Source organism: Neovison vison, chromosome 6 (assembly GCF_020171115.1).
Source record: "Neovison vison isolate M4711 chromosome 6, ASM_NN_V1, whole genome shotgun sequence".
Lineage (NCBI taxonomy): Eukaryota > Metazoa > Chordata > Mammalia > Carnivora > Mustelidae > Neogale > Neogale vison.
The window spans coordinates 205,436,663-205,538,740 of NC_058096.1; the positions used below are offsets into that span (position 1 = coordinate 205,436,663).

A 102,078-nucleotide genomic window follows, 5' to 3' on the forward strand; every position below is an offset into this window, starting at 1 on the left:
AAAAAGTCAACGTTTTAGAGCCTGAGACTGGGCCTGAGGGAGGTGGACACTGCTGCCTTCTCCCTGCCTGCTCGCTGTTCCTGGTCCCATCCCCTGGCCTTTTATGGGAAGGATTACTGCCTTGGTCCCCCTTGTATCCAGCCACCAGGCCCATCCCCACACAGACCTGGCCCTGGGTAGTCAGAGGTGATGGATAGTGGCCTTCCTTAGCCCTTGCTCAGAAGGGTTCTTACAGCCCAGGCCTGATCTCTGGGATGAGGCAGGTGTCCCGGGGAATGGGCCCGAATCCAGGAAGTCACAGGCCCAAAACAGGTCGACAGCCTCTTGTCCCATCCACAGCTGCCAGAGGTGGGCCAGGATCCCCCTCTGAAGGGCTGTGTAGACCTTATTGGAAAGCATGAGAAATGTGGACCCCTGAGAAATGCATGGTGCAAACCAGAGCAAACTGGAATAAGGCCAGGCCTCGCGGGGTCGGGTAGTCACTGCCTGCTGCACGGCCAGCTCAGTCAGAGAGAAGTTTGGGTGCGGGGGGAATACCTGGGTTTCAGGGACAAGGGTGGGCAGGGAGTTTAGGTCCTGGGGACAGATGGAAAAAAGGTCACAACAGAACCTTCTATGAGTTTTGCTATTGAGAAGCTTCCCAAGAAACTCAGCTTGAAGCTACTGTCTATGGGAACACCTGCTCTGGTCCAAGATGGCGTTGTCAGCTGTTCTCGCCGCAAGTGCTAGAGGTCTAGTTCTTCTTGAGCACCTGTTGACCACCACCCCCCTACCTCTTGGCTCACAGACCTTGGAGCCGCCCAGCTACAAAGGAGAGGCATGGAGCATGTGCATTCAGCAGCCGGGGACCCTAGGACGTATCCAGACCCTGCCCTTGGCCTCTGTGTCTCTGGCCAGAGACACAGCCCAGCTCTGTGCCTGAGCCATGTCCCACTGAAAGGGGTGGCCAGACGCCCCTGGCTCAGGGATGGGACAAGAGGGGGAGCAACTCACGGATGGAAATCCTACAGCAAACCTTTGGACTGTTCACCCACGAACTCCTGTGTGGACCCACCAGCGTGTCTACTCCAGAGGCTTCTTTTCACCTGCCATCCTGGTTCGAAAAGCCCGTGGGATGTGTGAGGCCCCACACTGCTTGCCCCACGGCCTGGCCAACAATTCCAGCAGGTCCTCACTAGCTTGTGCAGAAGTCAGCTAGAAGCACTCCAGGAGGAGAGGTTCTGAGGCAAAAAGAACTCCCAAGCAAGAGGGTCGAGCATTTAAAATGGATGAAATCGTGCAAAAAGGCTGCGAGCTGTGCATGCTCCACTGCCCGACAGGCGACGGTGACTCACCTGGCAGCAGCGAGTCTTGCCACAGGTCAAACATGCCACAGACTGAGAATTTCACACACACGGTGGGAGCAGGGGGCGGGGTGGGGGTTGATATGAGCATATCTATCCGGTTTCTCAATTGCATGTTTGCAATTGACTCCTTATACATAACATGGAATTTATTAAATATTAACAGTTGTCTTTGAGGGTTTATATTTCATTGCATAGAACGTTAGAGATGAGACTGGTGGGGGTGCCCAAGAGGAAGGGAGGTCCCCAGGGTAAGGGCCTTGGGGAGGAATGCCACCCAGTCCGCCAGGTGGGTGGATGGTGCCATGCTCCCCAGCACAGGGCTCTGGGCACGGCCCTCGGCTGGCAGGCCTGGCCCCTCTGCTCTGAGCACGCCCACTGGTGATGGCTTAAGAAGGACTGGATTGCACAGTAAACAGAGGCGGGCTGAGGGGCCTCCCTAGACCTCGCCCTGGGGTTGTGCTCTTGGTAGCCTGCTGCCCCCTATTGCTTCTGAGTCAACATTCTCCCTGTGCTGAGCAGGGGCAGAGCAGAGAGGAAACCAAACCATCAGTCATAGGTGGTGGAGGGGAGAGGCAAGGAGGTGCGCAAAGAAAAAGAGAGAAAGGGGAGAAGGAGGAAAAAAAGAAAAATGCTTATGAGGTATACATGTAAATTAAACTGAAATGATTAAGGCTGTTCTTGAAATCAAAAGAAATCCCCAGGTATACAAACAAGGAGCTGGCTGGTCGAGACAATGGTGGTGCTGCTGGGATGTCACGATGGCTGGGGTGGGGTCGGTGGACGGGGTGGGGGGGGCGGGGGGGATGGCTTTGAGATGGTGGCAGGCGTGCTATCATGCTGCCACCCATGGGCTGGGAGAAGCCTCAGCCAGTGCCCACGCTGCTTTTCGGTGCTATGGCCTCTTATTTCAGCGATGAGACAGTGTTAGGTCCTAATGTTTGTAAAGTTCTCCCAACCCCACACTAGCCACATGGAGGTCTGCTCCAATGTCACCCAGAGGGCAGGGTGAGGGAAGCAGGGCCCTGTGGCCACAGAGGGATCCGGGCCAGCTGGAATGTGAAGGAAACGGAGCCCGGGGCCCCCAGCCCTCGGTCAAAGCCCCTCTCCAAGGCTGTGGAAAAACTTCTGGCATCGTGGAGGGAGGGCAGCGTCCGTCAAAAACAGGCAGCCTGCACCCAAACTCTGTGTATAACGCATAGGAAGCCTGGCTGGCCGGGCCGCCGTGGTAGGGTGTCCGGAGAGGGCTCCTCCCTCCCAGTGAAGGCTAGGCCTCGAAGGTGGTGCCCTGAGGAGAGCAGGGTCTCTGGAAAGACAATCACAGGTCCCCCGGGCCAGTGGTCCCAACATGTCCAGCAAATGCTTCACCCAGGCAGCTGCTGTTAGAAAACATCTCGTCCTCAACTGAGGCCTGCCTGCCACGTCCCACCTGCTGTGAGTCTTTGGGCGAAGGGTTTGCCAGATTGCGGATGCTTGGAGGAGAGAAGGAGGGAGGGGGAGGGAAAGAAGGAGAGAGAGAAGGATGTCGTCAAGAAGTGTGGAAGGCTGCTTCCCATCCCTACCTTCATCTGGGTTGGTGGCCTGCCAGGCACGGCTGGCCTGACTCTTTCTCCCGCACGGGGTCCCCACCCACCGAGCCTTGGGGAGATGGGTGCCTGAGCAATTTTGAGGTCACATAGGGAAGGACAGGAAGCAAGAAGAATCCGGTTGGCCAGGAAGGGACATTTCTTGAATATAACACAAGTTGCTTCAGAGGAAGGAAGATGGGGTTTTGTTGAAAAGGGCCAGCCTCCCCCAGCCCGCTTCTGAAACGGCCATAGAAGACACCAGGAGACGGGCACTCACACAAGCCCTGACTGCTTAGCCCAGTGGTTGGCCAGATGCCAGAACCCGAGGGAGACCCCTTTAATGACAAAGTTAGTGGCCTAAGGGCCCACCCAGCTTGCGTAACAGGCCGCAGAACAAAACTGCCCAGGGTTCCTCTCGCTCCTCTGTGATGGCACCCTAGTCCTAAGCCCAGGGTGGGTTCTGCCACGGACTCGGCCCATGGGCTGCCCCTCCTTCCCTTCAGCATAATTTGTGATTTCACATCTCTTCCGGGGCAACTCTGAGGAAACATCCGTCTAGGCGGGAGAGCGGCAGGGAGCCCGCCGTCGTGGGCTGAAGGCAGGAGGAACGCTGTGGGAGTCGCACGGTGGCCCTTCACTTTTGCCTACAACACCCACCTGAGCTGGCTCCCACCCCCTTGGACTTCACCCCTGACCCCCATTTCCCTCTGCTGTGGCTCTGGCCGTGCTGGCCTTTTGTCGGGTCCTGAGGCCTAACTTTCCCATCCCAACATCATCCTGCCTCAAGCCTTACCTCGCGCCACCCACTTTCTTCAGAGAAGCCGATGTGACCCATAACCTGCCTCCCTGGCTTCCCAACACTTCTCACCTTCAGAAATCACCTTTTTCATCTTTTTATGCTTTTAGCTTATTTATTCTCTGTCCCGCTCACATGGACTGTCAGCTTTGGAGGGCAGGGACTTGGTTTTGTTCCCTGCTGTATCCCTAGCACCTGGAACAGGGCCTGGTACCTGCCTACCTACGGCCTGACAAATATTTGTGGAACAAATGGATACATGGATGGAAGACTGGGCCTTTCAGCACCCCCACTGTTCCCCCAGAGACAGGTAGCCCTTTGGAAACTACACCCAGCTCCTTCCTTCAAGCAGCGCTGGCCTGGGCTCCCTGGTGACTTGCTGGCTGACCTTCTGGCCCTGCCACACACATGCGGGCTCCCCCTGAGAAGCATCCAAAACCCCGCGCTCTGAAGCTGAGAAGTGGCAAAGGAAGGGAAGGGGAGAGGGCCCTAGGGTTATGGAGAGGTAGGAGGTGGTCCCTGACTGGGCACAGAGCAGGGCCGCCAGCCAGGCTGCCCTCCCTGCCATCCTAGAGGGCGCACCGCCTCTCTCTCTGACACAGAGACAGGATTGAGGCCAGGGAGGGCTCCAGGAGGAGGCTTCTCACTCCATGCCGGTCACTGCAGCCCAGACAGAGCCAGGGCTCCCATGTAGAGGCCCCTGCATTCTCTCCCTGGGCTGACCTGGTTGGGGGCCGAGACCGCCCTCCAGGGACTTGCTCTCCTCTCTGTTCTGTTCCCGTCTGCCTCACTTGTCATTCTGCTCTCCCATCTTGCAGGTCAGGGGTTCAGCCTATGAAGCCAACAGTGTTTGAAGTTCATGCCCATGGCTGCGGAGCTCTGCAGGGTTGGGGACTCTAGCCCCACCTGACTGTCTGGAGCAAAGTCCCCAGCATCGGCCTCAGGGAAGGGGCTTTGGAATCAGTGCCCAGCGCACAGCCCCCAGGTTGAGAGGCAGGGTTGGCTCATGGTTGGGTCCTTCCCCAAGGTTACTCCCTGAGTCATCCTAGCCAGCTCAGGGGTCTCTGCCTCTCAGATAGCTGCCAGACCCATCCCAGGTGAAGGAAGCCCAGCAACCTCCTCCCAGTTCACACTTGCAGGAGCTACATGGGTCCAGTCAGCCACGCCTTGGACCTTCACCCCTTCCTCTGGTCCACGTACCCTGGACCTGACACTCACTGTTATACGCAGAGTCCAGAGCTGTGCCCAGGCCTATGACTCCAGAGATTTTTCCACAGCAATGATATCATCTCCCTTCACCTCTTCAAGAGCCTGTGGAGTATTTCCAGAGGAGGGTTGGGGAAGAGCTGCGTCCCAGGGGGCCCTACCTACAAACTGAAGCCAACTCAAGGCTGTGAGAGCCCTGGGGTGGCAGTGGTAGGGGGTGTTGGAAAAGGACAAGGGGATGTTGGCCCCGGCTTCCTTTGCTGGGCCCTCTACTGAGTTGGCCCCTGTGTTAGGGCCTCTGTGCACTGGGTCCCTTCTTCTCCTCCTCCTCCCTCATCCAGGAGAGGATACTGCACCTCTGGCCACATCACCCACTGCTGGAGATCAGACTCCTCCTAGAGGCTCCCTCAGGACCCCCACATGAAGGGAGGCTCGGTCTAGGCAACAGATACTTACCCTGCAGGGCATGGTCACCAGAATGAGGAGAACTTTTTGCCAAAAGCAGAGACAGCTGTGACATAGAAAAAGGAGAGAGGCGTCAGGAAATCGGACTAGAGTCCCTCCCAGTTGGGGCCACTTGGCACCGTGAAGCCCAGTCCAGCCCAAGGGGCAGGGACATCCCACACCCCCCACCACCAGAGAGCCACTGGGCAGCAGCAGGTAGACCTTGAGGCTGGCCTATGGCTGACTCGCTGAGCCTGGAATCATTGCCCAGACCCAACCCTGGCCACAGGAGGGCCCTGGAGCTGCTGTCCATGACGGAGCCGGCTACGGGCAGTGCCTACCTTCTGTCAGCTTGCCGGCCTGCTCTGCTGCCCCACCAGGGAGGATTTTGGAGAGCACACTCTCACCCTCGGCGCCTGGCTGGCCAGCAGGAGCCCCTGGGGTCCCTCCAGGCCTGGCTCCGGCCTTCATGCCTGGGGGAAAGAAACCACCATCAGGAGGCAGGGTTGGCCCTTCAGACTCTGAGTGAGAGAACAGCCCTGAGGGAATCTGAACATGGCAACCATGAGGTGGGAGAGTGAGGAGAAGAGAGTGAAGAGAGAGAGGCAAGAATAAGAACTTAAAGGCATGGGAGGAAGCAGAAAAAGGGAAGTTGAGGCAAGTGAGGAAGAAGAAGAGGAGGATGGGAAGACAGAAGGGAGGCGAGAGAGGAAGGAAAGAGATGGTAAGAAGCCGTGGTCCTGGCCCTGCACTTATTAGTCCCTTCCAGATTCCCTTCCCAGAGCTGCCTGGGCCTGCACGGCTCAGTGCTGGTCACGCCACTAGCTCATCCTTTTGTTTTGTTTCTTAAGATGTATTTATTTCTCTTAGAGAGAGAGAGAAGGAGAGAGAGGGAGAACACACACAGGGGGAGGGGCCAGAAGGAAAGACTCTTCAAGCAGATTCCCCACTGAGTGTGAGCCCGACCCGGGGCTCGGTCCCATCACCCTCAAGCCACAAGATCATGACTTGAGATGAAACGGAGAGTCGGACGCCCAGCTCACTGAGCCACCCAGGTGCCCAGCCACTAGCTCACTCTAACCCCGGGCTCACTTTCCGTCGGGAAGGTCTATGGAACCCTGGTCACCTTCTCAGGGAGCAGAGCGGGTGTGTGGTGCAGGGGAGCTCAGGGCGCCGGTGGGTGTAAGGAGACAGGGCAGGCCAGGAATTCTGGGCCGTGGCCGAGGGCACCACAACATAGGCTCACCTGCAGGTCCAGGTCCTGGTGGTGGTTGGGCCTGAGGAGGCCTCCCCTGTTGGGGTGCCTTGGCTGTCCCTTTAGCGCCATTCACCTGCTCTGCCCGTGGCTGCAACACAGAACCCACTGCTGAGATACTGTCCGATGACCCTGCCCACGCCCAGCTGGGAATCGAGGGCCCGTCCGAGCAGCAGCCGCAGCTTCCGGCCTGGGTCGGATCCGCATGCGGGAGCCCTACTTACCGGTCCTGCTGGCTGGGGGCCCGTGGCTGTGGTGGGGCCTGGCTGAGCCTTCCCCGCTGGCTGGCTAGTGGCAGGGGCCGGGCCCCGGGCAGCTGGCTGGCCCTGCTGCTGCAGCCGAGCCTGCGCCGGGGCTTGCTGGGGGGGCTGCACCCCAAGACCTTGCTGTTGCTGTGGCTGCTGCTGCGTCTGTGGCTGGCGCGAGACGGTGGCCGAGGGGGTCTGCCTCGATGGGGGCGGCTGTGACGGCTGCGGCCCGGGAGCTGCCTGCCGACCTTGTGGCTGTGGCTGGGGTTCTGGCTTTGGCTGCGGTGCGGTGGGCCCCGAGTGGGCCTGTCGGGAGCCCTTCTTGCTGTCAGAGGCATGATGGTATGCTGACGGAGCACGGGATGGCTGTGAGTATTCAGCGGAGCTGGGGTACCCAGGCTGACCCTTCTTCTGCATGGCCGGGCCGGGGCCGGGCTGAGGGTGAGGCCGGGCCTCGTGGCGACCCAGGTCCCGAGTGTGTGGTTTGGCAGCACGCCGGCCCGGCTCCTCGCCAGCGTGGCGGCCTGAGTGCCGCCCGTGGTCACCGTGGTGCCGGTGTTCCTTGGCTGAGGCGTGGCGGCTCGGGCCACCCTCATCATGTGGCCACAGGCCCTCCTCTGGGGGCTCATCGTAGTCGTGGTAGCTGTGCCTGGCAGGGCCTCGCTTCTGGGAGGAGGAGACTGCATGGCCCCCGTGGTGCCTGAACCGGTCAGAGCGGGCATCCCGGGGCTTATCAAACCAGTCTGTCTCCTCCTGGCCCAGGTGATACGCTTCAGAGACCAAAAACAGAACACCATCAACCCCCGGGCTGGCCGCAGGGGGAGGCCCAGCTGAAGCCATGCAAGGAAACCAGAGTGGGCGCCACAGCCACAAGCATTACCACTAGGCCCCCAGCCCGCCCCCCCACAACCAGGGCCAGGGCGCAGGAGGAGCCGCCTGCAGCAGGGCCCCCACTGGAGGAGGCGCCAAGTCAGGCCCCTCTGGGACATCTCAGGGCCCAGGGCCCCATGGGTGGGCAGGCCCCCCAGGGTGCTGAGCGGCTGCGGAAATCACCCCTGGCTGCCATTACCTTCGCTGTCGGAAACTACGCAGTGCGAGTCGTCCAGGATGTAGCCCTCCTCACGCTTATACGTGTGGGCCCGAGGCCCGTCCTTGACGTGCTCCTGGACGTCAGGCATGGAGTGGCTGGAGCAGAACTGTGGGCAGCTGTCCCCAGGAGGAAGCGTGCCGCCGGCAGGGCGGGGCCGCCCCAGGGGGCTGACGGGGCTCTCCTCTTCAGAGGTCTGGCTCCGCATGGGAGGCCGGGCCCGGCCGTGGGCCATGCTCAGGGACGAGGGCTTGGGGCCCGCTTTTTGGAGTCGTTCCACTGCTTCTCGTTCCCGCTCATATCCCTTGCCCCGGCCACCGAAGTCATGGCTGGACAACTTCTCCCCACTGTATGCAGAGGCCCCCCGGGACCGGCTGCTCCCTCCATACATGCGGTCGTCCTCCTCCACTGGGTCCCGGCTGGACACCCCGTAGTACCTCTGCTGCTCATACACGTTCTTCTTGAGCCCGTAGGTGATTTCGTCCTGGAACTTCCTGCCCCGAGAGGCCAGGCTGCTGCTGACAGCGGGGGAGGGGTAGGAGGCCAGATCTGACTCCACATCCTTGGCCTCTTCGATAGGGGAAAACTTGGAGATCTTTTGCTCCATGCCCTGCTTCCGGTGCTTGCTGCGCTTTGAGGAGATGGCCGCTGGTGCCAGGCTCTTGGACGGATGCTTGGGCCCCATGGGGCCTGGACCATACTTCTCCGCTCGAGTCCCATGTCTGTAGTCGCTGTCACCGTAATAGTGGGTGCTGGTTGGTCGGCCATTGGTTTCCATACTCCGGTGGTGGCTGCTCTTCCCACGGGGGTCATAAGAGTCCTCCTCGGATTCTTCCTCTCCTCTGGTGTAGCAGCAGGGCAGGACAGGCCCCTCCAGGAGGCCCGGTTCTGCGGGCTCTTTCCCAGGACGCCCGCCGCTGCTCGGCCCCAGGGGCTCCAGTCGCTGGCTCTCAGGGGCAGTGGAGGTGCTGTCCTTGGTCAGCTCACTGATGTCGTCAATCATCACGTAGTTTCGAGGGACATTCTGCTCCAGGCTGGTGTAATGGGAGTCAGCGGGGTAGGTGGAGGCTGAGCTCAGGCTCACGCTGCTACGGTCACCGGCCCGGGGCAGCTCAGCAGCTTTGCCTTGCTCATAGCTGCTGCTGACTGCTGGGCTGCTGTAGCTGGTTTCAGACGGGGCTGAAGACATGGCCACGACAGGGCTGGCGATCACCTCATAGTTAGTGGGCACCTTCTGTTCCAAGTCAGCTAGTGATGTCTGGCGTGGCTTCTGGTGGGGGGCACGGCTGTCGGCGGGGACTGAGAAAAGAGCACTCTGTGTGGTTGGCATGGGTGTTTGGGCTGTGTAATGGCCTGTGGGACGGAAAGGCTGTTGGCCCGGCAGGCCAGGCTCAGCTGGGTAGCTGGTGCCGGGAGGAAAAGAAGGTGCTGGGTATGTGCTGCCAGCGTAGGTGGGTGCTTGGTGGGCCGGGAATCCATTCTGAGTTGGCCCACCACTGCCTGCAGGATACTGCGGGGCCGGTGGGAACCGGGGCTGTTGGAAGGCAGTGGGGCCAGAGGGGGTGGCAGGAGCAGCGGCAGTGACAGGGAAGTCTGCATACTGGCCGGCGGGAGTGGCACAGCCCTGGAGCCGCAGCTGGTTGAGCTCGCTGTCCGACAAGTAGTCACGATGCTCGCCGAGCCCACGCAAGGGTGGGTAGTCACGGCCACCCCGGTCTTTGGCCAGAGACTCTTTCCGCTGCGTGATGCCCAGCTCCAGGTACTTGAGCTTGGCGTCGATCTCCTTCTCCTCCTCATCCAGCTCTGCTTGCTTCTTGCGCAGCTTGGTGGACTCATGCTCCACCAGCCGCAGGTCCCGGTCCAGCTCCCGGAGCAGGCTGGCCTTGGTGGCAGGGACAGCGGTGGGCCCCGCCAGCCCGTGCTGCAGCAGGCTGGCTGCATACAGCTGTGGGGGGGCCTGGCCAGCCAAGGGCAGGTGAGCCTCCTCTGGAGGGGGGCTGGGCAGTGTCCGCTTCACCTTGCGGACCAGGCCGTTGGGTGGCAGCGCCGACACCTGAGACAGAGGGAAGGGCGGGCAGCACTGAGACCCAAGGTGTGGGTGACTTGGTGGGGCAAAAGGTGGAAGAGCCCTGGCTTGGGTGGGGGCAGAGGCTTGTCCCCATACAGTGGGTGCTCTGATTCACCAGGCAGCCTTGAGGCCGGCCCTGTTCCCGCACTGGTGGAGATCACCGCTGTCCAGCGATCCTTTCACAGCCCTTCTCCCTCCCAGCACTTTGGGCAGCAGCAGGGGAAGGGGGGACCAGGTGCCCCTCTGTGCTGGTCTCTAGGACTGGCCTGCCTCCGAGAACCTCTAGCACTCAGGGGCTCTGAGAATCCCTGCCCTCGTGTCCTGTGGGCTGGCCACTCTGTCTCCCACGGAGTGTCCTGGGGTGAGGAGGGTACAGTCTGACTCTGGGGTTAGGTATAGCAGCTGGTGGGGACCAAGGGCAAGTGGAGGGCCATGGACAAAAATGGAGTGGCTCCTGGGTGCCCAGCAGGCTCCCTAGAGGATCATGGGAAGGGGCACATGCTGACTGTATGTCAGTTACTGTAGGCTCTGGGTCTTTTCCTGCCTCCTGCCATACTTCTCTTCTAAATGACCCATCCAACTAGCTGCCCTGTGCCACCACCTGCCAAACCCTCTGCACTATGCTCTCTGCCTGGTCCCCAGTTCCTTCCACATCCCCATGAGCCCCCCACTCTCTGGGGCTACCAGCTCCCCTTTAGGGCCTCTCCGGCTCTAACTCTGGCTGCGTGGCTTCCTGGTCCAGGCTCCCTAATGCTGCTGTCCCCCCACCCTCCAGCTCTCCTTGCCTGCCCTGAAGTTCCACATTGTCTGAAGGTCCACGTCGCTCGATTACACTGGGGCCTTTGTCTCTAGCTCTGAGCCTTCCCAGAGTGCCCCAGGCCTTTGTGTTTTCATGAACCACCCAAGTCCCCAAAATACACCAGGGCCTGACATTGGGCTTCTTGCTTTTCACTGCCAAGAAACTACATAAAAATCTCCGACCCACTCTCACATGTCATCATAAAGGAAATGATAGTGTGTCCCAGAACTTAGAACAATGGGTAGGCCTCTAACAATAAATTTCATGGGGAGCCTGGGTAGCTCAGTTAGTTAAGTGTCTGCCTTTGGCTCAAGTCATGATCCCAAGGTCCTGGGATCAAGCTCCATGTTGGGCTCCCTGCTCACCGGGGAGCCTGCTTCTCCCTCTCCCTCTGCCTGCTGTTTCCTCTGCTTGTGCTCTCTCTCTCTGCCAAATAAATAAATAAAATCCTGAAAAATGAATAAAGAAATAAATTTCACTTTGGACATGGAACCCACTGTGGGGCTTGAACTCACAACCCTGAGATCAAGACCTGAGCTGAGATCAACAGTTGGGACGATTAACTGACTCAGCCTCCCAGGCGCCCCTATAAATTTTACTTTTTGAACTCTTCACTCTATTATTCACGTTTTGTTATTTTGGTTGCACAACATGAATGCCCATCATGGTGAGGCACCACAAGGGTGAGGCACCCTGACTCCTGATTCCATCACCATGCTCTCTGGCCTTCAGACCCCAGGGCTCTCTACTACCTAAGCTCATCCCTTCCAGGATACCACCTCGAGGCCCCACCCTCTCCTCTGCATCACACCCAGGAAACAGGTAGACATTCCTCACTGATGCCTCCAGTTCCACCCTTTTCCCCCAGGGCCATCGTGCGGTCTTTCAGCCCATCTGCCCACATTCTGCCCGGGAAGCTTTCTGAAATACCCATCTTGGGGCACCTGAGTGGTTCATTCCGTCGGTTAAGCATCTGCCTTTGACTCGGGTCTTGATCTCGGGATCCTGGGATGGAGCCCCACAGAGGGCTCCCTGCTCAGTGAGGCATCTGCTTCGCCCTCTCCCTCTGCACCTACCCCCCTCACTCTTTTCTCAAATAAATAGATAAAATCTTATTTAAAAAAAAAATACCCATCTTGCCCTCTCTCACCTGCCTGAAAGCTGCAGAGGCTCCAAGGCCTACAAAAAAAACCCATGTTCCTCAGCCTGGCACCCCAAATCCTTGGCATTAGGCCCTTGCACCTCCCATCTCCCCCTGCATGGCAGTCGGCAACAGGGCACTTCGCCCAGTCACAGGGCACTCTTTGGCAACTAAAGCCATAGGCAGCGGTAGGTTCATGCTGCAGGGATCCCTGCCTAGAGGAGTAGACAGGAGTGTAAGCAGATTTACTGAGGGCCATACAGGGGCAGGGGACAAGAGAAGACCAAGAGCACGCTGCAGCCTGTTGGGATAGACATTGAAGGCCAGGCCCGGGGCTTGGGCTTCCTGTGGGGCCGTGGCAGCCAGGACAGGGCTGGGTAGTAGGGAGCAGCCCGGCTGGGTCAGTGTTGCTGATTTTCTAAGGCCACATCCACAGTGGAGGTTAGGAATGGGAGGGGCCCGGTCTGGGAAGGGAGGTGCTAGGGGCTGGACCGGTACGGCGGTGAGGAGGCAGGGCTGAGGGAAGGCTGAGGTTTCCAGTGGTGTCTGGATGGGTGGCTATGGGGGCAGGGCATGAGTGTGTATTCGCCCACCTAGCTGTCTTTGCCAGGCTACCCACTCCACGAGGTGTGCACTGAGGAAGGTCCAGTCCTCATCCTCAACTCCTTCCTCTGGGCCTCTGGAGCTGGAGGGGACTCCACCGCCCTCCCCCCACCCAGGAGATACCCTTCCTTGTGGGGCCCTCAGGCTAGACAGAGACCCCTGTCCCACCCTGGACCAGCCCCTGTGCCCATACCTGGCTACCCAGTCCCCCCTGGTGCTGGTAGAGGGAGAACCTCTCTTTGGCAGACTCCTCGGCGGTGGGGCTGAGGGGCTTAGGGTCGGACAAGGACCGCTGCAGGGTCTTCATGGGGCGAGGCAGCGTCTGCTGGCGGAGAGCACTGTCAGCCGTGAAGTGCTTCTGGGGACTCACGTGAGCCTTGTTCAGCCTCTCACTGGAAGCAAAGGAGGTGTCCAGGAGCCGGTGGGGGGACAGGGGTGAGACCGGTGAGTAGAGGACCTGGGGGGACTTGGGAGGCTGGCGGCTCACGAGCTGTGACAAGGACTCCGGGGGCAGCTGGGCCTGGTAGCCAATCTCCAGGGGATCCGGCTTCTTTTTTTCAAATCTGCCCAGGGGCCCTGGGGCGACGATCTGGATGCCGGGCAGGTAGGGGCTGATGGCAGTCGGCCCTACAAGCTGGGGCCCAGCCACACCCTGGGCCTGCCCCTCGGGCTCTGTCTGGCAGGCCAGGCTCTCCCCGCGCCCAGTCTTCTCCGGCGCCGAGATGTACCGTACGATCTCCACCTTGGGGTCGGTCGCGGCCGTGATGTGGATGGCCGGAGAGACCCTGGGCAGCTGGTCGGGCTCCGTCTGCACGGAACAGTCACTGATGGTCTGGATGCCCACGCTGCTCATAGCCCTGGCGGTGGCAGCCGCAGGGGATGGCGAGGCAGCAGCATCATGCTTGCTGTCGGAGCCCGAGTCCGAGTGGCGGGAAAGTCGGGACCGGCGGCGGCGCACGGGCTGCTCCCACTCAGCGCTGTCCTCATCATCCGTCTGCACGCTGCAGTCGGCGCTCCGCCGCGCCCGGCGCCGCCGGGTCAAGAGGTAGCGGCCCTCCCCCTCCTCGTCGTCCGTCTGCACACTGCTGTCCGCAATCCTCCTGACCGTGCAGGGCTCAGGGCCTGACTCCTGCTCGCAGGCATCCCGCAGGCGAGGCATAGAGTGCCGCTTCTTGATGCCACCGCGGCCCGCCTCCCACGGCTCCTCAGTCTGCAGCGACATGTCCGAGGCGGAGCTGGGGAGGCCCCGATGCAGCCCGGGCCCCTCTGGCCCTGCCACGGCGATGAAGGCTGTGTGGCTCAGAGGCGGCCAGTACTGGCCATTCTGAGCCAGCTCCGGGGCCGCGGGGGGAGGCCCCCGACCCGGTGCCTCGCAGGCGACGGGGAAGGGGGCCTTCTGCCGCTGCTTCTGCTCCTCTAGCTGCTGCTGCAGCTGCTGCTGCAGCTGCTGGATCTGCTCCAGCTGCAGGCGCTGCTGTGCCAGCTGCTCCCGCTGCAGCGCAAACTGAGCCTGCCGCTCCTCCTGTTGCTGCTGCAGCACGTGGTGCTTGATGGTCTGCAGCTCCTGCAGCTCCCGCTGCACCAGCAGCTGCTCTTCCTCGCGGTGCCGCTGCAGCTCCACGCGCTCCCGCTCCAGCTCCTCCTGCAGCCGCAGCTGCCGCAGCTTCTCCAACTCCACGCGCTCGCGCTCCAGCTGGAGCAGCTGCTCCTGCTGCTTCCGCTGCCGCTCCTCCTGCGCGGCGTCCTCCTTCTCCAGCCCGGGCCGGCTGGGGGCCCCAATGCCGCCCCCCAGAGCGGCATCTCCGGTTGGCTTCTGGGTGGCCAGCGGAGCCGGAGCTGGGGCTGGGGCTGCGAGGGCCTCCTTGGCAGCGGCCGGGGTGGCCTTGGAAAGGGGCTCTTCCCGAGCCACCCCTGCAGGCAGCTCTGGCCTGGCTGTGGCCCCAGCCCCTGGGGCCTTGGCAGCCGCGGGTTTCCCCAGGTAGACAGGCCCCTCAGCAGGTGGAACACTGGAAGCAGCAGGGAATCTGCTTGGTGCGGGATATCGGTACACCCCGGTGGGCCCAAGAGGTATCCGGGGGGCGATCACAGGCATGCGTGTCAGGCTGGTGAGCGGCACGGCGGTGACTCCGCCAGACACGTAAGGCCTGTACATGCCACGGCGCACCATGGGCCGCAGGACTGAGGCGGGCTGGGTGGTTATGGGCAGTGTTGCAGCAATCGGAGTGTTGATAGTTGAGTAGATCATGCCGTCGGCGGCACGCACGGTGGCTGTGGACGGCAGCAGCTGTCTGACTGCCGTTCCCTGGCCTACCGCAGGCCGATACTGGGCCAGGCTCCCAGGACTTGGGTGGCCCTCCGGGAAGGTGGGGTTCCCAAGGAGGCCGGGTCTGAGGGGAGCCAGACCCTGTGGGGCGCTGAGCCCAGGCCCGGGCTGGGGCTGATACTGCATGAGGTCAGGGCCACTGCCACCACCACCGCCATGACGCCCTCCATACTGGTCCATGGAGTTGAGGGCCGCACACATGCGGCTGATCTCGCGGGCAGTGGTGGCACTGTACTGAGCCAGGCTAGCCTCCTGGAAGCCAGCGGCATCTGCCCGCGGGCCATACCTGTGGTCTGAGTAGATGTTCGACACCGAACTGTAGCGGCGCATAGGAAGTGGGTGAGTCAGAACATCTGTGGGATGGCGCAGGTCTGTGTACGAGCCGTACTGCAAGCCCTGCCCCAGATAGCGTCCATCCACAAAGCCCAGGCTGTAGGAATGCTTCAGCGAGCTGAGGTCCACAGCGGAGTCTCGTCCGGGGCCTGGGAAGAGCTGCCCCATTCTGTGTGCATGGTAGTTGAGGCCCGCCTCAGCCAGATTGGTGTCAGACATGGAGGAGTAGAGCCTGCCGTGGAGGCCCTGTGGGTAGGGCCTCTGCTCCTCATGGGGCCCGGGCCCCGCTACCCCCTGTGCCCGGTAGGTGGGGGGCTCGGGAGGCTCTGGGTCCCGGGGACTGTAGAAGGGGCCGCCGCTCTGGCCAGGTGGAGTGATGTCAGCCACACTCTTCTCAGGGGCACTGGGGGTGGGGTGGAAGGTGCCTGTGCAGCTACTGCCAAAGGGGAACTTGTAGACCATGTCACAGCACGCCATCTGGCTCTCAGGCCTCATCCCAGTCAGGTCCAGGGCACCTGCAGGCTCCTCGGGGAGCAGTGTGGTCACAGTGCCTGCCGCGCCCTCTCCCATCTGCACCACTACTGTGTGCGGCTTCCTGGCACCGGGCAGAGCGTGTGACCGCAGCTCTGCAGGGGCAGCCCGGTGGGGGTCAGTGCCAGGCTCTGGCATGGGACCTGACTTGAGGCCAACACTCTGGGCAGTGCCCATCTGAGTGATTAAAACGTCCCTTCTGGCCAGAGGTGCTACCTGGTTGGGCAGGTTATACCTGGCAAACTTGGCCTCCCTAGGTCTTCCACGGGGCCCGCCTCGGTATGGGGCCGTCTGGACGGCCTGTTCTACCTGCTTGACCTGGGCCAGACATACGGGGCTGCCCGCACCCTGGCCAAAGTCAAGTCGGCTCTGAAAGGGGTCTCCATAGACCACAGGCTGCTTTTGCTGAGCCATGAGCACAGATGAGGCCATGGTGATGCTCACGGTGGTGGAGGTGCTGAGGAAGGCATGGGTCTGCTCCTGGGCATTGAGGTTGATGACCAAAGGCTGCACGGCAGTTGATTGCCGTCCTGGGATTGGATCCAAGGCAAGCCCATACTTCCTTGCTTCCACGGCAAGAGAGGTCAGGTCCATGCCCTGGTCAGTAAGGATGATGGGCGTGGGCTTGACAGCTGTGCGGAGGTCTACCACAGCACTGCCCGGAGGCCGGGGGCCTGGCTCCACCCTAGACGTCCCGGGGACAGAGGAGATCCGGCACAAGGAGATGTTCTCAGCAGGGAGGGCACCCCAGCCATATACTGCCAAGGGCCCCTCCGTACCAGCACTGGGTGCCCGTGGGAAGCCGGGTGGCCCAGGTGGCTCTGGGGGCTGCTGGGACGCACTTGGAGGTGTCGTCTGGCTGTAGCTGTGGACGGTGGGCTGGGTGTCGGTGGGTGAACAGACTGGGGAGGTGGAGGCACTGGCATGCACCATCCTGGTCTGGCTGGAGGCATCTGATGCCAGAGTGATGACCATAAAGGGGGCCTCCTGAGAGGACTGCTGCCAGACCAGGCGAGGGGTGCTGGGTCGGTGTGGCGTTTGTGTGCCCTGAGCCACCATGGGTGCCGGACTTGGGGCCCCAGGGGTCCGAGGCATGTCTGAGGCGGGGGTTGGGCTTGGCGTCTGTGTAGAGAACTCGGCTGTGGCCCTTGGCCCCAGCTTGCCAGGGGAGAATGTGGGACTCTCTGAGGGAGAAGATGGAGAGAGAGGTGGGCTGGAGCCGGTGAAGTAGGAATACCCCCGGGAGGCCTTGTGGGGGCCGCCCTCCCCATCACTCACGCTCAGGGACTTGTCTCTGACAGCCCGTCCACTGACGGTGGGGCCGCTGAGGGCCTGGGGTAGCTCCTCAGTTTGGGACCCGTAGTTGGCAGTGGCTGGGCTCTGTCCATAGCTGTGGCCTACGGAAGATGGTGAAGGACTGCGCTCAGAGCCTGCTGGGGAGGTGGGAGTCATATAACCTCGTGGCAGGCCGGCTGGACAAGGAGCCATGGCCGAGGTGGCTGGGGCGCCAGGGCCCTGGGAGAAGGACACGCCTACCTCCTTAGAGGCAGAGCTGGGGGACACAGGGGAGCTGTGAAGCTTAAGGGGGTCCTGAGGCTCCTTTGCAAAATGCTGAGTCACGCGGACATCAGGAATGACTCGGCCACCACCACTGTCTGAGGAGGTGGAGCCGGAGAAGGACACAGGGGCCGCGAGCTGGGTGGGGCTGGTGCCAGGCGTGAGCGGCCCACCATTTTGCTTCATCGGGTCCATGTATGCGCTGTCCGCATTCAGAAACTGCTTCTCCTTCTTCTTGTCCTCTGCAAAGGCCAGGTCCCGGGAGGAGGCCTGCCGCATGCGGGCAATGCTCTGCGATGTCTGCAGGATCTCCTCGTACACGGCTGCCCCCAGGCTGGCCGCGGGGCCCTCCGAGGCAGGCTGTGCCGTGCGGCCATAGTCTTGGTCAGGGGTGTCCTGGTACTCAAAGGTGCCCTGGCTCCGCGGGCCGCCAGGCTGGGAGGGGCCTCCCGCCACCTGCCCCTGTTGCCGCTGGAGCAGCTCCGCCTTGCGCATCATCTCTTCGTAGGCTTCTTCTGCGCTCTTGAGGGGCCGGCCGGAGCTGGGAGGGGCCGAGCTTCCTGCGGGCGCCTCCGTTGGCGAGTAGAGGGACATGAAGGTGGGCAGGTTGTACTCGCTGCCCGACTTGTAGAGCCGGGTGGGGCCGCCGTCCAGGGCTTCGGCCTCTGAGTCGAGGGAGGGGGAGGGGGAGTACTCGGAGCAGGAGGAGCGATGGAGCTCCTCCATCTCCGCCGCCTGCCTCAGCTCCTCCGTCGGGGAGGCGTCCTCGATGGGGGACAGGTTGCTCGGGGGAGTCTTGGAGCGCTCCCGCCGCCGCTGGGCCCGCAGCTCCTCCTTGTCCCGCCGGGTCTTTCGGGCCGTGCTGCGGATGCGCTGCTGCTCCACCTCCCGCATCTTCTCCTGCTCCCGCAGGAGCTCCTCCTCCTCCCGCAGCTCCTCCTCCTCCGAGGAGTCCTCGATGGTGGGCAGCAGGGGCCCGTGGGAGCGATGCCGGGCCTTGCGCTGCTGCTTGGCTTCCTCTAGCCGCTGCCGGCGGCTGGGGCTGCTGTCGCTGTCCTCCTCCAGCGAGGACAGGGAGGTGGGAGAGGTGCCCGAAGTGTAGCTGGGCGTGGAGGCCGGCAGCGTGGAGGAGTGCTCCCCGCGGGAGCGGTCCTCCGGCGAGCCCGTCAGGCTTTCCATCTCCAGCTCGGGCTCCCGCTCCAAGCCGGGGTCGGGGCCCTGGCCCAGGTCCAGCTCGTGGGCGTAGCTGCCCGTGCTGTTGAGCTCGATGGTCTTGAAGCGGCGGAGCCCGCCCTGCAGGGCCGCAGTGCCATCCCCGGCCTCCGCTGGGCCTTCCTCAGAGAGCAGCTCCTCGTAGCCCGTCGTGGCGTTGTGCGGCAGCCGCCTCTTCGGCGGAGCCCCCTGGTCTTGGCTGGGCTCGGGCCGCGGCCTAGGGCCGCCCTTCTGGGCGCTGTGTTTGGCCAGGCCACGCCCAGAGGGGGGGGCGTCTTCCTCCTCCAGGTTGTCTTCCTCCGCGCTCATCTCCAGGATCTGCCGTCGCATGAACTCCTCGTCAGTCAGCTCTGCTGCCCGGGCTGGGGGCTGGGGTGGGAGAGGGGACAAGCCACCCTCACTGCTGTCCTCCACGTAGTCGTGTCTCAGCTGGCTGCCAAAGTCGTCGGAGGACTCGGCTGTGTCCGGCTGCTCCCTCTGGGGCCCCCACTCCAGGGAGTCTTCCTCCTCCTCCAGGATTTCCTCCAGCTCTTCATCCGAGTCATAGGCCTCCGGCATGATGGACAAGGAGTGGGGCCTCCGCTTCTGCTCGCCACCACTGCTCCTGGGCGGCTTGCTCGGCTCGGCCCGGGGTGCTGGGCCCTGGGCCTCCAGTGAGGGCCGCATGCTGCTGCCCACCTTGTGGAGCTCGGAGGGGCTGGGCGGGCGAGGCCCTGTCACCCCTGCGCTGTCCAGCTGCTCCACCTCCTGCTGTACGACGCCTGTGATCTCGCTCTGGGAGCTGGAGATGCCATCCGAGGAGTAGCCTGTGTCGCTGAGGCTCTGTGGGCTCCGAGACAGGTCCTGAGAGTACGGCTTGCCCGCCAGCTCCTGCAGCAGGGTGAGAAGCAGACTCTTTGACTCACTGCAGCAGATAGTTCGCTGGGGAAGCCCGGCCCTCTCTGTCCACCCGAGGAAGGGGCCCTCCAGCTCCCTGGGCACCATGGCCCACCATCCTCCATGTGTCTGGCCTTGGGAACCCCAAGCAGTCGTAGGTTCTCAAAGAGCAACTTTATGAGGTTGAATGGTAGCAAAACTCACCAGAGCATTCAACTATGTGTCAGACACAGGACTAGCCTAGAACTCACAGGCTCCAGGCCCAACAGGGTCTCATCCAGGCCTCCCTTACCTCCTCCATGGCCCCAAGGGGCCTGCACCAGGCCTACATCCCAGAGAACCAAGCCCTTCCCTAGACTAGACCACCTGAGAGCCAGGGTCCCCAGGAAGTGAGTGGGACTGACCTCTGACTCCCCAGCCTTGGGGGCTTCTGGAACGGCCTTGACGACGGGGGTGGCAGGTTCAGTCCTCCGGGGCACCGTCTTTCCTTTGGGAGTCCCAGGGGGCACGGTAGTCTCCGGAGGGGGTTTCGGCCCAGGCTCGGCTTTAGCTGGGATTCCTGTCTTCTTTTCCTGGGCACTGCTCAGGGTCTTGCCGGGTTCAGAAGCCCTGGCGGGCTTGGCCTGGGGGCTGGCCTTGGTGGACAGGGGACTGGCCTTGGCAGGCGGGGGGCCTGATGGCTGGCCTGGTCCTTGTGGCCCTTTCTGCTTCGGAGGGGCTGCTCCCGTCGCCCGGAGAGGGGCCCCTGCAGGGGGCTGTTGGGAGGCGGGCAGCGGCAGGGGGGTCGGCTCCCCCAGGCTGCCCTCCAGCAACCGCTTAGTTTGGCAGTTCAGACAGAGCCACTCGGTTTTCTGTAAGGACATGGAAAGGGAAGGGGTTGATGAAAATCACAAAGACCCTTAAGTACTCAAAGAATGTTTCCATGACTATTTCTGTAACCGAAAGCTAGAGAACATCTTCTAAAGCATGACCCCGAAGGCACAAGGAGAAAAAGACCCCACATGACAGACCTCACCATCCTTCAGAGTTCAAATGATAAACCAAGAAGAGGGGTCCCTTCCTCACCCCCTAGAGAGCTTTCTCACCTGGCCAGAAAAGGAGACCAGCCGGGGAGGGAAGGCTATAGGCGGCATGTGAGTCTGGGGAAGAGGGGGAGCTGGTGCAGAGTCCAACAGTCCAGAGACCCTGAAACCAGGAGTGGCCCCAGATCCCATCCTCCCCCATACCCTTCCCAAGTAAGGGCTGCAGACTCCTGGGGCCAGGGGAGATTGTCTGGAAGAAGCCCTGCTGGGGAATGGGCTGAGTAAGTCCCTCTGTCCACACGCCCCCAGCCCAAGTCTCCCTGTCCAAGGTCAGCAAAGACCCTCAAGTGGAAGCCTCCTCCTGCCCGCAGGGCTCAGGGTTAGTCTTCCGGTGGGGACTGTGTATGCCCACACTCAGGCCAGGGGCCCTGCTTCCTCCAGGGCTGGGTGGGAACCAAACCCTCAGCCATCCGTCCACCACCCTCAGGGTCATCCCCTCTGTCAGGCTCAGGGCTGGGGGCTGGAAAAGCAGCCATGACAAAGACAGACACAGGTTGCTGGCAGGAAGCATTTCTGGAGTTCACAGCCCCAAACCAGTCATCCAAGCGTGACACAGATATGAGTGGTAAAGTTCCTAGAATGCCAGAAATGCAGTCTGATTCCCCCAGCTCCAGCTGTCTGCACAGGGGTGAGGTCTGAGCATCCCAGGCCCTAAGGGGGTGATTTCTGTAGCCGGTCAGAGGCTGATAGGGGCATGTCTCCCAGAAACTTCCTCCAGAGTCAGGACTCCTTCTTGCCAAGACCGGAGGCCCTGTCATGGCCCAGAGAGGGGTGAGGTAGGAGAGAGAGTAACCACATGCCTGTGCCTGCTCTCGCCCTAGAGGAGGGAGCAGAGACGTGGAGGCTCTGACCTTCCTGCTGGTGCTCATCCCACGTGGCCAGACAATTAGGCTCCCACCAGCAGCATGGCCACTAGGCTGGGCCATTAAGGAGAACCACAAGACACAGAACCACGGGACCACAGAGCCAGGAGACAGGGCAGGGAGGTGGCCCTTGACCCTCACCAGCCCAAAGAGGGCAAGCAGCCTCAGTACCCTGACCTCACACACTGCCCCGAGCCCATGTCAGATCCTAGCCCAGCTGGCAGATCCTTGGAAGCATGGTGCCCCCCCGAGTGCCTGCCCTCAGCCTGGCATCCTCAGGCCACTGTGGCAGAGGCCACGTCAATCATTCTTCCCTAGTTTCCTGCCCACAGGGCTACATATCGTATCTCTGGCCTGGGCCCCAGCAGAGGCCAGGCCACGCAGGTGGGAGGCCCCTGGTGTGTGTTGAGGGATAGGCCTGTTCCACAGCCTTGTTGCTCTGGGCCTTGAGATCGTTCCCTGGATTGGAGCTGCAACTCTGCCCTGAGGCCCCATCCCCTGCATGGGTCCTGAGCAGAAAGACCCAGCGATGGAAGGTGACGCTTCACAAGTCCTACGTGTACTCACCCTGTTCTCTGCAGGGCCGGCCTTCACCCCACTACTGACCCCTGGGTACCTTATCTGATCCTCTCTGTACCCTGACACAAACCCCTAGGAAGCAATGGGTGTTGGAATCACTTGGTTTGGTCACCCCTAGGGGTGTCTGGGGAGAATCCTACACAGGCTGAGCCCAGGCCCTGAGAGAGACGGGGCACAGAAGAGCACAGAGCCTGAGCCTGAAATTCTGCCCATGTGCCTCTGACGTCCGCTGGGGACACAGTGGAAATCCCCTTGGATCAGAAGACTGTGAGAGGACAGAGAGACCCTGGCGAGGTAAGAGGGGTATAGGCAGAGGCCAAGCGAATTCTGGAAATGAGAAAAGCCCCAGGATCAGCAAGGTGGGGTTAGGATCTGGGCCAGACGGGGGGTGGGGGGGTGGTGGGGGTGGGGGGGTGGGAATGGGTGCGGCCTATGGCAACACTGTCCTGATTCCACTCTGGGCTCCTGCACAAGGCCATTCCAGGCTAGGCCTCTCGAGATTGGGTCATCTGCCCTGGCTCACCCTGGTGGCTTTGCAACCTCTGCCCCCTACTGGCCTGCAGACCCCGCCCCAGATGCAACAGTCCCCAGTGAGGCAAGGGCACCTTGGAAGGATGGTCTGAACGGAGGAGACAGACCTCACGCCAGGGGCTCAGAGCACAGCCTGCTCACCTAAGCCCAGAGGCACAGCCCTCAGCAGAGCGCGGCCTTTGTGGTCACACGCTCCCCAGGGTTTTGTTCTTTCCCATGCTATTCACGGAGGCCGCCAGCCTGCAGGAGGGGCTGCCCAGTTGGCCCTGTTGCTCCTGGCTCTGCTGTAGCAGTCAGCCGGGAAGGGAGGGAAGGCACGCAGGGGGAGGCATGGGAGGTAAGGGCTAAAAATAAACACCCGACCTGACTGCTGGAGGCCCTGTGGCAGCTCTCTGGGTGCAGAGCGCTGGGGACTGGAGGGGCCTGAGGAGCCCTGGCCCCAGACCTGAGTCTTCTGGGGAATGGGGATGGGGTAAGAGGTAGGCCATGGGGAGGCTCTGTGCCTTGGAATAGAGGCCCTGATTTCTTTTCTCACTGCGCTCTCATCTCTGCCCCCTACAGCATACCCGCCCAGCTCCGCCCTACCCATTCATTCCATTTGTTCATTCACTCTCCCCTTTAGGGTCTATCCCCTCCTCATTCATTCATTCACTTGCACACCTTCTATACTCTTCTGTCCCAGGGCCACCCAGCTCCAGCCTTCAGGGAGCTGCTGCCTGCTTCTCCTTTGCCTGTCCCCCTTGGCAAGTGGGCAGGGGATGACCCGGGTCCTGGGAATGAACAGTGGGAGGCTTGATGGCCACTAACCCCTTGTCTCCCTCTGCCCAGTTCCTTTCTGGGGGCAGTAAGGTAGCCCCCAGGGTAATCACCACTTCATGGTGGGAAGTGGGGTCAGGGTGAGGAAGGGGAAGCAAGTTGTCTGAGAGTTCATGGCATACCCCACAGGCCGACGAGCCTGCTGTCTTCCAGGACAAAAGGCTACTGTGACTCAAGGGCCAGTGTTGCCTGGTGAGGTGGCAATGGACGTTGGGCACCCTCCTTGCACCTGCTGCCATGGTCTGAATGACCCCACAGGACACAATCTGGGTATGTGGAGCTGGCCTGTGTCAGTCTGATTACAGTGACACCCCCCCCCAAACGGCTGCGGGGCCCAGCGTATCCCCATCTCCAGTCTCACTGCCAGACAACAGGCAGCAGGCAAGAAACCCAGAGAAGGGGTGCCCAGACGTAAAGAGCCCAAGACTCAGCCTCCGGACTACGGGCATGACCATCCCCAGTGCTACTGTTCTCCTGATGCTGCTACCCCGCCCCTCCCTGTGTCCGGACACGCTTAAGCTTCTCCTCTCTGGGCCTCTCCTCCAAGAAGAGGAACCCTCCCTGACATCCCTAGGGGGCGCCTTCCTGGCGGGGCTGCGCTCTCCTCGTGTCCACTCCTATGGGGCCTCCCTCATGAGACCAGGGTCTTGCACTGGCCACAGGGTTGATTCACACCCAGAGGGTTGGGGGCGGACGGGGACTCCTTCCCTGCACATAGACTGTCTATCAGGACACTCTGGTTCCAGTTTCCTGACTGTGTGCTCAGCCATGCCTAAGTATATGAAGTATGGTGTCTCCACTGGTTCTCCCAGAAACCTCCATGCCATGGGGAGGAGATAGGCCTCCTGAGATCACGGTCCCCGGAGGCAGCTACTGGCCTCTCGCCTGACACCCTCGCCTCAGCCCTGCCTCACGTGAGCCCAGGCCAGCCCTGCTTATCACAGGCGCCAGGCCCTTTGCCCAGGGAGGCCCGACTTCTCAAGGGCATGGCTGGTATTTTGGCAATTATAGTAAGATCAGAAACCGGTGGTGTTACTATAACATTTCCAATTCCACTAATTTCTTCACAAACTCTATTTTTAACTGAAAGCCAATTAAAAATTAAGCCAGAGGGTACTATTATCCTTCAGAAAGATAAATAGGTAAAAAATTTGGAATCAACAACTCTTAATTATGAAATGACTCACTAAATAGCACTATGGTTATTTTTTTTTTCCCCAAAGGAAATTTCAGAGGGAAAAGGGATCTAGTTCGACTGCTTCCTTCGTTGTGTGGTCTGGACTTCCTGTCTAGAAAGAAGGTAAAAGGTTTTACAGCTCCGAGATGTTGAGGAAAATTCCCAACATGACAGCCCGGAGAGTCGGCTCTGGTCTCGTGTGGAGCCAGAGCCAGTCTAATAGGCCAGTGGGGAGCTGGCCGTGGGGCTTCATGGCCTGGTCCATCCCTCCCTCAAGCTCTGGGCCTACATGCAGACACCGGTCCCTCTGCCTCACACTCAGCCCAGAGACAGCACAGTCATCCCAAGCCTGGCAGGCCAGCCCCGGTGAGCCAGGTGTGGGAGACATAGCCAGGGCAGACCCACCCCTACCTGCTGGCCTGCCACCTCACTCCCAAGGCTCGATGTGTCCAGGACACCTGCTGAGAAATCAGGAGCCTCTAACCAAAAACACACAATGTAGGTCATAGGGAGGCACACAACTTCTCTGAATGTCAAGTGGCCATTTGCTGAGGGGAGATCAAAGACGGCCCGTGGCCTGGTTATAGTGAAGAAAAGCAACAATGTTGGTGGGAACCATGGGAGGCAGGCATCGTGGCTGCCCACCCATCCCTTCCCCAGGAGTCCCCTGGAGAGCAGCATTAACAAGCAGGGCCATGGGGCGCCTGCACAGCTCAGGTGGTGGTATGTCTGACTCTTGGTCTCAGCTCAGGTCACAATCTCAAGGTCATGAGTTCAAGCCCTGCATTGGGCTCCACGCTGGGCAAGGAGCCTACTAAACAAAAAACAAAACAAAACAAAAAAAAGAAAAAGAAAAGAAAACCAAGCAGAGCCATGAGGAGAAAGGAGTCAGAGAAGCTGGTCTACCCTGACTGTTGTTTGGAGCAAAAGGCAAGGAAGCAGTGGCCTTGGGGTGGGGAGAAGCTAGGACCAGAACCCCCAGCACCTCCCCTGTCAGGCTCATGGAACCAGCAGATGCTTCGGGGGCAAGGGTGGTTCTGGCCAAGGAGGGGGCAGTGGCACAGGACACGCACGACAATTTTCCTCAACATCTCGGAGCTGTAAAACCTTTTACTTTCTTTCTAGACAGGGAATCCAGAGCACACAAAGAAGAAAGCAGTAGAACTAGATCCCTTTTCCCTCTGAAATTTCCCCTGGAAAAATAACCTGGGGCAGGGGGCGACATGGGCTATCAAGAAGGAGAAGCTCCAGAGTCCAGGAAGGGGACCCCCAAGCAGCTGGTGAGCGGCTCGGATCAGAAGCCAGGCGCTCACCCGGAGTCAGCCTGTGACTGAGACATGCTCAGGCACAACCAGCCCTCCCCCTGGCCTGGCCCAGGGGCTGCTGAAAGGAGCTGTAGGAATGTCACACTCCTGGGCAGAGGCAGTTTTCTCCTTTCCTCTGTGCACGTCCTGCTGCATGAGGACATGTGGGCCAGGAAGTCCCTCTGGGATAAGGGGACTCGCAGTCCCTCAGCATCAGGGTGACCCAGGGTGCCCAGCATCAGGTGGCAGTGCTATGTGCCTGGCAATCTCCAGATGGGAGCTCCTCTGGCTCCCCTGGGTGACCCCTGGGTGCCGCCTCCCCCCCCAGCTAGCCAGGCCAGCTGTCCTCCAGTGAGCTATTGGATCTAGGGCTTAAAGCGTGGTAGTATGGGGCCCGGAGGGCCACATGGTCATCATCTGAGGAGGTCACTTGTCTTCATTAGAGTTGCTTCTTTCTGCGTGTTAGGGAAATATGGCCTATGACAGCCAAAGCAGTCTTCCCTATCACCGTGGGTTGCTCCAGTGGAGGCCTGACCCAAAGCAAGTCAGAACAAGCTGCCAAGGCTCTCCTGCCCCACCATGGACCACGCATGCCTCAGCCTAGGAGCCCAAGGGCACAGGCGGCGGCCTACGTGCAGGAAGAAAGGCTTTGGCTTGACCATCTCCTGAGGGGACACAGGTGGGGACGCAGCCACCAGTCAAGATGAGCCAATTGCTCATCTTGTCCCCATCGGGCAGAGTGAGTGAGGGGAGGAGAAGCAGCAGCCTCCAGGTCCAGGCTTGTCCAGCTCTGCCCAGGAACCTCTACACCTTCTGAGCCATCTAGGCTGGGCTCAAAGCTTTGAGAGAACACTGGGCCTCCTGTTCTTGTCCATCCAGCTCTACACAGTGCCCAGAGCCCTTCCTGGGACCAAGGACTGAAGGAAGACAGGCCCCAGCCTCAGAGCTCCCTCAAACTTCCCTATGGATAAGAAGAACGTCTCTGAGCATCCCCACAAGCAGCACCATGGAGAACCAGGCCCAGCCAAAGGAAAGTATGTGGCCCAAATATGCTGGCTTTGACAAGCGGACATCAACATCTGGGACCTCAGAAGAGGCGATGGAGGGCGGATCCCTCCTGGCTAGGCTGGAGCCAAGGCAATGGGGCACAGCCCTCTGCCTAACAGCCCTTCAATGCCCTGGGTGGGTCACAGACTGAGGGCAGGACGGGACCTCAGGCTCTTCCTACCTGAGCAGGGGAAATTAGCATCTTTCATCAGGCCAAGCCCATGAGAGCTGGGAATGGAGCAGCCACTTCACGGCCTCCCAAGCCTGTTGACCCCTGGGATGGGCCCCAGGACACTGGTCAGCTGGCCAGAAGCAGCAGGTACCCTTCCCCCGTTCCCTGAGCCAGTCAGTTTTCTGAGTGGAACAACAAGCCGGGGACAGGGACAGAAAAGGGAGCATGGGCCCCCTGTGGCCATGTCGGGACAGCCTTGCAGTGGCTGAAGACCCAGTTCTCAAAAGCCCTCTCTGGCTCCCAGGCCTCCCGTGCCCCCATCACTCCAGGTCCTGGCCCCTCACCAAGGCCCAAGGGCACACACTCGGTCCTGCTGTCTTACCTCTACCAGGTGGGGCGTTGGGTTGAAGCCACACAGGTTGCACACCTGGAGCTTGCAGGTGGTACAGGTATTGTAGTTGGCTGGGCCCTTGCTGCCCACGTTGAGCTCAGCTTGGCACAGTGGGCAGGTGGCCCTTTCCTTCGGCGTGGTCTTTGGCTTGGCAGTAGCCTTGGTGGCCGCCTGGTGTTCCGCTTTGCCATGCTTTGGACTGGTTGTTCCCCCGGTTCTTGCCAGGGCTGCAGGCCCCGGCCCAGGACCTGTTCTAGCTCCAGGCTCAGTTTTGGCTCCAGGTGCTGGCCCAGGTCCAGGCCCTGAGCCTGGGGGTCTCGGGCCAGCCTCCTTGCTGGCATCACTGAAGACGATCTTGGGTGGCCCTTTGCTGGGGGCAGCCTGGCCCTGGGGTTCAGCCTCAGGCTGCACAGACATGAGGGTACTTGCCTGGGTCAGCAGGGACGCGCCGAGGCCAAAGAGCTTCCCAGTGAGGCCCTCCTGGGTCTGCTCAGCAGCACCAGGCCCCGAGGGTACTGTGGTGGCACTTTTGGCCAGGGCCTCTCCTGCCGGTGGCCTGGGCTCTGCTGTTGAAGGCTTGACAGGAAGAGGGGGCTGAGGAGACACCCTCCCCACCTCCGGAGGGGCAGCTGCTTGGGCAGGCCCCGGCACTGAGGTGGCCCTGGCTGTCTCAGGCTGGCGGGGGCCAGGCTGTGGTCCCCCTGGGCCCTGCAATCTCTCTTGCTCTGGCTTCCCCAGGGGCTGTTTGGCTGGGGACTGGGCAGGAGATAGGGCTGGGGAGTGCAGCTGCTGCTGGCTCTTGGAGCGAGGCGCCGTGGTCATGTCCATCCCCAGAGCCCGCTGCATCTGGCAGTTCAGACAGAGCCACTCCTTCACCTGAGGAGGAAGCATCAGGGTCAACAGGGTGGACAGGACTGGTGGTACCCACAGCTCAGATCCCACAGCAGCCAGGACCAGCTCCAAGTGCAGGCAGGAGTGACAAGGCCCGCTCAGATGTTTCTGGGCCAAAGGGACCGAGGGCACGGCCCCCACCCCTGGGAGCTGCCAAGTGCCTGGAACAGAACACGGGCAGTCCCACACTCCCCACCCCCCAAACACCAATCTGCTGTCTGCCGGATCCCCCTGTGCAGGGGTCTCCCCCACTGCCTGCAGGCTGTACGTCTGATCTGTGTACATCATTCCATCCCCAAGGCCTCCCCCACCAATGATACCCCCCAACGCCTCCAATTGGTCTCTCTCCTTCCCCTGTTGCCCTCTTTAGGCCATGTCCACACAGCAGTCAGCCTAATCTTTTAAAATATAAATCAGGATGGAAACGATGGCCTTAGTACAGTGCCTGGAAGGCAATCAATGTTCAATTAAAAACTTGCAGGATGAATAGAGAAATGAAGAGTAACAGGAGGGAGAGGGAGGCACAGAAAATAAATGACACCATGGCCCCTGTCCGAGAGGAGCTTGGAGCATTGCAGAAGGCACAAGACGGATGCGGACAATCTGGAAAGCGAAGTAAGGTGATGTCAGTGATGATGTAAATAGAATGAAAAAGACATTTTTTTTTTCTTAAGCAAGACACATTTTTTAAGAAAATGGGATAATCTGTGCCCTAGAACAAACAAGCATGTGTTGCTATTCCTGTGAGGGACACGGGCTTTCCTCTCTGCATCCACACCTCGCCGAGTAAAGTGAGTGCGAGATTTGGCTTGGGCCAATCACCGCCTCCAGCAGGACTTCGGGCCTGGCTGTGTGACCCTGAAAACAGGACTGATCCGTGTTACTTGGTAAATGAACACCAGGGGAGAGGGAGTCTTTTTGCCTTCGGGATTACTCAGAGAACATGGGTGTAGGTCAGTCAATAGCCTTCTTTCCCAGCATCTGGGGAGATGCTAAGGATGACATCAATAGACTCAGAAGTAGAAACGAGGGGCGCCTGGGTGGCTCAGTGGGTTGGGGCCTCTGCCTTTGGCTCAGGTCATGGTCCCGGGGTCCTGGGACTGAGCCCCAGATTGGGTTCTCTGCTCAGGGGGAGCCTGCTTCCCCCTCTCTCTCTGCCTGCCTCTCTGCCTACTTGTGATCTCTGTCAAATAAATAAGTAAAATCTTAAAAAAAAAAAAAGAAGTGGAGATGAGGTTAGGAGAAGGGGGCAGATCTGATGACTTTGTTTCATTCCCTGGCTTCAGCTATGCCTTAAGTCTAGCCCTGGACTTCCAGTTACATGAACCAATGATATTTTTTTTCTGCCAAAAGAAATCTACGTATGGATCAGAGCATATCACTTAGGGGCTCAAATCCCTTAGTGGAGTCCCACCATGCCTGTCACGGGAAATCCCACGGCCCACACCCCAGCCCATCCCTCTCTCCGGCCTCCTTCCCTACCACCCCTGCTTAGCAGTCTCACCCCAGAGACCCTGGGCCTCCTGCTCGGCCCAGGAGTCCTCTAAGCTCAGAGTTTTCTCTGTCCCCAGGCTGGCTAGCTGCACAGACCTCAGGTCTCCCCCTCAGGGCCCTCTCTGGCAACGCAATGGGACAGACCACCTAGGCATGCTGTAGCTAATCACCCAGTTTATTCTCGTTCTTTCCCGAAGTATCTACTGCTATGTTTCTCTAGGTGGTCTCCTGTCGCTCCACCCAGCTCGTGAGCGCGCGTTGAGGTGCTCTCAGGACAGTGTGTGTGGCACAGAGCAGGGCTCATTCCAGAGAGGCTTGTAGTGGGATCAATGCCAACACCCTATTAATAGGGGGCACAGTTCCCACGAAGCCCAAGCTGTGAGATTGGAGATTCAGGGCCCCAGTGAGGAGGCTCCTCATTTTCAATCAGACCTGAAGCCCGAGGCCAAGGTTGCTCCATCTTCACTTGTAGCCAGAGCCTTCAAAAGGGGGGGGGGATACGTGGCAGGGGGGCGGGGGGCAGTCACCAGGGAAAGGTCCCATCTGGTTCCTGAGGCAAAAAGCCGCTTCTGTCCAGCCTCAGGGGTGCCTGCCCTCCTGCTCTCCGCCTTGAGGTCACAGGGCCACGCAGCTGCTGCTTTGGCTGATTTGGCAGTGGGGGAGCCCGGCCCTGGCTATCTTGCCCCGCCAGTGCAAGAGCGGCCACGGAGGTGGGGAGAACACCACAGTCTGGCGAGCATTCTCTCATGCCCAGCACCACACATGGCCTGTTTACGGGCAGCCTTGCCTTTGGTCTTCACAGTAGAGAAAATCAAGGTCTGATACAATTTAACCACATGCTCTTGTGGTTAACCCACGAGGAAGCGGTGTTATGGGTGAAATGAGCCCGGCCAGCCTGGCCCAGCTCCTGAGCCGCAGCCTGGTGCCTTCTGCCTTCCTGCTTCTTCCAAAGACCAGCAGCCTCATGCAGGTCAAGTCATGGGGTAGAAGTCCCCGCTGCAAAACACTGGCCGAGCCCTCCAAGACCAACCCCAGTTCCAAAAACACTAAGAAGAGTGATGCCTTAGAAACTGGGATACGAAGCCATCTGCCCCAGTTGGGAACTGTCAACTCACCTAGATGTTTTTGGAGACCCAAGGCAGCTCTGTGCACATTTGGACAGAGAAAGCCTCAGAGGAAATAATTTGCATCCATGGGACTCAGTCCATAGACCCCTTTAGAAAGGTCCCACTTGGCTAGGGAGGCCTCACTCCCATCAAAGTGGGAGCTCCCAGGGGCAAGCTATTTCCACTCACCCTCAGAGGGAGCCTTGGAGGGGATTACCCTCCTGAGGGGAGGCCCAGGCACTGCCCCAGGGCAGCAGCCAGACTCAGTTCCTGTAGTGGGTGCCCAGGTACACCCTAGACTCTGTAGCTCTCGTGCATCTGCACAGCACGCTCTGGGACTTTCTGAGAAGAGGGATCTGGAAGGTAAAGCTCCTTATCCTGGGACTTCAGAGTGACCCTCCTTCAGGTCCTGGACAGGGTTGAATAAGGGCATGGACTGAAGCTCCTGCACTCACCACTAGAACCTTCCCTTACCCAGCCTCCGTCACCCAGGCTGTCACAGGCACTCACCTAAAATAGAACCTCTCCAAGAAACAGCTAAAACGCCCCTCGGTGACTCATAGCCCAGATGGGCACAGCTATTTCTATCCAGCCTCTTCTAGACGGTGAGGAGCCTTGACCACACCCTTGCTGGGCCCCACCCAGGCTCAGGCCTGCAGACAGGCCCTGCACGGCCCCCCCCGTGGGAAAGGCCTCCCAAGGAGGACACCGGGAGAGGAGCTCTCTGAACCCAGCAAAACTTCCGTTGGCCTCCCTCACAGATTGTCAGGAGCTGGATCTGAGGAGCTCAGCCTCAGCCTCTTCCTCCCCACACCTGCCAGCCCACTTGCCCACCTCGGCTGGGCATACACGGCCGGGCCCGTGGCACACTTCTCAGCACTGGGACCAGCAGCAGTGAGAGCCTTCTTCACCTATACCAGCGTCAGTGGCTACTTGGCACCCTCCCATCCAGCTGCCCACCAGAATCACGGGAACGGCCTTCTACTAGCGTGACAGGAAATCTCTCTTAGAGTCTTGCTGTCTAGTCCCTCCATGGGCCTGACCTGGCAAGGCCAGGAGATGAGCAGGCTACCAGTCACAGAACTCGTGTCCCAAGAGCCAGAGGTAAGCCAAGGGGACTTCCCAGGGCTACCCTGAGGTGAATGGCTCTGCCAGACACTAGCTTCTGTCAGGTTAACCCTTCTTGCCAGCAAGGAAGCTCATCCTGCCATCTCAGAGGTATGGACACCTGCGCACCCCAACCCGGTCAGGGCCTGACCAGCAGTAGGGACTGGAAGCTTGGTGTGGTGTGCAGGATATGAGCCGCTTTGGAACTGGGAGAAGCAGACGCTACAGGAAAGTGACTTCCCACAGAGAGCTGCTGCCTGCCCAGCCAGGAGCCTGCTAGGAATTCAAAAAGGCAGGGCCTCCTGGGCTCTGGCTCTGAAGGGACTTTCATCCCAAAAAGAGCCTTTCTTAGATGTTCCCTTACTCAAACTGTTCAGTGGATGGAAGGGCGGCTAAGTGGCACGGCCCACCCAGGATCTAGAGGCCTGGGGACCAGGCTGAGGGCTCTGAACCACAGGTTGAAGGAACAGCCAGCCATGATCTGTCTGCTTCGGCCGCTCCCCACAGCTCCTCCCCAGGGCTCTGGGGCAGAGAGGGGAGTGGGGGCCCTCTGGGGGAGAGGCTTCTACATCTCTCCCACAGGGACACTGGTGGCACTGAGACTTGCCACCCTGTGTCCCAGGCCCAAAGGCAGGGGCCTAGGCTCACTTGCCATATATTGCCCAGAAGGAAGCTGCCCAGGAAATGTGCTTCTGCTCCCGAGGTAGAGCCTGCCTCACGGTCGCCTCCGAGGCTGCCGGGAGGTTCTGAGGGCCCCCAGTAGCAATAGATTTTCTTTCCACTCTCCCCTCCTGCCTCCCCACCAGCAAGGAAGAAGGAGGGCTGCAGACATCCCTTAGCCTGCCTTCCTGCAGAGAGCGGCGCCTTGCCTCTGAGGCCCAGCCCTCCCCGGGAAAGAGGGCATTGGGTGGTCAGATCGATCTGTGCGGACATGCCTGATGCCGCAGCATGCATGCTTTTTCCCATTTCGGTACAAGTTCAAACAGTACAGAAACAGCTTAAAAACAAGCCTCCCCTGCTGGTTCCTGGGAGGGTACCACCGGCCAGCATGGCTCTCCACTCTCTTCTGGGCTGTGAGTCACTTGCCAGGCCTCAACGGAGGGCACCTGTCCCACTGCGGCCCCTGGACCAACGGTGCTCCAGAGAAGGGAGTCAGGGCTGGCTTACCCCCTTACTCTCCCCCCAGCACTGGACATACTCCCTGCCCCATCCCGCAGCTGGCTGCCCACAGGCTTAGGGGCAGGCAGGAGCCAAGGGTCGCAAAGGGTGGGGCATATGAACGCCGAGTTGGATGAATGAATCAGCCAGACATGGCCCATCGGGGAGGCCCCAAGAAACTGCCCAGCACGTGAGGCCAGGATTTGTGGAGAGGAGGCTGAATCTAAAAGTTCCTGGAGGCCGGGAGTCCTCACTGGCCTGGAGCTCCGTGAAACAGAAAGAATCCATCCCCTTGCTGATCTCTACAAACACCTGGCTTCCCACCTCTGGGGTCCAACTCTTCCCAGCCTCCCCTAGAGAACCTCTCCTCCCTCCTAGGCCTTCCACTGTGCCCTGTGAAACATCCTTTCCTGACCAACCCGGCTCCCCAAACTCCCTACACACACACACACACACACACACACACACACACACACACACACATTTCTTGGTCCTCCATCCCCCTGTCCAGGAGAAACCGTACTCTCTGGACTTCAGAATGTGGTAACCACTCACCCTCCCTTTAAAATCCCTGGGACCCCTGGGGCTTAGCCCTTAGCTTCCCCATCCTTCTCCCCTCCTAGCTGCTGTTGCCTTCCAGGCTCCACCATCACGGCCACTAGTTCTCCAAAAGCCCCGTGGCCCTTGTCTCCCAGGCTCCCACTGAACCGACTGCCACCGTCACAGTGGATGGCAGTCACCGCACTGACTCAGCCCATCCCCCGGCCTCGCCCTCACACCCATTATCACCCCAAACCGTCTCCTCTAAAATCACCCTGTACCTATTCTCCTCCAGCCTTCTAGGTCACTTCCTGGGCCTCCCCACTGTAGCGGTCCTTGGGCCTCATGGGGATACCACCGAGCCTCTGCCTTCACATCTTTTCCTGCCCAGCTCAATCTATGGTCAGCATGCAGTCACTCTGACCTATGTCAGCTTCGGAACTAGATGCAAACACATACCCCTTTCTCTGGGCCTCTACCCACACAGATAAGTGGGTACCAGGCAAACGGGCTCCACTGCCAATTAACGTCTGCCCCAACTTCTCCTGGGCCCCCCTAGCTGCCTGGCTAACTAACTCATTCACCCCCAACCACAATGGCTGGTTCAATTTCTCCTGCCCCCATCCCTCCCTGCAGCCCTCCCCTGCCTTCTGGCTTAAACCACTGGCCTGCTGCCCATGTCTTCAAGAGCAGCCACACAACAGGTCTGCCTCCTCCACACTCAGGATCTGGACCTGCCTCCTTGGGGGCCCCACTCCTTCAAGCACACTGCCTCCCCCACACCCCAAGGCATCTCTTGCCTCTCTCACAACTCAGTGCCATTGTCTTCTGCCTCCCAGAACCCTCTCCTATCTATAGCCTGGGCTCTCGCCTCTCCTCAGTCAGGCTTCTCAAGACTTGTCCACATAGACAGCCCTCAAAAAATGTTATGCTGAGGGCAAGAAGGCTTATCCAGAAGAGCACGTTTCTACGAAGCCCTAGAAGAAGCACAACCCCTCTATGGTGGAGAAAAGTCAGAACAGCTGTTGTCTCTGGAGGAGGGGTGAGAAGACCAGAAGGGGGCCTGAAGGAACTTTCTAGGGTGACAAGGATGTCCACCTTGAGAGAGGGGTTTGGTGGACACAGCGGCTTACTTTTGCCAAAGCTCACAGAATGCTACACTTGAGCTCTCTCTACCTGTCATCATAGGTACATTTTACCTAAAAATAAAACCACATGCTTCAAACAAATACTAAACTCCAGCTGATGGTAAGCCTACTGAAATGTTTAGTGTTAAGTCTACCGATGCCAAGAGGCTTGTGAGTCTCAGCGCCGAATCCCAGGTCTGTAGACTAGCCGACCGAACCCCACCTAAAGGTTCACAGGGGCCTCCAACTTGATACAGCCCAAATGGAAACATTCTCCTTCTCTAGCGCCTAGTCCCATGTCCAACACATGTCCCAAACCTGTCTGTGTAGCCTCCAACATCCACCAGGAATCGGTCAAGGCCATCCACTACCATCCCATAGCCCCAGCCCTGGGAAGCCAGCCCCGCCCCATGAGCTGATCTCCACACAGGGGACCCAGACTGGCAGCAGGGCTGAAGGGAGGGGGGTGTTGAGAGTTCTGTGGTCAAATAAACATAAACATAAAATTGGCCATTTGGCCATTTTAAATGGTGTACAATTCAGTGGCATTCATTCCATTCATAATGTTGTACAACCATCACCGTTATCAATTTTCAAAGAAGTGGGGTTTGGGGTGTTTTTTTAAAGACTTATTTATTTATTTGAGAGCAAGAGCGTGAGAGAGACAGCAGTGGGGGGAGCAGAAGGAGAGAAGCAGACTCCCCGCTGAGCAGGGAGCCCAATGGAGGGCTTGTTCCCAGGACCCTGAGGTCACAACCTGAGCCGAAACCCAGAGTCAGACGCTCAACTGACTGAGCCACCCAGGTGCCCCTCAAAGAGGTGTTTTTAAATGCACATCTGACCTTCCCACTGCCACTTCCCGATGCCCTTGAAATCCCATCTACAGACCCCAGCAGGATCCGCATGTCCTCTGATCCTGCTCACAGACCCCCAGCTAGCCCAGCCCTGGCTTGCTCCAGGCCCTCACACAGACCATGCACTTCCCCTCAGGCCTCCCTGGACCCCCTTTCCCCGGTCCAGCTTCAGTCTAATGTCCCCTCCTTGTAAAAGCCCCCCCACCCAAGAGTCTCTTTGCAGCATCCCAGCAAGCCCTGCCCCCTCCCTGACCTCCCCCAGGTCCTCCTCAGAGCTGACCCTCAGGTTTTGACCGTATGTTTGCTCCTGTGGTTATCAGAAGGGCTGCCTCTCCCTCTGGCCTCCGGGCGCCACCAGGCTGAGCAACACAGCTGCTTCGGTCCTGCCTGATTCTCCAGTGTCAAGGACAGTTCCCGGCTTCCCATAAGCCCTCCACAGCCTTTGCAGGGGAAGGAAAGGATGAGAAAAAGGGAGAGGGCCCTCTGCTGACGGTGGATCCAGGCCGGCCTGCCCCAGGTTACCAGCAGCTGGTGACTTCACCTAGCTCTCCTGCCTCCCTGCCCAGTCCTGCCTCCGGGCTTTCTCCAACACCTCCCTTTCCTGCCTCTCCCCTCTCCTCCTTCTCCCTGTTCCCACTTTATTTATTTTTTTTCTCCACCAATTTTACTAAATTCTCTTCCCATTCTGTTTCTTTTGCCCCCACGTATAAAATCTCAGGTTTCTGCTCTGAGTTACTTTCACATTCATCCTCAGATAACTGTACCGATGGCCCCCTTTGTCTCTGGAAGCTGGAGTTGTGTGCCTGATGGCTCTAGCTATGAAACAGCTCCCGCAGAGCTGTCTCTTCCGCGTGCCCCCAGTGGTGCTGGCACCTGTCCTGCAGTGATCCAGGCAGGCAAGTCAAGTGTCCTGTGTCCTGGGAGCAGGGACTGGCAGCAGGGCTGGCCGTCCAGGACAGACTGAAGCTTGGCAGGCATTTCCCTATTGACCTGAAGACTTGTTTCTTCGAGGTAAACTGCCCAAGGACCAGATGTACTGTGGGAGAAAGGCTTCCCAAAGAGCCTGCCACCTGGAGACCCACTTCCTTTGAGTGTGGAGGTTGAGAAGGGAAGGCTGGGCACGTGTGCAGACACCACCACCTCCTGGGCCCAGGAGGGAGGGGGACACCTTTGCCTCTCCTCAGCCCACTGCTGATCTATGTCCTCCTAAAACCTGCTCCTCGTCCCCTACTGGCCCACGAGGCAGTGTGGCCAGGAAGGAGCAGAGGGAAGGGGGCAAGGCTGGTGGCTGCAGCGGAGGGATCCGTGCGGCACTCCCGGCACCTCCCCCGGGCCATCTGGTGCCCCGGCCCTTGCCGGAAAGAAGTGGGCTGCAGGCAACAGCGGAAAGGCTTATGGCCATTGCTTCATCTCCCTCCCTCTCCACACCGCCCACCATGGGTAAGCGCTTCACCCCAAGGCTTGCCCATGGAGTGGGGATGAAGGGGGTTGCACAATGGATTATATATCCTTGGCTTGGTCTTGGCAAAGTCCAGACTTAGGAACGGACGAAGAGAGACCACGATCATTTTTCTCTAGTTTTTTTGGAGGGGCAGCTGAGTGATTCTGACTAGAGCAAGGGAGGCGGGAGGCAGATGAGCTCAGATGGGTTGCCTAACATGGAACCCTGCTACTCCCCACTGGGGCAGCTAGTGGGCCTCCCGGGAGCGGGCTGCTGGCCGGAGGTGCTGCTCTGGGACAATTCTGCCAATCAGATCTGGAAGCACAGGCAGGCCACCAGCCCTGAGTCTGCATGGCCCTTGCTCCTGTGACGCTGTTCCTAGGGGAAGGCCAGACTCCTGTCTGAAGGAATTCCAGGCCGGGATGTGCTGCTGGGCCGCTGAGAGGGGCAGGGAGGCCCCTGAGAGGACTGGGAGGTCTGGGCTGCTTCTGGCCCCTACTCATCTTCCCCAGCAGCTCACTCCTACCCCCACTGCCCCCACAAATCTCACCCTCAGACTGCACCCAGAAGGATCACCGCTGTGCCTTAACTCCTCTCTCTATCGGGAGAGAGCCTGACTTGTGCAGCAAGGGCCTCCCTCCTGGAGGAGAAAGGGATGGCAGGTCTGAAGGTCAAGTCACTGAAGAGTGGAGAGCTGGGCTAACAGGCCTGTCAGGCATGAGGTATCAGCAAAGCCACCAGACCTTTCTTCTGGCTTCCCTGACCCCCTGCTTCTCTTTTAGAGAAACCGGACTTTTGGGAAGTTAAGGTACTTTGCTAAGGATCCACATCCAGGGAGAGAAGGGAACAATCTTCCTGCCTTTTCCCCACCACTAGGCATGGAATGGGGTCACAAGCTAATGCTCTGGCCTCCTAGTCAGTGTGTCCTCACGGGGAGGACCTCTTAAGGGTGATGACAGGTGTTCAGCCCCCACAAGGGAACCCCCAGTCTTTTGTCATGATTTCGAACGGGTTAAACTATTCATCTTCCCTGAGTTCCAGGACACCAGAACTCCGAAAAGAAATGGCCTCACCATGGAAAGTGGCTGAGATGGCCCTGCCTGCTCTGAACTACCCGCAACCTGAGCAAAAGCGGACCGTGGGTGGGGAAGACAGTGCGAGAGCCCCTGAAGGAACGCCAGAGGGCCCACTACTAATTCTGGGTCCCCAGCTCTATTGCTCCAAACGACCCTGAAGCAGCCAAGGCTTCCCAAGACTTCATCTCCCGGGCTATAAACAGAGCATGCTCTGAGCTCCTTCCCTGACTTGCATGAATCTCCATGTGCTCCAGGCCTCAGAAGCCCAGCAAAGGACACGGGCGGGCATCCACCTCTGAAGGGATCATCGCCGGAGGAGCTGGCCATCCAGGGCCCGGGCGGAAGAACGGCAGGCGCCACGTCTGTGTGAGCCTAGCACCCTCCCGGTGGCCTGGGAACGGACAGAAGCCCAGGCCTGCTGGCCAGGAGAGGAGGGGTTCCACATCTCAGCCGCAGCTCTGGCCGAATAGGGTGGATGGTTCTACCTGTGGGTCTCCTCTCCACACCTCATCTGCTGTTTCTGGAAGACCCAGTGAAAGGCCCAAGACTCCTGACAGATGCCATGAGGCGGAAAGACAAATTCACTGAGCTCCAGTGGCCATCGCCTTCCTCCTTTCTGCTCCCCCACCCTCACCCAGCCCTTCAACACGGTGGCCCTGTCACACTCCTGATCTGGGCCACAAACTGAGGGATGAGCCAGGGATTCTCTCTCTACCTGGGAAGGAAGGTCCGTTTTCCATGATCCCATTTCCAAAGATCTGAGGGCAGCTTTGTTAGCAGTCCCAGAGAGGCCATGAAGCCCTCCAAGTCACGAGCGTGGCCCTTGTCCCTCTCTAGTACTCCTGCCAGTAGGAAGCTGAGAATTCTGCCGGCCTGCCCTGAGGAGGCTCTGGTGAGCTTCTGGGCAGCACGCGGGGCCCCACCTGCCTCAGTCCTGCCTGAACATCACTACACTAGCGGTTTCAGACACACAGGCCCATCCCCAGACAAGGTCCCCAGCATGCTCACCCCACACCATGGCCAGTGTCCACAGTGCGTCTGTGCAGGGACAGGCACCACGTCCCTTTGCACGTCTCTTCCTGTGACGTGAGTACTGGAGCTGGGCTTCCTGGAAAAGGTGGCTCAGCTTGAGCCCCTGTTACCAAGACACAGCGCCCTTCAGAACTAGCCCCTCGGGGCGCCTGGATGGCTCAGTGGGTTAAAGCCTCTGCCTTCGGTTCAGGTCATGATCTCAAGGTCCTGGGATCGATCCCCACATCAGGCTCTCTGCTCAGTGGGGAGTCTGCTTCCTCCTCCTCTCTCTCTCTCTCTCTCTACCTGCCTTTCTGCTTACTTGTGATCTCTGTCTGTCAAATAAACAAATAATCTTTAAAAAAAAAAAAAAAAAAAAGAACCAGCCCCTCGCCCTGCCCAGAGCCTCAGGCCAGGCAGGAGCCCAGCCCACACACACTAGCGGAATCCCAGAAACAGCCTTCTTGGCCCACATGATGTCAAGTTAGCCCCACATGATGTAAGTTACATATTCTGACCAGGATGGATCAACGGGTGTGCGAGCAAAACCTACAAACTGGTTTTCTCGTTACGTGACCAAGGAGGTGGCTCTGCTGGAGACCAACCGCTCTGCCGGCCTCTCAGGAAAGCAGGCCGAGGGTTCTTTCACCTTGACAGGAACCCCACTGAAAGCCAGCTCTGGAGCAGAAAAGGTTCTGCTGGGAGACGCCTTCAGAAAAGGGCATCCACCAGCTTCTGAGAACCTGGAGAATGTACTAGGTCAGCGTTTCCCAAACTGACGCCATGGAACAGCAGTCCTGAATGTTCTGCGAAAGCAAGTCTGGGAAAGGCTGCTGGCTGCAGCTCTGTCTTGGAGCCGCATGGTGCCATTCAGGAAGCTGAAGCCCTGAGAAGCCTCACGGTAAAGAACCAATGCATTTGTCTGGCTCGGCATTTGCTCGAGGTACCTGGCGGGGAGGCCTGCTCCTCACCAAACCCCGTGAATCTGCCGTAAAGTCTGAGGCCCCTTCCTTCCTGGCCCTGAGCCTTGGCCTCCTCCCGGCACAATGAGGCAGATGGACACAATGAGGCAGTCGCCAAGGTCCTCCCACTCGGCTGTTTTTCTCAGCACATCCAAGGCTGGCTCCCTTCCCACCTCACCCAAGGTCCTGGGCTTGGGGGAGCCTGTTGCATGGCAAGGGCTGGGCTGCCCACCAGGAAACCGGTGCACCACGTGTGGCTCTCCCTTGATCTCCGCCCACCTCATCCAGAGGGCTTCAGGCCCTAGGGCTTGAGTGAGCCTCTCAGGGATGCTGGAACACAGGGGGTCGCGGCCACACTGGAGTGGAGCTGGGCGGGGGGGCGGGGCTGGCACACAACAGCATCTCGTCCCTGCCTGCCAAACCTCACTGCTCCCAGCCAGCTGTTTCCGGCTTCTCGCTGGCAGAAACACACAGGTGAGCTTCTCTGATCTGGATCACGTTGTTCTAAGTACTGCAGGGCCAACACTTACCTAACGATCAGCGCAGGGACTGGCCTGTTTCTAATCACAGATGCAATAATCACGAGTGTGCCCGCCTCCTCAAGGAAGCCCCCACACTCCAGGAGCGACTCCAAACCTACTGAGTCATCTCCCCACAACGGCAGCTCCTTCCTCAGAATCTCACACTTACCTCTCGCAAACCACACATCCCACACCCACGGCACCTCATGTCACAAATAGACCCCGACCTGCGAACAATTATTCTCACTCATCCCCTCACCCACGAGGTCCAAACAGCTTCTGCTGCTGATTGTCCCGGAGGCAACCAGGCCTGTGACTGCAGCAGCTGGGCTCCACTCTGCCCTAGGGCAGAGCCCTGGGGGAGGAACTAGAGACTTCTTTGGGTTACTCCAGAGGAGAGGGGGGAAGCCGGCAAACCCGCTGAGTTCATTTCAAAGGCCTGGCCCTGGCTTTACCAGCTCACCAGCCTCTGGGTCATCAAAAAGAGCCTCCAGGGGCTTGGCTGAGCATCCCATGGCAACCCAAAGCAGCCTCAACAAAGCCAGGATGGGGCTGAGGACCCAGGGTCCTCTGGAGGCAAAAAGGAGGCCAATCTCATGGAAATGGCCCTGCAGTGGTGTCTTAGTGAGAGTAGGACACTGTCACCTGTTGTGAATACTTGATTCCTAGCCTGGGTCTCTACCCCAGGGTTGTTTCTCAGGATGGCTAGCTGCTCTGCCACCTCAGGCCCCAGCTAACTGGAATGGAAGCCCAGAGAACCTTCGCAGAGCCCAACTGGAAAGCCATTTCCCGCCTCCCTTAAAACCTTGCTTCCCTCACCAGCACCCCCTTCCAGGGCCTACTGTCAGGGAGAAAGGCTGGCCTGAAGCCATGCAAATCTGCCTCCTCTCCAGTGTGCAGCTGCCTGTGGCCCTTTCCAAATGAGTATCCATTGAGAAAAGTTACCCAGAAGTCTGTCTTTGGCCCTCTCTAAGTCCATTTTTCTGGGTCAAGCTTGCACTGGGTAAGAAAGCATCTTCTCTGCTCGGACCTTGCCCGAGGTTTCAGGAGGGGCAGGAATCCCTCCAGAGATCTGCAGCCAGGCCTGTTCTCTGCTACCACATCTTGGAGCCAGGAAGTCACAAATTCCGGTGGCCAAGGGAAATGACCAGGAAAAGAGAGTTGGGTGAAGAGTGGAAGAGAGGGGTACCGGATGGCTCAGTCACTTAAGTGTCCGACTTGATCTCAACTCAGGTCTTGATCTAGGGATTGGGATTATTTTTAAGATTTTATTTATTTATTTATGTGACAGAGACAGCGAGAGAGGGAACACAAGCAAGGGAAGTGGGAAAGGGAGAAGCAGGCTTCCCGCCGAGCAGGGAGCCCAATGCGGGACTCGATTCCAGCACGCTGGGATCATGACCTGAGCTGAAGGCAGATGCTTAATGATGCAGCCACCAGGCACCCCTTGGGGGTGTGATTTTAAGCCCCATTTTGTTCCATGCTGGGCATGGAGCCTATTTTAAATAAATAAACAAACAAATAAATAAATAAATAAAAGAGGGGAAGGGAACGGAGGGAGGCATGGGAAGATAGGTGGGGGGACCCGGCGCAGAAGGTGGTTACCTGGGTGAGGTGAGGGTTGGGGTTGAACCCACACTGGTTGCAGACCTTGCTGTGACACTGGGTGCAGGTGTTGAAGTTTGGCTGGCTGGGGGTCGACGTGAGGTCCGAGGTCTTACATATGGGACACAGCGTGCTGCTGGGAAGGGGGGCGATCTGGGGGACGGAGTAGGGTGATGTGGGGGTGCTACCTCTGTCCGGTGACACAGAGGGGGACCGCCCTGATCTCTGCGTCCTGCTGTCTACCTGCAGCGTCCTGCGGGGGCCATCAGCCTCCTGGCCTGCTGGGCCCTGTGCCCTTGTCTCCCGGGGGCTCTCGCGGCCGGGAGCAGTAGCAGAAGCCTGCTTCGGGGTTGGGGAAGCTGCTCTCTGGCTACCCGGGGGCTCCTTGGGGTCCAGTCTCCTGGGAACGCTGAAATGACATTGAAAATGACTGCGTTAGAGACACATCTCGGAGAAGCAGCCTGCAGAGGGCTCTATCAAGTTAGGCGGCCCTGCCAAGCCCCACTCCACCCTCCCCTTCCTGCCCAGTGGCATCATGACGGTCACCGTTTGCTGCGTGCTGTTTGTGCCCCACGCTGAGCCTTGACAAGCGGCTCCCACTTGAACCCTCAGCATCAGGCCATGTGGTAGGACCACGAGCTCCCCTCTTCCATCCTGATAAAGGGCAGATTCTGACTCAGTAAATCTAGGACGAGAGGCGCACTTTTAACAATCTCTAAGGTGATATCTAGACTATGGTCTGCAGACCCCATGTTCCGTACCAAGGCTCTAAACCTGTACATTAGACACACCTGGCGTGATTTTTAGATTCCTGACTCTCAGACTATATGCCCCAGACAAATGACCTTAGAACCTGTGGGGGGCAGGGCCCTGGTTCAGAGCTATTGCCCTGGCAGGTCTGTTCAGGCTTATTCTCGCCAAAGGCTGACCCCAGACAGCTGGAGATGGGTGGAGGAGGCATCCCAGGGCCTGGTTAATGCCCCCTCCACAGGGACAAAGGAACCTTCTTTCTGGTGGTTCCCCACCAGGCCTGATGCTAGAGCAAGTCCATGGAGATGGGGGAGGTGTTACTTTTCTGTTCATGCAAGGCTTGGTGGGGGTGGAGTCTTAGGATCCAGCCCTTGAGGAGCTACTGCAGGAGGCCCCACGTGCCCGACCCCCCATCTCCATCCCCACCTGGCGCAGCTGCGGGGAAGCCAGCAGGGCTGAGCAGCTCAGTGATATAGAAAGTCAAATGGCTAGGCTGAACTCAGTCTCTTCATTTTCCTTTTCCCAATTTTCCTTTTCTAATTTGAAAGAAGCTGAGCACAAAAATCCCAAGACAATGCTTTGGATCGCCTCCCCGAAATTCTATCCTTGCTTCAGTCTGTGTTCACAGGGAGGATTCCGGCGCCCAGCAGACAGGCTGGACCAGCCAAGAGCCATTGCGGAAGCCAGGCCACAGAGGCCTGCAAGGGGCCTGCCCTGGTGTCCCCTGACCTCCTAGGGTCTGACTGACAGGAGGGGCCTCAATGTCTGCTGCCCCTGAATGAAAGCCATCTGCTTGCCAACTGGTAGAACCTCCTAGAACAAGCCATTTCGGGGGGGGGGGGACCCAAAATGCCCCTGGGAAGGCCCGCTCCAAGACAGTCCGTGGTTCTTTCTCCTTTCTGAGGAACTGTGTGTGTGTGTGTGTGTGTGTGTGTGTGTGTGTGGCAGAGCGGTGGGGGGGAGGGGAGAGGCACACCCTTGGTCTAATAAAGACTCTTCCAGAAAAAAGAAACACTCTTGGGGCGCCTGGGTGGCTCAGTGGGTTAAGCCGCTGCCTTCGGCTCAGGTCATGATCCCAGGGTCCTGGGATCGAGCCCCGCATCGGGCTCTCTGCTCCGCAGCGAGCCTGCTTCCTCCTCTCTCTCTGCCTGCCTCTCTGCCTGCTTGTGATCTCTCTCTGTCAAATAAATAAAAAAAATCTTTAAAAAAAAAAAAAAAAAAAAAGAAACACTCTTATGTGTCTGTCATACAGTTCTTTCATCAACTACGAATGGCATCCACCCATCTATCCAGTCTCATGGACCCTCGACTTCCTTCTTCAGTAGAATCACCAGAGCCTGAGTCTAAGCCTTCTGGGCCATCTTGCCACCAGCTGTAAGGCCCAGGATGTGGTGGCTGTGGCATCTCTGGGCCACACTTGGAACTTGCGCTCCAGGGCCTTCCCATAGACTAATTTCTAGATAAAGAAAGATTGCCACTTGGTTAAATTCATAGTTTTATTTTTTATTTGAATGATTCAGGGTTGGAATTTACTTACTTACTTATTTTTAAAGATTTCATTTATTTGAGAGAGAAAGAGAGAAAGCAAGAGCAGGGGGAGAGGAAGAGAAGCAGACTCCCTGATGAGCGTGGAGCCTGACACAAGATTCCATCCCAGGACCCCCAAGACCATAACCTGAGCCGAAGTCAGATGCTTAACTGACTGAGCTACCCAGGTGTGTGGCTGGAATTGAAAAGCAGCTCCTGACTGTATGTTAACTAGTACAATTAATTAAAATTTTAAAAAATTAAAATTAGAATTTAAAAATAATTTAATTTTAATAAATAATAAAATAATTTAAAAATAAAAATTAGAATTAAAAATTTTTTTTAAATCCTGCCCCTGAAAGCTAATCAGAAGCTACTGAGAGCTCTTTCTATCACGCAGGGGGACAGCAGCCCCTTTCCCAGACTGTGTGGGGTCTGCAGTCTCTTCTGAGGAACATAGCCATTCTGACTGTATGTGAACCGCGTGATATGTGACAGATAATCTTCTGTGTACCTGACAGTATTTTAAAAAAATTTTTTTAAAGATTATATTTATTTGTTTGACAGAGAGAGAGCACAGGTAGGCAGAGCAGCAGGCAGAGATAGAGGGGGAAGCAGGCTCTCTGCTCAGCAGGGAGCCTGATGTGAGACTTGATCCCAGGACCCAGGATCATGACCTGAGCCAAAGGCAGATGCTTAACTGACTAAGCCACCCAGGTGCCACCTGATGGCATTTTAATTCAAAAATTGCATCACAATGTAGTCTTTCTGGGGACAAAATCTCTGTGACAGAGACCCAGATTCAAGTTAACCTTCAACTTAGCTGTAGTGACAGTGGAGAAGCAAACAATGCCTTCTGAACCCCAAAAAAGTCTGTCCTGTGAGGGCTCCCTGCAAACCCTTCACTTCCCGACCTCCTGGATGATTCCCCACCCTTTCTCCTTGAGTTTCGAGCCTCTCCCTCTCTTCACTGACAGCCTGCCTGCCGTCTCACTAAGAAAGTGGGAGCCCCTGGAGGGGAAGCTGCCTGTCCCTAGTCTCTTGATGTCTATCACGCAGTATTTCCCCCCACTTCTCACCTTCACAAATCCTCCCCCTTCCTTCACCATCCATCTCCCCTTTCTATGGGATGACTTCAACTGCCATACAAACATGCTTCTCCCATCCACAAAAATAAATAAGTAAATAACCCTGACCCACTTCCGCCTTTAGCTATGGCCCCATCTCTCTGTTCCTCCCCTCCCTTCCTCTCAACCAAGCCCCACCTGGCTTCTGCACACCCTTCCACGGGAACTGCTCAGGTCACTGTCACCGGTGGCCTCCGCGTTATCAATCCCACAGTTACTTCTCAGTTCCTGATCACACCTCAGCAATGGCATGTGATATAGCTGCTGAAGGCTCCCTCCTTCCTGAGATAAGTTCTCCACTTGCCTTCTGGAACACCTCCACCCTCCTGGCCACACCAATTTAAACTCTCTCCCAATCCCAGAATCCCATCCTCACATTGGAAGGACCCAGTCTTCTGTGGATAAACACAATCCTGGATCTCAGGGTCCACCCAGACTCAAGGCTTAAAATTCCACTACCCAGTGACAATGACCAAATGTGTGTCTCTGGCCCAAACTTCTTCCCTGAACCCCTCTCTGCTCTAACTGCCTACTCTGCATCTTGACTGAGACATCATATGTCTGGGCATCTCAAACCTAGTGTGTCCAAGCTGAGCTCTCATCTTGCCCTACACGTGCACCTCCCAGCTTGCCCTGGGAGCCATCGCTGATCCCTTCTTCTCCGGTCCATGTCAAACATCAGTAAATCTTGTTGGCTTCAGAGTCTGGATTATCAGAGGCTGCTCCCCCTACTTCCCCCCTCCACCTCATTCAGGCCACCATCCTCTCTTTTCAGTTCTGCCCAAGCTTGGGTGCTTCCGCTCACCCCTCTGTGGTCTTCTCTACACGACAGCCAGGATAATTCCTTACATACCTATGTCAGCCACTTCCCTCCTCTGTCTAAGCCCTCCAAAGGAACTTCCTTTCAGCCCAGAAGAAAAGCCAAAGGCTTTACAATGGCCTCAGAAACCCCATGGGATATGACCCCTTTGGCTCTGGCCTCATCTCCTACTATTCTCTCCCTCCCTCCCTCTATTTCCCTTAGGCCAGGCCCACTCCTGCCTCTGGGTATTTGCTTCTGCTGACTCTTGCACTCTCCCAAGTCTTTGCTCTGCTGGTGTCCTTTCAGGGACACTTTCCCTGACTGCTCTATTTAAAATGCATCTCCAGGAGCGCCTGGGTGGCTCAGTGCGTTAAGCCTCTGCCTTTGGCTCAAGTCGTGATCCCAGGGTCTTGGGATTGAGGCCCGCATCGGGCTCTCTGCTCATCGGGGAGCCTGCTTCTCCCTCTCTCTCTGCCTGCCTTTCTGCCTACTTGTGATCTCTCTCTCTCTCTGTCAAATAAATAAATAAAATCTTTTTAAAAATAAATAAATAAAATGCATCTCCAGGGGATGCCCTAGTGGCTCAGTCAGTTAAGCAACTGACTCTTGATTTCGGCTCAGGTCATGATCTCAGGGTGGTGGGATTGAGTGCCATGTCGGGCTTCACACTCAGTGGGGAGTCTGCTTGAGATTCTCTTCCTCTCTTGCCTGTGCCCCCCGCTCACACATGCTCTCTCTCTCTCTCTCTCTCTTTAAAATAAATAAATAAAGAAATCTTTAAAAAATAAAGCAAAGCAAAATAAAGTAAAATAAAATGCAGCTCTGGGAGACTTGCCTGGCTCAGTCACAAGAGCATGTGACTCTTGATCTTGGGGTCGTGAGTTTGAGCCCTACAATGGGTGTAGAGATTAATTTTTAAAAAAAAATTTTAAAAATTAAATATAGCTCTGTCCCTCCTGCATACCTTCTGACTCATCATATAGGTACTGCTTTTGTGTCCCCTTGTGATCCCCGCCTTAGACTGCCAGCTCGGTATGGGCAGGGCCTCTGTGCATGATCCCCACAGCCGCATCCCAGAGCCCACCCAGCACAGCACCTGGCATGCGCTGAACACAAAATGGCTGTTTCCTGAATGGATGTGCTGGGGGCACGTCATGACTCTGCACAGTGAAACATGGCCCGAAAGCGTGTTCGAGCTGAGGAAACGAGGCATGGCATGTAACTAGCATGGCATTTGGCCTTTCCCTGGTCCGACTTCATGCTGCAGAGAACTGCAGAAATGACAGCAGAGTCCTCCCTGGTTGCTGGGCACACCCCCGCCCCCCCACCCTGGAATGCTCTGCTGACCACAACAGGGTGATGCCAACCAAGCCCTTACCACGAGCCCCACCGTGGACCAGGCGCCCATCGCGTATTAACTTCCTCATGCCTCACAGTGAAGCCATGGGCTAGGACCCATTTTGGCCATCAAGCAGACTAGGAAACTGCTACCCGGAAAAGTTATATAACTTGCAAAGCTATTACGACTTATATCAAGACCAGTGGTCCCTGTCCTTGGCCACTGCCCCGCACTGCCACTCCAGGGAGCCTGCTGGAGAGGGGCGGGCGGCCCTGCAGTCTGGGCTCTTTGGATTCTCTTCTCTCCTTTTCTGAGGAGCTGTTGAAGTGGAAGAGCCCCAGGAGAAGGTCTCTGACAACTTGATCCCCATGGCAGCCTGAGCCCACACCACACGGTCTGGAGTGGGCACTCAATAAGCATGGACATAGTAAGCGGAAAGATGCTCAGAGTGGGACCAAGGGAGGACAGTGACACGATTCGGTTGTGACCACGTCACATGGCATCTGCCCGGCAACGCCGAGAGATGCACATTGGAGAAAACCACATTCGTTCCCTCATTCGGGAATGCAGTCACTGACAAACACTTGCCGGCCCCTGGCGTGCTTCCAGGCCCTGTGAAGTCTCCTAACGGTGGAAGGTGGGTCCACAGGTGTTCATTGTACTATTATCCTTTACATCTCATACATATTTTATGAGTATTTTTATATTCTTTAGAAATACCTATTCAATATTTAATTGAAATAAATTTTTAAAAAAGTGAATCAGACAGGGATCTAGTACTCTGGGAGCGTGCAGTCTAGAGGGGAGACAGATGTGCAAACAAATCACTGCACGATAGGCCACCGCGCAGCCCAGGAGAGTGGGGGAAGTCTACAGGGTCTCCTCCTTGAGGTGGAAGGGCGAGACGGGCAGAGGGGGTTAAGGCTCCGAAGCTTGACAGGGCCAGCCTGCTCGGGCTTGGGCTGTGCAGGGCAGGCCCAGCTGGTTTAAGTCCCCGCCTTCTCCAGCACCTAGGACAGCTCCCAGTAGTCACGTGTTTTCCAAAGCTTGAACTACAGGCAAGCTTAGAGCTAAAAAGGGAAAGGGCCAGGGGAGAAGGGCCTCTAAGGTTTTCAAACAAGAGTGCTTTGGCTCTGTGTCAAGGAGACAGTGGAGGCAGGGAAACAGTGAGAATAAAGCAATAGCCCAAGAGACAGTCCTTGGGGTGAGAGGGAAGGAGGGCTCAGTGGGGGTATTCTGGGGATATCAAAAGGAATGGTCCTTTTGATTGAGATGGGGGACCCAGGGAGAGGAGCCAATTGGTGGCTGGAGAATGGGGCATGAAAAGGCAAAAATCACAAGGTTGGATTTGGTTTTGTTGAGGTGGGGGGTGGGTGCGAGAGACATCAAGAAATGGGTCAGAGCTTGGATTCCATTCAGATAATTCCAGATATTTTTATTGGGGAGAGTTAAGGGTTCAATTCGCAGGCAAGCCTCAAGGACAGAGATCACACAGAGAGGAGTGGTCTAGGAAAGATTCATGGGGAGCACCAACAATTAAGGGAGCAGAAGCAATGCCAGAAACAGAGAAGTCAGAGGAAGAAAAAAAAGACACAACACCCCCTTCTGGGTTGGGGAAGTTTCCAGAGGAGAAATGTTCAACCACATGCTGTGAGGAACCTCTATACCTGAAGGGTGTAATGGAAGAAAAGTCTACACCCATGAGGGTCACACCCTGTGACTGCCTAGCCCTTGCCCACCTAGACCAACTTGAGAGGGGCTAGCTCCCCACCCTGCTGAACCCAAGATCTGCCCATGGCAGGAGATCCACGAGATCCATCTATGACACATCCCTGGACATAAGTCCCATGGGGGCCAAGGTGGTTGGGGCAACCCCAGGCCTCCTCAGGTGGTCCTCCTTAACAGAGCTCTCCACTGGGCAGAGAAGGCGAGAGGAAGGAAAGGGGGAGGGAGGTGTCCACAGGTAGGACCCAGCCCAGCCCCACAGAAGACCTGGTTTCATAGATCTGGATTATCAGCAGTGAGGCCCCATGAGGCCAGTGGTCCTCCCAAAGGCTGCTGGGGGGGCACAATTCCTCAGCAAGGGCTGGGATAAGGACAGGTGAGCAAGGAGGGAAGAGCGACACTGCCAAAAAGCAGAAGAGACACAGGAGGACAAGTAGGTGAGAAGGAGGGAGAGTAGGGATGTGAAGGAGTGGCTGGAAGCCAAACAGGGAAGACTAAAAATGGCTTATCTAAGGATAGATATTTTTAAAAGATAGCCAAGAAAGGTAGAGGATGTAAAAATAGCTGAATTCCTACCAGCTTTCCTCCCTTTCAGCATTAAAGGCTATTGACTGATCAGAAATAAGTCTTGAAGCTCTTTGGCAAGGCTGGAAGGACCCCCCCAGGCCACAGGTGTGCCGAAGGGGAGGGGCACAGAGCTGATTCAGGCAGCACCCCTCCTGCCCCGGCCTCCTGTCCTGGGACCATGACCACCACTGGGAGAAATGATCCAGACTGCACCGGTCAGAATTGGGCTCGCCTCTGTCAGAAATCCCAGGAAAGGCAAGAAGCCAACAAGCTCCACTGACCAAGAGGGTGGGGTCTCCTGGGAGAGCTGTGGCTGCCCAGGGCCACAGTGCAGAGGCATCTGGAGCCACTTTGGTAGCTGCACTCCGAGAGGGCTGCTCAGGCTGCTGAGCCTGGAAGAAGGAGATGCAGGGAGGCAGGGAGGTAGGACAGGCTCCAGAGGGAAACCCGGGGTTGGTTTCCACACGGCAGCATTCTAGAGCATGCCTCCCCTTCCAGCTGAATATTTAAAAGAGAAATATTTCACACCAATCAAGGATTGTCTGTTCCCCAGGAGGGCACTGAACTTGAAGAAGCTGTTTTTCTAATTCAGAGCAGCCGGAAGAGTCCCACAGCTTCAAACAAGGTTTTGAGAAACTCATGGCTGACCTTTCTCTAATAGGCAATTATGACCCGGCAGATGCTGTGGGAGGACCCTCTACTTTCAGACCCATGCGAGGAAGAACTACTGAGCCACCCAGTAGTCCCTGTGGACTCAGGCAGAGAAGAAGGGTCACAGAATCTTGGTTGTTTTTTGTTTTTAAGGAGTCTCCATGCCCAACATGGGCTCAAACTCACAACCCTGAGACTGAGTCATGTGCTCTACAGACTGAGACAGCCCGATATCTCAGTGTTGCAGAATCTTGGGAATCAGGGTGCAGGTCCTGGGCCCTGGAGCAACTCTCTCACAGATGGATGGGAGCACTCAGAAAGTTTGAATTTAGAAGAAAATTCCAGTGTCTACACAGGAAAACATTTCTTGACCTTCCCGGCTTTGAGACCAGTGTCCTTCTGCCTTTCTGATCATGGGTCCCTAGCAATAAAACATGTTTGCCTGGCCCCAGCGCAGGAATATTTATCCACCAACTATGTGCACATAGATTACTGATAAAACACAGCTCCCCCAAATGGAAAAGTTTGAAAGGATGAAATTGGAAATATATGTAAATGGAGTTTTCATTCCATCCTCAGTTGGCTGCATCTCCCTCCCCTCCTCGGCACGTGTGCCCCAGTTTCCCCTGCCGAGGAAATGACCCATCTCCCCATCTTTAAAGGATGCTGTTGGTGGCCCAGACCCCAGATTCTTTGCTGCCCTCAGCCCTGCTCCACAGCAGGTGGACTTAGGTCAGCGTCAGGAACGCCCCAGGCCACTGGGGGCTGCCCTCACCACCCTGCCCAGCCACCCATGAACCAAAGAGAGTTTGCCCAGATGACAGCAACAACACAGAGGTGAGGTCTCCATAACACTCAGCTACTATGTTTGGAGCCTTCAATGGGACAGGAAGCCAGGACCACAGGCTCAGAGCCTCTGAGTGGCTCTCTTGCAGCCAGAGGATGCCCTGCTGGCTGGGGAGGGAAGGTACTACGCACAGGCCTCCTGGGTCGTGGTCGTAGCCACCTATAGGCAGGGCTCCCCCAGAGGCTGACAATGTCCCCTCCTAACTTCCACCCCCTGGAAGCTGCTGCCCCACCATGAAGGTAAGGTTCCAAGACCCAAAGGACCCTAGAGAATTAGCTCCTTCCTGCAAGTGGGGACAGAGCTCCATGCCGACCTGGTGACAGCCCCGACAGCAGGTGTGCTCTCATGCACTCAGACATACACATACTCACACCCCTGAGCAGACAAACCCATATGAAGGTACCCACCACCTCCACTCATCCTTTCCACTTAGAGACGTCTAGCAGTTGACCCTTCCTGGGACCAAACAACAAGGCTCAGTTGGTCCCAGGCCAGTCCATCTGGGCCGGCAGAGAACCTGCTTAAGGCAGTGAGCTACGTCTGGTCTGCTGCTGCTGGGAGTTTGGGGTGATTCACCAGGTGGGTCAGGATGGCAGAGGAGGTGGTGAGAGGGACCGGTAGGAGTGTGAGCTTCTGCCACACAGCACAGGCCAGGGGAGCTCCCAGCACAGAAGGAGAGGCCACCAGGGCTGGCCGCATGGTGGGGGCCAGGCCACAGGTGCAAGGAAAGCAGGCCCTGGGGACCTCATTCCCCAGCCCTAGCACCCATGTGGTTCCACAGGCTAAGAGCAGCTCTCAGCACATTGTGATCTAGCCCAGCCCTTCGCCAGAATCCAGAATGAGGATGGGAAATAAGGGTAACTTTCCTCTAACCCTGTTAATTGGTAGTGAATGCACGGAGAGCTGGGTTTGAAAAGTCAGTGGGAAAGATTGTCGCCCTCTGTTAGTAAAGTCTGTCATGAACCCGGGAACAGGGCACAGAAGCACAAAGGCCATGGAATTGTCATCCATAAGACAGAACAAAGCCAGACACTTTGACGTGCCTCAGGTGATAGTCAAGCCCCTGGATTGTCTCCCTGAGAGCCAGGCCAGGCCTGGCTGGGGCCAAGTCCATCCCTGACAGAAAGGGAGCAGCAGATCCATGTAGTGTTTACCTCTGACTTTCGCTTCAGTCCCATTTGCATCTCCAGCCTATGGCTTTCCCAGAGACATAGGAACCATATGGAGGCCTCAGTCACCTGAAGCATCAAAGGCCACAGGCTCGGCATAAGTGGAGGTCTCTTGTACCATGGTGCTTGTGGCTGGCACTGTGTGGCAGCTTGTCTGAGCACAAGTGTCAGCAGACGCTGTCCCCCTGGTCTCCAGACTCTGCTGAGGGGTTATCAGTCCTTTGGTCATAGATTCTCCACTCCAGTGTTAAGGAGTTTTTCTCTAGAAATGTTCATTCATTCTTTCATTGAACAAGAGCTCATAGGAACCATGTTCCCTAGTTCTTCCATATCTGAGTATATCTTTGTGGTTGTTAAACTTGACCAGCTTCACTGGGTATAAAATTCTAGGTTCACACTTGCTTCCCCTCAGGACTTTGCAGGTATAGTCCCTCTGTTTTCTAGAGGCTCCCCTCTCTACCAACCATCACTGTGGACAGCTTTCGGCAGGCCTGATCAGCTCCCCTTATAGGTATATTAACATTTGCCTCTGCAGTGCAATAGTTTCTTGTTAGTTCAGTAAGAAGAATGAAAAAGAAGTCTCCTAATTCATCACACTTAACCAGAGGACCTCTTACAACCCAAAACAAATACCATTTTTCTCTGGCTTTCCACCTATGCAAGTTCTAAGTTTTCTAAAGCATGAACCCCTTTGTAAATCTCATTTAAAACCTTAGATTTAGGGGCTGCCTGGCTGGCTCAATAGAGTGTGAGACTCTTGATCTCAAGGTCATGAATTCAAACCCAATGCTGGGTATAAAAAACTACTTAAAAATAAAATCTTTAACAAATTAAAAAAATTCATAAATACCTTCAATTTCATCCTTAAGTACACATTAATAAATATTTCTATTTGATTTCAGAAGTACCAGACCTCCCAAAGCCCATGGGAGCCAAATTCCTCAATGGCTAATCTGGCCCATTACCAGCAAGCCCCAGCCCACCACATGAGCCTGTCACTTGAGCCCACTCACATGTCCCCAGTGAGAGACCCACCTGAGGTCTGGGAGCTCCCGACTAGCCAATAGCTTTCCTGCATCCATGCCCACAGGCTCTCCAGAGGGCCAGACAGACACCACCTTTATGCCACTCAAACCCAACTTCTGGTGTGGAGACTCCCAGGTCTCCCCCCCTATGCATGTCTCCCCAAGCCTGGTCCTAGTGTGGCACTCTTTGTGAGGCACTGTTTGCTGTCCATCTTTCCACTTGGACTGAGCACCCCATGAGGGCAGGGGCTACCAGAATCTAACATGTGTCCTATCCCGGTTTTTCAGCTGAAGGAAGCAGAAGTTCTACAGGCTCTTTTAATCAACTGATGAAAAATAATTTGTGATTGGACAAGATTTGTAGGAAATGACCCTGCTAAAAACTTGAAAGTAATTTCTTCTTTTAGGTGAACTGAACAATCATATTTATACCATTCATGGTTCACAAAGATCTGGTTTAGCCAATAACCACAAGTTCTAAGGGGAAGAGATCCAAAGGTTGGGTTTTACTATGGTACATAAAGGAACTGGCTTCTTGAGCTAGAAATCAGCAAGAGGGAAGTGTTACTGTTTTCAGTGTCCTGAGGCCTTTACCCCCACATATTCCGCAGACCTGGGGAAGAGTTCATCAGCAGGAGAATTCTGACAGAGCCAGGGGAGCTGGGGGCCCATGCTGGGAGCCAAAAGGGCCAGAGGAGGGAAGAGGAGACTGGCAGGTAGCCAGACCAGAGTCCCCACCCAGAGCTAAGCCCCAGGTCAGCAGTTCCTTGACGGGCTCTCCGCATCACCTCCCAAGCTTTCCTGAGGACCTGACCGGGAACATCAGAGGAGAAAAAGGGCCCAACCTTAGGGACCCATCCCCTCAGAGAGCATAAGGACTGAACCCAGGGCCCTGAAACTTGTCTGGGCAAATCACAGTATATCCCTGCACCAAGACCTACATTATGCACAGCTTTACATTTTAAGGAATTTCCTGCCTTTTCCAGCCCATGATGACTGGGGCATGGTTCAGGAGTGCATCCAGGCCAGCCACATACCCCCAAGGACTCTCTTCCCCGACTCAGCTTTCTGAGGGGACACAGGGCCACACAGGAAGATTCTTAGTCCCTTCTCCGCAGGCTTTTCAAAAGTCTTGGCCTCAGTGCTGGCCTTCTATTCACATTTACCAAGACAGAAGACCCCTCCCTGTCTTCAGGAAGAGCCATGGCCGCCAAGTGTGGCCCAGGAGTTCTGATCCAGCCCAAGCCACTGAGGCTTCTGTTCCCCACCCAGCCCCAGGCTTACAGACACTTGCTTTAGGACCCCACATGGGGGCAACTTTGAGCTGTGAAGTGTCCCAGTTTTCTGGCTCAGGGGCAGTGCTCCTAAAGCTAGGAAGCTCTAATCAGGAGTCAGAAGTCATTACATAAAGCTGAGCCAGCTTTTCCCAGCTTCTAGCTCCTGCAAATTCTACTACTACAGCCTTTTACCAAGGGGACCGTATTGTGCTTGTCAGCTCTCTTCCAAAATCTGCTGAAACCAGAAAGTCGAGATAGTTAAGAGAAAACCACAAGTCTTTGTGACTGTGGTGGCCACAGGCTCTACTCTCCCATGCCAAGTCCAATAGGGCATGAGCCAGAAAATTCCATAAGCTCCCGCCCAGTCTTCAGACCCAGGGCCGAGGGCTTACTACTCAGCCTGCCCTTGGAAGCTGCCAGGACACAGCCTCATCCCACAAAGACCTCCAAGGGCCTCCTTTACATGCCACCCTGCTCCAAGCACAGGAAAACAGGGGCCCACAGTGCAGTCAGCAAGGTAACCCAGTCCTGGCGTCATTAATACATGAATTGGGTGACCACCTGCTGGGCTCAGGGTGTTCTGCTGGACCATGGAAGCATCCCAGTGTATGAGGCTTCCCTGATCCTGCTTCTCTAGATTTACAGGGAAACCCTACCTGGCTGAGATCTCTTGACTCCTTTCTCTTGGGAAGCAAGGGTTCCCAAAGAACACTTTGGGTACCCAAAGACTATGTCTGTCGTGTATTTTGGGAAAAAAAGAAGTATCCAAGTAATGTCTACTCACTCCATGTTAAAAACAAACAAACAAACAAACAAACAAACAAAACCCCTCCCTGTCCAGAAATCAGAACTGCTATTTTTTTATTTAAAATTTTTAAAAACTTTTTTTTTTTTTTTACTAGCAATACCTTTCTTGCTTTCTATTTTTCTATATAGAATAAGGGGAAAAAAAGTATTGGTAAAAGGAAGGTAGAAGAAAATTGTGATGGGGGAGTCATCTGCGGCGCTTAGTTTCAGCCCTGAGTAAATCCGTACAAGGGGGTCACACACCCACCCATCTCCCAGGGCCACCATGCTGGCATTCATCCTTCTGTCACTTGTCCCCCTAGCCTGGGGCACTGTGCTAGCTCTTGGGCAGTGCTATTCCAATGGCTAAAGAATCCTGCCTTCGAACAAAGGGCTGGCAGCACTGGCGTGGAGCCAAGCAGAGCTTGGCATTAAACAGAACAGGTTATAACGTGAGAAGGAAGCCCTCTGAACAGCACAGCGGCAGTTTCAAACTTGTTACGAATAAAAGAATCGCAAAGCAGCATTCTCACACATAAACCTCCATGGAGCATACACAAAACAATTAGAACTTAAATGTGCAGGTATGTGTGAGGAGGGGTGGGTAGAGAGGCCTCAGGGGCCCCCCAGGAAGAGAAATGAATGTGGACTGCCGGTCAGAGAGAACCATGGAGGAAGACAGCAGGGAGAGGGGAGGGTTCCAGAAAAAAGCCAGTAGCCAGCCTTTCCTCCACGCACAGTCACCACGGGGTCCTTGGAGGCCAGCATAGGGCTGGCACAGGGCAGGCTCAGTGGATGTTTGTGGACTGAATGACTGATGAGCAGAGATGAACGATCAGGGAACAGGTGGGTCCTCTGTGGCAGTGGTGGCGGGCACAGCGGCCGTGGGGAGAGATGTGTTGTCACAGTCCTGGGGCTTACAGACTTCTCGGGCTGATGAGAGACAGTCTGGGAGCAGGTGGGGAGAAAGGGTCGGAAGCCTGGAACAGAGACACAGCCCAGGCCCAGGCCCAGCTCCGGAGTCTTGTTCAGAAAGCCCACTGGGACGCAGCTTGGCTGCCCTGTGGCCTGCACAGCGACAGCCCCAGAGGCTCACACAGGCCACAACGAGCTAAGTGCCCACACCTTCCTGCCCGGCGAGGGGGAACCATCACCAGTGCCACCCCCACCGCCACGGAGGTGGGTCACTGTGCTGCCCGGCTGTCATTAAACCAAGGACACGCTGGCCCTCTGCCTTCAAAGCCCTCTACCATGGGGTCTCTCCTACCTCTGTGCCTTCCTTTTCCTCACTGCTTTCAGGTAGGGAGTCCAGGGGCTCCTCACCTGACTGGCACCCCTCCCAGCTTGTGTTTGGCTCTCTTTCTAGAAGGCCCTTTCCTTAAACCCCAGTTCGACCTTCAAAACGCAGCTCAAGCACTTTGCCCTCTACAGGGGCTTCCCCAGAGTGCCCAGTCCTGGAAATGTGCTGTGTTTCCTTGCAGGCTCCTCCAGTTTGGGGCAGGACTGCTCCTGTGGGCCCCTCTCTGGTCCGGTCTCACCTCCTCCCCTTATGGAGGGCAGTGCAAGACCAGTCTTTGCTGAATGCCATCCTTTATAGGGCTTGTGCAAGAAAATCAGAAGGACAAAGAATGGCATCTCGAGACGGTAAGTGAGACTCAAGATTCCAGCAGGAAAAAACACACCCTCCTCCAAATAATTCCCACTGTGACATTAAAGGACATTTAAAAAAGAAAGCCATCCAGCACCCTTCCAGCCTTCAACATCGCCACATCTGTTGTCCTACCTGACCTGTCAGCCCGGTTGCAGAAAAATGTATGAGGATGGTGGCTCATTTTCTGTTTTTGCCAACTCCACAATCTTTCCCCTGCAGTTTTGCTCACCTTTCACTTCCGAGGTGTCTAACTCAGGAGAAATCTATTACCTACCTGAGGCACTTTGGCTCCTGCCTCTCGCCCTCCCTGGGCCCTGTGAGGGCCCAGGAGGTGCTGGGGGTGCATTTCCAGATCCTTCTTGTGGCAGATTCACCACCTATCCAGGGAGCTTGCCTCTTACTGGTAGAGATTCCCCAGTAAGGCGAGAGACTGGAGGGCTTCCTGCAGGAAGTGCCCCCATGCCTCCGCACCCCACCTTCCCATTCTCTCCTGCTGGCTCAAGGGCAGATCCTCAGGCCCCCCTCACTGTTCAGTTTGCTCTCTCTCATGAGGCCCCAGGGGCCTAGCCTAAGGTCCAAACCCCCATCCAAGGAAATAAGTCCTTTCCAGGAGGTTGGAGCCACCTTTGGCTCAGAGAGTCTCCCCCTCTGGCTGACCTACAGGGGCTCTCTCCCCTATTCTTTTTAATTTTTTTTTTAGAGATTTTTATTTATTTATTTGAGAGAGAGAGAATGAGCGGGGGCCGGGGGGGAGGCAGAGAGAGAAGCAGACTCCCCACTGAGCAGGGAGCCCAACACGGGGCTTGATCCCAGGACCCGGAGATCACCACCTGAGCTGAAGGCAGATGTTGAACCAACCGAGCCACCCAGGTGCCCCTTTCCTGTTCTCTTCCCTCGCCCAGGGCTCTGTGTCTGGGCAGCAGAGGAAGAGGGATGCTTTTGTTCCTACCTGACATGTTTTCACATGTTGAAAGCATTAAACTCAGCTACTTGGGCTTCAAACCCATCAAGATAGATGTTCTCACAAGGAAAATACCTGCCCATGGGTCTGAGAGTGATGATGCCGACCCAAGAAAAAAGCACAATGAGATGTGGGTGAGCGTGGCTTATACAAGCTTGCTCGTGTGTGTGTGCAGGACTATGTGTGCTCCAGTCTGTGCATGTGCACGCGACTGCAACGCATGCTCGTGTGAGTACGTGTGAGTGCCTGCGACCACTCTCTTCATGGCACACGGCGACCCACTGAGTAACGAGGAAGACACTGTCAAGGAGGCCAGCTGCCAGGGAGAAGGGCGAATGAGGAGGGACTAGCCCAGCCCTGAGTCACCAGGCCCAGAATGAGCCAACAGAAGGGCCAGGGTCACCCCAGCCTGAGGGAGAGCAGTGCCAGGGGCACAGTAGGCACCGAAAAAAACATTAGCCCTTCCTTCCTCCCTTCCTTCCTCCCCTGGCTTAACAGCAAGCGGCGTGAGCAGGAAGCCTGGCATTTTGATGCCAAAGTCTTTAGGGAAGTGGGAAGTAATAGAAGTCCAACCAGCAATGCTGAGGGACAGAAAGTGGTAGAACCATATGGCTTGTGGCTGACAGAACAGCAAAGACCAGGGTCCGAGGAGCGGGCTCTGGTACTGGACCCCAAAGCCCCCTGGTTAGGGGGAACAAGCATGTATGGGTCTGGACAGCTTGTTGAGGGGTGAGGGCAAAACTATGCTCAGACATATCCAGGTTCTCACCTGGCAGAAGGTGGAGGGAATGTCTGGGGAAGGTTCTAGGGGTCTGGGGTAGTTTGGAGCCCCAGAGGACCAGGGTGGGGTGCCTGGGATAGAGGATCTGGTGAACACAAACCCCAATGCAAGAGGGAGAGACGGAAGGGATTAGAGCTCCAACGGCAGCCAGAAGAGCACAAGTGGGAGGCTTCTGGGAACAGCAGATCCTCACCAAAAGCCACAGGGCACCGGGCAGCAGACTGTACTGTAGACATGGGTTACCTAGCGGTGAACAAGGCCAACTAGGACCCTCAGTTCACAGAGCTTGCCTTCTAGTTCAGGAGACAAAGACCAAGACAAATAGGTAGGTCTGATTTGTTCAGACTATAGTAAGTGCTTAGAACAGTACAAACAAGGAAGGAGAAAGATGACCCTGGTGAGTTGGGGGCCACCTCTGGACTGGGGCCACATGAGCAGAGCAACGCAAGATCCTGGGAGGGGCAGAGCCAAGGGAAGGGCGTCCCAAGGGAAGAAATGTCAGGGGCTTAGGCTTTCCTGCCAGAGCACATGTTGTAGGCAGGGCGCAGCTGGCCAGCAGCTGTGGCTAGAGGGGTAATGGGGGAGGGTGGAGAGGGATGTGTAGGAGTAGGTTGGGGAATGCTGGGACGTGGGAGCAGACCCTGCTTCCAGACTCCTTCCTAAACCTTGGCATCAGATCTCAATGTTCATTCACGTGTCTTTGCTCTGACTGTGAATCAGTCTGCCGAGACTCAAGAATCCCTGCGTTATTCACAACGACCCAAAGGAGGAAGGGACCCAAATGTCCAAGAGAGAAAATGCCAACAGATGAAAAAAATCAACAAAATACAGCACTTACGCACAGTGGAATATTATTCAGCCTTCAAAAGGAATGCTCTCGACACCTGCTACAGTTTGGATGAACCCTGAGCACACTATGCTAAGTGAAATGTCAGATAAAAAAGAACAAACGTTCAATGATTCTGCTTATAGGAGGGACCTAGACGAGGCAGACTCATAGAGATGGAAAGCGGAACAGTGGTTGCCGGGGGCTGTGCGGGAGGAACGGGTTGGGGAGCTGCTTTAACAGGCACGGTTTCAGTTTGGGCTGATGAGAAGGTTCTGGAGATGGGAGGCGGAGCTAGTTGCACAACGGTGTGAGTGTGCTTGTTGCTGATGAACTGTCCACTCACTCATGATGAAAATGGCAAATTTTAGGTGATGTATAGTTTGCCTCCATAAACAAAACCAAAGGCACGAGGTGCCACATGGTACAATGCAGATGAACCTGGAAAGCCTTATGCTAAGAGAAGGATGCCAGACACTAAAGGACACGCGTTGTGTGAGTTCGTTTGTATGAAATATCCAGAGTAAGTAAATGGATGGATACAGAAAGCAGACTAGGGGTTGCCTGGGGCTGAGGGCAGGAACAAATGGGGAGCAGCCGCTTCATGGGTACAGGATTTTCTTCGGGGGTGATGAAAATATTTTGGAACTAGTAGAGGCGGTGGTTGCACAAGACTGTGAAGGGACTAAATATCACGGAGTTGCACACTTTAAAATGGTTAATTTTATGTTATGGGAATTGCACTTCAACAAGGAAAGAGCAGGGCGGGGGAGGGTGGGTGGGGAAACTCCCCGAATGAAATCAGAGCTCACTTCTCCTGGAGTCCTGGCGGTCCTGCGCTCCTACCGCCCTCTAGCCAGCCTCCCAGGTACCCCTGCGGTGCTTCTAGCTCCGCCAGGGACTATTTATCTGGCCCTTTTCCCCAAGTTAAATCACTTCCAATTTGCTTCCCTTCTAAATGAACTTCATTCATTGGTCTTTTACTGATCTGTGGGACAGTGGCTGGAAGATCCTAAATGCTCAAAAGATATCCTACTTCCTCTCTGGAAGTTGTTGCACAAACTGGACCCGAGACCCGGAGCTTATAAAGGTCTAGGTACAAAAATACAAAAGACAGAGACACCTGGAGATTCATGGCAGAACTACTTATAATGGTAAAACCCAGAAAACAGCCCCAATGTCCTCGGTTTGTGTCGGTTGAATAAAACTGTGCTCCAGCCACAGTAACAGAATCTTCACAGATGTGGGAAGGAAGGCGTCTACGGACTGCTCCAGGATGGTCCCCAGGATCACTGTCAGGGAAACCAAGTCAGGGGCAGAACTGTTAAGCCTAGGATTTCTTATTGTGCCAACATGAAGGAAGCTAGAGCAAATGGGGGAGACTGGTGTAGGCCTAGTCAGAGGCTAGTGGTCCAAACCAACTCACAGGGTCAGAGCAAGGAGCTGCTGGTGGCAGGGAAGGAGAAGCAGCTTCATGGATGTCCCAGAAAAGGGAAACATCCAACCCCAAATGCAGTGATCTGTCTCCCTGGGCCTTCAGAGCTACTGGCATTGTGGCAGGGAACAGCTTCTGGGCCGTGTCCAACCACGGAGCAGGATCCACTCAGCATGATTCCCACATGGGGGCCCTCTCGGACATGGCTCTGCTCCCTTGCTAATTGGGTAACCTTGTCATACTCTGACAGGCCTATGTCCCCAACGCGGAGGGTGGTACCTAGAGGGGCAACTCCTGCGATCTACCCCGTGGGGTGTGGAGGCTGAAGGAGGAGTTGGCAATGCTGTGGCATCAGCTCACTGGGCCACACAGCCTCCTGGACTGGTCCCACAGGAGGAGTCCCTGGAGGCCCCGCACTGGCCAGATGGCCCAGCCCCAAGAGGGGGAGATGGGAGTAAGTGGTGGAGGCCGGAACGCTTCCTGGGATACCTCAGAGAACGGTGTCTCAGTGTCTGGACCCAAGAGCAGAACAGGAAAGCAGTGGAGCGCCCCCCACTCGACCCCCAGAGTCCCCAGGCCGGTGGTCCTGGAGGAGCCAGCTGGGAGGGGCATGACTGGCTGGGCACAGCCCCTCCTCAGGGGTGGGGAAGGCCAGGCGCCAGCAGCCCGCTGAGAGGCGCGTATGTGAGCGGCCAAGTGGGTCAGGCCGATCTGCTGACGGAGCACGAGGCTCCTCCACCCGCCAAGCTACCCGCCCTCTGCAGGGAGCTGCGTGGGATGGGCCGAATCTCCGCATCTCCATGCTGTGCCCCTGATCCAGCACACCTCTGCTTTCACTCCGCGCTGCGGCCCATCAGCACTCCCGTCAGGAGGACAGCGCCGCATAGAAGGGAGTGCGCCTGACCCGAGGGGAGGGCGGGGTGGGGGCGAGCACACTGGCCCTTTCCAGCACACCCCAGCCCCTTTACCCTCATTGTTTCGGTGAACCCTCACCACAGCTCCACAGAGGAGGCCCAGGCAAGGAAGCCACAATGTAAAGAAAGTAAGTCATGGGCATAAAACTCAGCTGTGGCACCTTTGTCTCTCTTTGCCCAAAGCTGCCCCATTGCCCTGTAGAATTTCACGCTCCCCTGACCTCTCCAGACCTGAGGCATGGCCACCTGTCCTCAGAGAGCTGATTAGGTCAGAATGATTTGTCTTGTTGTTCCTGGGACACAGAGGAGAGCATCAGGGCTCAGCAGGCTGGGAGGCCCTGAGGAAACCATCCCCATATAAAAGCTCCCCTTTCTGGGGCGCCTGGGTGGCTCAGTGTGTTGAGCCGCTGCCTTCGGCTCAGGTCATGATCTCAGGGTCCTGGGATCGAGTCCCACATCGGGCTCTCTGCTCAGCGGGGAGCCTGCTTCCCTTCCTCTCTCTCTGCCTGCCTCTCTGCCTACTTGTGATCTCTCTCTGTCAAATAAATAAATAAAAATCTTAAAAAAAAAAAAAAAGCTCCCCTTTCTGACACCTAGGGGGTAAAGTCAAGAACACACCAAGGAAAGCGCTGACAGAGGTCGGTGGACAAGGAGCCTTTGGCGCCTGCCCTCCACCCCCTCTCACCAGAAAGTAGTGCTAACTGCTGGGATCTCAAGTTGACAAGCTCTCAGGAAAGAGGGTCCACTTCCCCATATCTTTACTTGGTGAGGCTTGTGTCTGCTAGGCAGGGCCAATCATGGTGAGCTCCTAGAACACCAAGTTCTCCTGCTTCCCTTATAGCTCAGTCACATAGAACAAAACTGGAGACCACGCAAAGGCAACAGATGGAGTCCTCTCTATTTCAGCCAAATGCTGTGACTCATTTCAACAAATCCCACAGTTTTCAGAAATCTAATAACTCCCTCCTGTTGAAAAAATAAAAGAATACATTCTTTAGAAGAAAACCATACTAGTGATACATACAAAAAAAGACTGAAACAGTGTTCTGGTGTCATCCAGAGACTGGATATAAACCAGGCTACATTGGGATTCAGCCTCCACTCTGAAAGAGACGCCATGGAGGGACTTCAGGGAGGAAAACGATTATCAAGGGAAATCTGCTTCAGGCACTACCACCAGACCCTTGGGCTCTGTTTGCCAGCTCTAAACTTGGCTTCACCCTCAAACTTTTTAGCCAAGACACAAAGCCAAAGATACCACTGGAAGAGGTGTTACCCTCCGCAGTCCAACCTCAAAGAAACCTTGCTCTTATTGAAAAATCTCTCTAGGCTTCTGTTCACTCATACATCTCATGAGGCCTTGGAAAGAAAAGCAGAGCTGAGCCCATTGGAGACTGCTGTGCTAGGAGTGCAAGTAAGGACCTCCTTAACTTCTGCAGAACCTTCGGGGAGAAGGTCTCAGGGGCAATGTCAGGCAGTATCGATGATTGCTACCGGCACTGCGGACCATCTCCTCTGTTCTTCCAATTTTTCTGGCCATATTTCCAGGCCACCCTCCCTCACTTTTTCTGGAGCCCAGGGCCCTTACTACTTACCTTCCTCTTGGAAAACCCACTCTCCTGTCTGCTCCCTTAGAGGGGTTTCTCCCATAGAGAGTTGGGATCTGCCATTGGTCCCTGACTATATCACAAGGGCTAAGGAAAAAAGGACTGTGGCTTTCTTGCCCTGCCTTGACCAAGTCTTGAAGATGGCTCATCTACTCTTTCCTCATTCCCTGTGGGTCATTCCTCTGTCTCAGACCCATGTTCAAAAATTTCTATCACTGGCTCCAAGATGGCGCTCCGGGATGTGACTGCAGCTTCCACTCATTTCTCAGGGCTCCAGGCTCCCCTCCTCCATGTGCGTTACATACAGTGGCCAGAAGAATTTTCCCAAAAAACCTCGGCATCCTTCAACGGTCCCTCTGTTGCCTTTAGGCTCAAGTTCAAATCCTGCCTGCCATTCTCAAGACCTCTAGCCTCTAGTCTCACCGCCCCAGGTAACCTGAGGTCTAGAGACCTCTTGGCCCACCCCTGCCTCTCACCACTGGTAGTCAACACAGAACGGCAAGTTTTAGCTGCTGCAACAAGGCAGGTGAAAGGAATAAAGGGTGTACAGATTGGAGAGGAAGAAATAAAATTGTATATATTTGCAGATGATATGATTGTCTGTATAGAAAGTCCCCCAAAAATCTACCTAAACAATCACAGAACTTGAGTTTAACAAATTTACAGGATATAAAATAAACACATAAAAATCAATCACATTTCTATATACTAAAAATGAACATGAAGAAATCAAAACTAGAGGTGCCTGGCTGGCTCAATCAGTAGATCATATGACTCTTTTTTAAAAAGATTTATTTATTTATTTATTTATTTGAAAGGGAGAGGGAGAGTGGGGAGCGGCAGAAGGAGAGGGAGAGAAAAAATTTAGCAGGCTCCCTGCTGCACACGAAGCCTGACACCAGGCTTGATCTCACAAGCTCATAAGCTCACGAGCTGAGAGGAAATCAAGAGTCAGACACTCAACTAACTGTGCCACCCAGGGACCCCAAGCATGTGACTCTTGAACTTAGGGTTGTGAGTTCAAACCCCATGTTGGGCACAGAGCTTACCTTATAAAAAATCAAAAGTAAAAGCACATTATCATTGAGGGGCACCTGGGTGGCTTAGTCAATTATGAGTCAGACTCTTGATTTCGGCTCTGGTCATGATCTCAGGATTGTGAGATACAGCCCCATGTGGGCCTCCACACTGGGTGGGGAGCCTGCTTAACATTCTCTCTCTCCCTCTCTCCCTCTCTCCCTTTTCCCCACCCCTGCTCACTCTCTCTCTCTCAAAACAAAAACAAAAGCAAAAACAAAAACAAAAACAACCACCACCTTGGCCTAAGCCTCATACCTTATATAAAAATTAACTCACAGGGGCACCTGGATGGCTCCGTGGGTTAAAGCCTCTGACTTTGGCTCAGGTCATGATCTCAGGGTCCTGGGATTGAGCCCCACATCGGGCTCTCTGCTCAGCGGGGAGCCTGCTTCCCCCCCCCTCTGCCTGCCTCTCTGCCTACTTGTGATTTCTCTCTCTCTCTGTCAAATAAATAAATAAAATCTTTTAAAAAAATTAACTCATAATAAATAACAGACTTACATGTCTGGAAAGTCTTTGGAATCAAGTCCTTGGACTTGATACTATAGGATCCATCAGAGGAGAGGTTAATAAAGTTTTGCTTTGTTAAAGCCCATATGAAGATGATGAAAAACAGAGTAGGAGAAAGCATATGAAATCACATAAGCCAATAAAGGATTGGTATCTAAAATATATGAAGAACTCTCAAAACTCAAGAGAAGGAAAAAATAATTAGAAAATGGACAAAAGATGTGAATAGACACTATACCAAAGAGGACATACAAATGGCAAATAAGCACATGAAAAGATTTCCAGTATCATTATCCACTAGGGAAATGCAAACTAAAACCACAGTGAATATAGAATAACTAAAATAAAAAATAATGCCGATACCATATGTTGGCAAGGATGCAAAGAAACCGGATCACTCATACATTGTTGGTGGAAATGTAAGTGGTATAGCCACTGAGAAATAATTGGGAAGTTTCTTTAGAAACTAAGCCTGTGAGGCACCTGGGTGGCTCAGTCAGTTAACCACCCCACTTGGTTTCAGCTCAGGTCATAATCCCAGAGTCATGTGATCGAGCCCTGTGTCCGCTCCGCACTCAGCAAAGCATCTGCTTCAAGATCTTCTCTTTCTGCCCCTCCTCCTGCTGGCATATACATGTGTACATGAACATGCTCTCCCTTTCTCTCATTCTAAAAATAGATAAATAAATCTTAAAAAAAAAAAAAAAACCTAAGCATGCAACCATCACATGACCCAGCAATTGTATCCCTGGCCATTTATCCCCTAGAAATGAAGACTTATGTTCACATTAAAAAACCTATGCATGAGGGACGCCTGGGTGGCTCAGTTGGTTGAGCAGCTGCCTTTGGCTCAGGTCATGATCCCGGCGTCCTGGGATCGAGTCCCGCGTCGGGCTCCTTGATTGGCAGGGAGCCTGCTTCTCCCTCTGCCTCTGCCTGCCTCTCTGTCTGCCTGTGCTCACTCTCGCTCCTCTCTCTCTTACAAATAAATAAATAAAATCTTTAAAAAAAAAAAAAAACCTATGCATGAATGTTCATAAAAGCTTTATTTGTAATAGATCAAAACTGGAGTTATTCCAGACGTCCTTCAACAGTGAACGGTTAAACAAGATGTGGCACATACAGACCATGAAATACTATTCAGCAATAAAAAGGAATGAACTATTAATAGGGCTAAAACTTGGTTAAGTCCCTAGGGAATTAGGGTGAGGGGGGAAAAAAGCCAACCCCAAAAGGTTACATACTGATTGATTCCACTTATGTAACATTTTTGAAATGACAAATTTTTGTAAATGGGGACAGATTGGTGGTTATCAGGGATTAGTGATGAAGGGAAGGAAAGGAGCAGGAAGGAGGTAGACACAGTCATAAAGGACAATGTAAGAGACCCCTGTGGCTGCAACTGTTCAGAATCTTGACGGTGGCACTTGAGGCACAAATCTACACAGGCGATAAAACCGTATACTACTTAATAAGCTCCTGGACAGGGGTGCCTGGATTGTATAAATGTCATTATTTTGGTTTTGATACTATACTATCATTTTGCAAAATGTTACCACGGGGAAAAACTAGGAAAACTGTGAAAGGATTTGTTACAACTGCGTGTGACTCTACAATAGTCTTAATTAAAAAAAAAAAAGTTGAATAGTTCTCAAAGTATTCTACTCCATTAACTTGCCATTTTTAAAAACTGTGACTTAAAAAATGTGTTGATATTTTTATAATTTTATAATATGACTATATTACTCTGCCTTTGGTTCTCAACCTTATCAGGGCCAACTTTTTTTTTTATTTTTGGTATATGTGCTGCCGAAGCGAGCACTTTTTTTTTTTTTGAGAAAGAGAGAGAGAGCACAAGCATGACAGGAGAGGGAAAGAGAAAACCTCAAGCCGACTCCACCCTCAGCATGCAGCCCAATGTGGGGGGGGGTGATCACATGACTTTGAGATAGCAATCTGAGCTGAAATCAAGAGTCAGAGGTGTAACCAACCGGGTGACCCAAGCAACACACCACAACAATCTTTTTTTTTTTTTTTTTTTTTTAAGATTTTATTTATTTATTTATTTGAGACACAGAGAGAGAGAGCACCAGTGCGGGGTTGGGGGCAGAAGGAGAGGGAAAAGCAGGCTCCCCACTGAGCAGAGAGCCCAAAGCAGGACTCAATGCCAGGACCCTGGAATCATGACCTGAGCCTAAGGCAGACACTTAACCAACTGAACCACCCAGGCACCCTACTCCGAAACAATCCTTTTAATAACAAACATAAAGGGAGCTTAAAAATCCCTGGAAAAAGATAAACATTTAAAGGAGGTAAAATAAAGATACTCTCAGATAAACAAAAGCAGAAGAAGTCAATGATAGCAAATTGCCTTATGAGAAATAATAAAGGTCAATTACACTTCAAAAAAGTGGAAGGGGGTGGCGGGAGGGAAAGGAAAGGAATAATAAAGGAAGTCCCTGGAGCAGGCAGCAAGCGACACCACACTGTAATTCGAATCTACACAAAAAAGACAAAGAGTGCTGGTGAAGGTAATTATGTAGGTAAGTATAAAAGAAAGTATAATTGCATCCTACTTTTCCTTTGTTCTCGCTTGATTAAAAGGCAATTGCATAAACTCTGTAACTGTGTGTGTGTGTGTGTGTGTGTCCTGTTCAGCTTATCACACAGAGAAATGTAGTATACTTGACAAAAAGAGCACAAAGCAGGTAGGTGGGAACAAAGCTGTACGGAAGTAAGGAGACATCAGATAGTAACTTGAATCCACGGGGGAAAAAATGAGGAGAATCAGAAATGGTAAATAAGAAGGTTTATGTAACAAACTCCACAAATATATGCTTGCTATCCTTTTTTCTCTCAGCTTCTTTTAAAGATCTATTTACGTGATATATAACATTATGTAATATTATATGGAGTAATAACTATTACCATTATAACAGTGTTTGTAACCCATAGATGTAGTATGTTTAACAATAACTGCACAAAAAGGGGGAGGAAATATTGGCTTTATAGAGGAGTAAGGTTTCTAAATTTCAGTGGAACTGAGTTAGCATAAATCTGAAGTAGATTCTGACAGACTAAGATGGATTTTGTAACCTTAAGGTGACCAGGAGGCAAATAATTTTAAAATATATTTAAAAATCATCACAGGAATTAAAATATTACCCTTAGAAAGTATTCATTTAATATGAAAGAAGGAAGTAAAGGAGAAAAAGAGGAATAAAAAAGCATGAGAAATACAGAAAACAAAAAGCAAATCAGTAGATGTAAATCCAACCATACCAATAACATCATTTAAATAAAAATCGATTAAACAATCTAACCAAAAGACAGAGATTATCAAACTGGATTTAAAAATCCAACTATATGCTATTTATGAGACACATTTTAGATTCAAAGATACAGTTTGAAATTTTTTTAATGGGAAAAGAGTACCGTGCAAACAGCATCTGTAACAGAGCTAGCGTGGGTATACTAATATCAGACTAAATAGATTTTAGTCTATTTCAGCAAAAGATGTTACTGAAGATAAAGATTGATAGAAAAGTTTGGTATGACTACCGTGGCTCAGCCTGTTAAGCTTCTGCTTTCAGCTCAGGTCATGATCCCAGGGTCCTGGGATTGAGCCCTGCAACAGACTTCCTGGCTCAGTGGGGAGTGTGCTGCTACCCTCCCTCCCCTGCTTGTTCTCTCTCTCACTCACTCTCTTAAATAAATAAATAAAATCCTTTTAAAAATGGATATAAAAGGTCAATCCATTAGAAAGATTGAAATTACATATAATTATTATAATTGTGTACAATTATTACATAATATATATAATTATATACAATTATAAATATATATACATTTAATAATGAAGCACCAAAATACATGAAGCAAAAACTGACAGAATTAAAGGGAGAAATAGAAAATTCAACAACAGAGGCATCTGGGAGGCTCAGTAGGTTAAGCATCTCCCTTTGGCTCAGGTCATGGTCTCCATGTCCTGGGATGGAGCCTTCATAGGGCTTCCTGCTCAGCAGGGAGTCTGCTTCTTTCTTTCTTTCTCTCTCTCTCCCTCTTTCCCTCCCCACTGCTCATTCTCTCTCTCTCTCTCTCTCTCTCTCGCAAGTAAATAAATAATCTTAAGAAAAAAAGAAAAAGGAAATTCAAGGGATGATGGCCACTGGGGAAGGTATGTGTTGTAATGAGCACTGGGTATTATATAAGACTGATGAATCACTGACCTGTACCCCTGAAACAAACAATACATTATATGTTAATTAACCGAATTTAGGTGTGTTTTTTTTTAAGAATTTATTTATTTATTTGACAGAGAGAGATGACAAGCAGGCAGAGAGGCAGGCAGTGAGAGAGAAAGGAGGAAGCAGGCCCCCTGCTGAGCAGAGAGCCCGATGCGGGACTCGATCCCAGGACCCTGAGATCATGATCTGAGCCGAAGGCAGCGGCTTAACCCACTGAGCCACCCAGGCACCCATAATTAACCGAATTTAAATTTAAAAAAAGAAAAGTCAACAATAACTGAAGACTTCAATGCCAATACTTATTAATAACAGATAGAAAAACTTGGCAAAAGATGAACAAGATAATAGAAGACCTGACCAACACTATAAACCAACTAGACCTAACAGACATCTGTAGAACACTCCACCCAACAACAGCAGAGTGCACATTCCACACGAGTGCACATGGAACATTCTAGAGCGAGGTAATAAAACAAATCTGAATAAATTTAAAACAATTGAAATCAAACAATATGTTCTCTGAACATAACATAATTAAATTAGAAATCAATAGCAGTAAGAAACTTAGGGAATACACAAAATGTAAATTAAATAACACATTCCTAAATATAGGCGGACCTCATTCTATTGCACTTTGCAGATATTGTGCTTTTTCTTTCTTTTTACAAACTGAAGGTTTGCGGGAAACCCTGTATTGACCAAACATCTCAGCATCATTTTTCCAAAAGCATTTGTTCACATTGTTCCTCTGTGTCACATCTTGGTAAGCCTTAAGATATTTCAAAACTTGCATGATTATATTTGTTACGGTGATCTTGTGGTTGGTGGTCTTTGATATTACTTTGTGATTGTATTTGTTTTGAGATGTTACAAACCATGCTCATGTAGGATGGTGAACTTAGTTGATAAGTATATGTGTTCTGACTGCTCCACTGCCCAACTGTTCCCCTCTCTCCCTCTCCTATTGATAAGGATGCCAAGAAAATACAATAGAAAAAGAATAGTCTTTTCAATAAATGGTGCTGGGACAACTGAATATCCACATGCAAAAGAATGATGTTGGTTTCCTCGCTCACACCATGCTTAAAAACTAACTCAAGGGGCGCCTGAGTAGTTCAGTTAGCTAAGCATCTGACTTCAGCTCAGGTCCTGACCCCAGGTCCTGGGATCAAGCCCCACATCTGACTCCCTGCTCAGCGGGGAGTCTGCTTCTCCCTCTCCCTCTGCTCCTCACCCTGCTCATACTCACTCTTTCTCACTCAAATAAATAAATAAACTCAAATGGATCACTAACTAAGGAGCACCTGGGTGGCTCAGTTGATTGAGCAGCTAACTCTTGATTTCGGTTCAGGTCATGATTTCAAGATTTGGGACTGAGCCCCACATCAGGCTCCCTGCTCAGCAGGGAGTCTGCTTGAGATTCTCTCTCTCCTTCTTCCTCTGCCCCTCCCTCCATTCTCACACACAATCTCTCTAAAATAAATTTTAAAAAAACTTTTTTAAAAATGTAAGTGCTAAAACCATGAAACGCTTAGGAAAAAAAAAACACAAGTAAATCTTCATGACCTTGGGTTGGGTGATTTCTTAGATATGAAACCAAAAGCACAAACAACATCAATGAAAAAAGTAAACGAGACTATATGAAGATTTAAAACTTTTGGACTGCAAATGTATTATTAACATAGAAAAAAAAAACAAACCACAGAATGGGAGAAAACATTTGCAAGTTGAGTATCTGATAAGAGTCTACTATCTAGAATTTATAAAGAACTTTTACAACTCAATAAGAAGGCAACCCAATTTAAAAACGAGGCAAAGGATTTGAATCGATGTTCCTCTAAAAAAAGATACAGAAATAGACAATAAGTACATGAAGATATGTTCAAATCATTCATCATTAGGGAAATGCAAATCAAAACTGCAACAGATACTACTCCAAACCCAGTAGGATGGCTAAAAGAAAAAGGAATGATAATGACAAGTGTTGGCAAGGATGTGGGAAAAAACTGGAGCCATCATTCATTGCTGGTTGGAATGTAAAATGGTGCAGTCATTTTGGAAAACAGCCCAGCAGTTCTTCAGATGTGCAATGTAGAGTTACCATATGATCCAGCAATTTTACTCCTAGGAATATATCCAGAAGAAATTAAAACATATCTACAGAAAAACTTGTACTCAAATGTTTGTAGCAGAATTATTCGTAACAGCCAAAGCCAAAAACTGGAAATAACCCCAATGTCTGTGAACGGAGGAACAAAATGCGGTATGTCCATACAGTAGAATATTACTGGGCAACAAAAAGGAATGAAGCACTGATACCTGCTGTATTGTGAATGAGCCTCACAAACATGCTAAGTGGAGGTAACCAGACACACACAAAAATATTCAATTGTTCTGTTGCAAGAAATGTTCACAAGAGGCAAATCTATAGAGACAGTGAAAGAGTGGTTGCCCAAGCCTGGGGTTGGGGAGGAATGAGAAGGGACCGCTAATAGGTACAAGGTTTCTTTTTGATGTGCTGAAAGCACTGTAAACATGGATTGCTGCTATTGTAGACTGCACAACTCTGTACTAAACACCAGGAAATGATACAGTTTAAATGGAGAATTTGATATGTGAATTATATCTCAAAAAAATGTTTCAAAATACTATCTGAACCTGTTCTCTCAAATATGCAATATCCATTTCTGAACTGTGAGTGTGTACTTCCTGTGCTAATGTACTGAGCATTCACAAAATTTTTTTAAAAAGTAGTGTAGGGGGGCCTGGGTGGCTCAGTGGGTTAAAGCCTCTGCCTTCGGCTCAGGTCATTATCTCAGGGTCCTGGGATCGAGCCCTGCATTGGGCTCTCTGCTCAGCAGGGAGCCTGCTTCCTCCTCTCTCTCTCTCTCTCTGCCTGCCTCTCTGCCTACTTGTGATCTCTGTCAAATAAATAAATAAATAAATACATAAATACATAAATAAATATTTTTGAAAAATAAAATAAAATTTAAAAAAATTAAAAGTAGTATAAATATATTAAAAAGAAAAAACAAATCTTGGCTGATGAAACAGTTAATGATTTCAATGCCTTTCTTTCCTGGGAGTGAAAACAGTAAGAGCATCATCACCCCCAGCAGCTACTGTGTTCTCAGCTCTCCCTCTATGTGACAGGCTCCCTCTTCACATAATCAACCTCCCACCAACCATGCAGGCAGGGCAGGGCCTCTTAGCATTTCCACTCTTACAAATGAGAAAGATGAAAAAAGCAAAGCAGCTAGAAGGATGGGCAATGAGTCTGGGAACTGACTAGGGCATTTATGACCCTCAAGCCCTGCTCTCATACACTCAACCCTATAAAACTAGGGCCTCCTCAGAAACACACGGAGCCCAGTCCCCAGGAAACGTGCCTCCTGGTTGGCTGGTAATTCTGAGGAGACTAAAAGTGTTCCTAGAAGGGTAGACCTTGAGTATGAACCCAAGGAAGAATTCTTGTGATGTGATTAGTTGGAAATTCAAAATCATGTTCCTAGGGCAAATTTAGAGGCAAAAGCCTTCCACAAGTAGTAGGAAAACCTACAAAAAAAAAAAAAAAAAAAGGAGAAACTTGGAGGGCACCTGGGTGGATCAGTCGGTTAAGCATCCAACTCTTGATCTCAGCTCAGGTTCTGATCTCAGGGTTGTGAGTCTGATCCCCACCCTGGGCTCCACACTGGGTGTGGAGCCTATTTAATAAAGAAGAAGAAGAAAGGGAGAGGGAGAGGGGGAGAAGAGGGAGAAGAAGAAGAAAGGGGGGAGGAGGAGAAGAAAAAGGAGCAGGAAGGGGAGGGGGAGGAAGAGGAGGAGAGGAAGAAGAGATCTGGAAGCAGTACATGATCCGTAGCCAGCAGTGAAGACTGCCTACAATATAGTACTTGGCCTGTAGGAGGTGCTCAATAAATATTTATTGAATGAATGGACGACTCCAAGCATTATTGTGCCCTGGAGTGGGTAGAGGTCTGATCCAAGCTGGAGCTGGGTTGCATTAGAAAAAAATCTTCCAATTCCAAACACCCAAATCCTTAGTAAGGAAGAAGACAGTAGGGAAGAGGCCAGCAAGAGGTCACCCTCTTTCAGATTTAGGGTTAAATCTCTGGAGGGGTATATAGGCAGCGTATGCTAATATAGAGTACCATCTGGAACCAAGAGGCAAGGTAAGATGCCAGCCACAGCTGATTCCTCACACTGCAAATGGCCACGCTAGGCAGCCCGTCTTCTGCTCAGCTGACTGAGCATCTGAGCAACGCAACCTGAAGAAGCTATAAATAAAGAAAAACGAATTCATCCCACGTACCGGAGAAGAAAAAGGAATTCCGCGTGGACGCCCACATTTAGGAGATGGCCCCGGCCAGAAACACAGACCAGAGCCTTCAGAGGAAACTCTCTCAAGTTCAGAAGCAGAGCCTCAGGGGCACAGCCACTGTCGTACCCCAGCGGGGTGCTGCTCTAGTATGTTGCTCTCAAAGGTTGGGCAAGTAGGTGTCCAGACACGACAAAGGGCCTGGTCGTTTCCCTGGACACGTGGCCAGGACACAGGAGCAGACAACGGCCTCCAACAGGCACTACCGATCCCTCCAATTCAAGAAGTGACATGGGGACAGAAAGTAATCTTGGGCCCCAAACTGTTGACTCTTGGAGGAGGGGGAAAATAGGGAGAAATGTCTCCCTATATTGTTCTGTGAAAAAAGCTGGCTGCAAGACAATGTATTCAGTGTGATCCCATTTCTTTAAAAAAAAAGTATGTATCAGTCCTTCGGCGGCCAGTGGAGAGAGTGGGTGGATCTAAGATGGGGTCTAAGGCGGATGGTGGAGGGGCCCTGAATGCAGCCAAGGAAGGCACATGCACCACAGCCAGTGCAGTGGGCGTAGCCACTGGCACCAACAGAGAGGGCAGGCCAGGTAGCCCTGGTGACCCCAGAGGTTCCAGCGTCACGACAGAAGATGCCACATGGGTGGCCCTCCCCAGAATAAGCAGGTACCCCAAGCACCAGGGCCTGGCAGAAAAACAGTGCCCAGCAGCTCATGTCCGCATGAGCCACTGCTCAGTTCGCCCTTGTCATGCCTATCACCTGTGAAGACAGATTGCTGTCTGGTTCCTGAGCCCAAATGCTGAACTCCAAGGGCCAGTTAAATAGGAGTTCAATGTAGAAGGAGGAGGAGGAGGAGGAGAGAAAGGAAGAAGAAGAAAGGGGGGAGGAGAGAGGAGGAAGGGGAAGTTCAAGGTCTGCTGACTGCCCAAGATCCTGGCCAACTCAAGAGTTTCTATCGCATTCTGTCTTGGCCAGATCCCTCTGGTAGTGAAGACCCTACAGAGTTCTGTGCCCCATTTTTCATTAACCCTCAGCAGGGAAAAGGGGGCTAAGCCTAACTTCATGTCCCCCTTCTAAAGCAATGCACCCTCCCCCAGAGCACTGATTTCTGGAGTGGTTGCTACTTTATTATTGTAACCCAATATTTTGACCATAATGGCCCTTGGGCATTCAGGGTCTGCAAGTTTTGTTTGGTGATTAAATGTTTGTTAATATAGAAAATGAAGCTGAGCTACTCTGAACAAAAAGTGTGTGTGGAAGTACACAATAGATCCACAGATGTGCCTGCAGAAAGCTCTTAGAAATAGGCAGAGAGAAGTAATGATGCAAGGAAAGACAGGGGAAAATAGAAGTTTCATTCAGTGACTGGATTGTTTGAAAATTCACATAAATTATAAGCTTACAACTTACTTGCATAATTTTTTTTAAATTCCATCAGAATTTAAAAAATACTGGCTGGCTCAGTCAGAAGAGTGTGCAACTCTGATCTTGGGGTCCTGAGTTCAAGCCCCATGTTGGGTGGAGCGGTGACTTTAATAAATAAATAAAAACTTTGCTAAAAAATCCAGAAGAGTCGGGAAGCCTGGGTGGCTCAGTTGGTTGGGCAGCTGCCTTCGGCTCGGGTCATGATCCCGGAGTTCTGGGATCGAGTCCCGCATCGGGCTCCTTGCTCAGCAGGGAGCCTGCTTCTCCCTCTGCCTCTGCCTGCCTCTCTGTCTGCCTGTGCTCGCTCCCTCTCTCTCCCTCTGTCTCTGACAAATAAATAAATAAAATCTTTAAAAAAAAAAATTAAAAAAAAAAATCCAGAAGAGTCTCAATGATATAGTTAAAACTCAAAAGTACCTGAATCTCTCAGAGTCAGGCAAGTAATATGAAAAAAGGAAGCCAAGAAGAGAGCATGGAAACAAAGACAAAGAATAAGCCTTGGATGGCATGAGAGCTCTGCTCAGACAAGATCCTGGAGAAGCACATGACATATCAGGATCCAAAGAGGGGTGAGTGAGAGCCACCTCCAAGCAAGACTCCTTCCTGAAGTCATGAGGAAGGGTCCATCAACCTTCATGGAGCCCCTGCTATGCCCTTCCTGCTGGGGATTCAGTAGCCCAGGGCCCCTCTGCAATCCAGTCTGGGATGAGATCCAGACTGGGATGCCCCAGTCGTGCTAAGTGACCACGCAGTTGGCACTGGGATCAGCGGTGTCATGGTCAGCTGAGGGAGGCCACCACGTGCAGGCTTTCTTGCTCCCGCTCCTTGGTTCATCTCCAGTATCTCCCCCTCCCTATGATTTCCCTCCCTTGGCAAATGTAGCCAGATCAATGGGGTCTCTGATCATTCATACCGAGCTCGGGTGCGCCTATTGTCCTCATGGCCTTAGGGACCCCAGGCCTGGGCCTAGGAAGAGGCTCCATTTCATTCCAAAACAAAAGACTTTTGAAAGATCTTTTATGGACACCAAACAAAACCTTCAACATTCCTGTCTTCAAAAGAAGACTTTATGTCAGACTCACTCCATTGTGGTATGGGCTAAAGTTTTTCAGAGAAAAGAGGTCTTCTGAACCCAACATTGGGTACTCTTCCAGCCAAAGGGGAGAGGAAAGGGGGCAGATGGCAGCACTGTGCATAGGCAGGGGCTGGGGACACCATGTGGAGGTGTCCACTTGAAGGCTGACAACCCAAGCTACAGAGGAATCAGGGGGCTGTCGGCTCGCAGCCCCTGTCACGTGAGAGGGAAAAGCCACATGGCTCAGGGCTGAGTCCTGAGTCCTGGGACCCCCCAGGCAGGCGGGGCATGTGGCACCCCACAGAAGACCAACACATAAACAAGGGGGTGCTCCAGAAACAGAGAAGGGAGCTTCCAGAAGGGCAGTGTGATCAGAAGCCCACTGAAGGCGGTGTTGGCAGCTAAGACAGGAATGTGTCCACTGAATGGGGCCACTAGATTGTCCCTGGAGTCCCAGAAGGAATCAGGGTCTGAAAGTGCATGTGCGTGTGGACAAGCAGCCATTATGGGAGGCTCAGGCCAACCCACTGCAAAACAGGAGGGCTGGGGGGTGCCCGAGTTTTGGTTCTCCTTTCTCTTAAGTGTGTGGCTTTGGCTGAGCCCTTCTGGCTCCCCTGGGCCAGGGGTCCAACTGGGCTGACACTGCCTTTCCTCTGTGAACTCAGAGTCCACACACCCTGATACACAGCGGACTCAGAAATGCTTATTGAACGAACAAACACTGAATGAAAACAAACAGTGAACAAAAACGTGGGACAAAGAAAGGACACTCTTAAACAATGAGTCTGAGCTTGGAGGAAAGCCCGCCCTGGGGATGAAGCGGGGTCTCTGGAGAGGTGAGCTTGTTGGGGGCAGGTGCTGATGGGGCTGTTCGCCCCCTTTGTGTCTAAACCCACTCCAGCGGCATGGCAATGAGTAATACTCAGCACGCTTTCCCGGAATCACTTACAGGGCTGTGGGTCTTGTTCCTGAAGGCTGTACGCTCCAGGACGGCCTAGAGCATGTTAGCTTGTTCGAGAAGGTACCCCAGCATCCATGACAGCTCACAGAAGGGAAGACTGAGCCATCTCTGTCTTCATTCCAAGAATGAAGACCTCTGACCCACGGACCAGAGGCCTCTGCGGCTTGGTCCACGGTGAGCACACTACAAGGGTGGGCTGTTCTAAGGAGTCTCACTGCAGCCAAGGCTTTGTCCCCAAACCTCACCCAGTGGGGCCTGTACTCTTCTATCCTGGCCCTGGAGCCTTAATTACCAAGGTCACCCTAAGACTGTCCTCTGCTCCCTCCCCCCCCAGCCCACTCTATCCAGGGACAAGGAGGGTGTCAAGCAGACCAGTCCTTACACCGGATGCCTGGTCTTTTGACCGAACACATGAGAGTTTCCTCATCCCAAAGTGGCCGGGGAGATCCACCAAGCAGAAGCCAGGGCTGGGAAGGTCCTGCTACTCGTCCTGTTCCTGCCCTGCCTTGCAGGGGTTCTTGGAAGAAACCTCTCTGGCCTCAGTCTTTCCATCCCTTACCAGTGATCCTGACCCTCTACTGGACAGAGCTACACAGAGGAGAATTCACTGTATAAGCAAAATCAATTACTACTAAGTATCATCATTACCTTTTCGAAAGCAATGCATGCCTTTATCTGAACGTCTTGTTTTTGTCCTGAGCTGCCATTAGGGACTAGGGAAAATGAAGCTAAAGGAGGCAGAAGGAGGCCCATGTTCCCTGAAAACCTTGCCAGTAGGTTCAGCCTTGATTACTTCTGGGGTCACTGTCCCTCCTCTTCATAGCCCCAGGCATCCCAGAATAAGCACTCATGAAGGAGTACAGGGAACACAAATGCTTTCCCAAAAGGCAAAGCTTCTAGTTTCTTCTTTCTCCATGCCTCTGAAAATGTGTTCTCAGCACCACCAGGCATCCCCACCAGAGCAGTAAGCCAGGGTCTTGATAACTGAAAGGGAGTAGTGTCACCTCCCCGCCCCGACCCCGAGTCCCCACCAGGCTTTCTGCCTTGAGGACAGGGAGGACTTTTTGCTTCCACACTCTGCACTCAGGGGTGTGGAGGTTTTTACCATTTAGAAAAGAAGATGGTTGTGTGACACCTGTCCCCAGAGTCCTAGATGGGTTTTGTAGGGCTCCCCACTCCTGACTGAGTGTCTGGGTGGGGACAGAGCAGAGGCTATGTGCCTGCAGCTCCTCTGTCTCTGTTTTCACAGCTCAAGCAAGCCAAGATGGACACCATGGTAGCTTGGGGCAGGGGGGTGGCCAAGGACAGTGAGAGAGCAAGGCCCTTGGGTGGGCTCCACACTAGACTCTGGTAAAGCTGAGGAGTTAGGTGAAAGGGTTAGGGTTACTGGCAGACCTGGTATGTTGGGAGCTCCCAGGGCAGTTGTCCTGCTCTGTCCACTCCCATTCTACCCTTCTTTCATAATATCACAGCTCCCCCTCTGCCCCTGGCCCGTCAGCGCTAAGCACTATCATTTGCAAAAATGCTCACAGTACACAGGGAGAGCAGGGACGGATGCCTGGCTCCTGGGGCAGCCCGACTCCAGCCTGCTGGCTTCTGAGCCAGCTCCACGTGCCACAGCCTGTCCCCAGGGTCCTGGGCCCAGAGAAATACACAGCCCAGAGGCACACTGTTGTCTCTGCCCCTGGGGCCCCTTGGCAGATCACCACTCCAGAGCAGCAGCCAAAGACCTGGAGCTCCCTCCCTCCTTCCCTCTTCCCAATCCCCCAAATCTACCAAGGGAACCCCCACTGTCCGAACTTCCTGGAGTTTCATGAACACAAATGATGATTAAGAGACAAACTGGCACTCTTCCCATGGCAAAGCAGGTATTTTCTGTGGCTCTGCTAGCTTGGGCTGAAACCCTGACTTGCAGTGGATTTGGAGAGCCCGTGGGATGGGCCAGGCCTCTCAAGGGACGGCTCCAGCTGGAGGCCCAAATTCTGTATCAGTTTCAGCAGCTGTATGTGAAGACGAGTAAGAAGGACCGCAGTGGGTCCTCAGAGCATCCCCCCAGGCATCCCCCGGTTACGTCAGAGCTCCCAGAGGACAGGAACCAAACCCCTAATCAAGTCTAATTCAAATAGCTCTGTAGTAGGAAATAGAGCCGGGTAATCTGCTCGCTCACCTTCAGATCCTCTGCCCTGGGTGGGAACCAGGCCATCGGCTGCTATTTAACTCAGGCTGAATGCTTTCATTTGATCAAAGTTTGTCAGATTCGCTGTACTTGACCCTCCTCTTGGAACCCCGGTATTGCCTTAATTTCCTCCTCTTCCTTGTCTTCTTCTCAGGGTACTTGTAGGAAGCAGGTGGCATTAATATTAATGCATGTGCAGGTGAGGTGCTACTTTATTTTTCCAACCCAGACTTGAACGCCTAGCTGCCTACCTAATGTCTCACTTGGGTGTCTCTAAAACACAACTTGGCCAGGAACAAGCTCCTCATCTTAGGCCCCATGCCGTGGCCCCCAGCGAGCACCACACGCTCAGGCCAGAACTCAGGGGTTCTCCTAACTCCTCTATTCCTCTAACTCTTCAAAGGCAGCCATTGAGCCCTCCTCTGGCTCTACATTCAGCATTTATCCAGAAGGTGAGCACTTTTTAGCACTTTCCCCCTCTCCCTGCTCCCTGCCACTTGCTCTTCGTGGTCCAGTGACCATCATCTTGCACCTGAACACGGTCCAAACCCCTCACTAGTACCCCGTCTCTGCCCCTGACCCTCCAGCTTGGCAAAACACAGCACAATGTGCATCCCATAGGAAACTAACCCAGAGCTACCCTGGTAAAAATAAAAAATATCCCATAGATACACTGGGAAACCATCCAATAGATACACTAGCCCACAGGCACACCAGTAAAAATACAAAATGACATATATACCAGGTTTCTCAGTGTGGGGTGATTTGTAATAATAAACTATAGCCAGCCCACATGATAGAGCACTGTACAGATGCAAAAAAAGAATCAGGAGGATTTATCCACTCTCCTACAGGGTGATCTTCAGGATACGTTGTGTGAAAAAAAGCAAAGTTCAGCACAGTGTTCAGAATTTGCTACTTTTTATATATATGTGAAAAAGAGAGGGGTAAATAAATATATATTGTCTTTATATTTTCCAGAAGAAACAATGGGAAAAAAACCTGATAGAGGTGAATTCTTATCAAGGAAGGAAAACAAGGTGAAGGAACAAGATAGAACTAGACTTCTTTCAATTCATCTTATTTGGAATCACATGAAAGTATTACATAATTTTAAGAAAATAAAATAAAAAAGATAGAAGTATGGTAGATGGCATTGTTGTGCACAATGGATTTCTGCCCTCTGCCATGTGACTTGGCAATTCCTCCCACAGAGGGTGGAGTCTATTTTTCCAGATATGCCAGACTCTATTTTCTAAAAATGGCCTCAACAAGATTTCCACAAGCTCTTATAGAATCTGGACATTCCCAACCAAGAGATGGAGTCCTTGTCTCCTCCACTCAAAAGTGGGTAGGGCTTTAGAACTACTTCACTGAATAGAACTTGGCAAAAATAACAGTGATCATAAAAGGCAGTATAGCCTCCAGCTGGCTTTCTCTCTCTCGTTCTCTTAGGATACCCTTGAAACCCAGAAAACTAATTGAGAGGAAGCTCAAACTAGCCCATGTGCAGAAGCACTGAGGCTCCCAGCTCTTAGCATGAATCAACTGTAAGACAGGTGAGTGATGAAGACCCGTCAGAGGATTGCCATCCCCAGGCTTAGAGTCTTCCAGCTGAAGCTCCAGACACCGGAGAGCAGAAGTAAGCCATCCCACGTGCCCGGCCTGAATTCCTGACCTACAGAATCTGTGAACCAGAGAATGGTTGTTCGATGTCACTAAGTTTTAGGGTAATTTCTTATACAGTAAGAGTAACTGCTGCAACTTCTCTGAACCTCAGGCCTATATATGAATCGCTTTGACTGAAGTCATGTTAGGAGATGTGGACTGAAAGTGTGTGCATATGTGTGTGGCGTATGCGTGGTTAGGCATGCCCCCTGTGAGTCTGCTATCACCACCGCAAGAACGTGTCCTGGCTACCCTACTGTCTGAGGAGGATGAGAGACGTGGAGAGCAGACCTGGACTCAACTGGAGCCTGGAGCCCAGAGCCCGGCCCAGATTGGAGAATTCCAGCCAGCATGCTGATGCATGAGTGAGAATAAAAAATTGCTGTTTGAAGCCACCGAGTCTGGGCTGATTTACTCTGCAGTAGATCGTCACAACAGAGAAGTGATCAGGAAGCAATCCTTACAAACAACACGAACTAGAAAGAAAGAGCTTGATTGTATATCTTCTTCATGGCAGAATCTCACTGAGAAGAATCATTTCTTTTTTTTTTTAACATTATTTAAAGATTTTATTATTTTTTTGAGAGAGAGAGAGCAAGAGCACAAGCAAGGGGATGGGCAGAAGGAGATGGAGAAGCAGACTCTCCGCTGAACAGGAAGCCTGATGCGGGACTCAGTTCCAGGGTCCTGAGATCATGACCCAAGTTGAAGGCAGATGCTTAACCAAGGGAGCCACCCAGGCACCCTGAGAAGAATCATTTCTAATAACTCTAAAACACAGAACATGTGCCCACCAACAGATGAATGGATAAAGAAAATTAGCTATATACATATATATATATACATGGGATACATATTATGTGCATATTTTATATATTTATATATGTATCTTCAATGGAACACTACTCAGCCATCAAAAAGAATGAAATCTTGCCATTTGCAACAACATGGATGGAGCTAAAGAGTATTATGCTAAGTGAAATAAGTCAGTCAGAGAAAGACAATTATCATATGATTTCACTCATATGCGGAATTTAAGAAACAAAACAGAGAATCATAGGGGAAGAGAGAAAAAAAAACAAGATGAAATCAGAGAGGAAACAAAGCATAAGAGACTCTTAATCACAGGAAACAAACTGAGGGTTGCTGGAGGGGAGGGGGTTGGGGAGATGGGGTAACTGGGTGATGGACATTAAGGGAGGGCACATGATGTAGTGAGCACTGGGTATGATATAAGACTAATGAATCACTGACCTCTACCTCCAAAACTAATAATATATTATATGTTAATTAATTGAATTTAAATTAAAAAAAGAAAAAATAATAAAACATAGAACGTGAACCAGACATCCTGGAAAGAGATAAACTAAGGACAAAAGAAACCACAAGATCTTAAATTACATTCGTTAGTACTATTGTTAGTAAAAATATCTATATTATTATTTTGAAACAAATATATAAACACATATATATATACACACACACATATAAAATTCTACATGTATGCAATGTTTGTTTGGATCCTGATTTGAACAAAACAACCTTAAAAAATCATTTTTAGAGATAATCAAGTCAAATTGAACATGGGTTGGGTATTAAGTCATATTAAAAAATTATAGTTAACTTTTGTTAGCTGTGATAATGTCATTGGATTAAAATAAAAACAGCTTTTAACTACTAGAGTTACATCCTAAAGTATGGGTGAAATGATACATTTGGATTTTGACTGAAAATACTCCGGGCCAAAAAAAAAAAATGTTGGAGGAATAAAGATGAAACAAGATGGCAGAACATGGATCATTATTGAAGCTGGGTGATGGGTCCACAGGAGGGGGTTCCTCATGCCATCTTTTCTCCTTTTATGTGTGTTTGAGATTTTCATCTGCAGAGTGCTCACTGCTCCTGAGGACATCCTCCCTACAGAGTCTAAGGTCAGTGTATCCCAAAAACAGGCCAGAACGCCCTGGCTGACCAGGGAAGAACAGGCCTGCGAAGGAGTGTCCTCTGCAGCGCACAGAGGCTCCCACAGGTGCGAGGGCTGATTGCCTCTCCAGTGCCAGCTGGCTCTACCACCCTCTTCAGCTGAAACCCCCTCTACCCAGAGCTGGCAAGGCTTTGGTCTCGAGGGCTCAACACGCACCATCAAAGTGAGATACAAGGGTCTAGAAAGTGGGCTCCCAGAGCCATAAGAAGGGGAGAAGTTCTCCCAGCGTGATTTTGGAAACAAGTACACTATCTTAGGTATTATCCCTATGTCAGGAGACAGGGTCAGGATCCAAAGGGTCTCACTGGGTTAGAAGGGATCTCCAGATACAATGAAAGAAGACCATGAAAGAAGAGGGAATCCAGCCTTCATGCTGAGATGCCCAGACCGAGGCTGGACAAGTGTGGGGTGCAGGGACAGAGGGAGGTGTCGGATGGGCTTCTCAGGCTGATGAGTGAAGGCCATTCATCCTCCAGATCATGTCACTCATAGTTCACGTGATATACTGAACCCTGGATCCTGTTCTCTGAACCTCCCTGTCCTCAGGATATTGAGAGCCTTGGGCCAAACAGCCCAGGTTGCCAAGGGCCCCAGAGTCACATCCCAGCCACAGGACCTGGAGAAGTCAAGTCTAGGGAAGAACCCCGTGGTTGAGGAGGTAAGAGCGTCGTGAGCTGCTACTAAGCCTGTGAGCCAGAGGGCAGAGCCAGGCCAAGAGAGGAGGTGCAAGGAAGCCAATTTCAGACAAACAGAAAGAAAGAGCTTTCCAGTGGTGGAGTCATCTGCCGGGGAGGGACCAAAGGCCACGGACCAGTGGGTATTCACCCCAAGGCAGAGCTCCTCCTTCAGACAATACAGAAGCAGATGTTTTGGCATCTGTTAGGAGTTGGCTGAGATTCTCAAAATAAAAGGAGGACAGAGCAAACAGATCACCCACTGAAGCTAAACCATCTTCCCAAAGGAAGAGGCCTCACAGGCCAGACCTTGACACTGGTGACCTGCCCCAAGCCCTTAGTGCCCACAAGCTGCAGAAAAAACTGCAGAGAGCCCCACATCCATCTCCTCACTCTACAAGTGAAGGACTCTGCACAAGCACCCACCAGGAGGAGGCAGAGCAGGGGCCTGAGCGCGTGGGGGTTGCAGGTATAACAACGCTTGGTAGATAAGCCACCATGTCCAGCTGGAAAGAGGGAGCCAGAGGCAGTCTCCGCAGGCACAAGTAGGAGCCTGGCTGGCTGGCCAGCCAACTAGTAGAAGGACACCAGCAGCTTTTCAAGAGTCCCCGCCTTGCCAGGAGCAACTGAGAGGCAAGGGGCCATCCAGTCCCTCTTCCAGTTCTGAGCTTGATCGTGAGGTCATCTTGTCCACTCCGAAAGACCTCTGGGGCTTGGAGGAAGAGCAGTCCTCTTCATTTAAAGCTCTTCTAATGAACCTAAAGTCTTCATGACATATCTATTTTCTCTCCTCAGTAGGGGCCGAGGAATAGCGGAAAGCATCACCCTTCCTTCTTACTCATCTAACCAAAAAAACTGTCAGAGATGGAGGGGACCTGGGAGACCATCTTAGTTAAAACTGTCCTTTTATAGATGGAAAGCAGTGAGGACCTACTACATATACAGCCAGCTTGCGGCAATGTCAGGGTTGATTAAACCCGAGTTTCTGACCCCCACCCGGGAGGCTTCCAGTACTCTTCATTCCCCACCCCACCCTATGCTGTCCTCTGCTCAGATGTCCTACTTCCTGATCCTTTTCTCGTCCTCAAAGCCCTCCCCATCCTAGTGCTAAATTTTCCATCTTCTCGGAGCAGGAGGCAAGGAAGTGACGCGGTTCTCCAGCTGTGCTCAGTGTATGGCATTTCAGTTTGTTAAAGTCAGCTAGCTGGCTGTTCTTCTAAATCTCTCATATTAGGCCTTTGGAGTTCCCAACAGAATAAGTTAATGTTGTGAATGTGTTTTGTAAGCTGCAAAACACCATACAAATATATATTCTACTATCTCAGAGTATGAAATAAGACACCCCTTTTAATCATGCTCTCATTTATCTTAACTCTGGGGGGAAAAGGCAGAAAAAGAAAAAGCAGGAGCAAACTCTCCTTTCAGGGAAGTTGAGGGTAAAAATCTAAACAAGTGTCTCTTTTGCTCCTACCAGACTGGGAGCTCTTTGAGGGCACAGCCCGTTTCGTGCTCCTTCCTTTGTTCCTTATATCTCACCCAGGGATAGGCATCTAGTAGGCTTTCAGTAGAAGGCTTCCTGAATGCATGGATAAAATTTCACTTTAAAATCCTCCTATTAGGGGCACCTAGGTGGCTCAGTGGGTTAAGCCGCTGCATTTGGCATAGGTCATGATCTCAGGGTCCTGGGATCAAGCCCCACATCAGCCCCACATCGGGCTCTCTGCTCAGCAGGAAGCCTGCATCCCCCTCTCTCTTTGCCTGCCTCTCTGCCTAACTGTGATCTCTCTCTCTCTCTGTCAAATAAATAAATAAATAAAATCTTTTTTAAAAAATAAAATAAAATAAAATCCTCCTATTGTGGGGCACCTGGGTGGCTCAGTCATTAAGCGCCTGCCTTCGGCTCCAGTCATGATCCCAGGATCCTGGGATTGAGCCCCACACCAGACTCCCTACTAGGTGGGAGGCCTGCTTCTCCCTCTCCCACTCCCCAAACTTGTGTTCCCTTTCTCACTGTGTCTTTCTCTGTCAAATAAATAAAATCTTAAATAAATAAATAAAATCCTTCTATTGCTAAGTAGAGCTTAATTGTAGAAATTCCTTACAACCACTCCTGTATACAAAGAGGGCAAGCGACCCTTATAACCTACCTGCATCCACAAATACATGGCAAGTATATGTGTGACTCTCAGGAAATTTCCTTACCCCCTTTTCCTCCAAAGCACCCAAATGCCTTACTGATTCTTCTAGCATCCTGGGAATGGACAGCTCCCTCCCCAAGGCAATGGCACTAGAGAGCAACTGGGTCTGGGGCAGTCCCAGACTGGGTGATCCTTCCATGAGCTGCTGTTAAGGCCTTTTGATCTCCTCAGTGGTTGGGGCCAAGTCCCAGAAGCTAACACTTTCACTTCCTCTCAGGGAAAATCTTCATCTTGGGCCCTAATAGCAACCCCACACACTTCAGCGGCAGCCAGTCCAACCCAAAAGGTTTTGGATTTATCCCAGGGTGAGCTAGAGTTCCTTAGAGGCTCCCAATACACTTCCATGTGACAGGGGTGGGGCGCCTGGGTGGCTCAGTCATTAGGTATTTGCCTTCAACTCAAGACATGGTCCCAGAGTCTTGGGATTGAGCCCCACATCGGGCTCCCTGCTCTGTGGGGGAGGCCTGCTTCTCCCACTCCCACTCCCCCTGCTTGTGTTCCTCCTCTCGCTGTCTCTCTCTGTCAAATAAATAAAAATATTTTTTTTTAAATCTTAAAAAAATAAAAAAAGAAAGATGTGGGTGTACCATGTAAGTGGTCTCTTCAAGAACAAGGCTCTCTTAAGAAGCCTAGATACCCATCAAGAGCAAAGAACAGATGGAGAGATCAGAGCAGTGCTGTGACCAGCCTGGGACTGAAGATACAGCACAGATGAGTCAGGGAGCATGCTTTCTGGTTCCATCTCACAGGCGACAGCTAACCAGAACCTAATGTATAAGAGACGCGAGCTGCGGGAATCCCAGGGGGCAACAGACACCCACCAGAGCCGCATCTGCAGGAAGGAACTGCAGGGACTGGGATAACAGAATTCCATCTCCCCTGCCCCAGGTCCCAGAGGCCATGGTCCCAACTCACTCCCCAGCTATGACTAGCTTCCACCACCATGCTGGGGAATGGAGAAGGAGGGGACCCTCGAGGCAGGAAAGGAGTTTGAGTGAGTCTTACCAATGCAGCACCAATGCCAGCAGGACATGGCCCTGGCACCAACTGAGACGCCCAGGAAGGAGACCCCATGTGGCTTGATTGTCTACCAAGTCCCAGCTCACCAGAAGGGCCTCAAGTCCTAAAGAAATACATGGCCCTTGCTATAGGCAGGCAGGTCTCAGCCACCGTGTCACCATTGTAAACAATGAGTCCCCAGGTAGGAGGGATGAGGAAGACCCAGGCAGAAGGGGCCCGTAAGAGCAGCCTGGCCAGACAGGGGGAGAGAGAAACAAGCATGTGTAAAAACACTGAGCAGAGTGTCCATGGTGAAGCAGACATCCAGTGAGAGTGGCTAGAACTGTTGTGACATCTTTGCCAACCTACCTCCCCAGTCAATCCCAACTCTTGCCCATGGGCCACAATCTCCAGAAACAGATTTCCCCTCAAGGAGCCCACAGGGTCTGTCCCTCCCCACTTTTATCACTAACACAAAGACAGGGGAGGACCTCTGAGGAGAGAGTGGATTTATTGAAGTCCCAAACCTATCTCCCAGCACCTTCTACTCACATAAACAGGGAGGGTTCCCCAAAGCTGGGTGAAAAGGCATGACCCAAGGTCTCTGAAAGCTTTGCCCTCTTAAACCCAGAACCAAACCTACTCAGAGGAAGAACCTTAGAAAAAAAATAATAGAAAAGTGTCCCACTGCATCATTATTTGGCTTCCAAAGTAGTCCAAAGTCTGACTTTACTTTCAGTGAACTCCTAGCCCCTTCATGGCCAAAGCCCTTGAGAAACTCTTTTAAAAAGCTAGGATTTTTTTTTAAGATGTTTTACTTATTGGGGCACCTGGGTGGCTCAGTGGATTAAGCCTCTGCCTTTGGCTCAGGTCATGATCTCAGGGTCCTGGGATCGAGCCCCACGTCGGACTCTCCGCTCAGCGGGGAGCCTGCTTCCCTTCCTCTCTCTCTGCCTGCCTCTCTGCCTACGTGTGATCTCTGTCTGTCAAATAAATAAATAAAAATCTTATTTTAAAAAAAGATTATTTATTTATTTATTTATTTGAGAGAGACAGAGAGATCACACATAAGCAGAGAGGCAGGCAGAGGGGGAGGGGGAAGCAGGCTCCCCGCTGAGCAGGGAGCCCGATGCAGGGCTTGATCCCAGGACCCTGAGACCAAAGGCAGAGGCTTTAACCCACTGAGCCACCAGGGCGCCCCAAAACCTAGAATTTCTTGACGAAAAGAACGAAATTAGAATCTGAATGGCTTCTAGATACAAGTTCCAGCTTGAAGGAAAAATACAGGACAGAGGAACATCTTAAATGAAACCACAGAGACACAAACAGCATAATCCAGAATGCGAGAAACACAGGACAAATGACACAGTCCTCCAATCATATATTGCAAGGTGGAAAAAAGGGGGATGGAACCTAGAGATTTAAAGAAACTCAAGAAATATACCCAACAAATGCAATGTGTGGGCCCTGTTTAGATCACAATTCAAAAAAATCAACTGTAAAAATAAATTCATAAGATAAACAGAAAACCTAAACCCTGGCTGGTATTTGCTGAAATTAAGAAGGGATTGTTATCAGGATGTCTACCTGCTTGGTCAGCAGAGTATGCAACTTTTAGTCTTAGGGTTGGGAGTTCAAGCCCCACGTTGGGCATAGAGATTACTTTTTAAAAAATTAAAATTAAAAAAAAGAAGAAGGATTTGTTAACCTGTTTGGGTGTGATCGTGGTGCTGTGGTAATGTTCATACAAAGTCCTTGTGCCTTAGAAATACACAATGAGGGGTGCCTGGGTGGCTCAGTGTGTTAAAGCCTCTGCCTTCGGCTCAGGTGATGGTCCCAGGGTCCTGGGATCGAGCCCCGCATCCAGCTTTCTGCTCAGCAGGGAGCCTGCTTCCTCCTCTCTCTGCCTGCCTCTCTGCCTACTTGTGATCTCTTGCTCTCTCTTTCTCTGTCAAATAAATAAATAAAATCTTTAAAAAAAAAAAAAGAAATACACACTGAAATATGGATGATGAAATGTGGAGATGTCTGCAAGTGGCCTCCATGGGAGAGGGCAGGTGAGGAAGACAGACAAACTTGTTCAGCGATGAGTTGGTGATAACTGGCTGGGCAGTGGGAACATGGGACTTCATTGGCTTATTCTTTCAACTTCTATGTAGATATGAAATTTTTCATAATAAAAAGTTAAAAAAAAAAAGGAGATGGAGGAGGAGAAGAAGGAGGAGAAGGAGAACATTCTTCCCTACCATCATCATAACTTTTTCTTTTTTTTTTTTTTGATCAGCAGCAATTTATCTTACCAATGCTGGAAAAAGCTCTATTTTCAAAGCTGCCCCTTTCTCCCTGGCAAAAGATGAGAAATGGCTGCCCCTTCAGGTGAAATTTTGACATCAGCACCATTCAGATGTTAGATCACTTTAGTACAATCCCTGCGTCATGCCCTCCATGCGAATCCAGCTCCTGGCACCCGACAGGATCTCTGAATGATAAAAGGCCGTTATTTCTAAACCTGGCAATTATATCCTTTAATTTCATCCTTACACATGAGGCCCAGATTTTTCTAGAGCCTAACTGTTAGCTGATACAGTATAACAAGTCTGGCTAATCCCAAACCAGATATACTATACCAGCCAAACCCATTTATTATTTTTTAAATTTATTTATTTGACAGAACGAGAGAGAGAGAGAGACAGTGAGAGAGGGAACACAAGCAGGGGCAGTGGGAGAAGGAGAAGGAGGCCTCCGGCTGAGCAGGGAGCCCAATATGGGGCTCGATCCCAGGACCCTGGGATTATGACCTGAGCAGAAGGCAGACACTTAAAGACTGAGCCACGCAGGTGCCCCAAATCCATTTATTTTTAGTTTTGTTTTCTTATTGGGATAGAATTAAGGCAAACCCATTTTGAGAAAGGAACTCGGACGGTAGCTTGCAGAGCAGCCTCAACCCACCTTCCAGCACACGACCAGGCTGTGTGTGCCCGCTGCCATTGGCTAAAGATGTCTCAGTGGCAGACGAGCTGGAAGTGAGTGAGAGGCAACCTCTAGGTGATCAGGGATTCTGTTGGGTTATGAGGGAAAGGCACCTCCCCTGGTCTGCCCCAGCTCTCTTCTTGGCCTGCACTTGGCCCCATTCTCTGCTTGTTGCCCCTGCCTATGTAGACCAACATTCCTCATGCTATTTCTCCCTCTCCACCTCTCATATCCCTACCATTTTTCCAGCATGCCTTGGGTTTCTCCTTTGGAACCCCGGCTTTGCCTCTCCACTCTTCTCACTTGACAACCGTTCCATAAGCACTGTCTAGCTGGCACGTCTCTGTCTGAGCTGCTCAGACACAGAGCTGCCCAGCCAAATTCCATGATTTTGCTCTTTGAGGGCTGTCTCACCAAGCAGACTGTGAGGTACCAGAGGACAGGGGAGCACTGTCCAGACTTCCAGACCCTCCACAGAGCCCAGCACAGTGCTTACTCTTGATACTGGTCAAAACACCTTGGCTAATTGACTGAAGACCAATTTGCAAATGTCAGAACCTGCCAAGTCCACAGGGCTGGTCTAGATTAGACAGGTTGTCACTGGTTTATGTGGCTTCCTTGTGCAATTTTTTAAAAAGGTGCTTTCTGGGCTACTGATAAAGTGTCATCTTGAGCTGGTGATGTGTCATGGGAATGTATATAGGTTAAATCCCATCAACTTGAACACTTCACTGTACATCAGGCATAAAAATAAGTGAATGAGTGAATGAATGAATGAAAGGTCCCCTTTCCTCTAGGAGGATGCAGCCCACACCAGGGCACACAGCTTGGACAGTAGAGCCATCTCTGATATGGCATTTCTTGAGAAAGGCACAACTTATAGAATAGTACATGCTACCCTGAGATCAGAAGCAGAGATCCCTGCCTTGAGGGACTCTCTGATGCCCCAAGTGCCATATCATCCAAAAGGGGTGAGAGGCAGCACCATGGGTGTGGTGGTGCCCTGCTTACGGGATTCAAGTCAGGCTCTTCAGTCATACATGGAAAAGCCGCCCCCTCAAAGAACCAAGTGAGCTCATATGAGGATGAAAAGACGAATTCTGTGGTACCAAGGGGTAAGATGGCAATAGGAAAGAGCCAGGAATCGACTCCCCCCAGAACCTCAGTTCCACTCCCCTCCAGGGTTAGTAAAATGATCTCGCCCTTACCTGACCCTCCACCTACCCCAATGAGGCCTCCAACTGCCTTCAAGCTCACAAGCCTGTTTGAAACTACACCGCTGCTCTTTCCCGAATGCCCAGAAGCACATGCCATGGGGCTTTTTCTCCATCAGTTGGCCAATCTGTTCAGTAGCCTCTCTGAGCAGAACATGCTAAACTTGGCATCAGGTACCTGAGATGCTCTGGTGAAAAGCAGAAGCCATTCTAATGCTGAAGGAGAGATACACCATGGAGGTGCTGCTCCTGTGAGGGACTCTCAAGCTGAATATCAACTGAAGCAGTAAATCCCATCTCCTGAGGGCCCCTAGTCCTGAGCTTGACAACCACAGGGCCTTAGCACCACCGGCCCATGGGTGAGCCTTGCTCACAGCAAGGAGCAACTTATGGGACTACTAACTCCAATAGGAACCCATGGCTCCTCAACCCACAGTAGTTCATGGGTCTGCCCTGTGACAGAATGCATAGATGGGGGAGAAATGAAACCCTGCAAAGGAATATCAGTAGTAGACACCGGTCTCCTTCTTGCCCCTCTGAGCTGCCCAAATCTTTCCAGATTTTCATATGCTTGGCTCTGTGACATCAGATAAACTATAAGCAGAGCAGCCTGTTTGGTTACCAGAAGATAAATGTCAAAATCCCCATATAGAGAACTACCAATAACAGGGTGTTTTTCCATGCAGCTGTAGACGCTTTCCCTTGGAGAGAAAGCTCTAAAGCCTGGGTGAGGCTCCCTCAAGCTAAAATTCAAACAGCAGCTCAACACGCAGCAAAATGGGCAGTATTTGCAGTGCTAAGAACTGTATGCTAACCAACTGCATTATTGTAATAGCTAATGTAAAATGGGCAGAGTCTCCCTTTTGAGGGGGGGCTCACAGGCTGGCCTGTCTGCGTCCGGTTTCAGGCTATTAAGAGCCCTTGATTACTGTTACTTGTCTAAGAAATGACTTCTGAGAAAATAAACACATGAGAGGCACAGTTGGACAGCTGAAGAATCAAAAATCATGCTCCCGCACAATTTCTGTGTGGGAACACACAAGAGCTTAGGCAACATGATCAGCAGACTCACATGGAACCAGAAGTGCCCCCTCCCCCCACCTCCCCGCCTGGGGTTTTTCTACTCCCTAGGCCCATTTGGTGTAAAGATAATGCCTTCCATTTTATCCTGTTGTCTCTTGGTAGCTTTCCTGAGTTTTCAGTCTACTAATCTATCATATATTGGCATTCCCTCCCACTGCATTCACAACCACTTCAGTATTTTTGTCGGACCTCAGTTGGCATACATTTTAAGCAAGCTGGTTTAACAGTATTTGATCAGATATGTTCTGTTAAGAGCATCCTATGTGGGTTTCAGTTTTTCCCTGGTTTGAGGTGGTAATTTAAATCATTAGGCAATGGGAACATATCTGGTGATAGATGCTTCAATAGCATTTGGCCTCATCCCGGAGTATTTCACTAAACCTGGATGAAAGCACATGACCCTGTTCATATTTTGAGCCTAAATAAGTACTTTTTGGTGCCCAGTGGCATTTTCCCTTTCTCCAAAGATGATTATAGTCACTAAACGCCTGAGGAAAGCGCATGACCAAGTTCATGGTTCAACTATTTCCATATCGCTCTGCTCCTCGCAGTGACACTTATCTTCCCTGACAGCCACTCCCATTGTGCTCTTTCCTTGGCCCAACACAATGGACACATGCAGACACCAGCAGACAGGGAGGACGTTTTCCATCCCATTGCTCCCCAGTGCGGAGGGACTAGGCTGAGGTTACATAAGCCCCTCCTGAGCCCAGCGTTGGGGGTTTAGCAAATTTGGGGTTCGTGACGGAGTCACGGTCTGCAGGCCCTGACTGACCCTGCCGCTCACTCACCATCCTGCCTTAGCAAGGCAGGGCAACTTGAAAGAGGGCCGCTCCGAGACCACCCGGGTCCCGCCAATAGGGCCGGGTTCAAAGTGTGGCCGGACGTCTGACCTCGCTGTCCAGACTACGTCGCGGGGTCGCGGGCCCCGGCCTCAGGCTGCAGCTCCCCCCACCCCCACCCCAGGTGCCGCGACGCGCGCTTACCTGCCGGGACCGGGACCAGGGCCAGGGCCCGGGCCGGGGCCGGGGCCAGGGCCGGGGCCGGGACCTGGGCCGGGTGGTCCCGCTGTCGCCCTCGCCGCGCCTGCAGCGGGGAGCTGTCCGCCGCCGGCAGGTGCTGAAGGCGGCTTCCCTGCGCCGGGGCCCGGGCCAGGGCCGGTGCCTCCGGGCGGCAGTGGCCCGTCGCCAGCGCCGCCCTCCAGGCTGGCCTCGTTGCCCATGGCTGGCGGGCGGGCGGGGTCGGGGTCGTGCTGGGCCCGGGCCGGCGGCTCCCGGGCTGCTGCTCACACGCTTGGCGCCGCCGCCGCCGCCATCTCCCAGCTCGGCTCGCGCCGCCGCTTGCCGCTGCGCATGCGCATGCGCGACTCGCGCGCGCCTTCCCTGCACACGCCCCCCCTCTCCCCCGGCGCGCGCGCGCGATTCAGCTAGGCAGTGAAGACCGGTGTCCACCAGCCAGAGGCGGGGTCGCTGGGAAACAGCCGCCGGCGCCGACGCATGCGCCCTTCGAGGACGACGCCGGAGCTTGTGCTACCTGGAGTCTAGCGGGAGTTGGCGGTAGCGTCCCACTGAACAAGGATGAGGGGGGCGCCGGCCACAACAAAGGACCCTGGGGGGTCGTGCCTTGCCCTGCCCTGGTGTCAGTGGCGCTTCCAATCCCGGGAAACTTCAGAATAGGCCCTGTCGTTGGGGAAACCTCGGTGCCCCAGCCAGCAGGTTTCGTGGGAACAGGCCTCAGAGAGAGGCCACGAGGGTGGCCTCAGAATATTTAGGAGTTGGAAAAGCAAGTGAACGAGGCTATTCAAAGGTGCAAGGTCATAGAGGGCCAGAGACAGAGGATTCTCGGTGATGGGGCCAGTTTGTGAGGGTCTCGAAGGCCAGCTGGGGAGTGGAGAGTTTATCCAGATGGCCATGGGAACCATCTGGGATTCAAGCTGAGGGCCTGGTCCCACGGGACAGGAGTCTCAGGAAGTGTCTCTGGGAAAGGTGGAGGTTGTGTCAGGGCTGGCCTAAAGCCAGATGGAAGGCTGCCTCTGTAGGCCCTGAGACAGTGACCTTGAGGATGGGAAAGAGGAGTTGATATTTCTCAAAGCCCTGAGCTGTGGCTCCCGGAGACTGTCTAGATGAGAGGCTGCAGGCTGCCTCTGCATTAACCTGAGAGCTCAACAAATTACTTTCCTGTTACCTTACCTTTACAGACTTCAGTGTTTGCACACTACTCAGGATGCTCTGCCTCATGATTTCTTGTACAAACCTGTGCTTTCCTGAGGGCAAATATTTCCTAGAAGATAACAGACTATATTCTAATCTATTCCTGGCTTTATAAATCATGGCTGTGTAGAAGAACTTGAGTAGGGATGCCTGGGAGGCTCAGTTAAGCATCTGCCTTCGGCTCAGGTCATGATCCCGGGGTCCTGGGATCGAGCCCTGAGTCAGGCTTCCTGCCTGCTGCTCCCCCTGCTTGTATGTTTGCTCTCTCTCTCTTGCTCTTTCTAACACTTTTTTAAAAAAAGAAGAACTTGAGTAAACTTGGACCCCTTTACAAACCCATTTAATTCTCCTAATGGTGAAGAATATATCACTTGGGATGTCAGCAGTTCTAACCTCACCTGGAACAACCACAAAACACCGATAGTTGGGCAGATGGGCAGACCTTGGCTGGACCTTCCCTATGCACTTTCTGCTCTTCCCAAGCTCTTGTGAAGGAGCTTCCATAGAGCCTAGACTCCCTAACTGCCTGGAACAATGACAGTCTCTCTGCCTGTGTTACCATGACCCTCACTGTGTTTCCTCCTGGCTGGATTCCTCTTTATGAGTGTCCGATGACTATGTGTACATATCTAGGCTCCACAACAATCTATGTCTCAGCTCTGCCACTTCCCAGGTGGGACTCCAGCCACTAACTTGGGCTTATCAAGCGTCCATTTCCTAGCCTGCAAAGTTATGATCATGTTAGCCTCTCTAAGAGGAGTTGTGAGGGTGAAGTGGCTGACGTAGTTAAAACCCAAAGTCAAGGGCACCTGGGTGTCTCAGATGGTTAAGTGTCTAAGCATCTGCCTTGGGCTCAGGTCATGACGCCAGGGTCCTGGGATCGAGTCCTGCATCGGGCTCCCTGCTCACTGGGGAGCCTGCCTCTCTCTCTCCCTCCCTCTCTCTCTCTCTCAATCGGTCTCTCATATATAAATAAATAAAATCTTTTAAAACAACAACAACACAAAGTCAAGTGGCTGGTATACATATGACCAGCTTCATCATTAGTTGTCTCGCTGGTGGGTGGTCTGGGATTTGAGGATTTTTGTGCCACATCCTTTCTCCTGGGGAAGAACATGAACACAAGCACTGGGGGCAGGCAAATGACCTGACCTTGGCTCAACCCAGGCTCTTCAGGTTCACAGACGCCAGTCAGTGTGGTTTGGGCTACTTGGAAGCAGGGGAAAGAAGGATGCTTGTTTTCTATTTTTGTAGAAGCCAAAGGAGCTATGCCTTTCCACAGATTTAAATCAACATGCCCCTGGTTCCAATGGGGGTAATTAGCCCTACCCAGCCAGCGGGACTGGGGAGTTGCCCTCCTCAGAGTGGATTCCTGGCTGTTAGCAGACCTCCAGGACCTCTGTTGCCTTAGTGACAAATGACATAGTACAGTGGACCCAGGAGGACCTGGAAGTGCTGGTTAGTGGTGCCCCTACCTTCCTTTCAAACTCTCAATTCCACTTCTCTGAAAAGCATACCCAGAAACATGCCTGTTCTATCCACATCCACACCTGGCATCCAGCCCAGGGACTCCTGCTGGCTGTGGGATGCTGCTGGCCTCTAATTGTCTGGATCTCTGATTTAGTCTCCCATTTTTATTCAGTTCAGGGTTGTTTCCTTCCCCTTGACCTAGAGCAGGAGCTCCTCAACAGCAGGAATTTGTCTGACTGGTCTTATCGCCTAGGCTGGCCTTCAGTGGGGAATCAGGGCTAATGGCTGGGCTGGGTTCTCTATATGACCCTGAGCATTTCCTTCATCTGCACTTTCAAAGGGTTCACCAGCTTCAAAGCACCCCAGAGGGATCTTTGGCTATAGCGGTTGCATCACTGCATTTGGATTGTTGACTTAAGTAACCGGGAGGGTGCTAAGATTGAGTCCAGAATTTTTCTTTTTTAAAATATTTTATTTATTTATTTGACAGAGAGAGACACATACACACAGGGAGAGAAAGAACACAAGTAAGAGGAGTGGGAGAGGGAGAAGCAGGCTTCCTCCTGAGCAGGGAGCCCCATGCGGGGCTTGAACCCATGATCCTGGGACAGACAGACTAAGCCACCCAGGTGCCCCAGGTCCAGACTTTCTCCTGGTAGAGGAGTTGTAAAGGAGCTTTCTGTGCTGACCCAGGAGAATTCACTAGGCTTAACTTCATAACAGTGAGCAAACAAATCTCTCAGTTCGCACAAACCAGGTGTGTGTTATGTCTGATACCATTCCTTCTGGATCCAGCTGCTGTCCAGCCAGGAAGAGGATGGATCTGGAGACCCTGCAGGAATTTCCCAGCCCCCTAAACCTTACTCGCCGAAGGTATCTTCTTCCCACTTCAGTGTGAGATGTGACACCTGGCAGTCATTTTGGAGGATGACTGGATGGGAAGATTAACAGTCTATGTGCAAAACAAATGGATACATGTCCACTTTCTTCTCCAGTCTGTGCTCTCAAACACTTGGGAAAGACTAGGGGGAAAATGGAAGAAGAAAAAAAAAAAAAGAAAGAAAGAAAAATCCATCCAGGTAGGAAAATGCCCTGTCAGAGCCAGCCCCGCTACTGGGATTTATGGAAACACTTCATCACTGGAAGGCAAATCTTTGGAGAATGAAGAGATGCCAGGCCCCAGCAGCTGCAGTCGGATGCCAACTGGGCCACAGACAAGGCAACATGCAGATGAGCCCCAGGAAGGCGAGGAGTGGCAGAGTGCGGGCTGTGGAGCTTTCCTGCTTCCCCACACCCTCCTGCTCCCCCTGGGAGCTCCTTTAGTTGACAGGCTCTGCAGAGAGGCTCAGGATCCGAAGAGGAAGATGCTGACGGGGGTGAGAAGAACGGCGAGCTTTGTAGGCAGAACGGCAAGCTTTGTAGGCAAGAAGAGGAGGTAGAGAGTATGAAGGTGGAAGAGAATGAGGAAGGATGACTGGGGACAGTTCTGGACCATGTGAGGCAATGGGCTTTGGACGGTTCCAGAGAGGCTGGGAGAGCTGGCTCCTCGCTCTTCTTTCTGTTGTGCTGCTGCTGCTGCTGCTGAAGCCTTTCTCACCTCCCAGTGGGAAGCAACTCAGGAAAGCAGCTCCCTGCCCGCACTCCTCAGCAGGGAGAAACAGCACTGAAGAGGAAGGAAGGAAGCCCAAAGAAACAGACGCTTTCCCCACTGGCTGAGCTTTGTCAACACCACTCACTCCACTAGGAAGAAGGCAGCTTCCCAGCAAGCCTCAGGCTGGTGTCAAGATACAAACAAGAAGGGCGCCTGGGTGGCTCAGTGGGTTAAGCCTCTGCCTTCTGCACAGGTCATGATCCCAGGGTCCTGGGATCGAGCCCCGCATCGGGCTCTCTGCTCTGCAGGGAACCTGCTTCCCTTCTTCTCTCTCTCTCTGCCTGCCTCTCTGCCTGCTTGTGATCTCAGTCTGTCAAATAAATAAATAAATAATCTTAAAAAGGAAAAAAAAATACAAACAAGAGTTCTGTTCTTTGTCCTGCTCAGCAGCCTACCTGGGGCTGGTCTGGACAACCCTGTTTGTGTCCTCGGGTCTCTAGCTGACCCAAGGGCCTCGGTAGAGTAGGAAAGAGGATTGAAGCTGGAAGGTATAGAATTTGCTTAAGGGGCACCTGGGTGGCTCAGTTGGTTAAGCGACTGCCTTCAGCTCAGATCATGATCCTGTAGTCCCAGGATGGAATCCTGCACCGGGCACCCTGCTGAGCAGGGAGCTTGCTTCTCCCCCTACCCCTCACCCTGCTTGTGCTCTCTCCTTCTCTCTCAAATAAATAAATAAATAATATCTTATTTATTTGAGAGAGAGGGAGAGCAGAGAGAGAGAAAGAGTATGCACAGAGATGGAGAAACAGACTCCCGCTGAATGGAGAGTCCGACTTGGAGTGCAATCCCAGGACCCTGAGATCATCACCTGCGCTGAAGGCAAACACTTAACAGTTGCGCCCCTAGAGAAATAAAATCTTTTAAAAAAATTATTTGCTTGATGCATTGTCTCCATAATTCCTTTCCTGTTGTAATGCATAAATCTTTATTTGCATTATGTGAAAAAAAAAAAAGCCAGTAAAAAATCATCAGAAATGTTTACCACCAGCCTAACCCCATCGCCAATGTGTGACACCCAGAAAAGCTAATTAGGCTCCACTGCTATTAGAGTTATATGCTTCCAAAGGCTTGTTATGACAAGAAAAAATAACGAAGACACAGTTTCTCCAAGTGTAAGCATCCAAGTCAAAACATGCTGCTTTTCCTGCCCCTCTGCACTCCCCCAGACAGCCTCCGGCTGGATTTGCCTATGTCATTAACACGTGCATGTTCTCATCCCTCAGCCAGTGCACACCCAACTCCTCCTCCGTGCCAGGCCCAGAGAAGACTGTAGGACCTGACCTCAAGGCACTCAGCTGGTAGGAGGAAGACAGGCACAGAAATAATTTCCCGTAAACTATAAAAATGCTGCCTTGATCCCTATTGCAATCCTATCCACCAGGATCCCAGTTCCTCTGGAGCTGCCTTCACCTACCTCTGTCCCATGGACAGGAAGGTGGGTGCAGGGGTAGGGAACAGGCCCAGGTAGAAAGTCAGGCATGTATGTCCTCTCCTAACCAGCCCACGTGCCCTACCGCAGGCAACCAAGGTTCCGACATGACTCGGACCAGGTGGGGGAATGCAGTTTGCTCAGCGCCTCCGTGAGACTCAGTTCCACATTTCTTTGGGGAAGTCTCTTGGACAGTGCCCTACCTCGGACACCTCCTCCCCACCACTGCCATGGCTTTATGGCAGCAAAACCAAGCATATTACTGAAAATCACTCCTTACCACCAGACTTGAGCCTGTGGGACACAGCCACTCTCACCACTGAGTTTCGCCTTCGTCCTGATCAGAGTGGATTGTGATAGTGCCTGTTATCCTTGTCATCTTTACCGAGTGCTCAGGAAGCCTCCAGGAACCCCTGGAAGAGTTCTTGCCTTCCAACAAAGATTGACAGAATGGGGCAGGATGTCTGATGGTGAAGCAAAAGCCTTGTGGCAAGGAGAAAGGTCCATAGCCCCTTAGGCCACAGCTAGGTGGGATGAGTTCAATATAGTTAAATTTCATTGTCAGTTAAATTTAGTACTTCTGAGCCTTAGGACAAGGATAGGACCGTGTGAGGCCCCAAGGACACAGCAGAAACCAAAAATGTCGAGCCTCTCTACCCTCCCTGGGCTTACAATCTCCACATCTGACCTGTGTCTGGCTGCTCCTCAAAGCAGGTCCTGAACCGGGGTTGGGGAGGGGCATGACAGTTAGTCCGCAGTGTAGGACCACTGTCCTTCCCTAGAGCAGGTGACCTTCCCAGTCAGCCTTCCCAGACTCACCTAGCTTCTGAGTTGTGCAGCAGCAGGTAACAGGCAGGCAGCAACATCTTGGTTCCCCCTGCTAATTAGGTATTATTAACTCCTTCAGAGGGGAGGCCCGGCATGGCTACCGTCTTTCGGACAGTTGACTGAGTAGACTGAGGAATTCCTAGTAACCCTGGACAAGGAACATCTGCCATTTTCCACCAAAAAGGGGGAGTCTCCCCCACCTCCTATTTTTGCTGACTCCAACTAAGCCCACCCCCATCCCCTGATCTGCTCCAGGGATCTTCTTGGGGCTCCCAGGGTGGCTCTTCCCTCTCCCACACCTGCCTGGCCCTCTGAGGGCTTCTCTGAGGAGGCTGGGGGTCCAGGAGTAAGCTGATGTGCCACTTGGAAGCCAAGGTAGGGCTTGAGGGGCACTGGGGTTGCTGAGTCAGAGGACTGGAGTCACAGTGGAAGCCTCCTCTGCCTCTCATTTGCACTCTAATCACTGGAAGACAGAGCTGCCCAACTCTCAGGCCCCCCACGGATATACCACAAGCTCTTCAAACAAGAGCAGGACCCATCCCCCTCAGCATCCGCCAAGCCCCTTGTGCCCGGAGGGCAAGCTCATCCAGGACAAAGCTGGTCCTCCCTGAGGCACACCCAGAGCGAAGCTGCTGCCACCTCCCACCAGGACTTCCCCACCCCTGCCATCACTAGCCAGTGTCTTTCTTCACCTTTCTCTCCCAAGACCTTTTCCAACAGAGGTGTTGGAGGAAGTAGGCAGTGAAGTGAGGAGTGATCCCTGGAAAAGGAGCTGTCTGACCTAGCTCCCAGCCATTTCCACAAGTCCCAAACCTGGGCTCTGCCCTCTACAGCCTGAGGCTGTGACACCATGAAGAAAGAAGGCAACAGAAGCCTTGGCCAGCTGCCAACTGGATGTTCCCAGCTGCCCCAGTGTGTGCCCAGGGCTATGGAGGCAGCTTTGGGCAAGGTGTTCCCTGGGGCTTCAGGGTGCCTCTACTCCAGGGTCAGTCCAGAGAAAATCAATCTTCTCTGGCCACATCCCTGTCTGCTTCTAACGCCAAGTGTCCCCCCAGGGGCTCAGACTAGCGGGACCCCCAGTCATGCCACTGGAGGGCCCTATTTCCACACAGGAGCCTTTCAGACCGCACAATACTCTGGGTCGTGCGCGGAGGAGCTCTGAGGCCGGAGGAAGGGGAGACTCGGGGAGCATCCTTGGAGCGCTGCGTGCAGGCGCCGTACACAAAAGCTAAGGCAAGCTAGTGCGCAAAGGAAGCATCCTTTTTGGTTCCCGCCTGAGCACTTCGGAATTCGAGGTTCCCCGGCGGGGTCCAGGAGCCGAGGCCCTTGAGAAATCCGAGCCCCAAATTTGTCCCTCCCGTTCCCTGCCAGCTTCCCTTTCGGAAGGAGCACGGCCCCAACGAAGGACAGGTCCCGAACCCCAGCTACACTTGTCGCGGTGACTTCGGGGACTGTGCGGCCGTGGGAGCGAAAAAAGAGCGGCCCGGCGGCACCCCAAGTCCAGCCGCTTCTCCTGTGGCCTCGGCCCTCCGCTCAGCTCCGCTCAGCCCTGCCCTTCCGCAGGCCTCAGTCCACTCGGGGACCGCCTCAGCCGCGCTCTAGGCCGGGTCCGCGGGGGGCTCCCTGGAGGCCTGAGCCCCGCTCACAGGGGGCCTCACCCGCGTCTCGCTCTCCCCACGCCTTCCTCGGCCCGCCCACCGCTGGCAGGCTTACCCCGGCCTCTGGCGCCACCTAGTGGGAGCCCGCGGACACTGTCCGCCTCTCGGGCCCGGAGCGGCTGACAAGTCACTCTGCCAGTCTCACCTGGGGGACACCTGGAAGCAACAACTAAGATTGCTACCCCCATCACCGCCCTGAACCCACCTAGGGGCACCGTCCTGGACACA

The 102,078-nt window shown here is 53.4% G+C and overlaps 1 protein-coding gene across 2 annotated transcripts; it reads right to left on the minus strand.

Annotated features, from left to right (window-relative positions):
- Positions 1 to 2,287: 2,287 nt before the first annotated feature.
- Positions 2,288 to 93,826, minus strand: BSN (bassoon presynaptic cytomatrix protein). 2 transcript variants are annotated; one of them, XM_044253562.1, is made up of 11 exons: positions 93,591 to 93,826; positions 42,246 to 42,654; positions 27,344 to 28,228; positions 19,795 to 20,241; positions 12,752 to 19,384; positions 7,930 to 10,000; positions 6,837 to 7,630; positions 6,604 to 6,703; positions 5,699 to 5,830; positions 5,370 to 5,424; positions 2,288 to 2,815 (listed from the first exon to the last, which is right to left on the minus strand). In XM_044253562.1, the coding sequence occupies exons 1-10, from the start codon at positions 93,824 to 93,826 to the stop codon at positions 5,384 to 5,386; spliced, it is 11,748 nt and encodes a 3,915-aa protein (XP_044109497.1). In that variant the 3' UTR covers positions 2,288 to 2,815; positions 5,370 to 5,383. The 2 variants fall into 2 exon arrangements, with proteins under 2 accessions (XP_044109497.1, XP_044109498.1); XM_044253563.1 differs by lacking the exon at positions 2,288 to 2,815 and adding an exon at positions 4,863 to 5,018.
- Positions 93,827 to 102,078: the final 8,252 nt, after the last annotated feature.

Coding starts and splice junctions, on each gene's coding strand:
- BSN (XM_044253562.1), bottom strand. CDS start 93,826: ATGGGCAACGAGGCCAGCCTGGAGGGCGGCGCTGGCGACGGGCCACTG. Junction 42,655..93,590: donor CCTGGTCCCGGTCCCGGCAG/GTAAGCGCGCGT, acceptor ATGTCATTTCAG/CGTTCCCAGGAGACTGGACC. Junction 10,001..12,751: donor AGGGGGGACTGGGTAGCCAG/GTATGGGCACAG, acceptor CCTCTGTCTCAG/GTGTCGGCGCTGCCACCCAA.